General features: G+C 37.3%; 3 protein-coding genes across 3 annotated transcripts; 2 read left to right on the forward strand and 1 right to left on the reverse strand.

Annotated features, from left to right (window-relative positions):
* Window positions 1-12741: 12741 nt before the first annotated feature.
* cwc27 (CWC27 spliceosome associated cyclophilin) lies at window positions 12742-78032 on the reverse strand. The gene is made up of 14 exons (XM_052118010.1): window positions 77803-78032; window positions 77385-77481; window positions 77152-77264; window positions 76493-76636; window positions 76261-76359; window positions 76055-76155; window positions 69399-69468; window positions 69220-69299; window positions 68673-68700; window positions 68446-68591; window positions 42760-42857; window positions 31623-31732; window positions 24579-24691; window positions 12742-13237 (listed from the first exon to the last, which is right to left on the reverse strand). The coding sequence occupies exons 1-14, from the start codon at window positions 77842-77844 to the stop codon at window positions 13075-13077; spliced, it is 1404 nt and encodes a 467-aa protein (XP_051973970.1). The 5' UTR covers window positions 77845-78032; the 3' UTR covers window positions 12742-13074.
* A 5837-nt stretch (window positions 78033-83869) lies between these two features.
* On the forward strand, window positions 83870-94915 carry srek1ip1 (SREK1-interacting protein 1). The gene is made up of 5 exons (XM_052117780.1): window positions 83870-84023; window positions 84241-84288; window positions 86562-86717; window positions 88766-88841; window positions 94136-94915. Exons 1-5 carry the CDS (start codon window positions 84011-84013, stop codon window positions 94314-94316), a joined length of 474 nt encoding a protein of 157 aa, XP_051973740.1. The 5' UTR covers window positions 83870-84010; the 3' UTR covers window positions 94317-94915.
* A 7841-nt stretch (window positions 94916-102756) lies between these two features.
* On the forward strand, window positions 102757-103252 carry plac8.1 (placenta associated 8, tandem duplicate 1). The gene is made up of 3 exons (XM_052118055.1): window positions 102757-102841; window positions 102942-103066; window positions 103148-103252. The coding sequence occupies exons 1-3, from the start codon at window positions 102757-102759 to the stop codon at window positions 103250-103252; spliced, it is 315 nt and encodes a 104-aa protein (XP_051974015.1).
* Window positions 103253-104029: the final 777 nt, after the last annotated feature.

Consider the following 104029-nt stretch of genomic DNA (forward strand, 5'->3'; position numbering starts at 1 on the left):
ACGAACCTCACCGGAATGACCTTCCGGTTGAACTGCGATGCACCTCATAATTTATCTCTGCCTGCATCACCTATGTCTATTGATGGACTACACCATTGAATACATAGTCTATCATTTAATTGCCAACAAAAGCCTTCATCAGCAAACTAACAAAAGACAATGCATCTATGTGAACTTCTGCAATTAATCCAGGATGGACTTCAAAGTCAGAAGTCATTCATCTTAAAAGTTCATAAAAAAATACATTTTATTTTTAAAACACTGGATCTTAACACTTAATTTACAAATTTAAAAACATGACATGCACTGCACACAAATAACTAATATTGGCATTATATACATAATGTTTAGCCTGAGGGGAACTGGCCCTCACAGTGAGTCTGGTTTCTCCCAAGGTTATTTTTCTCCATTAACCAATATCTTATGGACTTTTGTGTTCCTTGCCACAGTCGCCTGCGGCTTGCTCACAAGGGTTCTAAATACAATGAATAATTATGTAATTTCTATCCACATTTTACAATCATATTTAATGCAACTACACAACTAAGACACTAAGACATTATAGATATTACAATTAAAAAATATATATATTTGGGGGGTGGGGGGGGGTTGTGTTGTGCCTGAGTGAACAGAAATGTGTGGAAAGGACTTGTTCAGTGTACAAATGAAGGTGTGTTTGCTTGATAGCCAATAGAGATAAGCAGCCAGTTGTTTCCTGACTATCAGCCTTGTTTAGCCTGTGACCTGGGGCTCGGTCCACTGCACACGGGTCATCCAGGTTACATACCTCTGAGGCTAATTTGCCTGAGAGCACTAAGAAGCTCTGAGAAACACTGTTCGAGCGACACTAGCTAAATAAATTCAGTATAGAGCTTGCTTTCTTTTTCTCCACAGAGAAATGTGTTCTTGTTGAACATTTAAAGGGATAGTTAACCCACAAAAGAAATAAATGAGATAATTTAACTATATTTTTACTGGGTGATTCTCATTAAACCTGTCAAGAAATTATCCTGGTCATTTTTAACCAAAAATAAATACATAAAAGCATGAAATTGGAGGTGGAATTTGCTGTTCAGTGATTTCTTACTTCTTACATAATTTCATGATATTTTACAAATTGATATTTATGTCCCATTACTTTTGCAAGCAAAAAGGTAATACAATAGTGTTAAACTACCTGAGTGGTGTAATTGCAGACCTCTGGAGACCAGCATTACACCAAGAGGTTAAGGTTTGGTCCAGTTAGCCCCTACTGGTAGTTGCTGTAACTAAATGAATGGAGGCAAAAATAGTTTTTCTCCACTGACAGCCATTTACAAGTAGCTCTGTATTCTGAAAACCTTTTTTTGTTTTGCAAGTAACATTTACATTGCAAATATTGCATCATATTTTAGTAGATGTTGTATCAGTGGCCGATTTTCTGGAGGCCTCACCCAAAAATCCTTTATTCACCCTTACATCGTTCCAAACCAAACTTTGTGCTACACGATCAGTTAGCAGACACATGAAAACCAATGGCTTTTTTAAAGAAGTGTGATTACAAATACCCAAGGAAATCAATAACGAATGGTTGAACAGCTAAGATTGCTTCATTTATGAATAATTTGACCAGGGTTTTTCATGCCCCCAGTTTCATTTGTGTCTAACAGTCAGCCAGGCCTTAAATTGAAATATTATTACAGACTCAGACTGCAAGGTTTGATAACAACCATCCAGGGTGTAATTCAGTGCAAAAAGTCGTTTGGTCCTAAGTAAAATATTTTTGAGGTTTTCTTTTTAGAGTTTAACATTGGTCTTGGTTGGAGACTTGGGCTTAATTTATTGTTTTGACTGGTTCCTTTCTATGCTTTAAAACTTTAGGGAAATAATAATCATTCCAGATTGGTCTCGTCAAATTCCTCCAGCACCAAGGACTTCATGAACAGTTTACCACAGATCCACAAGTCTGGTGAATACTGGAGGCAAATGAATGTGTTTTTGTTGATGGTTCAATCATTACACACTATCACATTTCTCTCACTGGTACCACCACTGCTACTGCCGGATTCCTTTCCAGTGACATTTACTAAATTCGAATCCTGTTGGATGTTTTTACCAGTGGCCAGGTTTTTAAATAAATGTGAATACATCATGGGGAAGTCTACCCACCTTGCACCCCAAATATCTGTTTAAAATGATTATTTAAAAAGCCTTTCATGTTATCCTTTTGTAGCTAAGAGGTCAAGGTTTGTCTGTTTAGCACCCAATTTATCTCTATAAGAGTACTTGGCTAGAGCGGGAACCCTGGAAGACACATTTTGACACTGGTAAATCATGTACCGTGTTATAATTAAATACTTGCGATTAATTTGTTGCTTGGGGAAACAGTATTTCATCAGAATATGCAGTTATTTTTGAATGGCTGTCAATGGGGAAACAGGCTTGTCCCCTTGCTGGTAGATATCTTAACTACACCATTTTTCATTCAATATTATAATAATAATTAATAGTGTAATATGTTTAAAATAGTTTGTCTGGATATTACATTGACATTTTATTGTTGAGATGTCTAAAATGATAATAAACGTACACCCTTTGACAACTAACCATTATTGTACAATTTAGATATATATTATTTATGGGCTGTCAATGTATTTACATTTTAATCAATTACATGAGATATCAGTTAAGAAGCAGAAATTAATCGCATATCCTATTTGCTGAGAAAGGCCACAATATAAAGATAATTAAACATATAATAATCAAAATAATTCAGCCACAACATTAAAACCACCTGCCTAATATTGTGCAGGTCCCCCTCGTCCCCCTATAAAAAATTAAATAATCTTAAAATAATTTAAGCAATATCACATGAGCAAGAGTGAGATATGGCCCTACATCAGCACTGCTGTGATTCGACCGCAGGCCGAGTGCCATAGGTAATCACAGAAGTGCTGATATAGGGCCATATAGCATGATTGCGAGTGTGATATTACTAATATACAACAGTTCAATGAACAAGAACATTTTTTAAAAAATCAGGAAAAGCTGAGAAGTCATAAAAACGCATTTGTGCATGGAACTACTTTCTTACGTGACGGATCAGAATCTGTAGTTGCTGGTTGAAACCAAATGATGCATCAAAGCCTTCGTTAGTAATTCAAAAATGTCACTTCAGAAATAGTATCAGGGTTGTGCTGTTTCTACCAAGTTACTGGATTAACAAGGATGGATGCGAGTGTGTGCATGAGATAGATAGAGAGAGAGAGAGAGAGAGAGAGAGAGAGATGGAGTGTGTGTGATCACCTGTTGCCACACCCAAGCAGAGATGCTGTCAGCTTTCTGAAGATCAGCTTTCTCAGTGGAAAAGTAGCCGTTCAAGAGTGGGTATTTCTCCCTATTTCGCAGTAGCAGGTGCGCTCGTCTTTCACTATAGAAACCACAATGTCCTCCGCCATTTTAAACAGTGTGTCCACTCCCATGTGGAAAGTCCGATAAGAGGCAAGTGCCTTCAGTTTGTGTAATTAATCAGTCTGTTGTGTCTCTCAGCTGTGATGAGCAATAATGCTGTACTGTTCGTTTAAAGCCTTTTAATGCTACTTCCTAGCTTTAGTAGTAATACGAGCGATCACGGAGCGCTGTTGTAACAGTGGCTGACATGGGTTCACTTCACGTCACCTAACTGGCTCATATAACACACAAAAATTATCCTTTGCCACCACCTGCTGGCTAACATATATAATGTCAATAGAAATACATGTAAAAAAAGACAACCAGTATCTCTTAATGGCATTAACACAAGCAGACTGATAAAGACAGTGAAGCGTCTGAGTGCTGATGGTGTCAGACCCATCAGTGCTCATGGGATGTCTCTCGTTCAAACAGATTCGAGGACCGGAACTAACTGTTGTGTGTGTGTGTGCATATATATATATATATATATATAGGTGGATGAGGGGGACCTAAACAATATTAGGCAGGTGGTTTTAATGTTGTGGCTAATCACACACTGGATGTTTTTTGTACCATTCGGAGTAAATTCTAGAAAATGTTGTGTGTAAAAATCCCAGGAGATGAGCAGTTCAGAAACACTCAAACCAGCCTGTCTGGCACCAACAACCAAGCGACAGTCAAAATCACTGAGATCAAATTTTTTCCCCATTCTGACGGTTGATGTGAACATTTGCATGATTTTATACACTTCACTGCTGCCAATCGCGTGGATGATTGTTGGTGCCAGACTGGCTGGTTTGAGTATTTCTGTAACTGCTGATCTCCTGGGATTTTCACACACAACAGACTCTAGTGTTTACTCAGTATGGTGCCAAAAACAAAAAAACATCCAGTGAGATGCAGTTCTGCAGACGGAAATGTCTTGTTGATGAGAGAGGTCAACAGAGAATGTTCAGACTGGTTCAAACTGACAAAGTCTACTGGAACTCTGATAACCGCTCTGTACAATTGTGGTGAGCAGAATATCATCTCAGAACGCTATTGGGCACAACAGGCACTGATTTGGCATAAAGAAAATTAAGCCTACATCTAGGACCATTAAGATTTTTTGCATTGTGACATTATTTTCATACACTTAAGCATATTTTACCTTCCTTTCCTTTTACTATTCCCATTGTTTTAAGGACGATTCTCATCGCTGTAACACGGTCATCATTTTAATACTGTACAGTTATTAAATACAATTGTGTTGGTCTACTACGTACACATATAAATTGCTATGCACGAAGAAGAATGTGAATCAGCAAAAACAAAAAAAAGAAGAAAGTGAAAGTGGAGATTAATCATAAAAAAGGACTTAAATATTTATCTGTTTCTCACCCACACCTATCATATCACTTCTGAAGACATGGATTTAACCACTGGAGTCTTATGGATTACTTTTATGCTGCCTTTGTGCTTTTTGGAGCTTCAATGTTCTGGCCACCATTCACTTGCATTGTATGGACCTACAGAGCTGAGATATTCTTCTAAAAATCTTTAAGTTCTGCTGAAGAAAGTCATACACATCTGGAATGGCATGAGAGAGTAAATGATGAGTTTTCATTTTTGGGTGAACTATTACGTTACGTAGAAACAACAACATTTAAATAGTAAACCTGAGTTAAGTCTACTTGCATGTAGTTACTTTAACTTAAACAGTTATTCTATATGATCACAAAGTTAAGTGAACTTAATTACACAAGTTTTGGAGACATCATTATTCAATTCAACTGGGGGAACAAGTTCACTCAATCATTTAAATAAAGTCAATTTATTAGGGTTTTTCAGTGTGCATAACGATTTACATAACACTGTATGAAGTTTGTTAGTTAGAAAGTTACGTGAGCCTCCCGACAGCCCCTTCTGGTGATTGACAGATAAAATAATCTCATTTATGTCTTATAACACAATTAAATTGGATAAGATTGGTTTATATTAAGATAATTGCCATCAGGTTCAAATGATTCTTTGGGTAATATCACTCTGGCTTTCACAAGTGGATCCTTCAGTGTTATGAGAGGCTGGATATTTTTCTTAGTGCTCTCTCTCTCCTTCTTAATTGTTCTCTCATATCAACAGACTCTGTCAAACAGAGGATCCATGACAACCCATCTGTCTTAAGTGCCACATGTGGGAAAACCCCAAGAAATGGCTTGACTAGCACTATTTTCTTTCCTGTGTTGACATAGTGATCAGTTCTTTGCAATACACTGACTGCCTACATAAATTATGATGCAAACTAAAATAGGAACAAATAATTGAAGCAAACGTTTCAAAGGAAACCAACATTGCATATTGTTGTGTTTGAAAAGTCAGGTTACTACAGCAGAGATTTCAAAGACAAAAACTAAATGAGACAAGATGATCTTGGCTTGTACAGTAGCCTACAGGCAGTGTGTTCAGGGGAAAAAGGATTAAGCAAGCTATTTTTAGTGCTCATTCACAAGGGCAGAGGGAGATAGTGAGGAAGATAATGGCATTACTGGTCCATTTAATCTCCCACAGTCATGTGACCAGCAGTAATGATGGGTATTTTGTATCTTGGCCAGAGACAAGTAAGAATGTTAAGTGTTTTTTTGGCGTTACTGAGCATGAGTGAAATTGTCTTGTCTTCTACCACCTAACCGTACATCGCATTCGATCGGACAGATGTGTCCAGTCGCACAAGTTTAAATATTTCAAAGCTTCAGAAGCTCAGATAGGATTCTAAAATTCCACATTCAAAGAGACTCAAAAGTCTTTGCGGACCTCGTAAGACTTGCAGTGTTGAGTAGATTATTTCTGAAATGTAATCTGGTACCGATTACAAATTACAAGACTAAAATTGAAATGAGTAACAATATTTTCGTTGACACTTTTGAGATAATTACATAAAAATGTAATAACTTAAAACTACTTTTTGTTGATTACTTTTGGATAATGCATTGTGTGAAAATCTTATTGTTAAACATTAAGTACCAATTACCACCCTTTATTTTATCATTAACAAACAAAATCAAACAGCATCTTGCTTTTATGTCATTGCTGAATAAAAAAACTAATTTGGGCTTTCAAAATTAATGCAAAGTTTAACACGTACGTACATTTAGCGCATTTACCATTAATGAAGCATAAACCAGCATATCCACAGGCCGGAGCAGGGCGAACCCTTTACGATGTGTCCGCCCCAAGTTATTACACTAAGGCACACACCACAAACACACACTCACAACAGCCGTGTGTCAGTGATCAAATTATGGGTAAAGGACCCGTTAACTCTATTTGTTGTACAAAACAAGCAAATAAATCAAGTACTTTGCAGCCTCTGTATGGTGCAATTGATAGAATAACGTCAAGTCTTAACATCACAAAAATGTAGAACGAGATATCTGCAAACGTTTTCCTGGTGGAGTTCAAAGCGGTGCTTCACGCTTTCATGAATGCAGCTTCACGATTGCCGTAACAAAGCGGATAGCCTCAGTCTGCCGGCTGATTAACATTGAGGAGGATGAGAGTTTAAGAGATCTAATATGCATTGCAATGAAAATGCAACTTATTTGGGAACTAGTTCTTTCAGTTAGTCAAACTCCCACTTAGACTTTGGGAAATGTTTACTGTTACTTGAATTGTTGCTATTTTTGGTTCATTTCTATCTTTATACTCTGGAAGGCTTTGTTTTGGAAATTAATGTTTGTTTTTCTGAAGAAAGAAAAGATCATTTTTGTTATTTAGGAAATTAAGAGTAAGAATTGGACAATTTTTTATCCGGGTTTAGAAACGAAAAATTTGTTCATGTCTCTCGAGTTCATTTTGTAAAGATTTGTACCTCTTCATAAGTATTCATGAGAAGGTGTGGCCTAACGTATTACAGGCACTTTTTCTGTCATCCTAAAGCATGTGCCAAAGTATGTCTGACAGCTATAAAATGATTGTTTGCAACATGCGTTTTTACCTAAACATTTGTTTGAAACAATGACTTGTACTTTCAATACATCAAAATTATTCCAAATTTAGAAGTAACAATATATCGGTTTTACCGATTAATTGTGCCAATATTTGCATTTTGGAACTTAGTGTCAATAGTTGCCGATATGTTTTTCATAATTTTTTCCATTTCAATATAAGTATCTCTGGTGTGTTTTGGGCTTGTTTATACTTAAAAGTCCCAAGTTATTCACCAAATCTTTTCTGGTTATTATTGGGATTTTGGTTGAACAAAAAAACTGCATCTGGGATTTTATTCATTTTGGACTCTTTGTTTTTTCCCACCATAGTAAGGAAAGATTTTTTTTTTTCATTGTAGATAGTTTCAAAACTATCGGCTGCTTAATCGGATATCGGCCTTTGCCACCAACTTCATTATCGTTTCGGCAAAATCCACTATCGGTCGACCTCTATTACAAATGCGAATGTGCATTAAATTCCTTAAGATGGGATGTGAAGTCTTTTTTCAATGGTTATAATTTTTTATCCAGTGTCCCTTTGAAAGTTAAGTTAATTTTGAATGTGGTCATATGAGGAATGTGACTGCATCATTTTCAATGTATGTAGTTTTACCTGGATAGGCCTAATCGCACATACACTCACCTAAAGGATTATTAGGAACACCTGTTCAATTTCTCATTAATGCAATTATCTAATCAACCAATCACATGGCAGTTGCTTCAATGCATTTAGGGGTGTGGTCCTGGTCAAGACAATCTCCTGAACTCCAAACTGAATGTCAGAATGGGAAAGAAAGGAGATTTAAGCAATTTTGAGCGTGGCATGGTTGTTGGTGCCAGACGGGCCGGTCTGAGTATTTCACAATCTGCTCAGTTACTGGGATTTTCACGCACAACCATTTCTAGGGTTTACAAAGAATGGTGTGAAAAGGGAAAAACATCCAGTATGCGGCAGTCCTGTGGGCTGAAAATGCCTTGTTGATGCTAGAGGTCAGAGGAGAATGGGCCGACTGATTCAAGCTGATAGAAGAGCAACTTTGCCTGAAATAACCACTCGTTACAACCGAGGTATGCAGCAAAGCATTTGTGAAGCCACAACACGCACAACCTTGAGGCGGATGGGCTACAACAGCAGAAGACCCCACCGGGTACCACTCATCTCCACTACAAATAGGAAAAAGAGGCTACAATTTGCAAGAGCTCACCAAAATTGGACAGTTGAAGACTGGAAAAATGTTGCCTGGCCTGATGAGTCTCAATTTCTGTTGAGACATTCAGATGGTAGAGTCAAAATTTGGCGTAAACAGAATGAGAACATGGATCCATCATGCCTTGTTACCACTGTGCAGACTGGTGGTGGTGGTGTAATGGTGTGGGGGATGTTTTCTTGGCACACTTTAGGCCCCTTAGTGCCAATTGGGCATCGTTTAAATGCCACGGCCTACCTGAGCATTGTTTCTGACCATGTCCATCCCTTTATGGCCACCATGTACCCATCCTCTGATGGCTACTTCCAGCAGGATAATGCACCATGTCACAAAGCTCGAATCATTTCAAATTGGTTTCTTGAACATGACAATGAGTTCACTGTACTAAAATGGCCCCCACAGTCACCAGATCTCAACCCAATAGAGCATCTTTGGGATGTGGTGGAACGGGAGCTTCGTGCCCTGGATGTGCATTCCACAAATCTCCATCAACTGCAAGATGCTATCCTATCAATATGGGCCAACATTTCTAAAGAATGCTTTCAGCACCTTGTTGAATCAATGCCACGTTGAATTAAGGCAGTTCTGAAGGCGAAAGGGGGTCAAACACAGTATTAGTATGGTGTTCCTAATAATCCTTTAGGTGAGTGTATATCAGGCTTTGGATCAGACCGCTCTTTTAAATTTCAGAAGCGTAATCAGTAAACACGTTACACACTAGTTATTGTTGTTGGCTGATATTGGTATTGTAATAAAAAAAATATAATCATGTAAAAGGTGAAAATGTAACTTTAATCTGATGCACATTTTAAAAATGTAATCTAATTACAATGTATTTGACATTTGTATTTTGATTACATAATCCAGAGTAAACCGTTACTACCAAACACTGTTGACACATTTGCTAACAAATTACTCCTGACCTCTTGTTTGTCGGCAGCTGTGAAAAGGTGGAACGAGACGATGAGCAGTGTCAAATGTTATGCTATGCTAAATATCTCACTCCAGCTAAATGGACAAGACTTGATTTAAAAAAATCTGTTGAAATCAGTCCTCTTGCTATATTTATGAACTACCTCGACCAAGTAAATCACGTAATGACGTGTTAAAATTGTAGCACTAAAAGGTTTTTTAAAACAGACTTCCTGCGGCAAAGCCTGCACGGTAGAGTCAGTCAGAGCGCTGGTAGCTGTACTGGCTTTGGTGCGTCTCACCTGGTTTAAATTTGCAGTGGCTTTGGCCACGCGGCTCTTATGGTGTAACATTAACTCTCCTTCCTGTTCCATATGAAAATTTAAGCGTGATCCCAGAGGAGCAGTAAAAGGTTGCACGCGGGCCAAACAGTGCTGCTGGTCGCGCACACTTGTGGTAGATCATTCAGACTAAACCACATTCAGTCGGGCATCATCAGAAGCACTTTGGTAACAAAATTTGAGACTGATGGAAAGCGATAGGAACTCTTTATTATCTTGCAACCATTTTAAACTAATCTTAGCTGGAGAGTAGAGCATGGCTATACAAACAGGGCATGATTCAGGCAGTATAAGATTGTAGTTTTAAAAGTATAGCTGCAAGATGAGTAACATTCAGTATCAGAAATGATATATTTATATTTGCCCCTCTGGAATTGATTGTCAGGGGCATTTATTACCTTTATAAATGCATATATTTTCCTAACCATATAAAAAACAAATACAGTGGTCACCATATTTGTCAGATACCTCAATGGAATCAATTAATTGAAACACATATTTAATAAAAAAAAATGGTCGTTACCTATAAAATGAAACCAAATACAAAAAATGGCTGAAATTAATGCATAAGATATTATAAAACTGATTATATACACCATATAACTGCGCGTGCATATAGAGGTATTTGCGCATGCGAGCTACGACTGCTATGAGACACCGGACAATTTATTTTCAGGAGTTTAGTCCCATAAAGATGTCTTTATATTCCTTCAGACTCCAGCTATACAAACGCAGGTATCTCCAGACCTCCTCACACACGCACTCTTGAGGTGTATACCAACTGTTGATGTTTTACATTCGTCTCCTGTTATTTACAGGCAATTCTGTCTTCTAGCATTTCTTCTTTACGGCAACAGCTCAAATGTGAGTGGTCACCTTGTGGATCCACTAATTTGTGCAAATAATTTGAAGCACATGCACAGTCTGTGTGTTCAAAGATGCATGTTTATAATAATCGGGCTGCACACGTTCAGTGCTCCAGTTCTCTGCTGATGACAATTAATTATGCTAATTTCTAGTGTAAAGTGATGGCTAGTTTCATCCAAATCACTGACAAAATTATACATTAGAAATTCTGAATTTATGAACTGATTACATCATATCAGCTACATATTTCAAAACAAATCTCTGTGACAGTGAATACAAAAAAAGCTGCAGAGGCATTAAAGGTGCCGTAAGCGATTTCAGTCATTCTACTGCCACTGAGACGTTGAATTAGCCACGCCCCCTCTTTCCAAAAATACCAAAATGAGCTTTATTGAAAAGCAGAAACGGTTGTAAAAAACAACAGTAGCAAAACAGCGCCCTCAACTGACAACAGTTATGAGCAACATGGCATAAAAATGCATTATGCCTCAATAATTCGCTGCAACTACAACAGGCTTCAATGAAAACGTGCAAAATGATCGAAAGGTCGAAAGCGTCGTTTTTTTTTTTTTACGTTTACAGAGTCTACAGCTGTCACAGAGACCAGTTAGATATCTCACAACACTTATTTCATTACTATCTTTAACGGAGAAAGACGTTCTTTTTTTTTTTGCATACCTTTCCATGAAAAAACAAATAACTTAAAAGCACCTTTAAACCCATATTGACCTGCAACAGAATAATATGAAACAAAGATGGGTTGATTCCACACTGAAAATCTGGGATTCAAAATAAAATTTCAACCTGTAAATAACAATTATTATATCCCTATCTGAAATCGGAGTTTTCATGGCTCGATTTAAATATCAAGATCCATATCTCTACTTCTCAGTGGCGCTTCCATTCTGTACTCCGCCCTCTGCCCATGAAGTGCCCATTTAAAGACCCCATCAAATCAGAATTTAGTTTGTTCATTTAGTCCACGTCTTGGCTTTGGGGTCCTTCAATATGTTCAACCCCAACTCCACTGGCATATTTTGCCCCAACAGTTTCATTATCCAGGGCATTTCTTTCACTATGGTTGGCATTTTTGCACAGAGGCCTTGTACATTTCTGACCCGTGTCACATTGCAATCCATGAGCTGGTCTGACCCTTCACAGATTATGAGGCTCACAGTCGCTCGATACAAGGCAGATGTGGAGTGGATGCTACTTTTGCACATTTTTACAGCTTCTACTAAGGAGATGCTGTTTTACGATGGCAGTCATGGCCAGTGAAGTTGAGGTGAGCTGGATTGGAGATATGTGGAATGTGATGATTCAGCTTGAATCTAACATCAATATCTAATTTTGACTAATCATTTTATTTATTTGAATATTTTAAAGATCCTTCTTTTTATTTCACGAATCAATAACGAATCATCTCATACAAATAACAAAATTTGGCTGGCTGCGGTTCAGTCTTTATCGCACACATGCTGGGACTCCTTTGTGCAGTTTTGCACTTTTGAAACCGGTTCAGATGACAGTTAGAGCATACCTCTCCCACACTTGGCTCACCACTTGCGGTGAAGTCTCCATTCTCTGTACAGTAAATCTGTTTACGTGCTTATTATGAATGAGAGTGCACTGCTCCACACAATCAGTTTCTGTTTAGGATGTGCCGTCGAGTCAAGCATGTACCTCCTAGAAATTTATATATGCAAATTTTAGCCACAGGAAATGGAGAAAAACATTAGTTAACTTCATAAAGTGAAAAAAAAAAACAGATACTGCTTTATTTTAATTTTTTAACTAATTAAATTTCCCAGCATGAATATTAACATATCTTCTATTTGAAAAAACATTTTTGTTTAGTTCTGTATGATAAACAGTTTTGGCACAATGCTCTCCAATAAAGGTATGTAAAATCTAAGCAGCAAGACCATAATTATACGCATAGTACATATGACTTGCTAGCATAACTAATATGTCAGACTTATTAGCCAAGCTACAAAGTGAAAAACAATACTTGGTAAACATTAGGACTTTTTATTAACTTGATGAAAATGCACATTTTAACTAATGTAAGAAATTTATTTTGTATGACCAATTGCAAAATAAATGCACTGAGGAATAAACTGACTGATTTCTTTACAGTGTCTACATTGTTAGAAGACATTTCAAGAGTTTCAAACAATATCTGCAGATATCACCCATTCTTAAGTCACCGCACACGGAACAATAGTTAATACAAGCAAAAAGAAATGGTTGTTGCCCCTGATTTTTTGCCATTTCTATTGGTAAGAGTTATTCCAGACAGACTTTGTTGCAGAGAGTGAGCAAAGAAAGAGACTGTAAGCTCTAGCATCACCTCCTGGCCTTCTTCCCTTTCATCAGTTTCTTGCTCTCCTCTCGTCTCCTCTTATTGACAGGGTTGCGTGGATCGTATATCTCGAATGTGTCTTCATCCTGCATGTTGGCATCTTTTACCTTTCTGGTTTGTTCATCAAATTGCAGAACATGGGCCATCCTAAATCAAAAGAGGAAACAGAGCTCAGTTCAAAAGAACAGCGAAACGTAACTCATGCGCCACTAAATCATCAAAATCAAAGATACAAGTGGTGGGAATTTCCAGGTGGAATGGTTCAGAGCAGACTTTGACAAGTCCACAAACAGCTGGTTTCAAAACTACTTTAAAAAGGAAAAGTTCACCCCAAAATAAAAATTACGATCATTTACATCATGAGTTGAGACCCGAAAACTAATGTTGGTGTAAGATATTCGATTAATAATTTTGTGGCACTGGCAGAATTTTCCACTAATGATGCAAAGCAAAATACACTTATATTAGGACTGCACAATTAATCTAATAAATAATCAAGATCACAATTACAGCTGCCACAAGTAAATGTGAAAAGAGTCAATTACAGCATTCCATTGACTGTCGTTGAGTAAACTTAGTAATTTATTATGTTTTTTTCTTCTAGTATAGGCACAAGGCTTAAACAGTATACAGTACATGTTAACTAGAGGTAGACGATATATCTGTTTTACCGATAAATCTGTGCTGATAGTTTATCGGCAAAAATCTCCACAGAAAGTTGTTGATAGTTTTTTTTTATTCCTCATCAATAAACTTCATCTTGTGAAATAAATATTCACTCACCGGCCACTTTATCAGGTACACCTGTATATCTACTTATTCATGCGATTATCTAATCAGCCGATTGTGTGGCAGCAGTGTAATGTATAAAATCATGCAGATATGGGTCAGGAGCTTCAGTTAATGGTAAATGGTCTGCAATTACACTCACCTAAAGGATTATTAGGAACACCTGTTCAATTTCTCATTAATGCAATTATCTAATCAACCAATCACATGGCAGTTGCTTCAACGCATTTAGGGGTGTGGTCCTGGTCAAGACAATCTCCTGAACTCCAAACTGAATGTCAGAATGGGAAAGAAAGGTGATTTAAGCAATTCTGAGCATGGCATGGTTGTTTGTGCCAGACGGGCCGGTCTGAGTATTAAATGCCACGGCCTACCTGAGCATTGTTTCTGACCATGTCCATCCCTTTATGGCCACCATGTACCCATCCTCTGATGGCTACTTCCAGTAGGATAATGCACCATGTCACAAAGCTCGAATCATTTCAAATTGGTTTCTTGAACATGACAATGAGTTCACTGTACTAAAATGGCCCCCACAGTCACCAGATCTCAACCCAATAGAGCATCTTTGGGATGTGGTGGAATGGGAGCTTCGTGCCCTGGATGTGCATCCCACAAATCTCCATCAAATGCAAGATGCTATCCTATCAATATGGGCCAACATTTCTAAAGAATGCTTTCAGCACCTTGTTGAATCAATGCCACGTAGAATTAAGACAGTTCTGAAGGCGAAAGGGGGTCAAACACAGTATTAGTATGGTGTTCCTAATAATCATTTAGGTGAGTGTATATAGCACCTTTTTAACCTTAGTGGTATTCAAAGCGTTTTACACTGTGTCTCATTCACCCATTCACACACCGTTGATGGCAGAGCTGCAATGCAAGGCGCTAGCCTGCCATTGGGAGCAACTTGGGGTTCAGTGTCTTGACCAAGGACACTTTGGCATGTTGAGTCATGTGGGCCAGGAATCGAACCGACAACCCTGCAATTAGTGGACAACCCGCTCTACCACCTGAGCCACATCCGCCCCAAATGATCGCATCATTAATGATCACATCAACCATCAAAATGGGTGAAAAATGTGATTGATCGTGGCATGATTGTTGGTGCCAGATGGGTTGGTCTGAGTATATTTCTGTAACTGCTGATCTCCTGGGATTTCCATGCGCAACTGTCTCTAGAGCAGACCTGGGCAACGTATGGCCCACAAGCGTTTAAAATGCTCAGGGTTGCCAGAGAAAAGATGCAAACTCCCAATTCAAGATTAATACTTGTGCAAATTGGAAATATTCTGTCTAATGTTATACTTATTTTGTGCAATCTGACAACCATGCATGCAATTGCGCTCTTTCTAGCTCTCGCTTTCCCCTTTGAACAAACTTGGAGATCTCTCGTGCAATACTCTGCTCAAGGAAAAGTGTTATACCGCCACTCTGTGTCAGTTTTTTATGCTGTGTAATTTTAATAATAAATTAACATGGAAGTAGAGATGGTAAAATAAATCATTTATAATTAGCTCGACGATTATTCCGTTTTTTTAAGTGTCTACCTTTGTAGAGCAATATATTACTTTAGGCAATTGCAGAATAGTCCCATTAGTCACAGATACACTTCAGAAATCAGAGTACACAACTATTTCTGGGCTTAAAAGATACAAAAACCAAATCAATGCAGAACATTATATCTCAAAAGGAATACAATGTGGCCCCTATGCACTACTTAAAGCCTGATGTGGCCCCTTTACCAAAATAGTTGCCCACCCCTGCTCTAGTGTAGAGTGGGGTGAGAAAAACAAAAAACAACCAGTGAGCGGCCGTTCTGTGGACAAAAACACCTTGTTGATGAGAGGTCAACAGAGGATGGACAGACTGGTTTGAGTGGTTAGAAAGGCTACGGTAACTCAGATAACCGCTCTGTACAATTGCAGTGAGCAGAATAGCATCTCAGAATGCTCAACATGTTGAAGGCTGCAGCCTCAGTTTCCTGTTCTAAGCTAACAGTAGTGGTAACCGGAAGGATCTTCTGCTGCTGTAGCCAATCCGCCTCAATATTTGACTATATGTCAAATGTTTGTTGTACTGTAGGTTCAGAAATGCATTTCTACATAACTGTTGTAACGTGTCTTTATTTGGGTTACTGTCACGTTCCTGTCAGCTTGGATCAGTCTGGCCATTCTCCTCTGACCTCAATCATTAACAAGCCATTTCACCCACAGAACTACATCTCACTGGATGTTTTCTTTACCCGCAGCATTCTCTTCACACTCCAGAGATTGTTGTGTGTGAAAATCCCAGGAGATGAGCAGTTACAGAAATACTCAAACCAGCCCATCTGGCACCAACAATCATGCCACGGTCCAAATCACTGAGATTAAAATTTTTCCCAATTCTGATGGTTGATGTGAACATTAACTGAAGCTCCTGACCCATATCTGCAAGATTTGATACATTACATTGGAATTTTATACTTGTAGCCTCAATGTCTGTGCCTGCCATAGTAAGGAAAGACTATGAAATGTTTCATCACTCTATAAATCTATTTAAAAAAAAAAACCTGGCCCTAAATGGTTATTGGCATTCTCCACCATCTTGGTTATCGTATCAGCAAAATCCATTAATTAATCCAACTTCTAATGTTGACATGATTTTAGTGAATAAGATGCCCATTTTTATGCTGAAATACCAAGCACAAAAGTGGTGCAACTGTTTAGTGAATTCACCCCTGAGTCTTTTCGACCCACATAACACCATTTTAGGGGGTTAAGTTTGCATGTGCATTCTAGGGTTAAAAGCTCAGATTTACATTTAGTTTTGGAGCAGAGCTTGGATGAGGTGCAGAGAGTCCAATGTGTTCACATCTCACCTGTTCTGTTGACCTACATTTTCAACTGAGAGGACGGCAGTCTGAATAAAGACATGGTAGCAACCTCAAAGAAACTTTAGTAGGGATGAAACAGGTCATTGTTATACATCATGGACACAGTTGGATGATTCTCTGGGGTCTCATCTAAACCAAAAAAAAAAAAAAAAGAAACGTAAAAGGAAAAGACATTCCACACCTGTTTGAGCTATTCTGGTGAAGGTCAGAACTTCTGGCAAAACGTTACCAGCCAAGAATACAAACCTGTAGTGTTGGTATCATACTGAACACACTGGCTGAAAAAACAAGATATGACGGGACCTTTCAATAATTCAACAAACTCCTAGCTGTCATTCAATACGTTGCAACTTTTGTTGGTTTCACAGAAGTGTCTCCGGAAGAAACCAGAGGAGCTGAAGCAAGAGTTTTAAATTGAGCTGGTTGTTGGACTCAAGACAAATGCATAAAGGAACTGTAAATTGAGACCCTTCAAAAGGCTCTCATTGATGAATAATCTGCCGTGCTGCTATTTTTGAGCCACTTCAGAACCCCTGGATTTAGCCAAAGAGACAATGTGAGTCTGAATTTTAATGCAAACACATTGGAGTTTCAGGGATAGTCAAGCTCCAAAAAGAATGGGAGCTGATCAATAATTTGATTTAAAAGTGGAAGTCGTATAGTCTATCATTAACTTTCATTAAATGGAACAAAGCCAGGTAAAGATGTTTCAAATTTCTCTTTTTGTGTTCCATGGAAGGACAGTCAAACGGTTTGACTTTGGGATGGGTGAATAATGCCAGAATTCAATTTTTTTTGTGAGCTATCCTTTTAAGTGTTTGACTAACCATGTGTGCATGCTAGTATCCATTTGAAGTCTGTAGGAGGTGTGACAGCTCATCTAGAATGTCATGGCTATAGTCTGGCAGACCCAGAGGACTCCCGCCATGCAAGGCAACTGGCTCTGATAATTTGTCTAGCAGTCTCAGTTATGACAGCCCATCGGACTCCTCACCCCAGTGTTATGGCTTGTGCTAAAATCCCACCATTTGATTTGGGCTCTTATCAGGGAGGGGCTCCAGCTTCAGCTCAGCCATGATGCGGAGGCCCTCTGAAGCCTCTTCCTGAATTTATTTTTCTTTCGCTTTTGCGAAAGAGGGGAGGGTGGGAGCTCCTGGCTCCTGGGCGAAAAGGGTTTTTGTAGACGCAGACACAGATGGAATAGTTTACAATCTGGCCCAGACTTGACTTCCAGTGTCTGACCTGTTGTAACCCGTGTTCCGTTCGTGGGGTCCACCAGGCGTTCAGCAAGTGGTAAAGACTTTAAACTGCTGTTTTTCTAGTGCCGAGGGCCTCTTGTCCCTCCTCCCAGAAGTTGGGCTCAGGATCTCAGATAGGGTCTCTGCCACTACCACCAGAGACAAGAGTTTGGACTGGTCAACCATCGACTAGTCAACACCAGGCAACATGCAAAGATGAGGGCTGTCCGTGTGTCTAGAAATATGGGCTGCACGTAGATAGTATGCGCGTGCAGTGCTGATAACAAAATTTGCGTTATGCACACCGCTCAAGATGTGGAAAACCGAAATATACTTACAAACTGATGCGTGTAATTTTCTTCAATGTTAAAATATTTTCTCCAATCATAGCATAATATGCAGACATAACTATTAGTAAACTATTCATAGGTTGATTTCCCTGAAAAGTGTAAACATTGTGGCATTTGAAGCCATCAAAACATTGCTTGTTTGTTTTAGGGGTTCAGTCACACTTAGCAACACTGACTTAACCAATGGCATGCATTTGGACAGGAACTAACTGATTGTTCAGCCAATATTAGACAACTGTTTGAAAGAATATACTGTTTTCGCAGATCTCATTGATGGTGCTAGTGGTGCAAAAATTACAGCTTTATGACTCACTAGCCAGCTTGTCTTTAACTCTTTCCCTGCCAGCGTTTTTTAAAAAAGTTGCCAGCCATCGCCAGGGTTTTTGACGATTTTCGCTAAACTTTAATGGCCCGCAGAATATTTTCTTCCATGAATATATGAAGATGCTATATATCAAAATAAAGATCTGGGCCTCTGCTTTTAGGCAAAAAAAACGATTTTAATTTATCTTCATTTGTTCTTTTTTTATTGCGTCTTGAACAGAGGTAGGTTTTGTCAAAAAACAACATTTCAGACAAAAAGCTGAGAAAAAGGCATGTTTATGTCTGATATTTTGAGCTTCTCATACTTTCTTTGATCAAAGAGTTGCATACTCTTTCAAAACATGCGCAGGGGTCTTCCTTACCGTATAACACCTAAAACACGGAAACACGGAAAATTCCGTGTTTGGCGGGGAAGCGTTTTTTCATAAAACACGGAAAATTCCGTGTTTGGCGGGGAAAGAGTTAAAGGATCCCAAGGCTAGTCGAATTTTTTTTACATTTAATTTTGTACATGCCTACAGGAAAGCAAGATGTAAGTCCTGAGACAGTATTGTCAACCTGTCAAGAAGTAACTAATAGGAAACACGCGTGGACCGGCCTCAGCCAGCAGCCACCATTTTGCACTCACATGTGGTATTTGTTGGAGAATTTAGTGGACATATTTAGATAGAAGCCGGAGGTCTTTGATAAAAAGAGAATACGAGGAAAAAACACACCGTGTCAGAATTAATTTTCCCTCCGCGGCTCCCTGCGTGAAGAGGGAGGACGGCGGCCTGAAAGATCTTCACTTTATCCTCAGCGTGTCACCATTGCGGCCTCGGCACAGACTCGCACACCATTAAGACTGACAATTAATCAAGCGTAAAGCCATTACTCTCCACAGAGGCATGCACTTGACCGCATTCTTTACATTTGATTGTGATTTACGGTCATCCTACAAATGCGTTTGCGTAAGGAAAAATTACTGAGGCGGACGTCTACCAAACAGTCAAGCAAAGACACTCTGCATCCAACCCACAGAGTTGCTTCAAATACTTCCAACGGAAAACCACTCTGGGTTTTCAATGAACTGTATCTATGGATTGGGCATATGTAGTTTATGCAGGACCCCAAAAAGCCAGCCGTGCAAACTGCTGAAGCTATACGTTTTAACTGAGACTGAAAAAAACCCAGAATGATTTACCAGTCTGCTTCCCGTAATCCTCAGAAAAACTAGAAGTGCCTTGTGACGCATTGGTCATGGCAGGGCTTTATAAATAAAGTGTATCTATGAATCACAGTAATGTCCAATCAGATTAAATAGAAAAACATATCTTTCATACTGAACGCTATAAATGTGGATGAGTAAAATCATTTCTAAGTACCTACAGCCATCCCAGAGGCCATACTTAGGCTACAAACACATGCATCTTTTCGTATGCTAGTGTGATTATATAGAAAACAGAATCAACCTGATACATTTCCAATTGATATTCTATTTGTGTCCTGTACATCCAATCAAACTCTACAGTGTTTTGGAGCAAATTCATCTTACTTGGTAGAAGCTAATCAAATTAGGCAGATGCCAACATAGACAGGTTGGATGCTTGACATACCTTTATCCTGAAAACTATTAACAAACTATGCAAGGTAAAAGAAAATATGACCCAGACTACATTAGATACGGGTTAGCTATTTGATGTCTGATGTCAAATTTGGGTCCTAAAGCAAAACAAGTTGAAAAGCACTGGTTTTGAGCCATAGCTTTGTGCCTCATATACAGCATCAACATTAATTCTCCCTTGTGTCCAATTAATTTGCAGCATCGTAAATGTTATCCTGGCCACAGAACAGAGCCGTCAATAACACACTTACCCCTACTTACATGGAAATGCTCCCATCAGATTAGGTCTACATAATTAATTGCAAGAATGCCAAAAAAGAAACGCCGAAGATTGTTTAGTCTTCATATTTAACAGAGTGCAAAAATAAAACCGAACAGACTTAATATTTGTTCAGCCAGTGGTGTACATGTGATTTAGTGATGATTGTGACATGGTAATTATTTCATTTCTGTCATCATCATACCGTAGCACGCTGATGTACAGGAATGTCTGCTGTAACGCACAGATGGCAGATGTAGCTGCAACCACTGACGACAAACATTACTGTCCGTTGCAATGTCTAGCCATAGCCATGAAAACAAACAGTGGCCCATGTCGCAAATGCCGCACTCAGTTCCTCGAGTCTACACTTTGCCATGTGGACATTTGGGTAACAGTTTGCTGTAAAGTCCACATCAGTGTAGGCTTCGTGTGCACGTCAAAGGTGCATAACAGCCGCAAAAGTGGAGCTCATGAGCAGCCTTCTGAAACCCAAAAAAGACTAGGGCTGTGCAATACATCGGAAGCTAACTGGGAAAATAGAAATACTATGACATTACTGAGAGTGGAAATACCGCCGATACGTTTATTTGCACGCAGCAGAGACAACGTTAATCTCATCAATGAAAACACTGACAAAAACATTTGTTGATGAAGGATTTTTGATTTGGTCAACGATGGCGAAAACAAGATGAAAGACACATCATGACAAGAATGAAAGCTAAATTAAAGCATGCTGTTGATGAAAATATGACAAGACATGAAAAACATGTAGAAACAGATGTTTATAGAAGAAATTCGATTTTTTTGTATCTAATTCTATAATCCAGTATGTTGGGGATCTCCCTGCTTGAGCTGCACGAGTTGAACGCTCTGAACACCGGCAAAAGTAACCGCTTTTAAACTAGTATTTATACACAAGATTATTCACTATATCCAAAACATGTAATATTACAACTTACATCTGCACAGACAATGAAACGAATACACAAGTGAACTAATTTACATGCTACTCGTGAAATAAAAAAAAATTAAGAATACAGTATGCTAACTTCTAAAGAATCGGTAAAACTACAGTATATTCATTATATTACACAAAGTTTGGTCTGTTTCAGTTTGACAAGTTTTTCGCTAATCATTATCAACAAAAAAAATATATATATTATTTTTGTTAAATGATATGCTATTTTAATCAGAGAAAAATAACTTAAGACGACGAAATATTGACTACATTTTAAAGGACATTTTAGTCAAAAGACATGCACATATTTACGAAAATGTTATCAATGTGTGCGTAGGAAAATGTATACGCACATTTCAATGCCCATTTTGTGTGTATACGTTTAAACGCTCACTGAGCACTTTATAAAATACACCTACTTATTCATGTGATTACCTAAATCAGCCAATTGTGTGGCAGCAAAGCAATGCATAAAATCACGCAGATACGGGTCAACCATAGAACGAGTAGAAAAGGCTAAACTGTTGGGTCTGGTTATTGATAGTAGTCTTTCTTGGACAGAACACATAAATACTATTGTTAACAGAATAGGATGTGGCATTGCATTAACTAAAAAATGTTGTCATTATGTGAATCAAGAAACTTTAAAAATAGTAACAGAGTCATTAATATTATGTCACTTGTCATACTGCACTGAGGTGTGGTCTTCTGCAACTAAAAAGGACTTGTCAAAAATTCAGGTTGCGCAAAATAAAGCAGCAAGACTGGTTCTAGCCTGTTCAATTAAAACAAGTAGAGATCAGATGTATTCTACTCTTTCATGGCTCACTTTAAACCAAAGAATAACAGTTACTTTAAGCAGTATGATATATAACACATTGACAATGAAAATGCCTATTTCTCTGTTTAATCAAATAGTGTATTGTAATTCTGTGCATAATTATAACACCAGAAAGGCAAATAATGGTCATATAATGACCCCTATCCAAAAACAAATTTTATGAAGAAAACCATTCTGTATAGAGCAATAGTCATCTGGAATAACATTCCCATTGAAGTTCGTCAGCTTTGTAATAAGCTGGCATTTAAAAGAAGTCTAAGGTGTTGTGTGTCGATGTAGGTTTTTATATGTTATGATTAAGGTAATTGTAAATAACATGGTATTTATATTTAGTTTTATGAATCGAAACTAGATTGTATGTAGGTATGAGTGTGTGTTTGTGTATGTATGTACATATATAAAATGTATATATTGTTTACTGTGATGATTAAATGTGTTGTTGTTGTTGTAATGTAATTTTTTAGAATGGAACCCAGGAAGACTAGCTGATGGCACAGACTTTCAGCTAATGGGATCCTAAAAATAAACAAATAAACAAATAAACCATCAGAATGGGGAAAAATGTGATCTCAGTGATTTCGACCGTGGCATGATTTTTGGTGCCAGATGTGCTGGTTTGAGTATTTCTGTAACTGCTGATCTCCTGGGATTTTCACACACAACAGTCAATATAATTTACTCAGAATGATGCCAAAAACAAAAAACATCCAGTGAGAAGCAGTTCTGCAGAAGTAAATGCTTTGTTGATGAGAGGTCAATGGAGAATGGCCCTACAGGTTCGAACTGACAGAAAGGCTATGGTAACTCTGATAACCGCTCTGTACAATAGTAGTGAGCAGAATAGAATATCAGAATGCACAACATGTTGAACCTTGATGCGGATGTGCTACAACAGCAGAAGACAATGTCAGGAACTTTATTTCAACAATAGTGTTCCTAATAAAGTGCTCAGTGTGTGTACATCCGGCTACTGATTCCAAGCTTTTAAATGACACCTATATTATTTGCATTATCTAGCAGCTGCAGTTAAAACACAAAAATTTCAATGAAAAGTTATTGTATCAGCCCAGAAATTCCATATCAGTGCATCCCTAAAATTTACTATTCAGACATGCACAAGTGAAGGCTACATAATAGCAAGTCTACATCTAATGTGCCATTTGGATATAGGCAAGTGTTGAGCTCAGTAAGGCTGCAGCCCGTCAAAGATGAGATGACGCTAAGGAAAACAGGAAGGCGGAAAGGTAAATGAAAGAGTATGATCATGTGAATAGTTACAATGCAAGTTCCCACGTAAGTGTCACTGTCCCAGAGTGTCACTGTGAATAGGCTTCTATAATTACGCTCATAAATGTGTGAAACAGATGTCAAGATTTTCTGAGAAAAATACATTTTCCAAAAATCGTGTCTTCTGAAGACGCATGGACTACTTTAATGATATTCATTAAAAAAAAATATCTCCTTTAGTGTTCTAAGTCACAAGGGTTTGGAAGTAAATGTGGGCGAGTAAAGTATGGGCAAACTATTCCTAGAAGCTGATCAACCAAAAACTGGTCTTGGTTGACCAAGGAATTCCTGCTGGTTTAGCTGGTTTAAAAGCCTGAAGGGGACACCAGCCACCACAACACAACATATGCTGATCTTTTTGGCAGAGAAAAAAAAAAATGCTGAAGACCAAACGTTGGCTCATCACAGAGCGCTGCTTGTGCTGGCACTCGTAATGGCCATCTGTTAAAAAGACAGCACGCGTCTGACTGCAGGTTAACGTGCTCTGCTGGGGCTGCTTTGAGTGCCATGGCCTGGATCGCTCGTCTGGCGTATGGGTGGGTGTGACGCATTCCGTGTGGGCCCACCGTCTGCTAAAGCAGTTATTTACTCAGTTAAGTCAGCTGAGAAAACTACTTCTCCACAAGTGGCTATTGCAGCACAGCAAAAACAAACACTGCATACTGTTCTAATGGTGTCAGCGCTGTCCACGGCCAAACGCATTACTTGGCTGGCGAGCGAGGTGGTTCAGGCACACTTAAGGCAAGCAGCTGCCCCTGATGTGGAGAGAGTATGTACGTTTCGCTGTTAGTCCAAATAAATAGCTACGCTAACTTAATGTGAAACAGTAGCCGTGCATTGGGAAAATCAACGAGGCGTGAGTTATTGAGAATGCAGTCATTCACAGACAACTGCAAGTCCGCTAAACCTCTGTAGGACTGGGGAAAGCAGTGTAGTGAAGTGAATGAAAGCCACTCACCAGCCCTTATCGTCATCCTCGCCTAGTTCTTCAACGTTATCCTCAGGAACATCAGGGACCTCTGAGATTGCGGAAGATAGTTTGGATTTGAAGGATTCTAAAAGGGCGAGTGTCTATAGAGGAAAAATAAACAATTAGTGACCATTTCATAGAACAGAAGGGGTGAATTTTTCATAGGGTTTATTTGCCATATAATGAAAGTGAATACGGAGTCCATTTGTCTAGCTCGAAAAAGGACACACAAAAAAAAACAACAGCAAAAGTTATTACGACTGGTGCACTATATTACATTTTCTGAAACCATTTGTGCAATAAACAGGAAAAAAAAAAGTATGTCGATATTCACTCTCAAATCAAAACAGAAAGAAGTGCTAAAATAAAAAATGGCAGCTATGTTGATAACATCAAACCTCACTGGTTTTAGAGACACTCAGACACATTTTTTTTTTTATTTCAGTATAAATAATAAATGGCACGTATCTTTCGAGTGTTTCTCAATTAAATAAACACTGCTTAATTTTTTTTTCTAAATTCTATTGAATTTTTCCCCCCAAATTCCATGCTTTCCTATTTTTGTTCCTATGTTTTAAAGTTTAATTCAATTTCAACATCAAAATGGGTCTAATCAAATCAATCCAAACTTCAAATCAAACGAAAATAGAACTATTACTATGGGCTGAAATATGTGCCACCAGAAACTGAATTTGAACCATTTATATTTGAATTTGAATGGCTAAACTTGAATAATTGCATTGAAAAACTGAATTTGAATCACATCATTTGAAATTGTATTGTTTAATTAAAATTGAATTTATTCAAAAACTGAATCTGAATTGTATCATTTGAAATTGAATTTATTCGTTTGGAACTGAAGTCCAATAAAATTTGATCCTCACTGAAAATTAAACTCTCTATATATCTTCACATTCACTTCTCACAATTCAGATTCAGTTCTCAAATTCAATTTCAAGTTACTGAGACAGACATCCGGGTAGTTGGAGGATGAAGGAAGAGCAATCGAGCGCAGATCGATAGATAGCGTTCATTGGCGCACAGGACTCCTCTTGGGCCAATCAGCACCAATGTTTTGGAGCACAGTACGTTACCCGCCATGAAACTATGGAATTACGATTGTGTCAATAATAATGAATGTAACTTTATAAAACTGAACGTAACTTTTTCAGAAACTATCAAAAATATTCCATTACAAAAGAAGAAAAACACAATTAAAATGAAAAAAAAAATGAACTCAGTCGCATCGAATTTAACAGGCTCTTCAAATATGCTTCATTTTTTGTTAATGTTTTTCAAAGATTCGTTTTCGCAAATCGTGGATTCTGAATACATTGCCACAGATTTAAGCTTACGCCGCAGTTTTTAGTTTGCTGTTTTGAGACAAACCTCTCGTGGGGGTGGGCTTAACAGTGATCTACTCTGATTGGATAGTGAGCTTTTGATGGACAGGTGCTCTCTGACCCGGATGTACAGACGTCACTCAGTGGCGCGCATATTAGAAAGCTCTCGCGGTGATTTGTAGTTATGCAATACGTCGTGCTTTGTTGTATTACTTACTAACAATATGTAAATAATATTTGACCTATAATTATATAATTTAATATATATATATAGAGACCTTCGATCGTCTAATAATCGTCTTCGATCAGTCTGTAAAGATGAGCTCTCAGGAGAGACACGGAGCGGCATCATCTTCCTCCTCCTCTTGTCCTTCAAGGCAGCTTGAAGTAAGTTCTTGTTACTGAAATAACCAATAACATCGATAAAAGTTTTATTCATGTAACGTTACAGTGTGCAACAGTTCTGGCTTTATTTTGCAAATTTATTGTTGTATTGTAAATGCATGCTAAATAAAATGTTGCTGTTTTGTCATTGTCATGACTGCAAAACTGAAACCTGGCCATATCTTGGTCCACTGAACGGACTGCTGCTGACCCTGCCTTGTGCTGGTATTCCCGAGCGACTGGTTAAGAATTTCAAGGTTGTTATGTACAGATGCAGCATCTGCACCAAGATTTCTGCCTTGCTGTAGAATAAAGACCAGTTTGATATCTGCACTGTCTACATTGACACGTCCTTGAATATAATAACTGTGCAAAAGAGCAAACAATCAAACTACATAACATCATGACATGACATCAGTGCATTGCAAACTTGTGAATGACAATAAAAAAATTATTTAAAAATATATAAAATTATGATATTTTATATATGTTTATCAAAACATTGTGAATAAATATAATAAAATATATGCAATATTCCACCACTGTGTTGAAATTTAGTGTTTTCTGTAAAATTAGAAAATTGTATCGATGTTATTGGTTACTTCAGTAACATGAACTTACTTAAAGCTGCCTTGAAGGACAAGAGGAGGAGGAGTGGAGCATTGTTTAATAAGCAAGGTCTTTTATTCAGATATTCAGAATTTCTTTCTGAATACCAAATACCAGTAACCCCAAAAGAATTTGCTACAGTAATGGGTGCTATTCCCTCTGGTTTATGTATGCATTTTAAAAACCGTAATTACTTCACACCAGTATCTACTGCATCCTTTCCTAAACCTTGTGATACTTCTGTTGGTCAAATCTGTTTTTCAGAGTCGAAAGCTAAAAACTATAAGATCTTTATTTCTTAAGGATTTGATTTCTGTTCCACCTGTTATTTCCTTTTGGAATAATTTGTTTGGTAACCTTAATTGGAAAAAATCTGGTCTTTACAGCAGAAATTCATTCTCACAAATAAAGTGAAAGAAATGTCCTTTAAGTTGATACACAGGTTCTATCCTGTTAAGAAATTTATACAAAGATTTAAATCTGACATTGAGCTAACATGCTCTTTTTGTGTGAATTCTGATGAAACAGTGGTTCATTTATTTTGGTCGTGTCATTACACTCAGAAGCTCTGGAATGAAATTGATGTTTTTATCAAGTGTAAGATTTTGCCAGGCTTCTCAATACATATGAGAAACATTATATTTGGGTATTTTGATTCAGACCCCACAAACTGAAAATGTCTGTTTTGTTATTAATTTAATTATTTTCTTAAGCAAATTCTATATTCACAAATGCAAATTTTTAAACTGTAAACCTATCTTCTCTGTCTTCTTAAACGAAATAGAAAATTATCTAAATTTGATTTCAGTATCTACTAATAAGAAAGCCATAAGGACTGTTAGAATCTGCACTGCATTTGATCTCTTCATGTGAACATTTTTGTGTGATGTAATGCCCTACCTCTTCTTTTATTGTTATATACATTATTATTATTATCTTTTTTTTTAATTATTATTATTTTTTCTATTTATTTTTGTCTTCTTTATTGTTTTGGTTGATATTATGTGATGTACGTATGCTTTCTCTTTTGTATGTTCCTGTTCTTTGCATTAAAAAACATATATATATATATATATTTTTTTTAAATAAATAAGAGGAAGATGATGCCGCTCCATGTCTCTCCTGAAAGCTCATCTTTACAGACTGATCGAAGACGATTATTAGACGATCGAAGGTAATATTATATTTATTATATATATTAATATAATATTAAATTATATAATTATAGGTCAAATATTATTTACATATTGTTAGTAAGTAATACAACAAAGCACGACGTATTGCATAACTACAAATCACCGCGAGAGCTTTCTAATATGCGCGCCACTGAGTGACGTCTGTACATCCGGGTCAGAGAGCACCTGTCCATCAAAAGCTCACTATCCAATCAGAGTAGATCACTGTTAAGCCCACCCCCACGAGAGGTTTGTTTCAAAACAGCAAACTAAAAACTGCGAGCGTAAGCGTAAATCTGTGGCAATGTATTCAGAATCCACGATTTGCGAAAACGAATCTTTGAAAAACATTAACAAAAAATGAAGCACATTTGAAGAGCCTGTTAAATTCGATGCGACTGAGTTCATTTTTTTTTTTCATTTTAATTGTGTTTTTCTTCTTTTGTAATGGAATATTTTTGATAGTTTCTGAAAAAGTTACGCTCAGTTTTATAAAGTTACATTCATTATTATTGACACAATCGTAATTCCATAGTTTCATGGCGGGTAACGTACTGTGCTCCAAAACATTGGTGCTGATTGGCCCAAGAGGAGTCCTGTGCGCCAATGAACGCTATCTATCGATCTGCGCTCGATTGCTCTTCCTTCATCCTCCAACTACCCGGATGTCTGTCTCAGTAACTTGAAATTGAATTTGAGAACTGAATCTGAATTGTGAGAAGTGAATGTGAAGATATATAGAGAGTTTAATTTTCAGTGAGGATCAAATTTTATTGGACTTCAGTTCCAAACGAATAAATTCAATTTCAAATGATACAATTCAGATTCAGTTTTTGAATAAATTCAATTTTAATTAAACAATACAATTTCAAATGATGTGATTCAAATTCAGTTTTTCAATGCAATTATTCAAGTTTAGCCATTCAAATTCAAATATAATGGTTCAAATTCAGTTTCTGGTGGCACATATTTCAGCCCATATATTACTTTTATTTTTGCATTAAGTGCTTTAGTAAAGGCCCGGGTATACTTCCTTTTTGAGCTATTCGGATCGGCTCATGCCTGGTCGACCGCATGTTTTGGGAGCATACTCACAAAGCCCACTTCAACTTCTTTGTGATACACTTTTAATAGGGTCAATGCATGCAACGACGATGCGCCTCCGCGTCTGAGACCATCAACCCACATAATTTGATTATTTGCCCATTAGAGTGAAAAGGAGTCACAGATCATTGTGACATTGAGCGTGGGAGCATTAGTAGGCAGCAGTCTGTCAGTCAGACAGCATGCAGGGACCGAATTGAATCGATACTACCGGTACTGTAGAAACACTGGTATCTTTTTCATTTTAGTATCAGCTTGGTACAGAAGTACCAGTACTTTTGACATCACTAGCGCTTAATTATTTGAATTGATCAATAACAACTGAAATTACATTCAATTTCACTTTGTTCATCACAAAAAGTGACTGTATAGCTTCAGACAATTTTGAATATAGTGCGCGAGTTGTTCCGATTACTTTTACTGTTTGTTTGTTTTTATTTTTTTTAAACTTAACACTGAGTTAGTATCGCGCACACACACACACACACACACGAAGCAAAAAAATTATCCAACACCTATATCAGCCATGTGAAAAACTGCCCCCTTAAACTTAATAACTGGAGATCTGTCTTTCACAACGCTGTGGTGGAATTTTGGCCCACTCTTCTATGCAGAACTGTATTAGTTCAGCCACATTGGATGATTTTCAAGCATGAACTGCCCGTTTAAGGTCCTGCCGCAGCATCTCAATCGGGTTCAAGTCAGGACTTTGACTAGGCCCCTCCAAAACTCCAAAAAAGAGCCATTCAGATGTTGACTTACTCCTATGCTTTGGATCACTGTCATGCTGCTTAATCCAGTTGCGCTTGAGCTTCAAATCACGGTCTGATGACCGCACGTTCTACTTTAGGATTTTCTGGTAGAGAGCAGAATTCATGTCAAGTCACCCTGAAGCAGCAAAGCATCCACACACATCACACTACCACCACCATGCTTGACTGTAGGAATGATGATCTTTTTGTGGAATTCTGTGTTTGATTTAATGGGACCCCTGTCTTCCAAACAGTTCCACTTTCGACTCATCAATCCACAGAACACTCTCCCAAAACCTTTGAGGATCATCAAGGTGTGTTTTCGTAACAAGCTCAGACGAGTTTTAATGATCTTCTGGGTTAGCATTGGTTTTCGCCTCGTTACTTTTCCATGGTGCCATTATTGTTGAGTTTTTCTGATGGTGGAGTCATGATCAGTGATCTTTATTGATGCGAGAGAGACCTACAGTTCCTTGGATGTTGTCCATGGCTTTTTTGTAACTTCCTGGATGAGTCGTCGCTGTGCTCTTGGAGGAATTTTGGAAGGTTGGCCACTTCTGGGACGGTTCACTACTGTGCCAAGTTTTCTCCATTTGGAGATAATGGCTCTCACTGTAGTTCGTTGGAGTCCCAGAGCCTGTGAAATAGCTTTGTAACCCTTCCCAGACTGATGTATTTCAATCACCTTTTTCCTCATCTTTTCTGGAATTTCTTTTGACCTTGGCATAGTGTGCTACTGGGTGAGACCTTTTATCCAACTTCATGCTGCTGAAAAAGTTCTGTGTAGGTGTTGATTTGATTTGAACAGGGCTGGCAGTAATCGGGCCTGGGTTTGTCTAGTCCAGCTGAACCCCATTATGAATGCAGTTTCATAGATTTGGGGATTTAGTAACTAAGGGCAAATACTTTTTCACACAGGTCCAGTTGTATTGGATAACTTTTTTGGTTCAATAAATAACATTATCATTTAAAAACTGTATTTTGTGTTTACTCAGACTGCCTTTGTTTTATGTTAGATTTTGTTTGAATTTTTTTAAACAATTTAGTGTGAGAAGAAATCAGGATGGGGGAAAATACTTTCACAGCACTGTAAAAAAGAAAGTCATATGGGTTTGGAACGATACCAGGGTGAGTAAATGATGACAGAATTTTCATTTATCAGTAAACAGTTCCTTTTCAGTTTGCCCAAAAATTCTAATTATGATATTCTTCATTCAACCTCATGTCGTTCCAAACCTGTATGGCTTTCTTCACAATATTATTCATTTTGAAGAATGTTATTTTCCATGCATTGACAATCAATGGGGAATTGAGCTTTCACGATTTATTAAAGATGCAAAATCACTATAAAACTATAAAAACTATATATCAGAGTCTGTCAGCATATTTGATTTGAGAGCTACAGAAGAGGGGAAGATAATCAGTGACTAACAACTTCTAAATGTCTGCCTGTTCCTCACACAAAGCTACTGTATGGATTCAGGAGTCTTGGAATATAGCACAGGAGTCATATTAACTAATTTCTTATTTTCTTTTTGTCATTTTGTAGCTTGACAGCCGCATATTTATTTAAATAGTAAAAATCGGCCAAGATATTCTTAAAAAATTCCCATTTTGTTTTTCACTGCAGATAGAAAGTCATATTAGAGATCTCCCAAACCTTACCTGAGCCTCTCGACCAGATCCCTTCTTAAGTTTCTGCTTCCTCATGTCCTCATACTTTTTCCTGCTCTCCAGGTACTCAGCCATGGCCTCATTTGCTGGCTTACTGATACCTTAAAGACAACAAAAAAGTGTGATTGCAGTCAACATCAGAGAAATTAACTTCCCCTCAGAGACCAATTAATCCATGTATTATTTTGAATATAGTGTGGCTAACTTGAAAGGATTTACATGCAAAGAAAAACAGTTAAATTCCAGAGCAGAAGTTATTACTATCATATGGACAAACCAATGAAATACATAAAGTTTATACTGCTATAAACTTAGAAAATGATGACTGCTCCTATGGGCCGCTTCCTTCCAAGAATGATCCTTCTGCCATTGCCAAACTTCCCCAGACCCTCATCAGTGCAAAAGGCCAAAATGTAAGACTTTTGCAGTCCAAATTACTTTCTTTGCAACCAAAAATTGGATTCAATTCAAACCACCAGGAAACATATATGCTGCAAAGATTACACGGATGAAATTGGAAGAAAATCTGAACGAGGCTTTTCAAAATATCAAACGTGAATCACGATCCGCTGATAGCGCCATACTATCACGGGCTGGCACTGATGTCACCATGTGCCCAGCGCTGCTTTGACTTCATCAGGTTGCTTTGCATTTTATCTGGTTGGTCACAGTTGAGATGGATGATGCAATTTGTTCTGTTATGTTTCTTGCTCACAGGTCAATACTTTATACAGATGAGACGGTACCAAAACCCCCCCCAAAAAAACACCATGTCCTTTTTTGTGCTTGACAGACAGGAGTCAATATTCACTTGCATTATATGGTAAATAAACCCTGTGAAGACTTTTTATAAATTAAACTTTTGTGCTACTCGGATGAAAGAAAATCATATGGGTTTGAAGCGAAATTACAGTGAGTAAATAATGACTTTAATCATACCCACCAACTTGAGAAGTGTCTAAAAATAAAGTATATTCTCCAAATCCCACAGCAGAATTGCAAGAATTGGAAAAGTCAATAATATCAAGGCTGTGCTGTTGACACTGGTGTCTACAGCCATTAATGTACCACTACAAATTCCCCGGCTCAGACGGGCTGGCACTGATGTCACCGTGTGCCCAGCGCTGCTTTGACTTCACCTGCCGTCATGGCAACTATGACTGAATGCTTCACCACGGCAAGCTCAAGAGGAACAAACTACATCAGACAGAGCCTCCAACATGGGTGATTTATGTCATGTTAGCACTGTCATGTAACGAAAAATCTTTTTCCCCCTCACAAATGGAACATTTGTTTATTCTTCGTATTTATGGCGCACAGAAAACCACATTGGAGAGAGGCTGGAAATTTGTTTTTCAGAAACAGAGAGAGAGAGCGCGAGAGAGAGAGAGACATGCGTTAGTCTGAAAGCCACTGGCAATGTTTGCAAATGTTTAGTCTGGGGCATGAGCTAATAGAAAACTAGAAAGACAGAAAGAACGTAATGAGGCAAAGAATATTAAAACACATTGACTGTGTAGAAATTGTGCACTTTAGCTCGTTATGAAACTATAAAACAGGGATGCCAATATGAGCTAAAAGTTGTTTATTATGGCCACACTCCAGATCGTAAAGTATGGCAACATCAATGTCCTTGATTGGACTGAATTAAACGCGTATTAAAACAAAGAACAAGAATGTTCGCATTCTTTCAGTTGTTTGTGCGAGCTGTGGATATATCCCGGTAAAGAAGGAATAAATAATGCTGCATTAGTTTAACGTTTAGACAAAACATCTTTAAGAATGAATATGACTGCAACTATACTACCAATACAGGGTGTAAATATTTGCTCTGACAACGATTCTTTACCTAACAATTACGATGCATTGTAAAATCTGAAATATATTCACGATTCAATTTGATTGTTTTTAGTTATTTAATAAAATATGGAGAAAAATAAGATTCCAAGTTTTTACTGAACATTCTTAATTTAGACCGCACAGACATACACCAGTCTTGATGTATTTAGAACCAAGGTGGTATGGCTTACATGTGTGGCTGCATTTATAATCAGAAAATTATATTAATGTTAAATGCATTATAGATATGACCATTTGAAGGATAACAAAATCACTGATGCAGGCGGGCACTGCTTGTCAAGCACGTACGCTACATGTTTTGTTTATAACTTCACAAAACTTTAACAGAACATAAAGCATCATATACCATTACTGAGAGGAGGTGATTCTCTTTCAAACAAACCCACACACAAGGTAATCAGATGCACAGATCTTTAGATACTTGACACAAAGCACCATGTACACAGCATCTGGCAATCTGGCTGAAAACACGTTAGCTTTCCTGGATCAGATGACGTCACCAGAAATTATGTAACATCATGAAATGCTAAACCAATCGGATTGGGTTCAGATCGGTGCAAAAATAATCCATATTTGGGCAGAGAGAAATTGTATTGGTGGCGGTTACATATGGCCAACGGGAGATGGTGTCAAGTACATGACTCAATGATGCACTCATTCTGTGAAATCTCATTACTAAAACCATGTCTGCATGCTATGTAAACCTTTAGTCATTGATGTGTTTGCATGTGTAATTAGTTCTTTTTTTACATTTATTATATTGTATTTGCTAGGAGAGGCTTTTGGACACTATGATAAATTATGTTTGTAATGCTATAACTTTTGATTACTTTGTCTTATCAACACAAAAACATATATATATATATTTCCCCCAGAAGTTTCTTAGGCTAAGAGTCTCAGAATTTATCATTATATCAATAAAATGTTTTGAAATGTTCTTTACAATGATACCAAACACTTTTTGCTGTCGGGATAGAAGACTATAATTTTGGGTATGCAACTGAAACAGGAAATCTTTAAAAACGCCCTCAGAGCTTAAATGGTTAATCAACTGGAATTTACCATGTGGCATTTACTATAAAGAGAATGAGTGTATGGGCGAGTGATTTCGTACGCAGCAAATGTCCACCCAATAATTTAGACTGAGTTCTAACTATTTTATGGAGAAATTACAAATTTTATGTAAATAAAAAAACAATATTAACAATCGGATGCCCAATTATCAATGCGCTCTAAGTCCTTGTGGTGGCGTGGTGACTTGCCTCAATCCGGGTGGCAGAGGATTAATCTCAGTTGCCTCCGCCAATCTATTCGTCACCAAGACCGTCCGTCAATCTGTGCATTTTATCACGTGGCATGTAGTGCATGTGGAGGCTAGACTCTATTCTCCGCGGCATCCACGCACAACTCTCCACGTGCCCCACAGAGAGTGAGAACCACATTATAGCAGCCATGAGGAGGTTACCACATGTGACTCTACCCTTCCTAGCAACCGGGCCAATGTCTTTATGTAAACAAACATTTCTGTATGGAATGAGCCAGACTCAACTGAGAAGTAATGTTCAGGTGGAGTTGAACAGAATGGCTCTCATTAGCAACTTGTACCATGCAATTACTAATTTACAAATGTATCCAACCCATGAATGTCAAATTTAGAGCAATGATTGAAATCACCTTTTTCTTTTTCTTTTTGATTTATACAAGCAAAAAGTAAAGCCTTCCACTCGATTTGCTCAAGGCCTGCGTTTTGGCCCAGCTGCAGACTGTGACTTGCAGGCCGCTGAATGATGACGCCCTCAGGGTGTTCAAGACCAGCATACTCCACCAACTCAAACTGGTGTTGCCACGTACTCTCTTAAGAGTTTGATGGCTTTTCTAACAATGTTATCCCCCTCTTCTTTCACCCGGGGAAAAAGAACTACAAATCAAGTGAAGACAAACATGGATGCTAATACATTTGGATCATTTCCCTTTTGCTGGTCAACTAAAATGAGACTTTTCTGTTTCTGTTTCAAGGGAAAACAAAGCTCATTATGGGCCAACAGCCAGTATTGGCATCTTCAGCAGTCCAGCACTGGAGAAACTAAATTTCATCTGAATTGTATTCTATACGGTATAATTGACTGCTGAATGTGTTGCCTTAACCAGAAGAAATACACGACATGAATGGCAGCTCCATTCCAGAGACAAGATTTTGGGCAAACAAGAAAATGTATCGGCCTCTGCAATATAACAGTCGACCACTAGACTCCAGAACAGTTCACAATTGGTATCAGTGTAATTTGCTTAATGACCTATGCAATTGAATGGTCAAATGGATTTGGATTGAAAATTAACAGAGAAAATAAAAAATATAATTGATCCAAAGCATAGTTACACTATACAGCAGAAAGTATGTGGACACCCCCTTCTAATTAACAAGTTTGGTTACACCATTAATTCCAGTACAGACAAATAACAATGCTCAAAGCATTCTAAGGCATTGTGTTCTTCCAACTTTGTGGTAACGGAGCTCTTTTTTTGGGCTTTTGGGTTGGGATCGTGGTTAAGTGAACCAGAAACCAGACTAACTATACAGGCCTTCCTTAAGACCCATTAACTGACTAGTCATTCTGGCAATGATTTTGAATATATATTGTTTTGCACATCCCTTATCTAGCTAAAAGCTACCAACACAGGCTTTTAGGGCTTTCCATCAAACAATTAGAAATATTGACCTTCATATTTTGTGTAAGGTCACAATTACCTTTGATACAATAAAACCATAACTTGCAAATGCTTTTCGGTCTCACAACTTTTCATTCACCTCAACAGGTTTGACTGACAAGGCGCCATTGAAACAAAACACCCTGTGCACACATGCATAACCTGTATAAATAACTCTGAGTGGTAGAAAGAATGTTGCCACATCATTTAGGGTGGGTAAAAATGGACAGCGTTTTTAGCATGTCTCTCTTATTTTTGGCTCTCACAAATGACAGCCATGCCAAGAAAGAGAAAACCAGACTAGACGAACATGCTATAATTTATGTCTTGAAAATTGAAGAGATGTCTGTCGAAAATAATAATTGAAAAAAGGTACAAATGGCTTCTAGTTTGGTTGGTCAATTGAGGAGACAATTGGTTTCTTCCTAAAATAAGACACCAGATGCCAAGAGTGCGGCGTGCTGTTATTAGAGAGAGGGGAGGAATGCGTTTACTTGTGGGACTGAATACAAAGCTGGACATGGCCTCTTTCATGACTAGCAGAGGAGTGGACTCAAAAACAAACATTGAGATTAGGAGGTGGGACCAGATGACTAAATGACAAGAGAGGTAACTTTCACTTGAGCAGAGCAAAGTCGGCAGAGTCCCTACCATAAACCCTACACCTAAACTGACTTAAAAGCAACAAAGTCATTTCTTGGGGCTTCTAATACTGTCGGTTTCAGGTGTGGACTTGCGTGCTTTGCTGGTCTCGAACCCCGATCTTCCGTTTTCAAAGCTGATCTCACATTGAAATTGGAAAATGTAGGTTGACTTTTTTCTTTAGCTAAAATCGGTCTGTACTTCCCAAAATTCGAAACACTGCACCCCAGTGGTCAAAGCAGTAAGTTTGTTGGGCATAAAGAAACGTGTGAGCTCCACATCATGGTGTAATGTCCATGGAGGGGTGCCAAAAGCAAGTTGTGAAGTGAGTTGTTTTCAGCTGCACAGGATGTAATACAGAGAAGAGTGCATATTTTATAAACTGTAACCCCCAAATCAAACCCCAAACTCAAACTTTACAGGGGAAAAATGCGATCTCTATAATTGTTAATTATGCAAACGCACAATTAACCAAACCATGTGTGGAGTAAAATTGCCAAAGCAATTACTTCCTGGTTTCAACATGTGACCCAAACCCCAATCTCCCTCGCAGCTGATGCAACACGCTAAAACAACGTTTCAAAAAATTTGTTTTCGACTATTGAAGATAAAATGCTATATATCATTCAGACTGAGCTTCTAGGCCATTTAGAAGCAGAGACATTCAATGAAACAATAAGGGTAGTGCATGAACTGAAAATTAGACTAAATGTCTATGGACAAGACATATGGACAAGGCTAAAATGCATTTGAAGGCCACCTACATTTCAGATCTGTATAGTGTGATGGAATATGAAAAAAGAAACAATTCTTCTAGTATTTGCTGCAGTGGAATGGAAAAAGATCAGAATTACATGCTTACAAAGTTAAGACACCAACAATAACAACAAAAAAATATTATTCAATAAACTTTATTTATCATAATATAAACTCATACAAAATGATTTATGAATAATTGGAGTCTTGTCTTTAACATATAGGATTTCTGTAAAATTAGTCAATAGTATGTATGAATGGTAGGCTTTTAAATTTAAGTGTGAAACATTGCAGAGTTTAAGGGGTTAATATGAATGATTTGGAAATTCTGCCCTCATACTTTGTTCATAATTAAAATGAATAGCTCACCCAAAAATGAAAATTCTGTCACTATATATTAAGAAAACTTTTTGAATTCATAATTCACTGAAAATCTTGCACTCTTTACAAGTCACATCTATAGACCTTATTCATGGTAGCACTATCTTTTGTTTTTAATAGGAATGACAACGAGGCTGTGAGGGATAGATAGACTTAACATCTCTACAATGGCAAGCTGTAAAAAGCTCCAAGATCACATCTGATTTTCCACAACTCATCTTGTCTGGAGTTTTTTTTCTACTAAATGTTCTTGGAAAGATGTTTTTTCAATGTTTTGTCCATTGAACGAGTTAAAAATTCTGTTTAATTTTTTGTCACTAAAAAGGAGAACCACTGTCATTGATCCAGTCTGCTCACACAAAGCTATAATATGGCTTCAGAAGACTTGAAATATAGGCGCACAAGACATATGGACTACTTTTATAGTACTTTTATAGTGCCTTTTTGGAGCATGACAGCTGTGGTCACTATGCATGTGAAAGAGCTGAGTAACAATTCTTAAGAGAAGAAAAAAAAAAAAAAAAAAAAAAAAAAGTCAACTTTTGTGTAGTAAAAACGAAATTACAGCACTCTGGTTTGAAACAACACGACAGTGTCTATTCCTTTAATACCAAAAATGAAGCATTAATGAATAAAAACACTTAAAATGCCACTGAATTTCCCATCCCTTTTTTTTGGTGCCTTAAAAAAATAACAGCCTTGACAGATCAATATCACAAATATCATTCCTCTGAGCCAGTTATATTTCTCATTCTCTTGCTTTTTCTTGGTATTGTCAAAGAAATTGCCAAGTACACAATGAACAGACCTATTCTAAATGTTGTACGACCTCCTCTGGGCTATCCAATGAGGACATTTGTATCCAAGCTAAACGTGAGTGAACTGGACCTGAATTCCTGCCACTGCAATTTCATCCTCACAAATAAATACATAAATATAAGCATATCTTTCAGTAGTGGCTGGAGGATTTCACAAGTGTCTTCAACATTTAACAGAATCTGTCTTAGACAAGTCACCAAAAAAGCCAAAGCCAACCCTCGAAAACCCAAAACTGACAGTCTTTAAACATACCAAACCTCTGTCAGCATTACCATTTGTAACACTTCCATTTTTATTTATTTGAAATTCTTTCGCACATACAAAGGCTGGTAAATCCACATTTCCCACAAAAATGTGGATAATGTCAACACCACGCTGGCGTAAGTGACTGTTTAAGAGTTTAACAGTCATAGTGCCAATTGTAGAGCCAACAATTTTTAAGGGAATGTAAAGAGAAAATGTTCTGTACGATTGCACTAACAGAATGAACTATACATTTACATTTTCTGAAGAAAATGTGAGTGGTGCTTGCCATGGCCAAACTTGGCACCACAACGCTAAGGTATTGTGAGTGATTGCCATGGAATTGCTAAAATAAAAACACTTAGCAACCACTAAGGTCTTCTGAGTGTTTTTATTTTTGTTGATATGCATTCACTATGGAGTTTTGGGTGGTTGCTTACTTGCTCAACTCAAAAGAGCCCAACCCCAAGTCTCTAAGATATTCTGGTCCCAAGATATGGCTCGGGTCCCTCTTTTGAAATACATAAATTAGGGGTGTTCATTACGTTAATCGCAAGACAACTACTGGTTGATCTCGATAACAGGTCAAAAGGGAAAGAGAGTAGAGAGAATCTCAATGATTTACTTTTTATTTCTTCACACATTTTTAGTTCTGTAGCCAAGAGTGCTCTTGCCATCAGGGATTACCATTGCTATGAAGGGGTGTACCTGGTCTGCAATGAGGTTTAGGTAGGTAGCACATGTCAAATTGATGTCCGCATGAATGGCTGGACTCAGGGTTTTCCAGCAGAACATTGCCCAGAGCTTTACACTCCCTCCACCGGCTTCTCTTCCCAGAGTGCATCCTGGTGCCATCACTTCCCCCAGGTAAATGGCGCACACGTACACGACTGTCTACTTGATGTAAAAGAAAATTGGACTCATTGGACAAGGCGACGACCTTCCACTGCTCCAAGGTCCAAATCTGATGCTCACATGCCCATTAACATTTACTGTGACTTGTGCCACAGTAGGCCTTCTGTCGGTTCGGACCAGAAGGGATAGCCTTCGTTGCCCTCATGCATTGATGAGCCTTGGGCGCCCAACACCCTGTTGCCGGTTTGTGGTTTGTCCCTCATCCACCACTGTCAGTAGGTACTCACCACTGCTGACCAGGAGCACGCCCCAGATATCCTCTGACCCAGTCATCTGGCCCATGTCAAAGTCGTTCAGGTCTTTAATCCTGCATTCAACATGTTGACTACGAGAACTGATTAATCACTTACAATCAAATCTACCCAGACCTTGAGATGTGGCCTTGTTAAGAGATGATCAACATTATTCGCTTTACCTGTGAGAGGTCATCATTTTTTTGCTCAGTGTATGTATAAATGCAACCCAATCTGCCACCATCTAGTAAGTCATTAATAGTTATGAATCAAACAACAATAACAAGAAAAAGAAAGAACCAATCACGGCTTTTGGTTAGATTAATTTAGTGTCTTTAAAAAGTATTCATGTATTATAATCATACAGTGACTTAAAACAACATATTACTTGTCTTCAGAGTTCACTCAAATCTATTCTGAATTTAATTGAATATTTGATACTGCTGTGAAAACCTTAAAGTACAGTTTTATTAATATTTTGTTCTATTGTTTTTATTTATTTGTGTTGCATGTAATGTGTTTGTTTTTATTACTGACTGTTTACTTGTCTTTAGTAATTACTTGAGAACTTAAAACAACAAATGAGTATTTGCTTCTGTTAAGGTATCAGAATTGGTAAAGAGAATGGTTCAATTTCACTGGTATTGGTATCGACTACTGAAATTTTGGTATTGTGGCAACAGTGCTTGCAATGTAGGCCTATTAAAATTGTGCTTGGTAGATCTTACTATAATAACATAATTAAAAAGTAAATGAAATGTGAATACCCCTGATGTAAATCATTGGGATTTTTTCCAATCGTTTAATAATTTGAGGCAGAACTATTTGTTGACCCACGGAAGATTCACCAAATTCAACAAAACCTTAAGTTACCCAAGAAAGCTCTTTGCAATTATTTCTTTGATTAAAAAAAAAAAAAACTGTCCTTCTCGCTAAACAAAGTAGTCAAACATGCTATGGCTGCTACAAGTGTAAAAACCACATTCCAGGATGAATGTTGGCCATTAAAACAGACAAGGGTGAGGGGACACACCTTTACCCCCTGGGAGCACACAATGTGAAGACAGTGATATACAACAGGGCCATTGCAAAGCTCAAGAGGTCAAAGGGTTGTCTGTGCAAATCTCAAGCATGCAGTAATCTTGACAGAAAGTACAGCAAAAACTGTAGAGTCCGGACTGAGAGAAAATTAAACGGTCCAAACTTGTCTGAGTGGGCCCTTTGTGCTCTTTTCACAGTGAAATTAAATGGTCTCTTCATCAATGGATGTTAGATTAGGGGAGACTGGGGCTAGTTGTCACATGGGGAAGTTATCACAAAGGGTATCTTAGTACAAAAGTCCAATTACGCAAATGCTTGTTTTCTCCAGCAGTGAATTTGCATAGTGTTTTAAAATACCGTATACATTTTTTGTTCTTTCAAACTAACCTTCAAACTAAAATTGCAATATAATATTTTTGCTATAGATGTTGATTAAATAACTGAACACAATTAAAATACCACTGACATACATTCAAAGTTCAACTATATAATGAAGGTAGATTTTAACCAAAAGGTTAACACAGTTCATTAATTGTTTTGTGTTTAATAAATGTTTTACCCTGTAATTTGACTGAAAAGCTTGTAAAAGTATATCTAAATGGCAGATTCCCATTGTGACAACTTACCACCATGTGTCTGGATGTTTACTTTTTGGTCCTTTTAATTATTCCCATTATCTGGTGGTTCCTTCATTTCTGTACTACATTCTTTTTATACTGTATACGCAGCAACATTTAACTTTATTACGATTAATGCGAGACGCAATGCAATTAGACACAAACATTACGATACATTTCGAACTGGTTTCAAATCTATCCGTCCAGCAAGACAGCAGCAATGAGCATCATCCAGATTTTTCCATTCTGTGCAAGCCACTCCTCTATGTTATTTATTGTCAAGAATAAACTCATGTAGCCATGTGCACAAGTTTGTCTGAGAACAGAATTTCAGTTTCAGTAGCTTCAGTCAGGAAACAGAATGGTGTTGTAATTGGTGCACATTGGTCTTTGATTATTTGTGTACACTGAGCAAAGAGTTTTAAATGTGCATCTGGGTATGGGTTACAATGGTCAGCTATTTATCCAACAACTCCATTAGTGAAGTCGATAATTATAGATATTCCACCGACTTGTCGATTTTGACAATGTAGTTTTGATCATCCCTTGTGCTTGTGTAATGTGTGTTCAGCCTTAATGTTATCCAAAAACTCACTCACAGCAGGCATTGTCAAACAAAAACGAAACACTGTATCGGATATTTGTGACGTAAAAAGCAAATCCTGATGTTGAAAAACTAAACTAAAACAAGAACTAATCTGTTGTTGAGGATGACTTGAGTCCATGTTGATTTGATTTTGGTTTAAGGTTAGGAAGGTTGGAAGATATTCTTTGCTACATGTGTGCGAAATAAATTATGCTATCATGGTTAAATGAGAACAAAACATGACATTTGGAAGAAAACTGGTAATTTCACGGAGCATTTTCAAATGGAATCAATAAAAACAGCAGTGATTATGTGGCACAGGCACTCACCCTCAATGTCAGCCTCCTCCTTCACACCCTCTTCTTTTCGCTGTTTGATTGCGAGTAACTCTTTCTTCAGCTGGCGAGCTTCTTTTCGCAATTCATCACTGTGGAAACCATTCAACCAAGAGCTGGAATTAATTTGCAGTCTTGGAAGGAACACATTCCCAATAGGTCTTGCAAAATTCAGAATGGAATAGCATGTTACTGAAGGAAACATACAGATATATATGATAACGTCTTTCTTTTTTTTTACATGCACCATTGAAGATATTTTTCAGCTATCTGGGATAAATCATTCAGATTATGACAAAAGTGGTTTACTGTCATAAAAATAACCAACACTATTTTCAATGTACTCAATGGACAAAATGTTTTCAAATTTCAAATTGAAGTTTGAAAATACAAAAATGAAAATTCTAGAATCATTTACTCACCTTCATGCCATTCCAGACGTGTATTCTTACCTTTGCTGAAAACAAACGAAGATTTCTAGAAGAATATCTCAGCTCTGTAGGCCCATACAATGCAAGTGAATGGTGACCAAAACTTTGAAGGTCCAAAAGCCCATTAAGGCAGCATAAAAGTAATCCACATGACTCCAGTGGTTAAATCCATGTCTTTAGAAGTGATATGATAAGTGTGGGTGAGAAACTGTTCTTTTTTTACTATAAATGATCTGCCTTTTTGTGCTTTTTGGAGCTTTAAAATTTTGGTACCCATTGACTTGCATTGTCAAAAAAGTTCAGCTGAAGAAAAGTCATACACATCTGAGATGGCATGCGGGTGAATAAATGACGAGAGGATTTTCCTTTTTCGGTTGAACTCTTTAAATTTATTACTTTAATAAAGTACACAAAATGCTCTTTGGAACATTCTCAAATCATGCTGGATAACATCTTCAGGTTTTACACAAACCTGTGGAGTCCATGCCAATTTGGCTGCAAACTCTCATTAAAGCAAAATTAAGAAATATAAAAATGATATTTTTAAAAATTTTATTAAATCTGAAAGAAACACAAAATTGAATCATTTTCAAAATTGGGCTCAGAATGTTGGACCCCATTGCATGATAAAAAGGATGAAAAACCAATGAAAAAATAAATGAATGAATTTTGCTTTTAGCAATAATTTAAGCAAAAATTCTTTATTTGAAACGGTTTCGATGAAAATCAGAAACCCAGCGCTGCACACATCTCCACAGCTTTGGGTTTTCCAACCAAATAAGTTTTTCATTCCATAATTAACTGGGAGATTATGCATTCACATAAAACAGGATTAAAACCAACAATTATCTTAGCTGCAGCCTTCCAACATGGGTCAGAAAAACCAATGTGTGCATTAGAAGTATAAAATTCTCTAATAAATCGTGTGCCGCCTGTTAGATGAAGAGTTCAGCAAGTCTTCTAAATAGGCCAGTGTTCTGGCACCTCGAGATGTTGTGGCTGAACCGGTACAGCTCAAACCCACTGAACTCCAGCAGTGAGGCCTCATTCTGATCTTGAGCAGGGCTGTGGACTTAATCAGTGCTCTCAAACTTACATACTCCAAGGTACCGCACCCAAGACCACTTAAAATCTGGTGTACATTCATGTATACATTCATATATGGGTTGAAAAGTGAAAGGTTTCATTTTTTTAACCCTGCAGGGGACAACACTTGATGGCTTGCTTGTTCATGCGAGAACATGTATTGTTTAGCATTACAAAACTGTGAACAAGCTTCCCTCTAATGCACTCATGAACGCCCAACAGACAGCCAATGATTTCGGTTCTCACCAAAACGTATTGTATGCATTCAGAAGGTGTCACGACTATAACCAGATGCCTTCCTGCTCCCTCCAGCAAGAGCAGCAAGATAGGTTGCTGATAAAATACATTTCAATGCTATCCAATTGAGGAAGTGACAAAAAAACCACAATACATTGTAATGTAATTAACAATTACAGCTAAGCTCCTTCATTAGAGTGTGTATTTATGCTCAGAGTACTGTGTCGCTCCTCTCGCAACATCTGTATTGAAATCAGTAGTGAGTAGAGTCTCTTGTGCAAGGTGCGTGAATGCAATTTCAATGACGCGTGGAGCTGCTGCCTTGTAGAGCATTCAAAATAGGCCTCTTATGAGGCTCCTTGTCAGCTAGGATGCTGCCACTGAAGACAGCAAGGCAGCCTACTAAGTTTTGGGACAGACTCATTGACTCCAACATACTTGCTCAGCAATATTGTCTTCAAACAACTGCTCCTCCATGACAATAGTTTAAAAAAAACTGTAGTTGTCACACATACAGCAGATGTCACAGGACAACTGATAAGGCTAGGCTGAGGCAGAAACAAACTTCCAAAGTGTGAGGTCCTTATAGATAATCTGCCAGGCTTGAGTCAGTGAGGAGATTCAAGGAAGTTGCCTCCATGTGCAAACGGCGCCCACACCCACTGTTGCCTTTGACACGATTAAGGCTTATGCCAACTCCAAAACAGCATCATCTATTGGGGTATAATAATATTTTCATAGGAGCTGACAGACATGTTTTGATGCCAGGTTCTTACATGGGTACAAAGCACAGGTAAGCTGCAGAGCCTGGGCCTCCAGCCCAGAAACACATGGGCCATTCAAGACCACAACAATGATTGCCTTTGTCTCATCCATCTGCTTGTCTCTGCTGACACACATTCTCTCTTTTCTCTCTATCCACAACTCTCTTCTATTCGCCCTGCTGAACCTCTCCAATCCCCGTACCGTCCTTTGAGTTCAAGGGTCTCAGAAGGGCTTGCACGCCTGCTTATTTTTATAAGTCGCCCAAGAGCAAATTAAGTCATGTGATCCAGGATTGGTCGACAAGTTGCATAACGAATCGACTAGTTGACTAGTTAGTGAAACCCCTAAATCTCCTAACCCCTGAGGGACAAAAGCAGGGCATCATGGATGTTTCAAAAGTTGCTCTTTACAGGCCCTCTGTAAAGAGTGGTTTCACCCACTTGACATAACATCTTGCTGTCCACACTGCTTGCGAGCTCAGGTAAAGGGGAGTAAGATAGTCGCTAAAATGGGTTTGTTCTGCTTGAGGGCTCAAACCATAAAAAGTCCTCTAGAGTTGATGACTTCAGATTCACCAGTGGAATATTCAACAGCATCAATGCTGAAAATTATTTGGAAAAGGCTGATTACGGAGCACTCTGACATTCTCATTTCCTGCACATGGTTTGTTAGTTTATATAAATACCATTAAGGTGAAAGTTAAGGCACAGGTCAGGTCATTTTGGTTTGCTCAGGTGCTCAACAGATTCACCAAATATTTCAATCAACAAAAACATTGACTAAATCTACAGGAATAATATTTGGAACAGATAGAATGACAAAGACAAGGCGAGAACTAATGACAGCAACTCTTTACACAAGACTTGGTATAGTTCACCCAAAAATGTAAACTGTGTCATCATTTACTCACTTTCATATTATTTCAAACCCATTTGTCTTTCTTCGCAGATCACACAATAAGAATTGTAATGAATATCATTGTTTGCCTTTGCAATAACATAGCATCCATCCTATTCCAAGTATTTTAAGGATATACGAAAAAGGTTTTGGTGAGAAACATCACAAATTGTACGTAATTTTTCACAGAAAATCTTGCCGTTCGTTGCATATTCATTAGCACTGTTAGAGAAGCTTGTTCACAGAGGCTTGCACACTTATGCAATAACTTGCATTGTTTAGAGGAAAAATGTAAATGAATGCGCCAGTCTGTTTATTCAGTACAATTGGAGTTGATAGTGACTCACTTCAAAGCTTAAATAGCACACAGAATTATCATATAATAATTTCATTTAGAATTAAAACGCAAGTTCTCGCGTGAACATGCAAGCCACTAATGCATAGTGACGCACAATCCACCTGTGGTCGACCAATATATAATCGCAGAGGCCGATAAATTGACCGATATTTGATACATTTAAATATTGCCATCGGCCAACACATTTTCCAATTTCCAAGAATCACCTACTGACCAATCACAAGGGGTGTAATGGTTTATCGTGGCCTGATGAACTGTGGTTAAAAAATGTGACCATGCGCATCGTGGAGATGGAACTTAAATGTTTTTTTTTAAACATTAAAAAAATTATTTTAGCGTATGTTCAATCCGATACACGCAACATCCTATGTCTACTTAACACGGGAATACAAATGGAAATAGCTACACAGGCACAAGGAGCTTTAAAATACGATTGTACACTAGCAGCCACAGGTGTTGTACCATGAGTCCGGCTGAAAGTGAAACCAGGAGCGGGAGAGAGAAGCACCTTTTCAGCGCAAGGGATCAAATGTCCGTTTGAAGCGCAAGACGAATCTGCACTGACAGCGCGAGAGAAGTTTACAAAGGTTTAATGAGCGTGCCATATTAATCTACTATACATCAAATGCTAAATATTATGTATAATAATGATATGGGATAATATAATCCTAATGTCATGTCTAATTTGATTTCATCAGTAAATTATTATTATTTAACTGAATAAACATGCACTTCTTTTAAATGTATTTTGAAAAGAATATTTGGATGTAATCAGAGACTATCCTATTTTAGAAAAATCCTATTTTAATTGAAAATATTTTACATGTTTATAATCAGTGACAGTATAAATTCCGTATTTCCAGTAAGCAGAATTATTGGCTAATATTTCCATTTTGTGTCACCATTGTCATGTTCTGGGCTGTTTTTAATCCCAGTACATCTCTGATGTATCATTTAGCACTTTTAAAGAACAGTACTTTTAGCTACATTTTTAGGCTTTAAAAAAATCGTGAAGCGAACCGTGAGATAAGTGAACAGTTACACCCATACCAATCACAGTTCATTTTGTTGTTACGTGCTATCATGTTACAACAATAATAGACCAAAACGGTGTCCCTCTTCGCTCACGAATGTTGCGTGACAGTCAGTCTGTGACACTCCAAGCAGGCGATCCAGGCTGAGAAAACTGGAAGGGGTCAGTAGACTGCTGCTCTCGCTGGATTCGCACAAGAGCGACAAAGGAACGTCAAAATAAACGCGCTTCAAGTGCGCTATAAGTAAATGTAATTTTCACTGTGCACTTGTACAATTTGTTTTTTTGCAATTCCTAATGCACACATTTTGTCCGTGGTTGCTGGACTACTGTGTGCACTGTTGTTATCCATCCATCCATCTCCATCCATCTTCAACCGCTTATCCGAAGTCGGGTCGCGGTCACTGTTGTTATTTCCTTCTTAATTTATTACAATTCATTTATGTGCAAACAATTACTAAAATGGGAAGACCAAACAGAAACTATGAGGAACTGCTATCCGCAATCTTAAACACACAATCATATTTTTGAAGTTTTTTTTATAACAATTTTTTGCAAAGTTTAAGTTTTGTGTGAGTAAATATAATGCAAAATAAAAGTTTTTTTTAACTATTATTTATACACATGTAATTTACTATTATATTAAATTGTATGACATCTCGGCTTTAGAACTAACTATGGGCAACACGGCTCTCTGGATATCGGCAACGACCATTAAAAAAAAAAAACAAACAGTATTGGTCAACCTCTACTATCCACTACCATTGTATTGAAAAGATGGACTGCAACGCTCATGAAAAATTCTCCTTTTTTGTTCTGCATAAGAGAGCAAGTCATACAGGTATGAAATGACACGAGGATGAATAAATGACAACAGAACTATAATTTTTTTGGGTGAACTACTCCTTTAAGAACACCTATTGTGTTTGAATGAACAAAGAAACATTTCAGCAAGACATAAAGATACCACAAGTGTGACAAGTTAACAATTAAAAGGTACACATTGACCCTTGGTCGGAAACGAGCATGCCATGTGGGGAAATACCTCCAACTAAGTGATAATTTTGCTTGCCTTGACACGCTACCATTTACCAAACAAGAGAAACATATCCTAGGCAACAGCAATACAATGGGCCCCTCAACCAGATTGCCAGTAAGAGTGGAGAAAGCAGAGAAAAATGCAAAGGGAGAGAGCAACACCTGCTAATTTACTCCTCAGGGATCAACAAATTCCTCTGAATATAATTTTGTTCCTCAGGTGGAGTCCACCATTGTTGTTTAATCAGCAAAGGATCACATTGTTTGGGACTTAAAAAATAAAGGGATAGTTCACCCAAAAATGAAGATTGTTTGTAACCTGTATGACTTCCTTTCTTCTGTGGAACACAAAAGGAAATGTTTGACAGAATGTTAGCCTCAGTCACCATTCACTTTTTTTGCATATTTTTTCCATACAATGGAAGTGAATGGGGCTAACATTCTGCTTACTTTTAAGATACCTTACCATCAATTGTATTGAAAAGATGGTCCGGAATATTCATTTAAACATCTCATTTTGTGTTCCACAGAAGAAAGGAAGTCATACAGGTTTGGAATGACATGAGTGTCAGTAAAGGATTAACATTTTTGGCCGAATTACTCTTTTAAAAAGCCCATATTATGCTCATATACAGGTTTTAAAGAAAGTATCTGCTTTCGCTGCTTGGGACCCCAAATTAAAACATAAAACAGCAGCCAAAGGGGGGCCTGGGTAGCTCAGCAAGTTTGATGCTGACTACCACCCCTGGACTCGTGAGTTCGAATCCAGGGCGTGCTGAGTGACTCCAGCCAGGTCCCTAAGCAACAAAATTGGCCCGGTTGCTAGGGAGGGTAGAGTCACATGGGATAACCACCTCATGGTCGCGATTAAGTGGTTCTCCCTCTCAATAGGGCGCGTGGATCGCGGAGAATAGCATGAGCCTCCACATGCTGACAGTCTCCGCGGTGTCATGCACAGCGATCCACGTGATAAGATGCGCTGATTGACTATCTAAGAAGCGGACTTGTCCTCAGCCACCCGGATTGAGGTAACCATGCCACCACGAGGGCGTAGTAAGCAGTGGGATTTGGACATTCCAAATTGAGGAGAAAGGGGGAGAAAAAAAGAAAAAGAAAAAAAACGCAGCCGTGGAAAGTCATTTGTATAAACAGACAAAGCAATTGTGATCCCGACATGTAGAAAAATAAGCAATTTGACTGCAATAGCAGAGCTATTAATAAACTGCACAAGGCTGAATTGTGGCAGACTGTATAAAAATAGCTGAGCTGTGCAATATGACCTTGTAAGACAGCAGAGCGAGATAAAAGGTATTTGTTAACTCAAGAAAAGAAAAGAACAGTGTGATAAAGTGTCCTGTGAGGGGATGAGAGTTTATTAATGAGTGAGTGCTTTGAAGATGAGCCAAAGTGTGCCCACTGTCTCGCAGCTTCAACAGGCAGGGGGCACAGACAGACTCCCATCGCCAGCACAATGACTGCCATTCACCTAAGTCTCTCCTGCCGCCAGCGGGGAGGAGAGTGTCAGTTCAAAAATCAGACGAGAGTATTTGGTGATGAAGAGCTGGACGAGACCTGACGCATATATTTAACATCTGAGGAGTGGAGGAAAGACTTTTTGTCACTCAATGCTCTGCAGACCAGCCAGCGATTGTCGCTCATTCAGACAATTTAAATAAGCGAAACCCGGGGAGCTCTGGATGATTTACTTTTCATAAAGCAAGCACACAAAGTGACTGGCCACGGACCAATGTTTCTCATGAATCAGAACGAGAACATTTAACTCTTACCCATCCACAAGCCTGCTGTTGCAGTCCAAAGACTTTGAGTAGACAGTTTTCGCCACTTTCCTTGAATATGGTGCAAAATAGGGTCTAAAATGCTTTTCTTTTTTCTTCAGCAAATGTGCAAGGAGTTGATCAGGAGCACAAACTCCATATTGTGTAAGTAGTTTTATTTTTTTCATACATGGTTTGCCATTTTTACAACCCTGTTACCAAAATTAAGGATCGTTTAAAACCCTAAATAAACCCTGTAAATACGGTTTATAACCCTAATTTGTGTGACTATTTTCTACCAACAAACATTAAATACACATCAAGTTTAAATATAATTTATTTAATAAAAATGTATCTAAAAATCAATACAAATTTTAATTGAATTAATTACATGTGCCGATTAATCAAATTAGTTGCAAATCAATATTTGCTGGAAAAGACACCCAAAATTAAATTAGAAATCAATATAGTTATAAATATTCTATATAGTAAATAATTCCGATAATTCAATGCCATTACATTATTGTGGCAAAGGAGTCAAGCTTTGATTAGACAATACAAAAAGTAGTTTTAGAAGTCAATATATTATTTGGTTAATTTCCATATCATTAGTATAAATCTACCAATGACCTAAGATCCACAGCAATCCATTTACCAATGAAGTTTATCAATCCATCCAGGTGTTCTCACAGGACGCGTTATTGCGTTTCATCGTTTTCGTGAACATTTAAATGAATACTTTTTTGATGTTAAAATGCTTTCTCAGATCCCAGCTTATAATGTAAAGACAATTATAAGTAAGCCCCAGAAAAATCTGAATATCACAAAAATAATGTGAATAAAGCAGCGTTTCCATCCCACGTGTTTCAAAGAACAAATCGCCACTTAGAGGGAAATTGGCGAGAGAAAAAAAAAGTAATAAAATGTAATAAATCTCAACTTGCGGTTTAGAGCGAACAATGTTGAACTTCATGCTTGCTAGCATGATTCCATCTAGCATCTTTTAAGCAATATCCTAAGATTTCCATTAATATTAGTGAATTGAAACCCAGCTTTTGACTCAACCAATGCTGTGAGTTTGGGGCGGGCTGATCTATCTGTTTGATAGATCAAATATGTGAAAAGGGTGATCCTTTTTGGATAATTTTTTTCTGTTAAGGGAATTCTAAAATTAGCACAATCCTCTGAGTAGTAGGAAAAACGTATTTTACTAATGGTTGCTGCATATTTCTTGTGTTTCTCAAAGCTATGAGTGTCATATGTTTGACCAATCACATGCTGCAGCACCTCCCACAGTCCCAATATGCCCCCAAAGTACCATCTCCGGAGCAGGGGCTAAAAATCCCCCTAAAATGGTTTTGAAGAACAATAGATCTGCAGATGGAAGACTGGGGAGAATTCAGAAAAGCTGCTTGAAAGCAATGTTTATTTATTTATTTTCAATTAGTTTGTGGTGCTAGTGGTACAGAAATTGCACACTTCAGCTTTAAAAATAGTTGAATTGAATATTAATTCAAGAAATTGTCAAAATTATGACAGTATGATATTAACTGGATACAGTCCAGAGGGTTAAGACCCAATCTTAACCCCCTCACCCCAATTAAGTACCTCTAATGCACAAAAAAAAAAAATAATAATTTTTTTTTTAAAAAAAAGTAATGGGACACCAAAGTGGTCTCTATTCATGGAAAGTGCCTTTTGATCAGTTTTTCCAAAACAGACGCAGAGCAGCTGCTCACGTTTTGCAAGAGTGGAAATGCCATTTCTGGAGTCTCTCTCAGTACTGATTTTCAGACTTTCATTGAATCACTGAAAGTTCCAAAATAAATATTGATGACAAAAGTTGAAAAATGTATGGATCCAGTGATGTGGTGGCCAAACACATGTAGCATAATTGGCACAGAGTACAAATTTTAACTCCAAAAACCCTGTGCAAATTAGAGGTGGAAATCTTTAGGCACCTCACAATTCGATTTCAATTAAGGGAGGCATGATTACGAAGCGATTCTCAAGGCACCCCATTTCTTTCCGAAAATACATCGAAAAAGCATTTGCCAAATTAAAGGAATAGTTCTACAGAAAATCGGTGTATGTTTGTTTGCCACGGTTAAGCATAAGCCATTTGTGGCATATATGCCACAGCAGTTGCACTCTCCTTGGCACTTATCTGTAATGGTTTATTCTGCATAGGCTTTACAATAACCAGAATTATTGATCCAGAATCGTAATATTTGTTATTCCCTTTAAGTTGGTTACTTCGACACTGCATCCGCCTTTGCTTGCCCCCCACCTCCATTTCAAGTGTCTTCGCCCATTGAATATGCCAGTGACAAACTGCTCCCCACAATCGCATGGTGTGATCACACTTGGCAGTTATGAAGATGCAGATGCTATATTGCTCGCAGCTTCGAAACATTAGGCCTGGTCTCACTCAACCGATGAGTTCACTGGTATTTGATGAGAGTTCTCTCTAGTGATCGAAAAGCACCAACTTGAGTGGCCAACCCTGAGTGAGCTTGATCATTCTTGGCTCGAGACAATCTTTGGTAGTATCTTTTGGTTTAAAGGATCTGATGCAGAGTTGGGTGACACAGCGTCTCGGGGTCCGGTGCCATTTTCTCCTGAGCTGCACCACCAGTTGGTCAAAATAGTGTTGGTTGCCCTGCTCTGCACGAACGCACGTTTCCGTTTCAGCGGCCTTCAATACACTCAACACTGTGTATTTCCAGCTGGGAACCATTATCCAGCTCAAGATGGTTAGTCAGAGATAGGTTTTGTCTCATGTCAGTCCTCTGCACTAGTCTGTCAATTGACTGGAAAGACCAATATTTTCATGTGTAAAGAGCCTCTCATCACAGGCCATTCTTAAGATTTGCCTTTGTGGAAACTGCATACCAGTACAAATTCCCTCGCATATTCACATAATGTGTCGATACGGTTCTCACTCTGCGGAGTCTGTGAAACAGCGTTATCAATTACCTCAATGACAGGTTGCTTTAAGTGCAGTCAGAGGCACAAGCAAGTGAGCATGGGGACCTCTTGCTCATACATTAGGGGCACAAGTCACAAGTATAGACAACCACATTGTGCTTAAGCTAACAACACACAAACTTTATCATTTGTCATGTCTTATTGAACACATCCCATTAAACATTCACAGTGCTGTGGTAAAAGTGAACCCTAGGATTTAATAACTGGTCGGTGCTCCTTTGGCAGCAATAACTTCAACAAAGCATTTCCAGTAGCTGCGGATTAGACCTGCACAATGATTAGAAGGAAATTTTGTACCATTCTTTCTTGCAGAAGGGCTTCAGCTCAGCCATATTCTTAGGATGTCTGGTATAAAAGTTAATTCCACAACATTTCTACTGGGTTAGATTTGGGCTCAGACTGAGCCACTCAAAAAGGTGGATTTTCTTTTTAAGCTATTCTGTAATGGATTTACTTCGATGATCAGAGTCATTGTCCTGGTGCATCACCCAATTTCTACTGAGCTTCAACAGGCACACAGCCACCCTGACATTATCCTGTAGGACAGGAGTTCCCAAACTTTGTCAGCTGAACCCCTTTGACCTAAATGACTTGATTTTTCATATAATGGTTAAATTTGAATGAACCTTTATTACATCTATTGTTCTTTTCTAATAAAATATATACATTTAATTTAATTCACCATTGCCATTTCTATCCCAATCAGAGATTTACACACACACCCACCCCCTTGTCAAAAGATCTGTTTGTTTTTTTTAATAGGTCTTTGCCTAATGGTCTATTTTATTTATTTAATTGTTTTTATTTCCCTGAAAATGATATCCATTTATGCCATTCAATTTGTGTATGTAGCCTACATTTGATATGTGGATAAAATATAGCCATTTTTTAAATGTCCCCCTTCTAGAAATATTTTTAGGAAATTAAACCTATTTACATTTTTTAGGAAATTATATATATTAGCTTATTTAAATTTTTGGCTGCCGTGCACGGAAATAGTAGGCAGCTGCCTAATTGACACCTATAAGGACCATCAGAAGCCTCCATCAACCGGTCGTGTTGACAGTGAACCATCAAACAAGCGGTTAACAGTACAGACGAGGTGGTAAAGCAGTCTCCTATTGTTTTTTTCAGGACAACAGTGGCAGGTTAATTAAGGTTTTTACTTTTAAAACATCATATTTGATACATCATAACTTTCTATGGACAGTAGAGAGTAATTTACTTTTGCATTAAAATGTCCATTTCTCACCGTCAGTCCATTGCATGAGAGCTCTCTCTCTCTCTCTCTCTCTCTCTCTCTCTCTCTCTCTCTCTCTCTCTCTCTCTCAGAAAATTGCACAAAAGCCATATATACCAGTTTGGTTTAAAGGAAAATTGACACACTCAATGTTTTTATTTAATAGATAGTGGACAACATTTGGAATCATCTGTTTTTAAAAATCATTAATTGACGGACATATTTTTGTACGCAATCTCTGCACGCTCTCATGAACCCCCTGGAATTCCCTTACAAACCCCCGGAGGTTTGCGAATCCCCATTTGGGAAACCCTGCTGTAGAATATCTTGATAAACTTGGAAATTTATTTTTCTCTTGATGATGCCAAGCAGTCTAGGGCCTGAAGCTGCAAAGCAGCCCCCAAATCCTGATGTTCCCTTAACCGTACTTCACTGCTGGGATGATGATTTCATGTTTCATGTCTGCGGTGCCTTTTTCATGCCATACATAGTGCTACATGTTCTTTTTTTTTTACCTTGAGCATTCGGTGATGTGCCCTCAGAGTCATCTTGGCTGGACGGCTACTTCTAGGGAGAGTAGCCACAGTACTAATTTGTCTCCATTTATAGACAGTTTGTCTAACTGTGGACAGAAGAAAGCTTCATGGAATGCAACAATTCTTCTCTTTTTATGCAAGGCATTGTCCTGTCAGCAGATGCTTTTTGTGAACAGTAAACTGGAAATGTTTGTGGGCATTTTATACAGTTGGAGTCAAGTTTACACACACCTGGGTAAGACCTCAGAAAAGAAATTGTGGACCTCCACAAGTCTGGTTCATCCATGGGAGCAATTTCCAAATGCCTGAATGTACCACATTTATCTGTACGAACAATAGTATGCAAGTATAAACACCATGGGATCACGCAGCCATCATACCACTCAGGAAGGAGACACATTCTGTCTCCTAGAGATGAACATGGTTTGGTGTGAAAAGTGCAAATCAATCCCAGAAAAACAGCAAAATACCTTGAGAAAATGCTGGAGGAAACATGTAGACAAGTATCTATATCCACAGTAAAACAAGTCCTATATAGACATAACCTGAAAGGCTGCTCAGCAAGGAAGAAGCCACTGCACCAGACTACAGATTGGAGTGGTGGTGTAGTGGCTAAAAGCACAGGGCTGTTAATCAGAAGGTTGGTGGTTCGGACCCCATGGCCACCACCATTGTGTCCTTGAGCAAGGCACTTAACTCCAGGTTGTTCCGGGGGGGATTGTCCCTGTAATAAGTGCACTGTAAGTCGCTTTGGATAAAAGCGTCTGCCAAAATGCATAAATGTCTGCCAAAATGGATAAATGTAAATTTCAAGTGCACATGGGGACAAAGATCTTACTTTTTGGAGAAATGTCCTCTGGTCTAATTAAAAAAAAAATATTGAACTGTTTGGACATAATGACCATTGCTATGTTTGGAGTAAAAGGATGAGGCTTGCACGCCAAAGAACACCCAGCAGTGAAGCATGGGGGGACTGGCGCACTTAAAATAGATGACATCATGAGGAAGGAACATTATATGGATATATTGAAGCAACATCTCAAGACATCAGACAGGAAGTTAAAGCTTGGTCACAAATGGGTCTTCCAAATGGACAATGACCCCAAGCATACCTCCAAAGTTGTGGCAAAATGGCCTGACCTCAATCAGTGATCAAATTTGTGGGCAGAACTGAAAAAGCATGGAGGAGGCCTACAAACCTGACTCCGTTACACCAGTTCTGTCTGGAGGAATGGGCCAAAATTCAGCAACTTATTGTAAGCAGCTTGTGGAAGGCCGCCCAAAACAATTGACCCAAATTAACTATTTAAAGGCAATGCTATCAAATACTAACAAAGTGCAAGTAAACTTCTGACCCACTTGTAAAGTGATGAAAGAAATAAAAGCTGAAATGTATAATTCTCTCTACCATTATTCTGATATTTCACATTCTTAAAATAAAGTAGTGATCCTAACTCTACTTCGCTTTTGTTGATGTCATTAGACTAGGGGTTCACATGCATTTTCCAACATACACTGTGAATGTTTGAATTATCTATTCAATATGTGCACAGAACAATACAATATTTTGAGTGTTATTAGTTGCATGAAGATCAAGCCAGATTTTAAGACAAATTACTACATAAATACAGTGTTCCACTTTAAATCACCTTGAGCTGCATGCAGTCTTCTTAGCTCTCAAGGCTTTTTGGTCAGTCCTGCAGGGACAGACAACACAGTACTTGGGGTGTACATAAACTGCCAAGGGTATGTGCGGTCACGTCCAATGTTGAACCTGGCGTGCCAGCTTCTCCTCTGGTGCAAGAAGAATCTCCAGTCAACACGAGTTATGTTCTCACGTTAGGGAAGCAAGGGAGAGTGGAGATTGCTTTGAGGATTCGGGAGGTATTAAGGGAGCCTAGGTGGACCTGTTTTTCTGTTTGTCTCCTATGGTACTCAATGACTCCACACGGCTTGGACGCCCAAGCTTTCAAATGGCCAGTGAAACAAGTATGTGTTGCTTCCTGTTTGTTACTGCAACTGCTGTGCAAATTTGGGAAGACAGGGAAACCGTGCTGTTAGTTGTGCCAGAGTGTCCTAACCACATGTGGTTCCTGGAGCTGGTAGAGCTGTTGGATGTTGCATGCTTTCTCTCTTTCTCCGTTTTAATCGGAAAAGGCACAGAGACTGCATATGCACTGCCCTGTGTGGGTGCTATGCATGTTCATTGAACATATGAGTCAATACAGGCTCAGATATTTGTCTGCTTTGAAGGCAGTTCAAAAGGTTTGGCCGTCACCAAGCATAGACTCACTGGATTGTTGAAGCCATTGCACTCGCTTATGATTTGCAAGACATGAAGTGTCCCATGGGTATTAAGGCCAACTCTACCAGGAGCATGGCCTCCTCCTGGACTTGGGTGAACTGTGTGCCCCTGCAGGACCCCCAACACCAACAACTTTGCCAGGTTTTATAACTTAGATGTTTCCTGTCTCTCCTCCAAGATCCTTGCTGCGAAGGAGAGCTTATTTCTCAATGTTCACAGAATCATTGTGTTCTGGCTGTTGGTCTTAACATGAATATTGAGTTTCTCTCTTTTTATATTGTTCAAATGGAAGGGGAGAATACGTCAACGTCTTCTTAACTACCCTAATGGCTAATAGGCAATCCCTTGTAGGTGTGATTCTGTAGCACGGTGCGTTAATACACATTTTCCCATAGCGTCATCTACTGACACATTGCTGAAGAGAATGACTTTAAAAAGGAATGTTCTGGTTACGACTGTAACCCTGGTTCCCAAAAAAAAAGGAATGAGACACTGCATACGCTCGCCATACTACTGATTTCTTACAGTTAAGGGACCTTCCTGAAGTAGAAAAATTGTGATGAAATGGCTCTGTGCTCTGGTTTAAATGCTCAAGATGATCCGCGCATCAGGAACAGAGTGTCAAGCACCATCTTCAAATAGATTGCCATGATTCTAAAGGGCTTCAGAGATAGTCACTTCTGGGAGGAGTTTCCATAGCGTCAGCTACTGATGCAGCATCTCGCTTCCCCCTTCAGTAAACCAGGGTTACAGTCGTAACCAGAATATTCATCTAAATATATTTTCCCACAGCACTGTGCCCTCAATGATCAAAATAAAGTAAAAGGCACAGGACCAACAAGACCACTAGTTTGCTTGCAAATTAACAAATTTTACCACAACTAAAGCCCTAAACCACAAGAATGTGAAGTTAAACACTTGCTGGAAGTGTAATTATACTTCATTTGTGGGTATTATCCACTCCTAAAAGTACTTCTTTAGATTAGACAATGCTGCTTAAACTGTACATTTGACTAATAATAAGTAAGAACAGATTATTTTGTCACAGATAACTAGAATAAGATTACTTCAGCACCAGACTAAAAAATGGCTCTAAATGCCAAAAGGTGTTAAACCAAACAAGTATGAGAGCCAAATCTATTTTTCTAGGTCTTAAATTATTTTAATGCAATGTGCAGACACTGCTGAAAATGACTAAACTATATAATTATCTTGGTTTGATATGAAAAAAATATAATTTTAAATCCAACACCCAATTCTGATTTAATCACAAAAACTAGCAGTAATGTTGCATGAGTTTTATCACACAACTGCTTTTATTATTCTTTAAACACAAATAGATGTTTTAAGCATTTTTGCTATGCAAAAGCTTAGGTGTTCTGACTGGTTGTTAGTGCATTCCTATGCTTTTGGTAAGGTGTAGTTGGTGGTGGCCAGGGTGCTGTTAGGCAGATTCTAGATTTTGCCCCTCCACAACACAATATCTATTGTTAAATTAAAATGGAGAATAACTCATTAATAACGCATCACTTCTTAGCTCTGCTAGACATCAAGAGTTTGACTCTCCCTGTGACTGCCCCATTCAGGATTGACATGCAACAGTGGGCTGGACACCCATAAATCTGCAGATCCGCAGCACAGCTGCAAAGCATTAGACAATCTCCTTTAGCCTCCACACAAAAAGGGCCAGTGCTTTATTGATCCAGGTGACCTTTTCCTGAGAGGCCGATAGAGTGTTGGATTATGACACATGACAACAGACAGGTGCGGTCAATTAGAAACTGTGACTCAGCACCCAAAAGAAGTCATCTTTGGTGCAAAAATGCTGTTTGGTCTGCCTTAGAGTTGTTTCTTTTGTGCAGAACTTGAAGGAATTTAACCTCAAAAAGTCTGGTGAAATCTTGCGTTATGGTCCAGTTCAAAAGGTCCACATGAGATTTTCAAGTGGTTTGGTGGATACGGGTAGCAGGGGTTCACATGTTCACTCAAAAACCGTTTTTGGAGTTATTTTTTTAGCTAAAAAAAATGCATAAAAAAAACTAGTTACTGATATAACTGGAGTCTTCATTTTAATGTAAGTGGTCATCATTTCCAACATATATAACAAAATTATAATTAATGTAATTTTGTAATGAGGAATAAATTACTGAGTGTACTTTTAATAATATTTTAACGTCCTTTTTGAAGCATTAAAGTGAATCACTTTCCACTGCCGTTGTTTTGAAAAGACGACTAGAATATTTATTCAAAATGTCTCCTTTTGTGGGCTGCAGGAAAAAGCAATGGCAAGGTAGTTGTTTGTTGGTTCATTTTGCCCGAGGTGTCCCAGTTTTCACTCTAGAATTGCAGCTGTGGTATATCACTCAAGTTTAAAGTGAAAATCTTAAGAGCATATGGCTATATCCCTGCCCCATTTGGAAGCACTTTGTCTCCTTCGTAATGTCCTGTCTGGCTTTGTGTAAGTGGCAGCTACCAGGCAAGCTGTTTTTTTCATTAATGCCACCTCACAGTCAGTGATACTAATATCAGTAAGTGTTTACTTCTTATATTGAAATAAAGAGGCTAAACATTATCAATATCAGAACTCACATAAGTTGAGCTCTGAGGTTATTAATAAATGGCATATGCTTCCGTTGAAGCCATCAGTCAGTGATATTGCAACTTCATGTTGAAATCATGTTTATAATGGAATCTCTGATGAAGAACTTCACTACTCATAAAGCCTGAACAAAAAAGCTCTATCAATTAGAGAATCACGGCCAACAAATCCCTCTAAACAAGCTCTGCAGCGACTGCCCACTTCTATGATGCACTGTGACAGACGCAATCGAGTCTTCCCATACTCTCAAACCACTTATATATATATATATAAATATATTTGTAAATATCTGAATATTTTGCCAAAATATTTACAAATTGTTTTTGTACTAATAATCAATAACTTTTCCCTTGTTTGTAACTCCATTACACCATTTGCAATGCTCAATGGAATTGAAGTTCATTCCCTCATGAAAGACTTTCTTTTTGTTCGATTTTCAAATACATTGTCTCAGCAAAGTTTGTATTATCGTGATTCAACACGGAGATGGTTGGTTTGATTCTTGGCTTAGAACCCTTATGAAAAGCCTATGAAGGAAAAAAGATTTATGGGAAAAATACTTTTGTGGATCATCAGTGCATGTAATTCCAAAGATATATACTGTATGGAGAAAGTGGTAAGACTACAATATGGCCGTATTCGTTAACATTAGTTAATGCAATTAGTTGACATGGACTAACAATGAACAATACTTCAACAGCATTTATTAATCACGACTAATGTTCATTTCTACATATACCAAAAAATTTTACATAAAAATTGTATATGTTAATGTTAAAGCATTAAGAACTAACATGAACAAACAATGAACAATATGAGTGATCTACACACAGTCCGCCATTTTTTTCCACGCTGGAGCAGATACAGTGAGAAGAATAATGTCTCCCCTTCGTAAGCGTCATAAGTGTTCTGTTGTTAGCTGTAAAAGTGAACATAAGAGTCTTCACGTACTCCCGGTATCAGAGCCACTGAAGACGCAGTGAACAAGTTTTGTTTTGGAAGGAAATGTGCCCCAAAACATACAAAACATTTTGCATGTTTGTACAAATCATTTTACACTGGACTATTTGTGAATGAGTGTCAATATAAATCAGGATTTGCCCAACGTTTTATTCTCAAGCATGGATCAGTACCTGCTGTTCGTGTTCCAGCTTTATATCCTGAAGATGTAAGTATCACCCTTTATATTTTGTGAATGTTTGCAAATCGCCTTTACGAATGTGCTTGTTAGCTGATTCCACGGCTAATGCAGCTTAAGATACCATTGTCTCTGATTGTATTCACGGAGACCAGATATACGTATTACACATACATATACATATATATATATATATATATATATATATGGCTGAACTACGGCATTTATAACATTGTATAATAAATTATGCGTGGGGTATTTTGAGATGAAACTTCACAGACACATTCTCGGAACATTAACATTCTCTGAGTCTTAAATTACATCTTGTAAAAAAGGGGTAGAATAGGTCTCCTTTAACATTAAACAACATCAGTGTTAAATTACTTAATCACAAAATTGGCAATCAATAACACAAATTATTCCTCTAAAATATCAGATTTCTGACTTTACCAATTACCAACCCATTGAAAAAGTACACTACCACATTACTAGTTATTTTTAAGTTACTTTCGAAATGTAATTGTAAGTAATATATTTCAGAATATACAAAAAATAGAAAAGTACAATGCTGAAGATTAATAAATGTGGTAAAAATCATTGTTCATTGTTAATTCAAGAGACAGTGGCAAAGTATGTGAACCAAGTGCTGTGGAAGAATGATCTAAAATTCCTTGTGAACATTGTGCAGGTCTAATCCGCAGCCTCCGGAAATATAATTTTTTAGAGTGTCCATTTATTGCTGCTACCATAAAAAAACAAGTTTGATTGTACGCTCCAAAAAATCCAGCCTATTTTTAAGATTTACGCATTTGTATGACAACATTTTAGCAAACTTGAATGGATTAGTCTTTATATGGTGCACATATTATGAATTCAGAATAATTGTGAAGAATTTATTTTAAAGTCAATGAGGAGTATGAACTTGGTAAACAAACTTGGTAAACAAAAGTTAAACAATACAGTTTGGTAAATGGCAAGGCAAACTACATTTGCATTGGTGTTTACTGAATAAATGTTACACTTCGCAAAGCATATTTAAATATATTAAATCAAATTTAAAGCATTTGTTTGTCATACTTTGCCATTTTTCAGTGGCACTTTGGAAAAAAAAAAATTATTTTCAATAAAGGAATATTGTAAGCCTTCTTTTGTTGATTTATAAAAAAATAAAAAAAAATAAAAAAAAGGAGAAAGAGAAATAATATCTAAAGCAGTGGACACCGATCCATAGCAGGATCAAAAATTTATGGGGGCATGGTGAAAAAATACCATCAAAAATGACACAAATTAGTGTTTTGGTAAAAAAGTTTTGCCCTTTTAAAAAAAAAAAAAAAAAAAAATGATGCCTGTGCTTCCTTTCCAGGTGACTGGATAGCAAAGCTTCTCCCTTCACCTAAAAGCTCCTGAAAGCCTTAGTGGGAAAGAGCCTTCGAAGGCAACAATGCTGCCTTTGTCTTGCACCAACACTCTACCTACCAGCCAAAGCTTTCATTGCAAGCCAAGACAAACCACTGCGTTGGGATACAGTTCTTGTAGCCAAACACCACACTTGTTTAATATACTACAGTCTTTTTTGCATTTTGCTCGCTGTCAATCAAAGTGGCGAGGCTCATTGGGTTTGGCCATTACTTCATTAAGTAGAAGAAAGAAAAAAAAAGAGCATGTTTATTATGATCGGAAAATTATCCAGACACATAACGACCGATGTTGAGATAAGGCAGGTGTGCTTTCAGAAAGGGGGGCCATACAGGGAAGGGCTCTCGGAGTTTAGCGCCTCAGTCAGTGGTGAGGTTATGAATCCTTTAATCCCCTCATTTTCAAAGGTCACGCGCTGATTTCACGGATCACATGAAAGAGACAGAGATGCAACTGTGACAATGGATCAGATGATGGAGAGGCTTTGAAAAATGGGGTTTAAAGATCAAACCGCATCAAAATCATATTGTTCCAGTGGTTTTGCACGTGTAAGGAATTTGACTTGTTGCGCAAATGCACAGAACTCTATCGTAAGGCACTAAAATTCAGAGGCATGAAAAGATATAAGGGATGTTTGATTTCATAACTTATGCTCATACTTGGTGTTAGGAATTTGAACAAACACCTATCCATACATAGTCAACTATGAATAATATCATAAATAATGTGGTTTGTTAAGAAGGTGTGCTTTGACTTCCTAATCAATCAGATCTAAGATTTTCACCTGGTGGATAATAACAGGTGAGACAAATCTTGACTTGCATTGACTTCTGGTTGGCTGGTTTTAGCTGGTCTCCCAGCCTGGCAGTTATGATGGTAATCTGGCTCATTTTAGAGGAGAAACTTTAATATAGTTGTTTTCAGCAAGGTGTTGGTAGGCATTTCTACTCAATTGCAATAAACATCTGTATCAGGCAGCAGTTTACTGTAGGCATTCCCATTTGTAGTCATCAAGTTCATGTCTCTTCTAATTTGCTTAAAAGTTCTGCTCAACAAGGCTGTGCTGATACAATCATATATCAATATTTAGGATGTCAATTTAATGTGGTAATTCAGCATGATAAATTATATATATAAAAACAAATGCATTAAACAATTAACCACGTCCCCGGAACGTAATTATCCTACCATCGGAACTCAAGCTTGAAGTACCACACAAATTGCTGCCACGCCATGGATAGCAACCCCCCATATTTTCCATTAAATTCTACCCAAATCATTATCAAAGGACATAGATTATATACTCTAGCCTTGATCATTCTTGAAGGGAAAAACCTTGATAACTTGTTACAGCATCGACGTGTCCTGTGTTTGATACATGTGCCGTATCCTAATCGAGATGCGGCATGGTGCTTCTCGTCCAGTGTGCGGCCGCCTTCAGTCAGCAGGGTGCAGTAAGTGCAACTCCAGCTTCCCAGGCAAAATGCTGCTGTACAGGCAACAAGCCAGACTTACAGATAGCAGACGATCTTGCGTTCAAAAACAGCTGGATGGAGCGCAACGTTAATGCAGGGGTCTTGAGACTTGTTTTCTAAGTTTCAGACTACATTTAACTGGACACAGCAATCCAATAATGCTGTGGTTATGATGCGACGTAACCACAGTTTGACGCTCTAAAAGCTTCCATCTGACGCAAGTTTACATGGACGCGTCCTTTGAAAAGCCCTGATAATAAATACCTCGGACAGACTGACGAATGTGTAAAGACCCATTTATACTGCGTGAGAATGATAGTATGATGATATGTAGACATTGTTTTTTACTTAAATAATTTAATAACTGGACTTTATATTGTCATTGTACAAAAGCACCCAAAAACACTTTAATCAGTTGACAGACCTAATAATATTTGATTTCAATTATGCATGACAGCAATTTACTCAGAACCCACAGATTCACAGTTTCTCTTACAGACATGCTAAAAAAAGTCTCATGATAACTCATTTGTACGAGATTGCTAAAACGTAAGACATAATACGACCTTTAAATCAACCAATAAAATAAGAAAATGAATTTCAAATCAATACCATACAGGCATCACATTTTAAAAATCTTTTTCAAAAAGAAAACATTTATGAAAAGTGTATGTCAACACTGGTGATCCAGAAGTCATTTGAATAAAAGCACTACATTCGACAAACTCAGTAAAGACATCTATCACTCAGAAAACAGTGCACATCACTGTTAGGCAGGTAAAAGCACCATAAGGTATTACTTTAAGGATACAGCACAAATCCAAAGTTGAACACCCTTGTCCGTAGAAAGAGCATGTGATATTTTTATAGACCAATAATGCCTTCTGCTGGACACTGCTTAAACTACACTTTCAACAATATGTACAGGACGGTTTCAAATGTAAAGAGATTTGCTTATATTTGTTTTAAATGAAAGTGCAATTTATAGCACCAAAATACATTTTCTACAGAAGAAACTGGTTGCAAGTAAACCACAGCACCTTCAACACAGGATTACACTTGGTTTGTCACAATAGCACAAAAAAATAAAATAAAAAAAGTAGATACCCAAACCAGTGAAATTAATCATTCTTTTTACCAAATTTGATGCCACAGCAAAAACTAATAAGCTAATGAAGGTACTCTATTATTTTGAAAGTTAAATATTAACATATTACCAAATTAAAACCATGACATTTAGTCTTTTAATATTTTTCAATTAATTAAACATTGCTTCAGGTTTTTAAGTAATTATTTAAAGGAATATTTCGGGTTCGATACAAGTTACCCTCAAAAAGACAACATTTATGGCATAATTTGATTACCACAAAAAATTTTCAACATCCATTAACAAAATGGAGGTCACATTGAGGCACTCACAAAGGAAGTGAATGTGGCCAATCTGTGGTCTAATACAGGTTTCTTGACCATTTTTCATTTTCCTATAATTTTTTTTATTTTTAGCGATTTCGTCTATGTATTGGTATTGCAAAACCACCTGTTTTTATATTTATTTTACTTGGTTTAAACACGACGGCCATCTTTGTGTCATAGCACATGACAAATTTTGGTTATACAGCTGTTTACGGAAACTTCAATATCCGCTCAAGATGGTCCTAGCTCCTTGGAACAAAACTGATCTCTAGAGCACATTACATGTTGAACATTCCTGTTACTTAGGCTTAGAACTTTAGTCCTAATTTAATGCTCAAGATTGCTCAAAGTTCCACTTTAAGGGTCAATTTATAATGGGATGGGTTTGAGTCTCAGTCTTCATTTTTTTAAGGGGGGTACCTAGGTAAGCATAGTGTACATTTCAGGTTTGAGACTTCTCTTATTTATTTATTTGATGGGGTGAGAAAGTGCATTTGCTTTTAATTCCCCTCACTTTTGGGTTGAATATCTCTGGTGGGGGACCAGATAGGAATCTGAAATTTTCACAGAAATAACAATGTTCTCAGACAACTGACACCTGCCAAATTGACTACTGTCACCGGATCAGCCAACAACATTTCAGAGAGACTGTGTGAGGAAATCTCACAGCTTCTAATAAAACTTGCACATGTAAACATGTAAAATACTGTTCATTTTTGTTATATGTTATGCATATATTACATCTGTTCATTTCTCAAAATGCATGAATAAAGTAGGCTTTTCCACAGATTTGAACTAGCCCTAGCTCTGTAATCAGAGGAATCTCAAAATATTTCTTTTTACAGCAGAATGCTACTATTAAGACTTGAGACTCAAACCGATCACATTTTAAATTGACCCTAAAAGTGGAACTTGAGCAATCTTGAGCATTATATTATGACTTCAGTTCTAAGTCCAAGGAACAAGAATGTGCAATATGTTTAAATATGTACATGTAACATGTAATGTGCTCTAGAGGTCAGTTTTGTTCCAAGGAGCAAGGACCATCCTAAGCAGAGATATTGAGGTTTCCGTAAACAGCTGTACAAGCAAAATTTGTTGTGTACCATGACAAAAAAAAATGGCTGTCATGTTTAAACCAAGTAAAATAATAAAACTGGTGGTTTTGCAACACAAATACATAGAGGTAATCACTCAAACAATTTGGAAAATTAAAAGTGGTCAAGCAACCAACTTTATTAAAGCTAAAATAATTAACAAACACGATCGGATTCAACAAATGACACACAAATTAGTGTACTGTTCTTGTAGGTACTGAATACATCATTCAAACATTCAAAGTGTAGGATGGAAAAAGTATGTGAACCCCTATGCTAATGATTTCAACAAAAGCGGACACGAGTCAGGAGGGATACAGTTCTTGTAGCCAAACACCACGCTTGTTTAATATACTACAGTCTTTTTTGCATTTTGCTCGCTGTCAATCAAAGTGGTGAGGCTCATTGGGTTTGGCCATTACTTCATTAAGTAGAAGAAAGAAAAAAAAAGAGCATGTTTATTGCACTTCTGTAATGAAGAGCATGTTTTATTGCACTTCCATGCCTTGCAAAAAGAGATCTCAGAAGACCTATGATCAAGAATTGTTGCTTTGCATAAAGCTGGAAAGATTTACAAAGTTATCGCGAACAGCTTATACATTCATTGGTCTGCAGTTAGACAAAATGTATATAAATGGAGACGATTTAGGACTACTCTCTCTAGAAGTGTCTGTCAGCCCAAGATGATTCAAAGAGCACACGACGAGTGCTCAATGATGTAAAAAGTACCATAGAGTGACAGCTAAAAACATGAAGGAATCTTTGGAACTGGTTAACATCTGAGTCTACTATATGAAAAACATTAAACAGGCATAGTGTCCATGGAAGGACACCATGAAGGAATATGCTACTTTCCAATAAAAACTTTGCTGTGCGTCTGAAGTTTGCCAAAAACCTTCTTGACACTCGCAGCACTACATATGGTGTAAAAAGGGCACCACATACCAACATGAATACATCATACCAACGGTGAAGTACAGTGGAGGGAGCATCATGATTTGGGGCTGCTTTGGGGCCGGGACCACTTGCCATCATGGAGGAGAAAATGTATTCCCATGTTTATCAAGATATCCTATAGGATAATGTCAGGGTGGCTGTTTGACAGCTAAAGCTCAGTAGAAGTTGGGTGATGCAGCAGGACAATGACCCTAAACTTTTAAGTAAATTCACTGCAGAATGGCTTAAAAAAAAGAAAATCCATCTTTTGCATTTGCCCAGTCAGAGCCAAGACCTTAACCCAATAGAGGTGCTTTGGAATGACCTCAAGAGAGCCTTTCACACCAGATATCCTAAGAATATGGCTGAGCTGATGCAGATCTGTAAGTGAGAACGGTCCAAAATTCCTTCTGAACGTTGTGCAGATCTAATCTGCAGCTACCAGAAATGCTTGGTTGAGGTTATTGCTGCCAAAGGAGGATTATTAAATCCAAGGGTTCACTTACTGTTTCCACAACACTGTTAATGTTTAATGGGATGTATTCAATAAAGACATGAAAAAAGTATCTTATTTACATTGTGTTTGTCTTGACTTTGATGAAGATGAGATTGAATTTTATGACCAATTAATGCAGAAAACCAGCTAATTGTTCACAAAACGGTTCACATACTTTTTCTTGTCACTGTGGAATGGATTTCCTGCCCCATTAATGGTATGAAAATTATATTGTGATAAATATACATTTCGAATTATATGAAAATATGGTAATATTTTTGGCTTAAAATATTTTTGTCTGAAATTATTATTTGTGATTTTTTATTTTATTTCTGTTTTGGAAAACACTGGAAACCTGTTGCATTGAACCTATTTAGGACAGTCAAATCCCAACATCAGAAGAGAACAGGAGTCATACCTGCGAGAGGTCTTCTTCACTTCTTGGCTCTTCTCAGTCTCTTCCTCTGCTTTATCTTTCTTCAGTTTTTTGGAGATATACTCTCTGACCTTTTCCTTCTCTGATTCACGATCAGCTTCTTCCTCTTCAATGTCATCATCATCATCCTGTAATGGATCACAGACACACTTTTTAACACAGTGGAAGAGAAATCACATAATGGATAACACAAACAAAAGATCACATACCTCAGAATCCTCTCTGGCGCTTTTGTCTCTGTTTGCAAACACAAAAGACTTTAATTCACAATTGCATTAATTTGATTCACTAAGAAGCTCCATTTACACAGTTTGCATTTAATATTGAGAAGTTATTTACTAACAGGTGCAAGTCTCATATGAACAAATAACTACCCATCTTCTTAAGATAGCATGAATAATGCCTATATCCATTGGAACAGTGACTAAAGTAAATATCAAAAGATGGTGACTTTCATAACTCTTGAAAGTCTTACCACAATGGACACAATTAAATCAATTGAAGTATTGGATATAACTTTACATGGCCATGGTAAGTGATTTTATCACACTAAAATCAAGGTAATGAGAACTGACAACCTTATTCTGATACTGTGTGAACGGAGACATTCATGTACATTAGATAAGAAATATGGATTTTATTGGCATGAAGTAACCAACACAGCATGCGGAGCACAAAGTCTCTTTGATAAATCAGATATTACAATAGAAAAGGGAGTTTAAACAGAACTATGTTGTGCATTTTTTTTCTGCTGACCTGTCAACCACTGGGACGGAGCTTAACTTGGGATCATCCTTCAGCAGGTCATGACTGCTTTTGCTTTTGCCTTTCATTGTCTGCAAGAATGGACATGTTTAGTAGAACACTGCTCATTTAAAAAAAAGAATCTTAATAATTTCAACAAGAGGAATATTCCCATTGGTTAGAAAGCCTACCTGGCTGACTTGATTAACTACTTCCTCATCTTCCTCAGCCTCCTCTCCAAATGACAACAAGCTGAAATTCCTAAAGTCACATTCTTCTGGTTAAATCTGTGCTTTGGAAACACTTTTTTGTATTGAAGCAAGAAACAAAACGTAAGGAATAGTTCAGACATTTAAAACGTAATTCCGTCATTATTTACTCCGTATATTGTTACTTTATCCGTGGAACACAAAAGTAGAAAGATTTGAAGAATCTTTATGCTGCCTGTTCCATTTAACACAAGTTTATAGTGGTGAAAAAAGGACAAAAAAAAGAAAATATATGAATATTATGCTTTATTCCAAGTCTTTTGAAAGCATACAGTGCCTATAGAAATCATTCTACCCCTTTGGAATAGTCCATTATTTTTTATCTTACAGCCTGGAATCAAAATAATTTGAGTTCCAAGAATGTATAAAAGATGAAAAACTAAAATAAGTGTTTGAAAAGTGATCATAACCCTGGATTTAACAATTCATAGAGCCACCTATTATTTTAATGTCAGCCATCAGTCTGTTTAGATACAGAAGTTTACATACACATTAGCCAAATACATTTAAACAGAGATTTTCACAATTCCTGACATTTAATCGTAGAAACCATTCCCTGTCTTATGTCAATTAGGATCACTACTTTATTCTAAGAATGTGAAATGTCAGAATAATAGTAGAGAATGATTTATTTCAGGTCAGAAGTTTACATCCACTTCGTTAGTATTTTGTAACATTGCCTTTATATTGTTTAACTTGCATCAAACTTTTCGAGTAGCCTTCCACAAGCTTCTCACAATAAGTTGCTGGAATTTTGGCCCATTCCTCCAGACAGAACTGTTGTAACGGAGTCAGGTTTGTAGGCCTCCTTGCTTGCATACGCTTTTTCGGTTCTGCCCCCAAATTTTCGATCAGATTGAGGTCAGTGATTTGTGATGGCCACTCCAATACCTTGACTATGTTGTCCTTTAGCCATTTTGCCACAACTTTGGAGGTATGCTTGGGGTCATTGTCCATTTGGAAGAACCATTTGTTACTGAGCTTTAACTTACTGGCTGATGTCTTGAGATGTTATTTCAATATATCCACATAATGTTCATTCCTCATGATGCCATCTATTTGTGAAGTGCACCAATCCCTCATGCAGCAAAGCACCACCACAACATTATGCTGCCACCCCATGCTTCACAGTTGGGATGGTGTTCTTTGGCTTGCAAGCCTCATCCTTTTCCTCCAAAAATAACGATGTCATTATGGCCAAACAGTTACATTTTTGGTTCATTAGACCAGAGGACATTTCTCCAAAAAGTAAGATCTTTGTCCCCATGTGTACTTGCAAACTGTAGTCTGGCTTTTTTATGGAAGTTTTGGAGGAGTGGCTTCTTCCTTGCTGAGCAGCCTTTCAGTTATGTCGATATAGGACTTGTTTTACTGTGGAAACGTGTACTTGTCTACACGTTTCCTCCAGCACCATTACACGGTCCTTTGCTGTTGTTCTGGGATTGATTTGCACTTTTCACACCAAACTACGTTCATCTCTAGGAGACAGAAATGCATCTCCTTCCTGAGCGGTATGATGGCTGCGTGGTCCCAGGGTGTTGATACTTGCATACTATTGTTCGTACAGATGAAAGTGGTACCTTCAGGCATTTGGAAGTTGCTCCAAAGGATGAACCAATCTTGTGGAGGTCCACAATTTTTTTCTGAGGTCTTGACTGATTTCTTTTGATTTTCCCATGATGTCAAGTAAAGAGGCACAGAGTTTGAAGGTAGGCCTTAAAATACATCCATAGATACACCTCCAATTAACTACAATTAGCCTCCGAAGCTAAGTGGCTAATTGCCTAAAGGCTTGACATCACTTACTGGAATTTTCCAAGCTGCTTAAAGGCACAGTTAATTTAGTGTATGTAAACTTCTGAACCACTGGAATTGTGATATAGTCAGTTAAAAGTGAAACAATCTGTCTGTAAACAATTGTTGGAAACATGACTGGTGTCGTGCACCAAGTAGATGTCCTAAACGTCTTGCCAAATTTATAGTTTGCAATACAAGATCTGTGGAGTGGTTAAATTAATTTTAAATGACTTCAACCTAAGTGTATGCAAACTTCTGATTTCAACTGCATGTCTCTACAAGCTTTGCACACCTAGATTGGGCAAATTTAGCTAACCCTTCCTTGTAGAATTGTTCAAGTTTGGTCATATTGCTGAGTGAGCAGCAATGACTGCTTTCTTTAAGTCCATCAACTGGTTTTCTATTGTATTTTGGTCAAGGCTCTGACTTGGCCACTCAAGGACTTTGACCATCCTATCCTTAAGCCACTGCGTGAGACTTCTTTCTTGCCACCCTGCCATACAGGTCAGCTTTGTGTTAAGCTTGTTAGATTGTTGTCACATGAAAAGACCCATCAGTCTCAGCCATAAGGTCTTGTAAACCCTTCAAAGTTGCTTTGGCCTCTTGATAGCTTCCCTGATAAATTTCCTCCTGGCCTGGTCATCCAGTTTGGATGGATGGCCCAATCTAGGCAAGGTTTTGGTGGTGCCATGTGCTTTCCATTTCCTGATAATGCTCTGAACGGTAGTTGTAATCTGTTTGTACCCTTCTCCTAACCTGTGCCTTTCCACAATATGTGCCTTTCCCAGAGTCCTTTTGAAAGCACCTTTCAAAAGGAATCCTTTTGGAACAGCAGGTTTTATTCGAAAGTACAAACACCAAAAAAAATGCTAATTAAAAACAAAAAGGAGTGAATTGTAAATCATATTCACCCTTTGCTATATTGAAAGCACCACAACTACACATCATATGATGTTTTACCTTGTACAGTAAGTTTAAATCAGATGATTGAGACGGGCAATTTAAGACTAATAACACTTTGACGAGTTGAAATAAGGCAATGTGAAACAGATGTAAAACAGGTGAGGCAATTGTGTCATAGTACTGCATACTGTATAAGGAGCCTCCAAAAACAGCCAGGAGCAAGGATCATTCAAGACTTGTCAATTTGCCAACAGTTGCCTCAGCAAATAATCCAGCACTTTGAGAGCAATGTTCCTCAAAGACTAATTGGAAGGATTTTGGCTATTTCACCCTCTACAGTGCACAATATAGTTAAAAGATTCAAGGAATCTGGTAAAGTTTTGGTCCGTAAAGTGAAAGATGAAAACCACTTCTGAATGCGCGTGATCTCCGATCCCTCTTAAAAACGTCATTCATCTGTAATGGATATCATGAACACGGGTTTAGGATTACTCACTAAACCTTTGTTAGTCAACACCATTCACCGCTGCAGTTACAAGTTAAGACTTTACTAAGCAAAGCAGAAGCCCTACATCAACACTGTCCAGAAGCGCTGCCGAATTCTCTGGTCTCTGTCTCATCTTAGATGGAAAGTAGAACAGTGGAACTGTGTTATTTGGTCCGAAGAGTCCACATTTCAAAACTTATTTTGGAAAAACACAGCCGTTGTGTTCACTGGGCCAAAAAGGAAAAGAATCATCCAAGCTGTTATTAGCATCAGGTCCAAAAGCCAGTCTCTGTATGGGCCAGGGGTGTGTCAGTGCCCATAGCATGGGTAAATCACACATCTGTGAGAACGCCATAAATTCAGCCAGATATGTAAAACTTTTGGAGCAACATATACTGCCATCCAGCACAATCTTTTCCAGGGACGTCCCTGCATTTTCCAGCAGGACAACTTCAACCCACATACTGCCCAGATATCAAGTGCATGACTGTGTAAGCAGAGAGTGTGGGTGCTGGATTGGCCAGCCTGCAGTCCTGACCAGTCTCCAATTGAAAATATGTGGCGCATTATGAAGCGCATTAGATGGCAATGAAGACCCTGTACAATTGTGCAGCTAAGGACCTACATAATGGATGAATGGGGGAAGATTCCACTTTCTAAACTTAACAAACTTGTGTCTTCAGTGAGCAAATGCATAAGTATTAAGGGTGTGACGAGATTTCTCGTCGAGGTGAAAAGTTGTCTCGAGAGTTGTTGAGATGTCAGCGTGATGGAGCGTGAGGGTCAACTTAGTATTGAAGATGCCCCTGCCACTTTTAAATAATTTGTGTGGCAACATTTTGGTTTTCCTGTGGAAATAAGAAACGGCGAAAGAGTGACAGACAAGACGAACACAATATGTAAACATTGTAAGAAAATAATGCCGTACACCGCGGCTAACACGAGCAATATGCAAAAACACATACAGAACCACCACAGCTCTCTACTAAAACTAGCTGACCATATCTTAGGCTCTTCTGTGTAGTTAATTTATCTCTTTTTCATGCTTGAAGAAAAAATGTGTTTCTGTTTGCACATGTAGTTTTGAAAGAGCAGTACTTTGATTATGGATACACTTACTGTTTGCATTTAAAGGGGTCATGACATGAGAAACCAAATTTGCCTTGATCTTTTGGTATATAAGAGGTCTTTGTATCATTAAAACGTCCTGCAAGTTTAATATTTTAAGACGTCCTCCCCATTCTAAACGAATCATTTATTTAATCAAGCTCAAAATAGAGCTCGTTCTGGATTCATGGTTAGAAGTGACGTGTCGGTTAGAAGTGACGTAACAGCGTTTGCATATGACCGCCTCCAGCACAAGATAACTACGATTTAAGCGCAAGACAACTACGCTCATTTTGTATCGCCGTGCGCCTCACAAGTGTTCAGTCGATGGACAGCGAGCTCTGACAGAGACTACTTGTGCACAGGAAAATTACGATGCCACACAGATGTGCTGTTCCTGGCTGTGGTCAAACAAAACCTCTGAATAAGCTGCCGAAAGATCCAGACGTCAGGGAAAAATGGATGCAGTTTATTTTTTGCGGACGTCCCAGTCACGGCAGTGTTAACTTGAGCGTTTGTTCTGTACATTTTAAGGATGACTGTTTTGAGAACAAATCTCAATATGATGCTGGCTTTGCCAGAAAACTGTTGCTCAAAGATAAGTCCGTGCCGACTATTCTGGGAACAACGACGACGCAAACTGTAAGTAATCTATTTTAAACTTTAAACTACTTTTTAAAGCGCAATTTCATTCATTATGAATAATCACAGTGTTTTTACTTAGTTTACTTGCATATTGTTCTGGCTGGGAGCGTCAATAATTGATACATAGGGACGTTAGCCAATCATAACAGTGGGCGTTAGCACTGAAGTCTTAAATGGAAAACGCCCCAAAACAGACTGTTTGAATCAGAGGATGAGAAACAGGGTGGGAAAAGGTCATAAATCACTAGATTTTAAAAGTTTTTCTTAAAAAAAAAATATATTAATACTATAATTGCACCTAAGGGAACATAATAATACAATAAAAAAACCCATGTCATGACCCCTTTAAAGTGTTATTTCTGTTATTTATATATTTATTTTATTTATACTGTTATATTTTTATGTTCGATTTGTGGAGAGGAGTTAGATTTCTCATGTGAAATCGTACAGGGGAGAAGCCAGTCGGTAGAGTTTATAGCAAAATATTTTGCAGTGTTTGCATGTCCTTTACTGCATAGAATTCATTAAAATAGATGTAAAATAACATTCATTACAAGTTGATTTCAAAATGCACCTACATTTTTTTGCATTTTGTGATTTTCAGTTGAATAAAAGACTATTTTCCATTCATATATTTCATCATTGAGGATTTCTTAAAAATTGTGTAAAAATCTCGTCTTGTCTCGTTCTCGTGAACCCAATCTTGTGTCGTGTCTCGTCTCGTGGAGTAAGCATCTCGTCACACCCCTAGTAAGTATTATTAGAAGAAATGGTGATGTTTCACAGTGGTAAACACTCGACTGTCCCAAGAGCTTTGGAGTGTCAAATCATCTGATTTGAAATTACAGTACTTTTTTTTTTTTAATAATGAAATTCACAAGGTAAAACATCATATAACGTTTAGTTGTAGAGCTTTTAATATAGCAAAGGGTGAATATAATTTACAAATCACACTTTTTTGTTTTTATTAGCATTTTTCATACTGTCCCAACTGTTTTGAAATTGGGGTTGTAATCAAAACCACTACAATTGATGTCAGGTGGGGGCCAATGATCCAGGTATGTGGACAAAGGTAATTGGTTGCACCAGAGCAAGTTTGTAATGGTTAATCTTAGGAGCTGATCACTTATCTAAACCAGGTTATTTACTAATCAATTACATGTTATTCTCGCTTTGATGTTGAATGTTATAACATGTAAATGTTAGATTGAATACATATTTCCAGGGTGTAATGTGACAAATGATAAGGATTTTGACACGACATGATGAATTTCCATAGGCAATGTACGACAGCAATATTTTTAGCCACTGTGAAAGAGAATTTGTTCATGAGCATTAAGAGAGATGTCAAGATTTTCACATAGAACATTTTTTAAAATTTGGGCAAACATCATATGCCTTCAGAAGATTTAGAATATGACGAATGAATCGCATGGACTTCTTTTGGATCCATTTTTGGACTGCCTTTGTATTGAAAAGATGTTTGGAACGACACTAGGGTAGAAAAACTGTGACAAAATATGAATTTTTATGTGAACTATTAATATAAAATGCTTTGCACATAACCTTGTTCACCTGAACATCTAAATAAATTAAATAATCAAAACAAATTAAATTGTAAAAGCTGTGTGTGCCATACTTCGTTGCCTTGGACTGTGATTTTTTCCCTTGATCTTTGCCTTTCTCTTTTTTAGATTTAGTTACACGTGGAACGATGTCATCAAAGGCAGAATGTAAGACCTGCACAAAACAAATAAATCCATTTGAAAACAAAGCCTTCAATGGTTATTACAAATTTAAATCGTAAAGCTGATTTAAATTTCAACTCAAGCGGTCTAAACTCACCTCTGTGGTTCTAATTTTGTGTGGGTTGAGTGGCCGTTCATCATTGTCACACTCCACTTCTGCTAACCTGAGCATATTATACACAGTATCTCCTGTCACCTGCAGCATAACAGATAAAACACATAACAGTAGACAAATCAATAAAATGAATGGCTGGATTTAGAAAAATGCAAAATAGGGGCATTTTCATTAGTGGACCCTAACGTATCTTGAATAATTGACAAAATATCACCTTTCCAAAAATTGAGTGTTTGTTGTTGAGTTCATCAGCCCGACCCAGCGTAAAGAAGAACTGGCTCCCATTATCATGAGGTCCTGCATTTGCCATGGCAACCAAACCTCTCCGATTGAAACGTAACCTGGAGTGAAATTCATCCTGTATTGGAAGATGCAAATTATTATAATATTAAAAACTACAGAAACAATTCAAAAGCTTTTCTACTCTTTATTTTTAGCGGCCAAACTATATGGATTTTTCAATGGCTGATGCCAAGAGTACCGGGTGGCCAATGGCTAATATACTGCCAATATGTTGGCTTGTCAATAATATCAAACCTCATTAGTTTTAGGACGTCCTTATGATGAGACCCACAAGAACCACTGACTTCACCATATTTGATTTGAGATCGGTATACTTAATAATAATGAATAACGTATTTAAATTCAGTCTGTTCGCCATACAAAGTGATCATATACCTTCAGAAGACTGGGAATATGATGCACACGTCGCATGGACTACTTTTGTGACATATTTAGGTTCTTTTTAAGCTTTAAAGTGAGTCACTAACAAATGCTATTCTATGTATTCGAATTTTGGGGGGAACTATTGCTTTAATTTTTAAGATGAATACATAAACACTTTGCTTAAGTCAAGACAAAAGTTCAACCTACCTTGAAAGGACGGCCGTAAATGGACTCCCCACCGGTTCCAGTGCCTGTTGGATCACCTCCTTGAACAATAAACTCTGGCACCACACGATGAAAGATTGTGCCATCATAGTAGCCTGCAGACACACATGCCAAGGATGAACACTAGTCTTTAAGACACGAAAAGAGATATTGTGAAAAATCTGTCTTGCATTTGTATTTTCTATCTGTGTATTTTCTTGAATGATGCCACTTACCCTCCATACAGAGCTGAGTGAAGTTTCTACATGCCTTGGGAGCTTCTTTAGACCAGAGCTCTATGTCAATATCACCTGCTGAGGTCTTCAGCAAGACCTAAGAGAACACAATCCAATTCAATCTTTTTATTATTTATGGGACAGCAGTGGCTCAGCAGTTGAGGCTCTGGGTTAATGAACAGAAGGTTAATGTTGGGCCTTGTCATGATTTAAAGAGTTATATTATACAATGAACATTTCAGATATAATCCAACAGCATATTGTCTTATAATTTTATTGTACCGTTCTAACATTAATATACATTCATTTAAAGTAAACATAAGGCATAAGAATTACGTCTAAAACTAGACAAAATGCACTTTATATTCGTTTATGCACATAATCGAGCATAACTTTGCATGAATGTTTGTATACTCACCTTTCCATTAGTAGGGGGCTCTTGAATATATATGTTGCTCATTTTGTAGAATTACTAGGTATATTTTCTTTTAAAAATACAAACAACGCTATAATTGCACGGCTATGAGCTATTCTCTATATTTACAAACGCATCATGTGTCTTGTCGCCACAGTCGTTCACGTCTTCCTACAGCGTCTGTTAAAAGACTGAAGTGAGTGTCGCTTCCTATCGTGACGGAGAGATCTTCTTCTTCATCTTGTTTAATGGCGATCCACTCTTTAGGAGCATTAGCGCCTCCTACTGCACTGCGCGGTTAATGGAACGTTTTTTTTTTTTGTCTGTTTTTTTATTTATTATTATTATTATTATTATTGTTATTATTATTATTATTATTATTATTATTATTATTATTATTACAGATGTACAAACTTAATAAAAGTAGTACATACAAATATAAGCGAGAAGCGCCAAATATACAAATATAATGTATTACGTACCAAAGTTTAACTAAATAATTTAAAGAGGTAGCATAGGTTTACAATCTTAAGGGCTTTGGAGGTGAAATAGTTTGGATGTATTGCTCGATTTCTTTTTTTTTAATTAATAAATAAGGGTTTTTGATGACTGCATTTACATTGATGAATGTGAAATTTGGGAAGTAGCAATAATAAATTAATAATAAAATACTCATTCTTTTTTTCTTTGTTGATGCTATAGATACTAAACAACAAATCCTTAATCAACATTGAGAAACCCAAGAGCAAATTCTGGTTAATAAAATTACAAAGATATATCCAAAATAACTGAGTATAAGGACAATCCCAAAAGATATGTAGAGCAGTTTCATTAGGGGCACCACAAAAAGAGCCATTTGTATGTCTAATTTAAATCTCTTTAAATATACTTTGGCTGTGTATGTAATAATTTAAATGATACTTCCCTTCCTTTTTATTATATATTTAATAAGAGGCAATGTCCATACTTTTTTCCAGTCAACATTGTTAACAAAGTTCTCCTAGTACGACAACACATATGGAATTTGTATAAGCACCTTTTGGAAAAGAGACCAATTCTAACGTTACGTGAAGAAGGATGTGATAAAAATCACAGTTTCCCAACTGGGGTTTCAAGTGGATCTAAAGAGATAGGTGAAAAAACTGTCAATTTAACAGTCTACTGTAGAAGTATAAGAGCCCCTCGGAGTAGTGTGTTTACTACCCCACACATTATTATGAGAATTCAAATCACCACATATAATCATTTTACTTGCCATAGACTCATATGGCCCCTTTCATATATCAAATATCACCTGTTAATTCTATACATGGATTATAGAAATGTAATATTTTATTTGTCCCCATGTTCCCATTACTTCTATACATTCGGCATTACTTTCACATGTCTATATACCAAGTTTCTTTTGATAAATATTGCACCTCCACCTCTTCCATATTTCCTGTCTTTCCTTATTGCTTCATAACCAATCAGTTTAAAGTCCAAGGATTTGCCATGTTTCCTGTATAAAAATTACATCTGGAGATTTATTCATATCAAGAAAATAGTTTTTTTAAACTCCTGTCCATTAGCTATCAAGCTTCTGGTGTTCCAATGAAGCAACAGGAAATACATGATGTTGCTACAAATCACTACATTGAGATTCTTCATAACTTGCTGCAATATTTCCCTCAGCTTTCCATTCTTTGGATTTTAATATCTTGCGAACCTGGCATGAGCCAGATGAAATGAAAATTCTCTCATCATTTACTCACCATCATTCCATCTCAGATGTGTATGACTTTCTTTCTTCTGCTGAACAAAAACGAAGGTTTTTATAAGAATATCTCAGCTCTGTAGGTTCATACAATGCAACTGAATGGTAACCAGAACTTTAAAGATCCATAAAGGCAGCATAAAAGTAATCCATAAGACTCCAGTGGTTAAATCCATATATTCAGAAGAAATATGATAAGTGTAAGTGAGAAACAGATCAATATTTAAGTCCTTTTTTACAATAAATCTCCACTTTCACTTTCTTTTTCTTTTGTTTTTGGCAATCACAGTCTTTGTGCATATCACCACCTACTAGACAGGAAAATATATAGTAAAACAGGACTTAAATATTTATCTGTTTCTCACCCACACTTATCACATCACTTCTGAAGACATGGATTAAACCACTGGAGTTTTATGGATTACTTTTATACTGACTTCATGAGCTTTTTGGAGCTTCAAAATTCTGATCGCCATTCACTTGGATTGTGTGGAACTGCAAAGCTGATATATTCTTCTAAAAATAGTTGTTTGTGTTCAGCAGAAGTAAGAAAGTCACATTCATCAGAGATGGAGAGTAAATGATGAGAGAATTTCTCTATTTTTAGGCGAACTACCCCTTTAAAATTGTTTAAAACTATCATAATCTACTGTACATATCTTGCTGTTTACATCTAGACTATGTATTTTTTAAAACATCAAACTAGAGGACAGAAAGTTTCCCTATTTGAAGAATCACAAACGATTGTCAATGGTCCATCCAATAGAAACAGAATAAGCGCTTAGAACAACATTGCTTGAAAAGGGTCAAGTCAAGTCAAGTCAATTTTATTTGTATAGCGCCTTTCACAACACACATCGTTTCAAAGCAGCTTTACAGAATATCAGCATTAACAGACGATAAAACTGTAATGTCTATAAAGTCGTTGAATCATCATTGTGTAATTAGATAAAATATGATTCTTAATCGTGTTTAAAAAAATAATTAAATAATAGTTGTATTAATAACTCCAGTGAGCAAGCTGTAGGCGACTGTGGCAAGGAACACAAAACTCCATAAGATGTAGATTAATGGAGAAAAATAACCTTGGGAGAAACCAGTCTCACTGTGGGGGCCAGTTCCCCTCAGGCTAACATTATGAATGTAATGTAAATATGAATTATGTATAGGTAAAATCATGTCTTAAGGGTCAGTGATTAAACATCGATTGTGTTTGAACTGTAAGATTAATGACCAATGTCTTTGAAGTCCATCCTTGATTAATTGCAGAAGTTCACATAGATGCAATTGTCCTTGTTAATTGGCTGATGAAGGCTTTTGTTGGCAATAGTTAGTCTAAGCATTTCATTTCAAGCTCGTAGTCCATCAACAGGTGATTCAGGTTGGAGTTGGCACCAGTTCATTCTCTGAAGTCCATCATAATAGACTGAAGTGATGTTAGGCTGGCACGGCTACATTTAGTCATCATCATTCTGCGACATGTAGCAGTGGAGTCCAACACGAAGCAGGAATGGAGCTGGATCCAACTGGTTCTGGTGACCTCAGGATAGGAGTCCCTAGGTTGAGACATGTAAACAAATAAATTGATATTAGCCATAGATGCCATTAAATTTATTGCAGAGTTAGAGATCATACTCAATGTTTCTGGTTTCTGGTTCCGGCAGACCCAACTAAAGCAGCCTAATTGTGGGTTGGAGGATAAATGAGGTGTATGCCTGGCTAAATAGTCTTTACTCTAGACTTAAACTGAGAGAGTGTGTCTGCATCTCGAACAGTGTTAGGGAGACTATTCCATAGTTTAGGAACAAATATGAAAAGGATCTACCTCCTTTTGTGGATTTTAATATTCTAGGAACTATTAACAGACAAGAATTTTGCAATCTTAATGAACGTGTTGGAATATAGCGTGGTAGAAGATCACTTAAGTACTGTGGAGCTAGAAAATTCAAAGCTTTGTACGTAGTTAACAGAATTTTAAAATTAATATGCAATTTAACAGGTAGCCAATGTAACGATGATAAAATGGGGCTAATATGATCATATTTCTTGGTTCTCGTCAGCACTCTGGCTGCTGCATTTTGAACCAATTGAATTTTATTTACTGATCTTGCTGGACATCCTCCCAGTAATGCATTACAATAATCTAGTCTTGAGGTCATGAATGCATGAATTCGTTTTTTGGCATCAGCAACAGAGACCATGTGCCTTAATTTAGCAATATTTCTTAGGTGGAAGAATGCTGTTCTACAAACATTTGTAATTTGATTTTCAAAGGACAGATTGGTATCAAATATAACACCTAAGTTCTTCGCTGTTGAAGATGATGTAACAGTACATCCATCTAGAGTCAAATTATATTTTAGCGGCTTGTTTTAGAGTTTTTTGGTCCAATAATTAGTACCTCTGTTTTGTCAGAATTGAGTAGAAGGAAATTTCTGGCCATCCAATCTTTTATTTCATTGATACACTCTGCTAATTTAGAGAATTGTGATATCTCATCAGGTTTTGAAGAAATATAAAGTTGTGTATCGTCAGCATAGCAGTGGAAACTTATTCCATGATTCCTGATAATATCTCCCAGGGGAAGCATATACAAAGAGAAATGCAGAGGCCCTAAAACAGATCCCTGTGGCACTCCATATTTTACTTTTGTTTGGTTTGAAAATTCCTCATTTACATTAACAAAATGGTAGCGGTCTGCTAAATATGACCTAAACCATGCTAATGCAACTCCACAAATGCAACTGTCGAATGCAGCACTAAGATCTAAAACCACTAGAAGAGAAATGCAGCTCCGATCAGATGATAAGATCAAGTCATTTGTAACTCTGATAAGTGCAGTCTCTGTACTGTGATGAGGCCTAAATCCTCATTGAAATTCTTCATATATACTATTTCTCTGTAGAAATTAACATATTTGGGAGGATACTGCCTTTTCTAGTATTCTTGACATAAATGGGAGACTTGAAATCAGTCGATAATTAGCAAGTTCTCCAGGATCAAGTTGTGGCTTCTTAATAAGCGGTTTGATAATTGCCATTTTAAAGTTTCTTGGGAGATGTCCTAAGCATAGAGAGGAGTTAATGATATTAAGGAGAGGTTCTGAGATTACAGGAGATACCTCTTTTAAGAGCTTAGTTGGTATAAGATCTAACAAACAAGTTGTGGCTTTTGATGTTTCGATAAGTTTTGTTAGCTCTTCATGAACTATGACAGAGAAAAATTGAAGTTGCACATGAGGAAAATTATTAGGCACTGTTTTCTGAGGTGCGATGACAGATGATCAGTCAATAAAGTTATGGGTCAATAAAGTTGTTTTAAATAATAATAAATATAAGGCTATTGTTAATATCTTTTATTTATTTGATTTTATAAATAACACTAATTATAAAAAATATATATATTTTAACCTGTTTTTCTGTATTTCCAAATCAATGGCTCCTCGATGCCAATCCTGTGCTGTCACTTTAAATGAGCTGCAGAATGCAGTTCCCTTTCTCCACGCTGGCCAGGATAGGCCAATCACAGTTGTTTATTACATCATAAACCATTTTTTTTCAATCATGTTATAGAGATTTCTGTGGTAGAATTTTCTTTGTATTATAGGCATCAATCGTTATAATTACTATATTTAAGTGACGAGCCTTACACTGTAAGTTGGTCAGCTAATGTATACGTTTGCAATGTTTTTATTGTTTGCAAATTATAAACCAGCTCATGTGGATTTTTTATAACTCTGTCAATGTATTGCTGGCTTCCATGGCTGCAGCGCGTTGTGTTTGCCTGCTTACTTGTTTCAATCTGGCAACCCGGGGTGTCGAAATACTATTGGGAAATGGGCAATGATTACACAGGCCAAAACGTAAACTGAAATTCCAGCTAGAATGTACATTTCAAATACTGGCTGATGCATAGTTTTCGGAGAAGCCAGTATTTAAACTTATCATGTTTCCTAAATCTCTGATTACATATTATGATAATTTTATGCTTTAGTACGTTAAATACATTACATATTGCACCTTTAAAGTAATCATTGCTTACTGTGAATACTACATTTCAACAATGGCATCTGAAACGGAAAACTATTGATTGACTATTTAAGTAATGCTGCATCCAAGCCGCTAGGTGTCAGTGTAAGTCCAAGATGACATAAAGACACAATTCCTGAGTGCACCAAGGAGGAAAGATGAGAATCATACACATTTAAATAAATTCTCTCAGATCCTTCCATTTTATGATACATGAATAGTTATCAATCACATATCAGAACTACACAAGGGGAAGGGCGAACGTGTCTGAAGGTGGAACCGCAGTGTAACTCAATGTTTCCACCCGGAATCAGTAACCAGACGGATCAATTTCACGTTTTGAAAAGCTGCGGACCCAAAACAAACGGGCTGTTTTGTTTTGATTTCTCTGATACTATTTAAATAAATAAATATAGTCGAGTGGATAATGGCTGTCCCAGGTATGCTTTTGTGGAGAACAATGTTATCCATTTGTTGTAGTGGTTGTTGTCCACTTGCTTCTTCTGGAATATTCTGGAAAGTCAGTGATACACTCGCACAAAACAAGCATTTCGTTCTATCGTTGTATTTTAAACCTAGTCAAGGGTTACTGTCATCTGTAAGATGTATTCACGTCCTTAGGATATAAAAGCTTATTGAATGCTCTTTTGCCAACAGGTCCAAACAAGGATAACATCAGAGCTGGCTGCAAAAGATGCGGATATCGTAAGTATGACGAACAATAATCATGGTTCTTCGAAATTATTTTTTTAAATTGTCTTTTCAAAATTAAACTCGTTTAAAAAATCCTTAATTTATTAACTCAAACATTAATTACATTTGTTGTACTAATATTGTGCAACAGTGGATATGCATCACTGGAGAGTTAGGAATGGGAGGAGGCTCGATACTTCCGATACTGATGTGGTATCAAGAATAACGATCCTCACATAAAAATGTCGATTCTGTGAACTTATTATTTAGAAAACTTGAATATTAATGCATCTCATAAGCTTCGAAGTGGAAAAAAAATATTATATTAGCGAATAGTTGCATAGCAACTATTTTGTCTCGTCTTGACGCGAAGAAATGCTAAACTACACCAGCAGACAGCGTGCTTTCCTGAAGTAATGACAGAAAAACAGCATCTGGAGTTATTCATGCTAAGTAATGACAAACCTAGACATTACATGTATTATAATGGGCTTGTGTGACCATTTTACAGGCTTATTTAAACATTGATTATGATCTTAAATCATCGTAAATAAATGATACTCATTTAAAAACTACCCATGGATTTACTGTAGTAATATTGTATTAACCATGACTAGTAACCACAACTGTAGTAACCATGTTTTTGTTTTGTTTTTTGGCAGCAACCAAGGTTTTGATACAATTAACCATGGTTTTGCTACAGCATTACTTTAGTATCCATATTGTAACCTGGTTTTAGTAATCGTAGCCATATAATAATATCTATAGTTAATTTTGTGGTTTTATATGTTGCTTACATTTATTTTAAAGGTAAGAAAAATAATAATTTAAGCTACAAATTTTATCCTAAGGTATCATTTTATTAGAGGTATCGATATCGGCGAAAATAAATGGTATTGCTCATCCCTATGGAGAATTCACTTTTGTTTTATTTTTCATGTAGTGTCATAAATGTCAGTCTGTTGTCTTCATGGTAACAAGTAAACAAGTTGGGCCTAGTATTTATATGATTAATAGACCGTTTTCACACTCCAGGTTTTGGAAGTAAACATTTGCAGGGTAAACTTCGACAGCTGTGACCACAGCAATTATTATTTTCACTTACATATTTGCTTCAAGAGCAAAAGAAAAAAATCCACTCTTACATTTGAATGACTTTCCAGAAGAGGAAAAAAAACAGAGTGGTGGATTAAGACAGTACAATGGGCAGGCCTGGGTAGCTCAGTGAGTATTGATGCTGACTACCACCCCTGTAGTCGCAAATTCGAATCCAGGGCATGCTGAGTGACTCCAGGCAGGTCTCCTAAGCAACCAAATTGTCCGGTTGCTATGTAGGGTAGAGTCACATGGGATAACCTGCTCTTTGTTGCGATTATTGGTTCTCACTCTCAATGGGGCGCGTGGTAAGTTGTGCATGGATCGCGGAGTGTAGCATGAGCCTCCACTTGCTGTGAGTCTCAGTGTGTCATGCACAATGAACCACATGATAAGATGCTCAGATTGTGGTTACTCACCTCAATCCGGGTGGCGGAGGACAAGTCTCAGTTGCCTCCACCTTTGAGTCAGTCAATCCTTGTCTTATCACGTGGCTCGTTGTGCATGACACCACAGAGTCCCACAGCATGTGGAGACTCATGCTACTCTCCGCGATCCACGCACAACTTACCACACCCCATTGAGAGTGAGAACCCCTAATCATGACCACGAGGAGTTTACCCCACGTGACTCTACCCTCCCTAGCAACCGGGCCAATTTGGTTGCTTCGGAGACCTGGCTGGAGTCACTCAGCACACCCTTGATTCAAACTTGTGACTCCAGAGGTGGTAGTCAGCATCAATGCTCACTGAGCTACACAGGCTACAAATTTGACCTTTGTTTAGATTATCACAGCTTTCAAATTAAATAATATTTTTATGATTGTTCTTTTATTTCCATATTAAAAGTTTCTGTTTGGAGCTATAGTGTATTCAAATCTGTACATCGTAAAATCGTAAAAAAATTAATGATGAATGCATGGTAGAACGTTTCCTGGATAGTTTAAATGTGACATTCATAGCCTATAACAACATTTTTTATATAAATATGTGACATAAAAAAAGCCTGTAGATGAAGCACCACCCTTATTTTAAGAGAAGAAAAACGTCCACATTGACCATAACAATATATTTTCATTTGAGCATTGTTGAACATTGCTTTTCAGTCACATGATTTTTAACTTTTTCTTTCTTTCTTTGGATGATATTGCATGTGGAAATATCTTTCTCCATGTCTAATGTGTTCATCAGCGGGTCATCTTACATTTGAGTGTCGTAATTTTGTTCGTGTGGACCCGGGGAAGGACATTGTTTTGGACGTGAGCAGCACCAGCAGTGAGGAGAGTGAAGAGGAGGAACAGGAAACTGTCAGTAAAGAAAAGATCTTCGGTAGCAGCCATTCAAAAGGTGCCCTCGTCATTACACATTCAGAATGGAAATGCAGATTTCTTATTACATTTTTTCTTTACAGTTTCTTTTATTTACCTGTTTATTTTCTGTCTACCACTGAATCCCTTTCATTCACTGTTAATGCAGACATTAACATTTCATTACATAATAAAAATAATCAAATAGCTGTATGGAGAGTTAAAGGAATATTCCGGGTTCAATACAAGTTAAGCTCAATCGACAGCCTTTGTGGCAAAATATTAAATACCACAAAAAAATATTTTGACTCGTCCCTCCTTTCTTTAAAGCAAAATCAAGGTTACAGTGAGGAACCCACAATGAAAGTGAATGGGGACCATTTTTGGAGGATTTAAAAGCAAAAATGTGGAACTTCTAATTTTATAAAAGCACTTACATTAATTCTTCTGTTAAAACTCATGAATTATTTGAGCTAAGTCATTTAAATCATATATTTACAGTCATTTTAGGGTTTGTTGACATTACATTACATCACATCATCATTGTAATTAATTTGTAAAATTGGCTATAACTATATACAGAAAAGGTTAGTAAGTAATTTGAACACCCTTAAATCATGTTTACACACATATTGTTTATGTCTTGTGGCTATACTTTTCAAAGAGTGAGTATTTTAGCCCCATTCACTTCCATTGTAAGCACCTCACTGTCACCACGATGTTTTTATTTTCGCTCTAAGTCCTCGTGGTGGTGTAGTGATTGCCTCAATCCGGGTGGAGGACGACGAATGTCAGTTGCCTCCGCTTCTGAGACCGTCAATCTGTGCATCTTATCACGTGGTTTGATTTTTTATTTATTCAGAGAAAAACACAACACATACACCAAATTGACATTTAACTTTTAATCCCTCTAATATCACTCCCCAAACACCTACCCTAACCCCCAACGAACACCCCCGTGGTCACATGAAATAATACACACAAACAAAAAACAAAAACAATTAAATGCATAATTAAACTAAACATCCCTTCTCCGAGAGTCCCCCAAAACTGCCAAATACCTACTACACTTTCTGATAAACAAGTCCCCAAACCCCAGCCTTCTACCTGCTGCCACCTTCCTCAACTCCGCAGATAACACCGGAAATAATGGCGCTCCATCCGCCTTCCAACCCCTTAAAATAATTTGTCTGCCAATCATAAGAACCCAATGTGTTATGTATTTGTCTCCCAAATTTATGACTGCCCCATCGCCCACAATGCAAAGTCTGGGGCAAAGTAAAATTTGAGTGCCCAAAACATCACATAAATAACTGAACCTTCATACAACTTCAGATTGACATCGCCAACAGGTAGGTGTGTCTTTATGACCAAGCCTATATAATCAAGAGGGGATCCAATAAAATCTACGTACAATTTTATATAGCATAAGGCGCACCCTTTCATTTCTAGATGCAGACTGGACATTTTATAGTATCCTAGCCCACACTCCTTCCTCCAATAACAAGTTTAAATCTTTCTCCCGTAATCGCTTAATAGAAGTTAAAGACACTGAATTTAGATGCCACATGACCATTTCCAAAAGCAGTAATCACCTCTCCCAGAGTATCTGCCGCTAGGGGGGTTATCACGTGGCTTGTTGAGCACGTTACCGCGGAGAGCGCATGTGGAGGCTTCACGCTATTCTCCGAGGCATCCACGCACAACTCGCCACGCGCCCACCGAGAGCTAGAAACACATTATATCGACCATGAGGAGGTTACCCCATGTGACACTACCCACCCTAGCAACCGGGCCAATTGGTTGCTTAGGAAGCCTAACTGGAGTCACTCAGCATGCCCTGGATTCAAACTTGCGACTCCAGGTGTTTGTGTCTCCTCGATTTTTGCATTATTTTTAAGAAAAGGAGGGACAATTTGAAATGTATTTTTGTGGTAATCAACATTATGCCACAAACACTGTCCTTTGAGATTAACTTGTATTGAACCCGGGATTATTCGTTGAAGAATACTGGTAGAGCTCATGATCAAGCAGTGAAAAACTTGGTCATTTTGTTGGTCTTTTTAAAATGCATATTTTTGTCCACAGGTTCACATGAAGATTCCAAAAAGGAAAAGCATAAAAAGAAAAGTAAAGACAGATCTCATCGAAAGGCCAAGAAGAGGTATATGTTTCATTCCTAACACATCTTGTACATTTCTTCTGAGTATGGTCGTCATCTTTCATGTCACTTAAAATAAGGGGTTTGTCCCATATTTTTTGTATGGTATGCTTAAAAAATGAAAGTGCTGTAATCAACTACTCACCATCATGTCGTTCCAAGCCCTTATGCCGAACTTTTGAAGAGTGTTCACACTGCTCTTTTGACCAGGGGCTGTAAAGTTCTAAAAAGGACAATTTGCTTAAGCCAAGTGCACACTACATAACGTGCAGTTGGCTCCCTGCTACTTACAGTCTTGTTTTCCTTTGTGCAAGTGCACACAATACATGACTGATCATAGACTGGGGTGTATCAACTGCACAACCATTCCTCCCCAACTGAGGCCATGTGTACCCATGGAATTAAGATGCGTTTTGGACGATGCGATCACAAGTGTACAAGTGAGACACATCACATTACACCTGGTTGTCTCTCATGACCATTTGTGTTTGGATTTTGAGGGGAGAGTCTTTGATTTCATGAGAACATAGATCGATCAATCATTACATATTTGTATTAATGAATAATAATAATAATAAAAAAACGTAAAAGAAGAAAAAGAAAGCACAAACAGATTCCCCACGCGTCCTGGACATCCTGGAATTTTGCAATGCTTGGAAAAGCCATGGAAAATTAGAAAAATACCTACATGTTCTGGAAAAATTATGATTTGTCCTGGAAAATATTAATATAAACATTTGACTTGCTAGAAAGGTTTCCATTACAAGCACAAAAACATGGTAATGATCTGACTCGGAATAGGAGTCAAATACAGAAATTTGCATAGTTTATTCACTGCTGGCGGCTGCGCATTGTGACACAACATCAGCGGTTAAGGGCGCTTACACCCTCATGATTGATTACAGCAGCAACCTATCATGTGCTTGGCAATCGTGGTCCGAGGCAGATCTCTTGATTGGTTACAGCTATGACCAATCACATTCTTTGATTCTGTGGCTCATAAAAAGCAGCATTCGTGAAACTTCACATTCATAAACAAACTGAATGACCTGGTACTCGTACCGACCAACTGAAAGAGAGGGCCATGTTGTTAGTTTACTAAAGCATCGGCATGTGAGTCTACCTTGCTCATCATTAAGAGAAAAGGGCAGAAGAGCTATTAATGTGTAAAAGTGATTGATGCTTCTACACGTTGAGGGGATTTCACATGACTTCTGTCAGTGCTGCCGAATACACTGAAGTCTATGAAGTGATGCGTCAGCACAACCTAGTCTCCAACTTCACACCAGTGTTTTTCACACACGTTTTGCCTCACAAAGGATGTCTTTGAGAGTACAAAGCTACAGTAAATATTTTAAAATGGTCGAAATTTATGAAGAGATGTTGAACGTCTCATAAATTTTATTTTAATATGTTTTTACCGTATAATTTCTGAGTATCCAGATACCCCAGTTATTGCACTTATTAATTACATTTAAACATTAATTACATTTTTCAATGTTTATTCTGCACACTTCCTGTTTTCTTGCATGGCAAGCGCATAAATCCACCCATCCATAACACTTACTACAACGTGGATCTAACTTCATGAAATACATCTTTGCCTGCAATACATACAAAATTCTGCAGCTACAGGTGCTACAATGTTTAGAACATTGGTCCAACGGATGCCTAGTAAATGTTCAAATGTTTTCAACTTTTGATCAAACGATGAAGCTTCACTATCGGAAACCCTTGCGATTTCCCTCTTCGTCCTTCCGACGTACCATCCTCTTAGAAATCAATGCATTCGCAGGATTCTCTGACGCAGCATAAACTCTACTCAGTGTGTAGGCACCCTGATGTGGATGTCAAAGCGCCGCTTGACGCTGGTCTTTATCGGAGGTTTGATGCCTTGGCTCAACTCATGTGAAATGCTATTGACACTCTATTATTATTATTATTATAGACTATTATTGTTGTCTTTTTGGATGAAAAGTCATGCTCGGCCATTTACAAACTGAGTGGAAATTATAGATCTGTTTTGTTCTTATAATGCTTAAATACTATAAAGTCTCTTGGTAGATTTCAGTTGTGAACATTTCAAATGATTTACTGACTCACTCATGGTACATTAGACTTTCATTTGTTGCCAACTAATGGCATCTCCAGAAGGGGTCACTAAACTAATAAATTATTGAATCTGAGCATATTTGTGAAACAGAAGCAAGCCACACCAAAATACCCTTTATTTTTGCAGCTAATTCTAAACAATTGTGCAGATATGTTCTATACTTGAATCATTAAAATAGCTTAATTTGGTGCTTTTAGCTTATTCTTAAAAAAAAATAAAAAACGGAAAACATGTCCATGGATTAGTGGTTGAAGTGCACAGCACATACAGACTATGTATTTATTTAATTAAATTACTGCTTTACGGGGATTAATAATCACACAATGCCATGGAGCATAGTGCTTATCTGGAGGTGAGAAACTTCTGTCAGAAATGCACAGAAACCTTAAAATAAAAGCTTGATTTAAATTGACATGTTTTTGCTTAAATATTACACAGTTGGGCTCATAAAACGTCCTGGAAAATTGTGGCTTGAAAAGAGTGAGAACCCTGACTAAAAGCGGCACATAGTTTCTCTTAATTATACACAAATGTGGCATTTGGAACAGTATTCAGAGTTATTTTAGTGCAGTACTTGTAACTGAGCTTCTAACGTGCATCCATCTATGTGTCCCTATTGTGCATGTTCATGCATTTGCTTTTTAAAATGTCCCTTTAAATCTGCCAATAACTGGCAAAAAATCTTGCTGTTACAGCTGTCTTTAGCGTCGTCCTGTTTCAAACGGATCGTCCAAAATGCATCTTACTATAAAGATAACGAAATTTGCGCAGTTTATTCTCGATAACATGACCACAAACATGAAAGAACGGCTCTATTTGCAAAGGGTGGAAAAAATTATAATAATAAAGACAGCTGGTGGAGAGATGTGGGTGATAGTTTTATTTTATAATAATGTTTTTGTCTCCTACTTCCCAATACCTTGCTCTCCTCTTGTGCTCTCGCTATATAATTCATTGGCTGTGGCTCACTGTCGGTCTCTTACTCGTCGGTACAGTGTGCACACCTGACGACAAGACATCTAGAAGTATAGCTGGTTTGAAATCCATCGTAGTGTCTGTGACTCATCGGACAGGAGTGTGTTCACTATAAGACCGTATAACTTTAACTTCTATAAGGTTGTGAGATCTGAGACTTCTCGTTGTGGACAGTTGATGACTCAGAACATCAAAGGAGACAAGCTAGAGTCATGTAGTGTAAACTTGGCTTCATCAAAGGCTGAAAAAACAATTCACATTATCACTTTCACATTCAGCTTGAATATTGTTCTGTCTGGAAAAATTCCAGCCTGATCTCATGAAAATTACGTGACTGTGGCGACTTTTTGCGAAATTATATTAAGTTGTTCCTGTGTTGGGAAGCTACTTTGAAATTGTAGTTTGACAAGCTACTTTTGAGTAGTTAAGCAACAGACAAGCTAACCTTTTGATAAAGCTGTTAGCAACACTACAAGTTACTATCAAAAAGTATCAAAATATACATTGAAGCTACTTGAGGCAGTTTCTGTCAAACCAATACAAATAAGAACAGAGATTATAATTCAATAGAAATAGACATTTGAAATATTGTGCAATATAGCAGGCTAGTTAATAATATTTCAAATGACTCACCTCAATGTTAATCTTTAAATTTGTCCTTGAATTTATGATTTTATATTTGGTTTGCATAGTGACAGATTCCAAAGTATGTATCTATCTCTTGCTCAATCATGGATAATAAGGATGGATGTGTCGAACTTGAAATATCAATACTTCCGATCTCCAATTTTCTTTTTTTTTTTTACATGAAAATAATATTTATGAAATGATAAGATATGGAGAAAATGTGTTATCAAATAGTTATAGAGTTTTTACTCTTACTGCTCCAATAATGCACAGATAATTATAAACGAAAGAAACATAACCATCATACGGTCTCTTCTTATCCAAGTGAGCCTTCATTATCTGCCTGATTTAACAGTAGGTGATTGAAAGCAGCTGAAATACTGTCAAGCTACTGAAAAAGTTAGTAATGTTAGTAGAGTTAGTCCGAATCGCGGCAGTTCCGAGATGAAATCTCCACTGAGTGGTGATAAAAGCAAGTTACATTTTCACCCAAATAGATGAGGTTTATAATGTTAATGCTTATCAAGTTTTAAATCAACAAAACCATCGAAGATATAACATTGAATTACTCAGCTAAGCAAGCTCACAGACAAGTAAAAAATGGCAATTTTTTTTAAACGGTATAAGCAGATATAAAGTTTTATGGCTATTTGGGGCTTACAGCAGCAGTGATCAGAGCATAAATGAGACGTTTGTATTTGATGACTTACAGAAATCATTTCACTTTGTGATTCTTTTGAAAATCTTTTGAACTGTGGTAATAGGGCAACAAAATAAGCTATGCAGTGCATCTGGAAAGTATTCACAGCGCTTCACTTTTCCACATTTTGTTATGTTACAGCCTTATTCCAAAATGGATTCAATTCATTATTTTTTTCAATTCTACAAACAATACCCAATAATTACAACGTGAAAGAAGTTTGTTTGAAATCTTTGCAAATTTATTAAAAGTAAAAAATGAAATAAATCACATGTATGTATTGATGCATTCCTGTTTGGTCAACTTTTCTTTGATTTCCCAAGAACGAGTGTAAGAACGAAAGTTTAGCAATCTGTTAATCTGCCTCCCCCAGACTTTTTATTACTGATAATGTGAAGACATTTGTTTGATTACTTATCTCTGTAGATTGCTACTGAGTTAAACTATTTACATTTAGACCCTTGTTTCTTTTTATAGCTGTACAGATAAGGTAACTGTAAACCTCTTATTTATTTATTTTTTATCTTTGAGAATCCTGGCTGGAGTTACACAGCCAAATCCAAACTTTTATTTTAAATCCTAGAGTTTCTCCTTTAGTTTCAAAGGTTTAGTTTACTCAAAAATGAAAATTCTGTCATGATTTACACTGATGATGTTGATGTATGAGCGGTATTTCCAAAAAAATTAATAAATAAAGCTTAATCCCTTTCTACAAAGAAGCTTACTACAACTTTCATGCAGAAAGTTTAAAATAGCAGCAGCAGTAGGTTTCAGCTGAACATATTTTTGTATTATTTTTAATTTTTTACAGTACCAAATAAGGCAATTGCCATATACACTGTTTTAAAGCCCACTGTTGTTTTTATGTTTTCATATTCCTAGGTCTTATTCATCAAGTGATGATGAGGAGGAAGTGAGCAAGAAGAAGAAAAAGCATAAGAGCGATAAGAAGAAAGGGAAGAAGGAGAAAAGAGAGCGAGAAAAGAAACACAGGAAAAAACTGAAGAAGAAAGATGCCGAATCTTCCTCAAACTGTTCCTCTGGATCTTCAGTCACTGATTGAATTCATTTACAGTGTATGAAACATTGACAGGACCAGCAGATCATTGCAAACCAGCGACAGAGAAGATTTCAGATGGGAAATAGTGTAACATACAGAGTAATGTATAGATAATTAAATAACCTTGAAACATTGAGATCATTCTCTATCTGAACAAGGTGATCCAGTTGTCAACTCCTTTATTTTGTCTTTATCTTTGTTTTTAAGAGTTGGAATGAAGGTCGCCTTTTTGTGCTGTTTCTAACAAAACTGTATTTTGTACATAAATTAAATGAAAACAACCCAAATTCCTTTTTTGGTAAATACTTTTACTAAGTTTTAAGTGTTTCTATATACTGCTATACTGGAAGTATTGAAACAATGAAACGTTTAAGCTACAATAAAGGATTACATTAAATGATAAAAATAAAGCAATAATGAAATAGACAAGCCAGATCAGAAATAATGTTGGCGCAGTTGCACTGAGCTATGCGGCTCATGTGGGTGATATAAGTTTGAATATAGCTGGCAACATTCCCCATCCTGTTCCTCATCTCTCTTCCCATTGTGTCCTGTTGTCTTGGTTTAAATATTTTTTTTATTGAAATAAATTGTTAAAAAAGGAGCAGTGTTGAGAATTACTCCAAAAATCTAACCCATGTACTTAAATGTTATTAATTTAACTAAACTTCTGATCTGATTAAAATCTGATTAAAAAAGGAGGCTACTTAAAAAAATAAATAACTTTAAAAGTACTTAGATTACAGTAACTAATTGGGAGTTAAAGGGATAGTTCATGCAAAAATGAAAATTCTCTCATAATGTACTCAAACTCATGCCATCCAAATGTGTATGACTTTTTACTTCTGCAGAACACAATGATTTTTAGAAGAATATTTCAGCTCTGTAGGTCCTCACAATGCAAGTGACTAGAACTTTGAAGCTACAGAAAGCACATCAAAGAAACATGTCTTCTGAAGTGATATGATGGTGTGGGTGAGAAAGAGATAAATAGTCCTTTTTTACTATAAATCTCCATGTTCACATTCTAAAAATGAAAGTTGAGATTTATAGTAAAAAAAAAAAAGGATTGAAATATGAATCTGTTTCTCACTCTAAAGTGATGACATTGCTTTAGAGGACAAATATTAAACCACTGAAGTCATATGGATTACTTTAATTTTCCTTCATGTGCTTTTTGGAGCTTCAAAGTTCTGGCCACCATTCACTTGCATTGTATGGACCTACAGAGCTGAAATATTCTTCTAAAAATCTTTGTGTTCTGCAGAAGAAAGTCACGTTCATCTGGGATGGCATGCTGATGAATAAATTAGAATTGGGTGAACTATCCCTTTAGTTGAAAATAAATTAATGTCACAAATTTTTCCATTTGATCTAAGAGTTAAAAATCCACTGATATATATATGTATATAGAACTGTCTCACTGATGCACTAATAAACTGCCTGCAGGTGGTGAAGCCACCGGAAGTGTTCAAGCGGTCGTTTTGGTATAATTAGGGTGATCAGACGTCCCGAAAAATTCGGGACAGTCCCGAAATCCAAGCAGTTGTCCCGAATCCCGAATCCTGCCCTAATTGTCCCGAAAATTAGAACAAAGTCTCAAGAGCAGGCTCTCGAGTAGTTATAGTGTGATAGAATATTAAAAATTGCTCATTGCCGTCCTGCAGCCAGCTCCTGTCGGCTGCTCATTGCAACCATAGACAGTAAAAGAACGTAGAGAGCTGCAGTAGGCTACGTAGACTACGTAGGCGGCAAGGCGCGAATTTCATGCTCAAAAAAGTCACAAGGAGTGATTTGATTGGATGTTGCTGATGTTAAAGCGCAGTGTTTGTTGTATTTGTTTCATGATGACACTTGAGTTCAATGGGTTTTTTTATTTGTATTTCCGTGTTTACATGACAGACAGTCATTTCATTCAGAATTCCTCAATAAATAATTTTGCCCAGATTTTTGAAATTCATTCCCCCCCCCGTCCGTCCGTCCCGAATTTTACCAATTCTGATCTGGTCACCCTAGGTATAATAAAGCATCAATTACTGACGGGAGAAAACTCCCCCGTTTCACCGTCTCCGACCTACAGGTCCGACAGTTGGATTTCGTCCTGTAGTGACAATCATGTTTAATTTGCTTGTTATCGATAATATTCGTTATGAGGGAGAATAAATACACGGATCGCAATGTCAGAGCATTTGCCTGACCCGGCATTCAGTCTATCAGTGTAGCACAACTGTCTTTGTTATTGTTTTTATAGTGATGTGCTCTCTCTAGTCATACATGAATAGGCTATATGTTATAAATACTTGTTCGTTTGCCATTTAAACCTAGCGAATCCGTTTAATTTGAACCAACTTTGCTTTTCGTGTCTCCCTCTCTGCGTGCGTGTGATAGAGCGATGGAGAGCACGCGCGCTTATTCAAGTGACCGCGAGAAAGCACTATTTTGATGAAAACATGTAACTGAACAAACACTTCGATTATCTCAATAAATAAGTCTGAAAAATGTCTGTTTGTATCTTACCTCAGTTTCAGTGAACGTGTTTACATTCAGCTGATCTGTTTGCCGATGAAGTTTGTTTGATATACTGTAGAAATATATAGCTAACTCGCTCTGGATTTCAAGAAGCAGGAAGAATTCCAGCCTTTAAAACATAACTAAATACACGTGTAGGGATGTACATGCAGATTTCAGCTATAACATCGGTGACTGAATGACTATCTACTCACTGAAATGAGACGATTCCCATGAAGTCTATAAGGACATTTGAATGTTTGGGCATATCAAGATGGCGGCGCAGTCACTGATATGACATAATGAGAAATCCAGTTCTATATACGGTATTTCAGTGACAGAATCTTACATAATAGTAGCGCATCATGGCATATAGGCAGGCGCCTAGGGTGGCACGACAGGGTACTTGATCCATCACTCCATGTCCCAAATCGTGCCCCCCCTGACCAGAGCTCGCAAGATCGCGACGGGGGAAAGGTGCCTCGAGTTGTCAGCCTAAAAGAGGCTCAAATTGTTAGGATTATAGATGTTCAATACATTCTGAAGAAACAGAAGATAACCATAATCAACAGTATAGGTAGGCCTACATTGTGACACAGGATCAACAGTATCAATCATGTGATTGCTGGGCAGATTTGACAAAGTCATTGATGATGTTGCATCAATGAAAACTAGGGTAGGGTTGGGTTGGGGTGGGAAGTTAAGGGGGGCACCAAGTAAACCAGAACCGCCACTGATTATATAATCTCAATAATTATTGTGACTAAATGTTGGGTCAGAGTTGCCATGGAAACTGGAACGCATCTTCAAACATCAACAAAGACCAACAGACAGACGCCCACTTGTCTCTGCGTTATTTATTGCTGACAGGTCAGTTAAATACAAATCACACAAATAACACACACATAACACTCAAAAAAAATTATGGCTAAAGCTCTAGTTTATGAAAGGCTTTTAAACACATCTTTATGTACAGATGAGAGTTTAAGAGAGTGGTTTAGGGGGTTTTGACTGGTGGTGTGGGGATGAGTGATAGGAAGTATACATTATTAATCATGAAAGTATGCGTTACTTACCTGAAGCACAGCCAGTTGGGCATCAAGTGTTGTTCTATATTATTACTTATTGTCACCTTAAGCGTGCCTAATTGTGTATATATTTCAATTTATTTATGAATACTGATTATTTTAAATATGTGTTTAAAAAACAACAACAACAGAAGTCCAACGGACAGACAACAAACTCTTGTCTCACTCTGTTACAGTATTTATTGCTTACAGCGAACCCTCTACAGCATTCAGTGGTACAGTCCCACATCTGCATGGGACCTGCAACCAGGGCCGTAGCTAGTGGGGTTGAAGGTGGGAATGATTCTAGGGGCCCAAAGATCCAGGGGGCCTACAACAAATTTCAAATTAAATTTTTTAATATGTAATGGGCCCAAAGCAATATGGAGTCAAGGGGCCCAGAATTCCTGCTACGGCCCTACCTGTAACATTTTATAGAATAAAATCCTGAAATGTACTGTTTATTTCCAGGTTTAAATTATATTTTAAATGTCAGGTTTTCAGTGTGGTCTCAGACCTTTGGACCCGCCTGTAATTTCCTTTGTGTTTAAGGCTTCAGGTGCACTTTGAGGGTGTAGCCAATGCTGTTGCACAAGATTTGAGTGCAACCACTCTCAGCAAAAGAACACAATGACCCTTGCACACAGATGACAAAAATCTTCCCGATATACATTCATCCAGTGCTAAAATGAGCTTGCTAAATTTCCCAACAGACTAGGATAAAATATTTCAATAAATTATTTATCAAACTGTATGGTTAAAGCCCCTTTTTGTCCCAATCAATTATTTAAAAATACATACATACAGTGTCTTGAAAAGACCTCTCTATGGTGACTTTATTTCTGTATTAAAATACATTTTTGGTGAGGGTAAATATAAAGAAAATTCTATGACGGAACCATCTTGAGATTGCAACAAAGACGTAGTCTCTTTAAATGTTATTTAAAAGTTATTTGGCATAATCTTTAATAATAAATTGTTAACAAGTTGCATTTTAAAATATTTCAAAATTTCTGACTTGTTAAAGTGTGGTGAAAAACCACATGCAGTGAGCATTTTTGTTGTCAACCATAAAACACAAAATAATTTCACAAAGAGGATCCCTAGACCCTCATGACGTGTCAGGGTCAGATAAAGGTAATTTAATGTAATTAATTTGATTTGACCTTTTTATGACACAACAAGGTTATTTTAGGGTGTTAAATGTCAATTGGTACAACCCCAAGACAACTTCATTACATTGCTGATTCAAACAACTTACATATCAATCACATCTTATTTTTTTTAAGGCTTTTGTTGATAATAGTTCAGATGTGTACATGTATTCAGTGTGAAAGGAAATTTTTTTATTTTATTGCTGTCAGCCTATTACATTTTTAATCATGATTAATCGCATGAGTCAAAATGCATTTATTTCCTTCTTAGGAAAGAAAAAAACAATATGTTACAATGCTTTATCAATTCTGCAGTATAAAGATAGAAATGCACTAAAATAGCACCAATTTAGTAACATTAAAAGTTTCCCAAAGTCTAAGTGAGAGTTTGACTAATTGAAAGAACTAGTCCCCCCATAGGGTGCATATTCATTGCAATGGGCATTAAATCTCTTAAACTCTCATCCTCCACAATATTAATCTGCTGGCAGACTGTGGCTATCCACTTTGTTACAGCAATCATGAAGCCATGTTCATGATTCACTTGAGGGTGTCAGCCAGCGTCAAGCACCACTTTGAACTCCACATGAAAAAACAATCTCATTCTGCTTTTTGGTGCTTGTTAAGACTTGCCGTGTGTCTGTGGCAGAGGCGGCGGCAGCCGATTTTGCCGGGGCTTCAGCCCCGAATGTTTTGAGTGTAGCCCCGAATGTATTTTGAAAAGTTGACTGACAAATATGAAACTGGACAAAAGCCTATGTAAACCCCCGAAATCATAAGTTGCCTTATTTCATTGTGCTTTGGCTTTGCACATACTGCATACAGCCTGTAAAAATAGACATAGGTCTTAAAAATAATCTAGCCTATAGAATAAGTTTCTTTGCTGTCGGTAGCCTATGGGCGACTCCGTTTCTTCCTCTCTGTTGAATATGCAGCAGGTAGGGGAGGAGCTTGCACAGTCGTTGACATCAACTAATGTTACTTAGTGGCGAGTTAACAGCAGTTAGCAGGAAAGGTAGCAAAAGTTAAGCTAATGAGGCTTTGGGGATTTTTCCGAAAGAAGTCAGTGGGTAAGAATTCACATTTGTTTTTGTCCTTAAAGTCTGAAGATCATCATCTTGCTGGCTTTCACCCACAGTAGGCTAAACCTCAAGAGGTCCACTACTGACTGCCATTACATGTTGTAGCCTCCTCATGTAGTTGACGCAACTTGGTAGTTCTTTGTTAGCGTGTTCGCCTCTCACGCCAGAGACCGCAGTTCGAGTCCTGTTCGGAGTGTACTTTACTTGTTTATCAGGTGTTGTTTTTGCTAAGGATAACCAATAAGCATTAGCATAAAATGTATGTGTGACTTGTTTTGTGATATTAGTTTGTAGGAAATATACACCTTGATTTGATTAAATGGTTTTGTAGAGTGCAGCAAATATGAGCTACAGACTGAGGAGCAGCAGCAGCAGCTGTGCCAGAATCAGGCATGGAAACTGGTAACAATTAATAAGTCACTTTACTTTAGAGAAAGTTAAAAGTGAAACATTGTTTATCTCAATGATCCTAATGAAAGGATTTTGACAGATGAATTATTCTCATAGAGATGATGAGAATTATATACAGTTCGAAGCCATGGTGTCAATGAACTTAGACTAAAGTCATTCATGTATTGCTTTAACTTAGGATCTTATAAATCATTTTGACTATTTATGTCAAACAATATAAATTATTTATATTCAATATTTATTTTACCTCACTTTACTTACTATAATATAACTCTTTTGTGATGACTTTATGTTAATGTACATGAAAATTCAAGAATCATGATAGATCTTAGGGCAATCCCATTGATCTTCTCTTCCCAATACATATTCTTCAATGGTATTGGTCTAGAATTTGACATATGTAGCACTTGATGAATTAGTTGTTTGAAGCTGATTTGCAATAAGTTATGTGCTGTATCTGTTCTTTTGCATCACAGATGATTCAGGGAGGAGAGAGGATGAGTTAGTCGAGGATAGTACTAGAGTGGAAGATTTAGGAACTGTAGAAACAGGCCCAGCCAGAGCAAAACTCAAAGAATACCCTCTCACCAGCTTTGGACTACAGAGAAGTGGTTGCTAGTGTGAAAATAAAATTGTCTGGGCTAAGCCCCGGATGTCCTTCAATGCTGGAAACGCCTCTGGTCTGTGGTAATAAAAATGCGCCTTACTTAGGCTGAAAAATACTTGATTTCTATCACAAGTTTCATCAAGGCTTGTTTTGCTCCTTTCACCATCACTTTATCACTGACACTGAATCACTGCAGTCTGTGTTTTGGTGTGTGCGTCAGTGTAATGACTGCAGGCGGACACAGTGACACTCCACAAAGGTTCCACCTTTCCAACAATTAAGAGTATTTATACGATTAAGAAAAATTCACGCGTTAAACTTTTTCATTTAATCGCATGCGTTAACACATTTATTTTGACAGCTCCAGTTATTACATTTTACTTCATGGTTACACCACTTGACATTTTTAGAGTCATTAAATAATAAAAAAGACATTTTCTAATAAACAAAAACAAAAAAAGTAGACAAAGATTACATAAGTACTTGGCACATTTTAAAATAGTTTTAAAAATGTTCCTTTTTCCATCCTCCATTGGTCAATGACCCATTAAAGAGCAGCACTTCACTCATGTACAAAGTGCCCTAACCTAAACTTAAGAGTAGTGTGTCAACAATGTTTATGTCTACTTTGAATGTTTAAAATGGTAAAAAATTGTACATAGTTTCTAGGCTCCAAAAACAAACAAAATCCATAATGTCATGTGAACATCATGCACTGTAAGTCTTATTGCTTTAATTTCCTAATTTTAAAAATAGTCATCAAATGTTCAAGTTCAGATCTACTGTACTCAATCTTATTTGAATAGCCATCTTATTATTGATAATATTATATGGTTCATTCAATAAAGTCATTTAACTTTGAAAGGTTCTTCATTTCAGGTCATTTGTTTAACCGTAATGATATACTATGGCATGTTTTCCTCCCTGTAAAACTGGTTGTTTGTCAAGTATGGGTGCGTTTCAGCAAGGCAATCACATGTGTGCACAAATAGTAGCTAATAGCTAATTCCTGGAAAGATACACTTGTGGCCATTTATAACCATTAGCCACACCTAGTGTTATATCATGGCCAAAAGATAATTAGAAAATGTAATTTGGAATTTTCTGGCGTATTTCGAAGGAAGTGTAATATTGTGTTTGTTTCAGTGTAGAGTATAGAGGAGTATCCTTGCTCAACTGTAAGAATTCAGGTAATGTATTTGTATTAATTATTTTATATTTACATTAAATTCTGGTAAACCATTTGGGACCTTCTGTACAAGTAAATGCATAAAATGATTTATTAATGTTTGCAGCAATTCCTCCCTCATATGTCACCTAAATATTCTTTATTCTCCATACACTTTCAAAATAGTACCAAAAAGTACCAAAGTATTAGCATGTTTTTTGGTTACGGCATGGTACTACCATGGTTTTCCAACATTTTTGGACATTAACCATGGTATTCTTAGAAGTGCCCTTGGGTACAATGTAAACATCATGGTACAAGAATTCCAGCACCGTGGTACTATATCAAAGTACTTTAGTACCTATTACCATCTGACACCATCGCTGTACTATTATAGTACCATCAAAGCAGTTTTTATAAGTGAATGTCTTTACCTGTCCTAGATCATGGCAGTGACATCACAACCAGCTGCATTTGCATCCAAAGACTTTCAAACCGACTTAATGAGCTGTTGTGATGACATCGGCGTGTGTAAGTCAGTCTTTAAGCACTGAACATTGATAGTAATTGATAGTACATTGTTATTTATAAACTAGTTTAAGCAGTAATGATGAGTCTAATATTGTTCTAGGTTGTTGTGGCATCTTCTGCCTCCCCTGTTTGGGCTGTTCCATTGCTAAGGACATGAATGAGTGCTGTGCATGTGGTTTAGGCATGCCGATCAGAAGTGTATACCGTACTAAATACAACATCCCGGTTAGTACGGTTTGTCTGTCTGCCTATCTCAAACTATTTATCTCTTTTAGATGTTTGAATTGTGTTTGTTTTTGTCTGCAGGGTTCCATGTGTAATGACTTTATCGTCACTTACTTCTGCTCGTGTTGTGCGACCTGTCAGCTGAAGAGAGACATTGACATTAGGAAGCGAAATGGAGAATTCTGAAGAAGTCTGAATCTTACAGATGACTTTCAGATCAAATGAATAAAGTGAAATCTTCTATTAAACGATCTGCACTACCATCTAGGCCTTAATTTTTGTTTTTGTAGATATACTGTAGATCTACGAAAATTGAAGGGTAAATAACTTAATATGTTATTAGCACCTATGAATGAAAACGAATGAAATGACTATATGAAAATGCATGCCATTGCTAAAACAGGTTTTATCTTAAGCTTAACAAATACTTCGGATGCATTTTCTATCCAATTTCTATCCATCCATTTTGTTGTTGTTGTTGTTCATATTAGTCAAAATGGGCTGATTTTCACTGAAGTTCATGCTTCCAATTTCATATTACAGTAGCAACATTATGTTATTTGCAACAAAGTGTTATTTTAATTCAGCTATGATGGAAGCTCATTACATTTCACAAACTATCCACAGCAAGTATTATTTTAAGAGTGGTAACTTCTGTAAATTTATTCAATAGTAAGTTTAAACTAGTTTTTTATATTAATGCCAAGACTAAATATAAAAAAGAATAATGTAGTAATCCATTTTTACTACATCATTACAAATTTTTTAAACGTTTGCTAGATTTCTGCTGCAAAATAAGTGGAAAATGCATCAGCACAACCCATGAAAGGGTTCATTACTGTAAAAGTATATATTTTTGTAAAATTATATCGGTAACACTTTACTATAAGGTTCCATTTGTTGATATTAGTTAACATTAACCATTGTAACAAATTAAAAATGTAAACAGAATTGATTCTCCAA

The sequence above is a fragment of the Xyrauchen texanus genome, chromosome 44, assembly GCF_025860055.1.
Source record: "Xyrauchen texanus isolate HMW12.3.18 chromosome 44, RBS_HiC_50CHRs, whole genome shotgun sequence".
Classification (NCBI taxonomy): Eukaryota; Metazoa; Chordata; class Actinopteri; order Cypriniformes; family Catostomidae; genus Xyrauchen; species Xyrauchen texanus.

Excerpts from the sequence above, each read along its gene's own strand:
- srek1ip1 (XM_052117780.1), top strand. Across the intron at positions 84,289-86,561 it reads CTGCAAAAGATGCGGATATC|CGGGTCATCTTACATTTGAG; the intron begins GTAAGTATGACG and ends TGTGTTCATCAG. Across the intron at positions 88,842-94,135 it reads CATCGAAAGGCCAAGAAGAG|GTCTTATTCATCAAGTGATG; the intron begins GTATATGTTTCA and ends TCATATTCCTAG.
- plac8.1 (XM_052118055.1), top strand. The coding sequence starts at position 102,757 with ATGGCAGTGACATCACAACCAGCTGCATTTGCATCCAAAGACTTTCAA. Across the intron at positions 102,842-102,941 it reads TTGTGATGACATCGGCGTGT|GTTGTTGTGGCATCTTCTGC; the intron begins GTAAGTCAGTCT and ends ATATTGTTCTAG. Across the intron at positions 103,067-103,147 it reads GTACTAAATACAACATCCCG|GGTTCCATGTGTAATGACTT; the intron begins GTTAGTACGGTT and ends TTTTGTCTGCAG.
- cwc27 (XM_052118010.1), bottom strand. The coding sequence starts at position 77,844 with ATGAGCAACATATATATTCAAGAGCCCCCTACTAATGGAAAG. Across the intron at positions 76,360-76,492 it reads AACACTCAATTTTTGGAAAG|GTGACAGGAGATACTGTGTA; the intron begins GTGATATTTTGT and ends GTTATGCTGCAG. Across the intron at positions 42,858-68,445 it reads GTGAAGAAGACCTCTCGCAG|TGATGAATTGCGAAAAGAAG; the intron begins GTATGACTCCTG and ends TGGTTTCCACAG.